General features: G+C 41.5%; 7 protein-coding genes and 1 long non-coding RNA gene across 17 annotated transcripts; 5 read left to right on the forward strand and 3 right to left on the reverse strand.

Moving 5' to 3' along the window:
* Positions 1-5751: 5751 nt before the first annotated feature.
* On the forward strand, positions 5752-17701 carry LOC137859186 (lipase member M-like). Its single transcript, XM_068687929.1, is given in 11 exon segments — positions 5752-5919; positions 5921-6015; positions 7165-7276; positions 8407-8524; positions 9281-9479; positions 9874-9983; positions 10712-10848; positions 12980-13126; positions 13987-14058; positions 15545-15616; positions 16902-17701. Coding segments are annotated over 11 exon segments (1338 nt in total). The 5' UTR covers positions 5752-5877; the 3' UTR covers positions 17136-17701.
* A 2874-nt stretch (positions 17702-20575) lies between these two features.
* LOC137859183 (lysosomal acid lipase/cholesteryl ester hydrolase-like) lies at positions 20576-62983 on the forward strand. Its single transcript, XM_068687925.1, has 10 exons — positions 20576-20790; positions 51747-51885; positions 53923-54037; positions 54858-55056; positions 55797-55906; positions 57551-57687; positions 58639-58779; positions 59796-59867; positions 61311-61379; positions 62379-62983. The coding sequence occupies exons 2-10, from the start codon at positions 51754-51756 to the stop codon at positions 62610-62612; spliced, it is 1209 nt and encodes a 402-aa protein (XP_068544026.1). The 5' UTR covers positions 20576-20790; positions 51747-51753; the 3' UTR covers positions 62613-62983.
* LOC137859185 (lipase member M-like) lies at positions 27823-32703 on the forward strand. The gene is made up of 5 exons (XM_068687928.1): positions 27823-27946; positions 28530-28670; positions 30088-30159; positions 31936-32004; positions 32465-32703. Exons 2-5 carry the CDS (start codon positions 28554-28556, stop codon positions 32696-32698), a joined length of 492 nt encoding a protein of 163 aa, XP_068544029.1. The 5' UTR covers positions 27823-27946; positions 28530-28553; the 3' UTR covers positions 32699-32703.
* Positions 34677-43018, reverse strand: ANKRD22 (ankyrin repeat domain 22). Of its 2 annotated transcripts, XM_068687926.1 has the most exons (6): positions 42781-43015; positions 38634-38825; positions 37457-37564; positions 37049-37126; positions 35848-35946; positions 34677-35156 (listed from the first exon to the last, which is right to left on the reverse strand). In XM_068687926.1, the coding sequence occupies exons 1-6, from the start codon at positions 42799-42801 to the stop codon at positions 35079-35081; spliced, it is 576 nt and encodes a 191-aa protein (XP_068544027.1). In that variant the 5' UTR covers positions 42802-43015; the 3' UTR covers positions 34677-35078. The 2 variants fall into 2 exon arrangements, with proteins under 2 accessions (XP_068544027.1, XP_068544028.1); XM_068687927.1 differs by lacking the exon at positions 37049-37126 and having other exon boundaries at positions 42781-43018.
* A 3542-nt stretch (positions 62984-66525) lies between the features above and the next one.
* STAMBPL1 (STAM binding protein like 1) lies at positions 66526-96125 on the forward strand. Of its 9 annotated transcripts, XM_068687916.1 has the most exons (13): positions 66529-67024; positions 68315-68395; positions 69825-69918; positions 82637-82835; positions 83689-83906; positions 85078-85153; positions 85798-85893; positions 87252-87597; positions 88230-88354; positions 89262-89399; positions 90073-90185; positions 92514-92613; positions 94237-96125. In XM_068687916.1, the coding sequence occupies exons 4-13, from the start codon at positions 82755-82757 to the stop codon at positions 94291-94293; spliced, it is 1350 nt and encodes a 449-aa protein (XP_068544017.1). In that variant the 5' UTR covers positions 66529-67024; positions 68315-68395; positions 69825-69918; positions 82637-82754; the 3' UTR covers positions 94294-96125. The 9 variants fall into 9 exon arrangements, 8 of the variants coding, with proteins under 8 accessions (XP_068544021.1, XP_068544022.1, XP_068544017.1 ...); XR_011098186.1 differs by lacking the exons at positions 68315-68395; positions 69825-69918 and adding an exon at positions 93940-94080 and having other exon boundaries at positions 66526-67024; XM_068687918.1 differs by lacking the exon at positions 69825-69918.
* Positions 96126-96145: 20 nt separating this feature from the next.
* On the reverse strand, positions 96146-104482 carry ACTA2 (actin alpha 2, smooth muscle). The gene is made up of 9 exons (XM_068687924.1): positions 104327-104482; positions 101586-101757; positions 100186-100314; positions 99611-99721; positions 99011-99095; positions 98756-98917; positions 98323-98514; positions 97216-97397; positions 96146-96439 (listed from the first exon to the last, which is right to left on the reverse strand). The coding sequence occupies exons 2-9, from the start codon at positions 101712-101714 to the stop codon at positions 96296-96298; spliced, it is 1134 nt and encodes a 377-aa protein (XP_068544025.1). The 5' UTR covers positions 101715-101757; positions 104327-104482; the 3' UTR covers positions 96146-96295.
* A 3961-nt stretch (positions 104483-108443) lies between these two features.
* On the reverse strand, positions 108444-117641 carry LOC137859187 (uncharacterized). Its single transcript, XR_011098187.1, has 4 exons — positions 115422-117641; positions 110051-110200; positions 109506-109692; positions 108444-108686 (listed from the first exon to the last, which is right to left on the reverse strand). It is a non-coding gene; the product is annotated as an uncharacterized lncRNA (long non-coding RNA).
* Positions 117642-119875: 2234 nt separating this feature from the next.
* FAS (Fas cell surface death receptor) lies at positions 119876-134028 on the forward strand. The gene is made up of 9 exons (XM_068687914.1): positions 119876-120207; positions 126525-126693; positions 127285-127416; positions 129867-129978; positions 130457-130521; positions 130903-130983; positions 131127-131188; positions 131653-131674; positions 132471-134028. Exons 1-9 carry the CDS (start codon positions 119881-119883, stop codon positions 132884-132886), a joined length of 1386 nt encoding a protein of 461 aa, XP_068544015.1. The 5' UTR covers positions 119876-119880; the 3' UTR covers positions 132887-134028.
* Positions 134029-142459: the final 8431 nt, after the last annotated feature.

Genomic DNA, 142459 nt, shown 5'->3' on the forward strand with positions numbered 1-142459 from the left:
CCAAGGTGATGAACATGTCAGATGAGAACTCATACAACACAAAATGGTAATGTGTCTTTCTGTGTAACTGCCAAAACCCCTGGAGACCAGAATCTCATAAACATTTTTTTGGAGTCTTATGAGGTTTTCTCTGAATATGTCTTGTTTCAGTTCTTTCCTCCTCGAATCTCAACCGTGTTCAGCAGCATAGAAGGCAACAGCACTAACTTCAGGGTGCTTCTTAAGGTGGTGCCTTCTGCAGAGAACACTTTCTTATGAAATTAACAAGGCAGACAGCCAGTATATGTACCAGCCATGAGTTTTACACTACATATTGCCTATAAGGCCAAGGGCAAGTCTGTAACATCAGAGGAACTTATGCAAAACATTTGTACTTGTCTTTATCATATGAAAATTATAATGGTCTAAAAAAATTGTCTTGTTTTACAATAGTGCAGTCCCTTTTCAATACATGAAGCCAGTAGCAATCCAGCAAAAGTACAGAACCACACAGTGATTTTATGTTTGAGGATGGCTAAGCTGTTTTCCTAGGGAAACAATGCTCAAGGTATTATGCTTTCTGTGTGTCTGTCTGTATGTTCCTGCAGCCAGTTCTCACTGATTGCAGCATAATCCTGGGCAAAATAATTAAGCCTTTATCCAACTCCACAGAGTATACACATCAGGAGAGGAGGGGGCAGAAGAGCAAGAGTGAAACCTCAGACATTGTTGAAATGTTGAACATGAAACCAGCTGTAAGGTACAAACTAGTAAGGAACTGATGTTTGCTGTATCTCATGCTAAAAGAACAATATTTTAAACACAGAAGAATTCTGGTATGATCAAACAAACATTTTGACAGTATTGCTAGCTCCAATCTATCTGCCTGTTAAAAATGTGTTTACATCTTTATTTTTTTTTTCAGATATTATTCCATATTTTAAAAGCAAATACTCATCAGTAATTTCTTTGTCTCCAGAATCTACTAAGCCTTTGTCAATACACCTTGTAATTAATGACATTTCTGCTTTTATAGCTCATGTGAATCAAAGCTGATATCCCTTAGGGCATGAAAGCAAGGATTTAGCCATAATTTTCATTTAGTTATCAGCTAACTATCAGCAATTGGAATATTCAGATTAACAGGAATGCAACTTGAACTGAAATACAACTCAGACGCTGTTCAGACAAGTACTAGGAACAGCTTGTGCACAAAGTACTTGTAGTTGGAGGTGCCAGTTCGACAACGAGAAAGGAACAAAAACCCTGGAGGTTGAAGTGAAATGGGCACAACAGACTCAAGCAGCTTGGTGTCCTGCTCACTAGACCTGGCCACCTGTTATTGCAGGAAATTGGGATGACCTGGGTGAGACTCCTCTTGTATACCACAAGCACAGAGCACTTTGGGTGAGCAGCACTGGTTGACAGCCCTGTGCTGACCCCATCCTGGTGGTGCCACCACAGCGGGCTCTGTACCAGTGCCTCTCCTTACCATAAAATAGATATTTATTTTCCTGTGTGATGGCAAGAATTATGCCCCTGTCTGGTATCACTTGGGTTAATGAAAGAATATCGTCTTGTTTTGTGGAATTTTTGAATGCCCAGTGAGACCATCATAAGTAGTGGCTGAGTCCAGAAGCTTCATTTGTCCTGATTCTGTGCAGCAGCGTGAAACTACCTGTTGGCACTAGCATGTTAGAAGCTTGTTACATAGCAAGAGAATGAAATATTGCCAATGTAAGTAAAATAGAATGTGCAGGTTCTTCATTTGTTTTTGAAAAGTATTGCTTTGGGTTCGCCAGACAAATTTTATCTTTATAAGGGAAAGCTTGTATTGAAAATACAGCCCGTATCTGGTATGCAGCCTTGCTATTTAAAGTGCATTCTACAGATAAGGTTAAAACATTTCTCTCATGTTACATTTTCCCTGCAAAAGTTCAGAACAATATTCTAATCAGTAGGTGCAAAGTAATCATCTTAATTTTGTAATTAATTTTATTTTCTTTTTTATTACTTTTATGATGCACCATTTAATGAGAGAAAATTAATGCTGATGCCCTCACCAGGCTGCACCCAACTCATCTCAGTCCAGCCCAGTCGCAGGTGTGCCAAAATGCCAGGCTGAATGGAGGATGGAGGCTTTGTGATACCACCTCTAACTCCCCTAGTAGCCTCTTTCTGTCTCAGAGTAAACCCCTTACTTTAAATCTCACCTCTAAAAGAAAAACTCACTGTCCATAGACACTCTGATCCTTAAAATTAGCAAGGTAGCTCCTGCTGATGCCAACACAAAACTGAACTGAGGAAATTATCTAACCCAAACCCAACCACACTCACCAGACCAGCTTGGCACTAGTACTGGCTCTAGTTCTTCAGCCAGAGGGTTTGAGTTCACACTCCTGAGGCTTTAATTTAGCAACAAATGTATGAGAAAAATGCATACATAATGAACTTTTCTGCACACATATGCACATGTATGAAATCCTTTTCTTTCTAATTGAAGTTGATTCATGTAGGGGTAAGAAGAAATGACTGTATATTACTACAAAATAAGCAGAAGGGTAAAAAGAATTACCTGTGGATTCTGGGGCAAAACAATTTGAACAGTTATGCAAAACTCATGAATTGCAACAGAGACTTTGTCTCCATCCACCCTCAGAGGTGAAGAAATCCTATTTTGCATACATTTCATAAACTTCAGCATCGGCCAAAAGGTACTACAGAAATTATTTCTGTTTTCTGAAGCTGGGTTTTCTCTGGATAAATCAACGGTGAGGGGCCAGTGCTGAGCTTTTTGCCTGCAAGCTGCACCCTTCTCTGGGTGACTGAGGCTCTAAGAAGCTTGGGCAGGAGTTTCCCCCAGCATTTCCTGGGGCATTCCCAGCCGAGGTGTCAGCAGTGTGAGTGGAAGAGACAGGCGTGCAGCCCTCCCTGCTCCTCCTGAGCTCTGCCCGTTGACACTTTAACTTCACCTTTGTTACACGAAAGGTTTGTAATTGTGTAAGTGCTGATTCAGAGCCACCTCACTCATCACTCCTGAGTACCATGTCACTCATGGGTTGCTGGAACCCCTCAAGGCAAGCCCATGCTCTTTGCCTTGATGGTGCACACCAGGAGCGATTTTGCAGGCCTCAGAGAGCTGAGAACAATCCCTCACCCAGCTCCAGCCGTCCCCAGTGCATTGTGCTTTTGCACAATGTGTGTGGACTCCACATGAAGTGCTCCCTTTCACTGCCTGAACTGCAGGGGCCATTGCATCCACCCCGTTGGAAGCCAGGCATTGCCCCAGGGGCACAGGGAAAATGCATTACTAGGCCTTGTTCTTAGTTTTCAGCATGTTTTGCTCACTCTGGAGTAACGACTCCTCATACCATTATGGCATGAAGTATTTTTAAAGCCATAAGGGTGCATAGAGAGTTTCCTTCTGTTTTTTGCTGCTGTTTGTTTCCTTGGAGACTACTGGCTGGCAACTCGCATGAAAACAAGTCTGTCTCTTGGTGAAGCATACCTTGCTATAAAGGCCCTCCTCAGCACACTCAGAATAGCCAAATGTTCCTTCCTGATAACTGCGTACATAAGCTGGGTGAAGAAGCCAAAAGGACATATTTGATCCACGAAGAACTGCTATATTCAGCTGCTTGTAAATATCTTCCATTTCCAAGTCACTTCCAGGCAGAGCCAGGCCTAATCCTGAAGCAAGAGAGGATGGGAAGAGCAATGAATCTGCAGAAAACACCAAAATGCTAGAGATTATATCCCATGGATTTCTTTTTATCCAGAGACAGTACAGGAAGGAGTACGCAGCCAACAATTTATACAAACACACCTACTTATAATAGAACACCTAAATTCACTAGTTGAATGTCCATTTGAGCATGCCCACATTTGGGAAGCTGCAGCCACACCTCTGGAAGCACTATTTCAACCTTAAAGCATCTCCACTGTATCCTATGCCTGTTTATACTGTGAGTAACTACCCTTGAGGCTTTGTCAACTTAAACTGGAGTGTGCTTGTCTATGTTCAAAAGTAAAATAAACAGCTGAACTCTTATTTTTGGTCATGTTCTTTCCCCAGTTCAAACACTTGTTTCAAACAAGGGCTGCCAATACCCTGCAATGATCATTGTATCCACTCTTTTGCTATTTATGTTATTTAGCCATTAATGTGTTTCCCTTGTACTCAATATTTGTTTGTTGGGTTGTTTTTCTGTTGTTTTGTTGCTTTTTGTTTGTTTGGTCAACAAAACATTGTTTCATGCTAAAGAATGAAACTGGCTGTGTTCAGAGCCTGTTAACACCACACCTTAATGAGTTAGTAAATCATGAAGTACTGAGGACAGGTCTGTATTTAAACAGCTCGTTCATGCAATTCATGTTGAGCTTCAACAGACACTGGGACTTCAAAAAGGAGAAAACCTGGTTTTCTTAGAGGGAAGATGTAAGATGTTAAGGTGTATAAAAGGAAATAAACAAGTGATTCAAAAAAAAAAAAAAAAAAAAAAAAAAAAAAAACAACAACAACACACAAGCAGACAATGTTTGGAAACACATGCTAAACCAGCTCTGAAAACAATTTCCTCTCCTTCTTCCTTGCCAGAACCTGAACTTGGACTGTTATATTTCTCTTTGAAGACATTCTAGCCAATCTTGTAGGTACAGGTCTTCTCATGAGACTCTCTTTCATATTTCTGCCTGCTCTGTAAATACTAGACAAAATCCTTCCTGAAGTTATATTAAATAAATCTGGTCATAAGCAGAGTCAGTAATGTAAGGAAAAGATATACAGACTAACTATAATATAAATAGAAATCTCAAAGACTTTGCAAAACCTTGGGAGGTGTTCCTCTCAGGAAAGAAATTAAGAAAGAATTTAAGAAATCAAGAAAGAAATTAAGAAATTAAGAAATTAAGAAATTAAGGAAGGAAGGAAGGAAGGAAGGAAGGAAGGAAGGAAGGAAGGAAGGAAGGAAGGAAGGAAGGAAGGAAGGAAGGAAGAAAGAAAGAAAGAAAGAAAGAAAGAAAGAAAGAAAGAAAGAAAGAAAGAAAGAAAGAAAGAAAGAAAGAAAGAAAGAAGAAAGAAAAGAGAGAAGAGAGCTTCAACTGTACTCTTGCAACATGTGCATTACAGTGGTAGCTTGGACACCAGTTAGAGAACTTGGCTGGATTGCCTGTGCTTTGCACAAAGAAGAGCCTCAAAAAGGTCCCTATCCTGAAGACCTAATAATCTGCTCAAACCTACCTAACTTCTAGGGCTGGGCAGTACTGGTCAACTCCTGGTATGCTTGAGAACACTGAGACATGTTTCCTTTCCTATGTCCATACGGATACGGAAAAGCATTCTACCTCCCTACCTATAGACTTAGGGAATACCCACTTTGTTTTGTGGACACTTTGGTGGTGAAACATCATGAATAAAGGAAAATATTCTGAAACCACTCTTGCAGCAGTATTAAACTCTGGAACAGCAACATGAGCATTAATAGAATGAAAGAAAAACCCATGCAATAACATCTACAGAAGTATCAAGGAGTCAGAGTTTATCCCATCCTTTCTACATAACATGAAAAGCTGGAATTGGCAGGCTAAAGTAAACAAGGACGTTATGCCAGGTTTATTGACAATTTCATTAGGTATGATAAGGGATTCCTGTGCAGATATTTGTTCTCAAAATTCCTGATCCTGCTCTGCCACTCCACAGAGGTTGGTATTCTCCTTAAAAATACAGCAATCTGTGATATTAAAGAGAGCACTGTTAGAGCCATTATGGCTGAGAAGATGAAAAGCAGGTCTGAGGATAAAAGCAGTCACCTCTCTGCTGTTGCTATAAGTAAAAGCTCAAGCTCTAGCAGAAGGAATGAGGAGTGGGAATGAAATCAATGCTTATTGGCAAGTTTCTGCATGATTGTGGGAAAAACACTGCATGACTACCATTTTGCTGCCTTCTTTACCCAGCACTGCTTTCAATCATCTTCAAATTGAGTTTCCATTCCTCTGCCATCTCAGTCGTTCGGCAGAACACATGCTTTCTGGCACAAGGTTAGTAATACTTTAACTTACCTAACAGTAGATAAGTAAAAGGAAGTTTTTACAATATCTCTTATTTTTACTACAAAGGAGACAAATATTTTAAAAATATAGATTATATCACAATGTACTGTTAGGAAGTTCGGATATAAATTGTATGTTTGCTCTGTGATAAATAAATTAAAAAATAAAAAACTTCTACTCATGGGGGAAAAAGTCACACAGTCTTGTTGACTGGGAGAGCAATAAATGCAGTAGATTTATTGGTGAACTCAGTCTACCTCATGAATGTGTCACTGGGATCGCAGAGGTTTAGATGCGGGCTCTAGGTGTTGGTTTGTATGGTACAGAGAATGCTCATTCAAACACCCTGCATCTTTCAACTGAGAGCATGTAGGCATTCATAGATTGTGGAGCTGCAACCAAGCAGGCTAGTTTACTCTCAGTTTTTTATTATTTGCCATTTCCTGAACAAAACTGGATGTCATTACACATAGTCTGTATGTATCACTACATTTAGCAAAGCTTTCTTTTCCTTTCTCCGTCCTCATCCTACAGAGTAGACACATTTTGACATTGAGGATTTTTGTATAAATTATACTAGGCAACTAAAATAAGTACTTTATTCAGACTCCTAAATCCTTAATTAAATATTATATAATTTAACTTTCAATTGTCTTTGTTGGTTTCCTTTTTCAGTTAGCTATCCAACAACTTGGTTTCTTCCACTTTGAAAACTTCCCTTTAGCAATGATTTAGTTATGAGTTGCAGATAACTTTAGCATTCCCCAGAGTTAGACAGAAGTTTTCTAATTAACCTACAGAACAAATATGTGGCATTGTAATGCAAGTGGTTTGCTTCTCATAAGAACGAGTGAAGACCATTTCTCCAAAAACTTTGCTCTTTTCCTTGGATTCACTGATGCTTTGCACCCTGATGGAGAGCAATGTCCTAGTTCAGTCCTTAGCAGAGAAACCAGACTGCTGCCAAATTCCCTCAGACATGTTTAAAGTCAGTTTTGTTCAGATTAATTAACAAGTAGAGAGCACCAGCTCCATTCAGCTTTAGGCAGCACTTCTCTCAACCAGAGAGCACAGAGCCTGTCTAGATGTCAAGTGCAGATCATGAATCCTAACAGATTAATATGCTGTTTTATCCAGAGAGAAGATATGGCTGGGTTTTGCTGTGATGTATTTGTTTCAGGGAATTACTTGCTCAGAAGAATTCAAAAAAATGAGGAGAGCTGTGGATCCAGAAGCATTGATGAATATTGTAAGTTTCTTGGTGGATTTACCTGGGGACAGAAGGAATGCATGACTCGTGGCAGAGGGATTTCTAGGTATTGGAAATAACAAGGTAGATAAGCTGCCTTCATTTAACCCATTCTCTGACTACTGTTTTCTATTCCCTTCTGTCTGTACAGGTAACAGCAGTTCTTATATTTGACAGCAATCAAGACCAACCCCTTTCCTTAGTACATCTGCAGAGTTACTTTTCTTTTTAGTGTCACTTACTAGTTTGGCACTATCCCTGTATCTGGAAGAATGAGTATCTGGAATGCCACCTTTTCATCAGCTCCAAATAACAGTGACTTATGTTTCCTCCTTTGAACTACCAGGCTAGATTGGGAATGGCCAGCTTTTCAGAAGAACATATCTCATGAAGCAAGCTTGTTTGGATCTTTAGTCACTTGCTAAAATCTTTTTTTTTCTTTTTTTTTTTTTTCTGTCCCATGTGAAAAGATTACATTGAATAATTCTCTGAATAAAATTACAAAATAACATTTTTTTTTGTAAAATAAATAAATAGAATAATAAGTAGATAAATTATTATTTCAGAGCTGACAATCAGTTGTGGTAATGATATCTAGTGTGACTATGCAAGGGGCTGGCCCTGTCTTTTCTGTAATGTACTCATTTGTACAGTGGTACTCATTGCACATATGCCATCCATGAAAGGACAGTTGTGAAGCTCACAGGATTTCTCTGAGGGTCATATAGGTGAACTGGGTTCACTTCATATTGCAGCAGATCAGGAGCATGCACCCAGGCAGCCCCTCATCTCAGCTATGGGAAGTGTAAGCTCCTGCTATCAGGTTAAACTAGTTCTCATATCACTGTAATGCAAGAGATTGTGAACATATGGTATGTGTAACACAGTTTTTAGAAAAAGATTTTAACTGAATAGTTGATAGATCCTGGAGATCGGACAAAGACTGAAGGAAATTTGTGGTAGATTCGGGTTATATTCCAATCTGATATTGCTTTATTCAGATGCTTAAAAATATAGACTAAATCCCCAGATGTAGCTGCTCTCTAATATTTCTTCCTTACGAATATCTCATGCAGGTAATGTATGATATGGACTTCTGCAATCAAATGCATTTGTTCTTTCTCTTGTAGAATGAGATCATTACGTACAAAGGGTACCCCAGTGAGGAGTACAAAGTGATGACTGAAGATGGCTATATCATTACCATTAACAGAATTCCCGATGGTATACAGAATCAGAGAAACCCAGGTACAGTTCTTTCATATGAGACAAAAACAGCCTAGATAGGGCACGTTCTGAAAAGAGGTACCTTCCAGTTGTAAAATGTTCACCAGAGCTTGTATACACAAGTGAAATTTAAGTAATGAATTCTGGCTGCCCTGAACAGCTTGCAAGATAAACAGGATTTATGTCAAGCACCCTTGTTTACAATAAAACACTGCTACAATATAAATTAAGTATAATAATATCTTCATAATATGAGTTGGTGTGCAAAAGTAGAAAGAACGAACGAACGAACGAACGAACGAAAGAAAGAAAGAAAGAAAGAAAACAGAAATTAAAGTAGTGTAAAGGCTGCAACCTCCCAGTCATGCTGTTTTGCAAGAGCAGTTCTAGCCTCTGACTTTACTTTTGCTTACACCTGTTTAATTTCAGTCTGATTCATATTTTGGATACAGGAAACCACTGGAAAGGATCCCACACCTTCCTTTGTTATATCACTGTTGAGAATCTTAAGTTGATGAGGCTGAGCTATACAAACAATGACCAGAGGCTGCCAAGCCAGAGTTCGCTGATACCGGGTTTACCTTTCTACAGATCTTTACAAAACTTTACAAGCTCTCTCTTTACAGAAATGCATGCTTTGTTCCTATGATCAGATGTCTCCCTTTAAGTCAGTGCAGGCCCAAATCCCAGTACTGAATATGGGATTATAATGTCCCTGAACTACCAGAAAATCAAGAAATTTTATAAAGGTTGTTTTGTTTCTGATTTTGTTTTCAGTTATGAAACCTGCTGTATTTCTCCAACACGGGCTATTGGGAGATGCCAGTAACTGGATCTCAAACCTGCCCAACAACAGCTTGGCATTCATGCTAGCTGATGCTGGCTTTGATGTTTGGATGGGAAATAGCAGAGGGAATCGCTGGTCCAGAGAACATCAAAATTACTCCACTGATCAAGATGAGTTCTGGGCTTTCAGGTAGATCAAATGATTGAGACTGAAGTTTTTTTTTTCAAGCTTTTATTTGAATGAACATTTAAAAATACTCTTTAATGGCAAATTGTGTAAAATGTGTGATTCTACGGAAACATCTCTGATAATATAACATCTGTTCCTTGTGTGTAGACCTTTACAGCTCAACCTGATGCTTCTTGTAGTCAGAGTCCTCCTACTGATGTGAAGGGAGAAAATAGCCCAGAAAAGCTCGAATAGCGTCTCCTATATCCAGTGCCCAAAAGGCACAGATTCTAATACAGCTGAATGATTCACACAACAGTTCATGCTGTTCGTTTGCTAACAAGTCTGTAATAAAATGTAAATTCAAATGGTATTTTAATTTATACACACCTCTCTTTTAATCTCCTACCTGTAGTTTTGATGAGATGGCAAAATTTGATCTTCCAGCAGTGATAAATTTTATTGTGAAGAAAACTGGCCAGGAAAAGTTGTACTATATTGGCTATTCACAAGGCACCACCATCGGTAAGTTACACAGAATGGACCGATGCTTCAGGAAAACACAGGAGTAAAACCTGATTTGAGACAATGAGATGCTGAATGTACCAGGGCTTTCCAACTGCTCCTTGCTGGTATATATATATTAAAAAAAAAAAAAAAAAAAAAGATAAGCTGTTTTCAGCATGTAGGCAGGCTTAATTTATTATAAAGATGATTAAACCTGAAGGGCCAAATGTACTGCAGCTTGAAATCCGTCAACTTAGAGTTATACCAGAAATTATTCTGGGCCCTGCAGATTTTTTTTTTTTCAAGATGCAAGGGTGTGCCCAGCAGCAGCTGGTCAGCTAACAAAAATAAACAAAATAGGAAGATGACAGCACAGAAAGAGAAGTTGGGCAGTTTGTGGCACAACAGAAAAAAAAAGAAAAAAATTGATATGAAGGAAAACATATGCAACTCCAGAGTACTGTATGAAGTGCATGTATGTACATCAAAGTGTGCATTTAAATAGGTTTAGAAAAAAGCCATAAAGGCAAAATATAGAAATTAAAATCTCTGAAGTGAGAAATAAGACTACAAGCTGATAACACAAGGAGAAGAAGTATTTTGCACCAAGCTAGGCTGAACCAGTTTCTGATAAGATAACAATGTTTATTTGTTGGTATGAAATTGCAGATCAGCTTACATAAATGCTAAAAACAGTCTAATGTACAAATAATGGTTTTCTTATCACTTTATTTTTATTTCCTCAGCTTTTATTGCTTTTTCAACAATGCCAGAACTGGCACAGAAAATCAAAGTTTATTTTGCATTGGCACCTGTCACTACTATTAAGTATGCCAGAAGTGCAGCAGTAAAGCTTCTCTACCTTCCTGAAAAAATGCTCAGGGTATGTATTATTGTGGCTTCAAGTGTTGAACCATGCAATTGTTCACTCAGCTCTTAAGGTATATTTACAGAAAGTATGGGGCTTTATGAAGCATATTCATTTGCAGCTAGGTAGGTTTAACTTCTGACTGCAGTTCTTATGAGACAATAAGTACATCTTTTCTATAGGTGTGGTTTATCCCAGCTGGCAGCTAAATAACAAACAGACTTCTGCTTACTCCCCCCAGACACAGTGGGATGGGGGAAAGAATCAGGAAAAAAAAAAAAAAAAAGAAAAAAAAAAAGAAAAACTCACAGGTCAAGATAACAATGATTTAATAGGACACAAAAGGAAGGGAAAATAATAATTATTATGATGATGATAAAGGAATATACAAAGCAAGTGATGCACAATGTATTGCTCTCCACCCGCCGATCAACGCCCAGCCAGACCCCAAGCAGCAGCTCCCCCAGGCAACCACCCCAGTTTACTTGTTCAGCAGGACACCACATGATAAGGGAAATCCCTCTGGGCAGTCTGGCCCAGCTGTCCTGGTTCTGTCTCCTCCCAGCTCATGTTGCACCCCCAGCCTCCTCTCTGTCAGGGCAGTACCAGAAGCTGAAAAGTCCTTGGCTTCGTGTGAGCACTGCTCTGCTACAGCTAAGACATTGGTGTGCTATCACCACTATTTTCATTAAAAATCCAAAACAGAGCATCATACAAGCCTCTATGTTACATTGGTTGTAACTATCCTACAGGGCAGGGGAGATGGTGTGTGGTGTTGGGTTGTTGCATGCTGAAGCCAGTTCTGGTTCCACCACCCTGCGCTTTGCTCAGTTCCATCAAAATTCACTCATTGTTAATCTGGGTGATTATTGCTCTAACACAATTGATATGGCATATAACAACCATAGAAGTAGTGCAACACAGGGGCAGGTGACCCAGAGAGGCACAAAGATGCAGATCTTTGAGGTTTCCAAAATTCTTCTAGACAAAGCCACAGCCAGTTTGGTCTAGTTCTGCTGGGAGGAGGTGGTTGGATGAGACTCACAAAAGTTCTTCCAAATGTTTTTTTGGTGGCTCATAAGCCAGATTTGAATTTCCTCTAAACTTTAGCTTCTTAAAGGTATGAGAGTGAGTGTAACATGCACAGACAGTATCTGTCCTTTTTCTGGAAAGGACACAAAGCTGAATCCCAGAACAACATTGTACCTGCCCTCAAAATATACATTTACTCACCCCATCAGTTGCCGTTAATTACAGCAATAAAAAAAAATTTCCTGGTCTACAATCCAGCAAATATTGAAATCGGAAATGAATGTAGTCACTTGATCACAGTGCTAGGAAAAACAGTGTTAAATCAATGTGGTTGATCATATATGCAAAGTTACTTTTACATGTAAATATCTGCAAGCACTTCGGGTGCAAGCACTTTCGGGTCCAGAGAAGGGTGACGAAGCTGGTGAGGGGCCTGGAGAACAAGTCCTACGAGGAGCGGCTGAGGGAGCTGGGCTTGTTCAGCCTGGAGAAAAGGAGGCTCAGGGGCTACCTTATTGCTCTTTACAGATACCTTAAAGGAGGCTGTAGTGAGGTGGGGGTTGGTCTGTTCTCCCATGTGCCTGGTGACAGGACGAGGGGGAATGGGCTCAAGTTGCACCAGGGGAGTTTTAGGTTGGATGTTAGGAAGAACTTCTTTACCGAAAGGGTTGTTAGACATTGGAACAGGCTGCCCAGGGAAGTAGTGGAGTCACCATCCCTGGAAGTCCTTAAAAGACGTTTATATGTAGAGCTTAGGGATATGGTTTAGTGGGGACTGTTAGTGTTAGGTCAGAGGTTGGACTCGATGATCTTGAGGTCTCTTCCAACCTAGAAATTCTGTGAAGCTTAGAGCTAAAATATGAATTGGAGTTAACATTTAACATATACACTCATTAAAATGATGTAACGCAAATTGGGCAATGCCTGAGCAAGCTGATGCAACAGAAAACACCTAGGTTGTTTCTCATTTGTGGGAATGTCATCTGACAAATGAAGAAAAGGTAAGTGAGAACAACAGCATGTGCTGGGGAAGAGGAACAGAGTAAAAACACATTTTAAAAGTAATGTTGTACAATGTACATTCTTAAATGAATGCTACTTTTGTCTTTCACAGGGTTTGCTTGGCAAAAGAGAATTCTTTCCCCAAGCTGAATGTCTAAGAAGGCTGATAGTCCCTGTCTGCAGCCACCGTCCTTTTGCTAGGCTTTGTAGAAATATCTTCTTCAGTCTTGGTGGCTATAACATGAAAAACATTGACATGGTATGTACAACTCTTACCATCTGTATTAAGAATTTGATAACTTCCCTAAACCTACCTTCAATCCTATAGTATGAATCCTCAAATTCCGTTAATCCACATCACACTGCAGGGAACAGCCCCCAGTACCAGCCAGCAATATCTGCTGGTTGCCCCATCACTGGCAGGACATCACTGCCTTGCTCCTCAGAAGAGCTCTTGGCATCATCCCTTCAATGCAGAACTGCACCACCACAACCCTGCAGGCTGCCCTCTGCCAGACCTCACCTAGGGCTCTGTCTCCTGTTCATACTGTGACTGCTGGTCTCATCAGAGATCCTCAGCTTGCTGTCACTCCATGCTATGTCCAGCTGGAGACCAGGCCACCTGGACTTCAAAGTTTTGCTCCAGTGTTTTCAAAAATATGCCTCAGAGTAATCTCAGTAGAAGGACCACACAGTGACTTGTTAAGAAACCCCTGCAGAACAAGTGTGGGTTTGTTTCAAAAACACACACACATTCCTCAGACAGTTGCAGTTCCTTTTGTTCTTCTGTCTGACAGCGGTGCTGCTTCACATAGGACCTGCTGCAGACTCCTGAATAAATCATAGGTTTGGGATCTAGGCTGCTGACTTTCCATTCTCCCCTCTCTATCTGTTAGATTCTTTCAGATACTCACCTGTCCTGGAAAACAATCTGGGTGGGGTCTGTTCTTTCACTGCTGCTCCAAACCTGATACACCTGGAGGAGCTCTCAGGGGAGTCTCTGATCACACCACTTTGATTTCTCTCAGTTTTATGGATCCATGACACTGCTGTGGCTTCTTTTGATGCACACATGGGTAAAAGGGAGGAAAATAACACTCACTGATTATTTTCTTTCAGAACCGGATCAATGTGTATATCGCACAAACCCCTGCTGGAACATCTGTGCAAAATATAGTCCACTGGAGCCAGGTACTAGTGAGCTTCTGGAACACAAACTAGGTACTCACCTCTGGCTGTACCATAAGGAGTGGGGGTAGCTGATAATGTTGCTGTGAAGCCATTGCTAACTGCTTGGAAACACAGCACTCTGTGCTTTACATAGATAGAAATGACCTATGTGATACAGGTACATCTGAAGCCAACAATGAGACACTGCATTTGTGTAAATACATGTATGCTGGAAGTTGTGCATGCAGATACATATAGTGTTCTTTTTATGGTATATCCGGAGCCCTATATAAATGTCTAAACTCCAGTGCAGAACTTGCCTAAAGAAATGACCATTACTTTTCCAATGAGGGTCAAGAAATGAGCAATGATGTATGACACTTTGTAGAATATAAAATTTGACTAATAAGGCCCTTGTATTTTCATCTCTTGCAAAAGCAAAGTGTTCAGTTTGTGGGCAGCAATAGAACTGTAAATAATAAACCCTTCATTCAGTGGACTTGCTGTAACACTTACTTACAAAACACTGTGCTCTATCACAGGACTTCCTCAGCAGCACTGCTGCTGGAAGCTGCCTTTGTCTCTCTTTGGGCTTGTCACACAAGCTGCTGTAGGCAAGACAGGTTTCCTGGCAGCACTGTGGGCTCGGCAGCACAGCTGGAAGCATTTGCAAGCAGGGTGAGCTTGCAGGAGGGCTCGTGCACTTTTCAACATAGCAAACATGTGGACATGTTTGAGTTACAGCTGCACAGGCATTCACTCAAAATCAAACAATACTTTTGGCTGTGAATTTACATGAGATATTAGATTTGATTACGTTGCTTTCATAACCACGGCCTAACCTGTAAAGAAAAAGGGTTACAAAGGCACAGTGGGGGAGGTCCGCAAATTGACTCGGGTTTAATTCGGCATCTAGCCACAGGCTGGCAGGCACAGGCATGCAGGAGAAATGCTCCTAAGCTTTTGCTGTAATTGCTGTTATTACTGTTACAGGAGTTAACAGACACCTTGCCCTCAGTATTAAGATCCCATTGATGGGGTCTCTCACAACACATGCTGTAGGGAAAGCCAAGGAGATGGAGGGAAGATCTAGAAATGGTGACTTCTGTATTTAGACAAGAGAAGGAAAGGAAAACATACGAAGGAGCCACTCACAGAGCTGAGTGATGGCAACATGACTGTCAGAAGGCAACACAGCAGCAGCATTTAGGGAAAATAGCTGGAGGCAATTGCTACTTGCAGGCTTACAAACTAGAACATATCATCCATGAAAGTGACCCTAGGTCTTTCTACAGAAGCAGTGAGTCTTTTGATGCTTACAAAAGCTTTGACTCCTTTTCACTGCTTGAAACTTTTAACTAATTTACCACTGTCTCTTTCTAACCTCTTAAAAGAGAAAAGCTTCAGTTGAGGTTTTGGATTGGAGTCAGACACTTAGCAGGGAAAGATCCCATCACCTTCCTGAATGATGGATTTGTAATTACCCTTCTCTGGTTCATCCTACTAGGAAGCCCATTCGGGGAAGTTCCAAGCTTATGACTGGGGCAGTTCAAAGAAGAACATCGAGAAATACCAGCAGGTACCTTTTGGTGAAACAACATTGTCACCCTTGAACAACACAGAAGCACAGAGGAAGAGAGCAATAATGTAGTAGGAGACACATTTTCTGAATACATGTAGATGGAATTAGCCACCACCATCTGTATTATGACTTTCCAGTTTGGAAGTTAACAGAGAAAAAATGCAAGCTTTAGTGGCAATAATATTAAAAAAAAAAAAAAAAAAAAAAAAAAAAAAAGAGAGAGAGAGAGGAAGACCAAGCCTTGTCAATGAAACAGTCAATAATAATAATAACAGGAAAGAAGGGCAGGAAATATGTAAAATTAATTTTGAAGAGTATACCTAGTGGATCAGGCCAAAGAGGAATCTTGCCTACTAGGGTGGCTGACACAGTTGCCAATATATAAATACTCAGGGAAACAATACTATGAAAAGTGCAACTGGAGAGCACTAATGTGTCTAATAGCTGCTCCTATATTCTGGAAGCCAGAGACAAAAGGACTTTGTCCTTAAGCAAACCCTGAGGATCCTCTCCTCCATCCAAGACTCTAATCCCATCCTCGACCCTCCTGTCCTTTAGGTCTCCACAACAGCCTATCATTAGCAGTTACTTATTTTAATGATGGCTTTCATGAAAGGCAACTTCCTTTGGTTTGTCTTGAATTTGCTTACCCCTGGAAAGTCACTGGATGCCTTCTAGGTTTTGTGTTATGAGAAATAATGGGGTAATTACTTCCTGTGCTCTTTCTTCATACTGTTCATGATTGTATAAGCCTGCTTCTTGTCCCTGTGCTGGCCCCTGTTTTCCAAACTGAGGAATCCTCAGCTACTTCCTCTCTCCTCCTACAGAAGTCACTTCATGCTCCTTTTCATACTCGTCACATGTTCTTTTCTAACCAGACCACGTATGTCTTCTGGAGCTGACTGGTACTCCAAAACAAGTATGCAAGATGAGGACCAAGACGAGGGTTTATCCTGACATCCTCTGTCTTTGTATAGCCCTTTGTATAGGGCTTCTGCCCTATAAATTCCTAGCTGAGAGAGCAACGATCCAACAGTAACTCTTTGTCAGTTCAGGAGGTGCTTTTCCTTTGGCCATACTATCAGCTGCATCACCCCTGTGAACATAGACAGAAAAGGCAAGCGAGGGCATTTCCCTCCAGATTGTTTTAGGCACCTCTGCTTTGAACAGTGACCTAAAACAAAACAAAACAAACAAACAAACAAAAAAAACAACATATACATGTTTAAAGTTTGCTCTGCTTTACTGAACATTCTTTCCAGCCCTACTTCATGTTTTCCAGGCTACTCCTCCTCTCTACAATGTAGAAGAAATGACTGTACCAACTGCAGTATGGACTGGGGGACAAGACTTGCTTGCAGATCCTAAGGATGCTGACGTTTTGCTGTCTCGTATTAAGAGGCTTATCTACCACAAGAATATTCCTGAGTGGGCACACCTGGATTTCATCTGGGGATTGGATGCACCTTTGTGTATGTATAATGAAATTATTGATCTGATGCAGAAGTATCCTTAACTCACAAGCAGTAGCCATACCTGGCTCATTCCCTTTCCCTCTGCCATAGCTGGCTCATTCCCTCATTCCTCAGCCTTTGCTGGGTACAAAGGAATCATATAGCATCATACAGTTTCTGCTGGAGTCAGGGAGAGGGTTTCTCCTGGCTGATGCTATTTCCACACTACGTGTCACTACAGTGCCTTTTGGATCCTGATGGTGCACTTCATACTTTGTGGCAACCTTGTGATCAGTAATCACTTTGTAGTTGATAAAGCCTAGATTCTGCAACACATTGTACTTTGCTAACAGGAACCAGGGTTTTCTTGCAGCCTGATGTCTTCTTTAGACCCTAACAGTAATGAAAGTACTGACTTTCTCTGTATATGGTCAATGATGTCAAAGTTTTCCACTGATCATATCATTTCTCAGTTTACTGGACTGGAAGTTCCTGAAAAGCTAGTGTAAACTGAGACTAACTCTAGCAGCCATGGCATTTATGTTTTATTATTTGATAAGATGATCACCAGAAAATAAAAATTGAGTTCACACAAAATACTCACTACTGAAAAAAAAAAAAAAAAAGGTAAAAAAAAAGTTGGTTTGTCTTAATTTGAAAGGGCTTCACACTTTTTTCAAAAGGAAGAACAAGGCACAAAAGGAGGGAAGACAGCAGAAAACAGCAGTTTTCTGTCAGAAAGAAGAAAGCCAGTCTCGTGGTTCAAGAATGCACCTGTAAGCTGGGAAACTTGTGTTCAAGGTACCTCCCAAGACAAAGAATTCTTGTCAGACTTGATCTCTGCTGACAACACTTTCAGGATCTGTGTACCTGAACTCTCCAGGGTGGGAGGCAGGAACTCACTTCATCTTGGCAACAACAGCACTCCAGTTCCATCAGGAACTTCACATCTCCTGCTAATTTGCATGGAAGCTACTAACTACTACAGGGTAGAGCTGCTTGAACATATCACAGCTCTGAGAAGCCTCTCTGGGGAGTAAACATTCAAATAAAGGGCACCCAATCACCTCTAGAAAAAAATCATTATCTTCAACCCATGGGTACAATTTGCCCATCAGCGGAAAGGATAGCTTTAAAACAGTGCTGAAGAAATGTCATCCTATTCCATTTCCTGGGGGAAGTCTGCCTCTACAAACCTCATCGCAGTGACATAGTTACTGCGCAGAGGCACTCACCTGAAGGGTAGCCTCCATGCTATTAGCTTACAGCGTTATGGCTCACCGTGCCTCCACAAGGAAATGACATTAGCTTCACCACGAAAAGAAACACAGTGCATTTTAGGGGGCCTCTTTTCAGAGTGAGACCCTCATTCTCCACTTGAATCAAGTGTCAATGTGGGTGAAGCCTGGGATGATAACCAGGGCAGGTACAGCTGTGACACTTAAGACAGTTCACAGGTGACACAATATTACTCTATGAAATGGTTCATTAGCCAAACAAATTAACCACGGCCAATGCCGCTTCTATCCCTTTCTGAGCCCACTGCTGAAGCCCATCCCATTTGCTTGGGATCAAGGGCTCCACAAATGTAAATAAAGTTTGACCCAAAGAAAACAGCTTCCCTCCAGGCAGGGATATCCCTTCCACCCAATATAAATTCCTGGGGACAAAGCATTCCAGAGAGTAAGCCCATCAACTGACTTACTGCTTGTGAAGGAAATGCATGAGGACTTGAGGCCTATTTATGAGTTTCTAGTACTTAGGATTGGAAGTGCAATAGCAGTATGTTTGAAAGCAGTCAGAACATCCTTCAGATTCACCTGGGAAAGAGATCAGAGCTCTACCCCTATTTTGCTACTTGGGAGACCACATAAGAATCAGGGTGTTGAATTTTCTGGCGTGGAAAACCAATAAAAGCAGGCTGGACAAGGAGCACTGGAAACATCATGGGGACTGTTGATCCCACCTTGGGACATGAGGACAGATATGTTTCATCATGTCTCAGAGCCCTTCTGAGTGATGAATTTATGCTCTGCTGAAAGTTTTTGTCATGCAGACATCAAAGCTGCTGAGCTGCAGTGCTTTTCACTGAGAAATCACCCTTTCCATCATCCCACAGAATGCTCTTGTTGTGGTTTAGCGCCGGCAGGCAGCTCAGCACCACCCAGCCGCTCGCTCGCTCACCCCAGGTGGGATGGGGAAGGGAATCAGAGAAGTAAAAGTGTGAGAGAGAATTCCTGGGTTGAGATAAGGACAGTTCCTAGGTAAAGTAAAAGCTGCACATACAAGCAAAGCAAAACCAGGAATCCATTCACTATTTCCTACTGGCAGGCCAATGTTCAGCCCCTTCCAGGAGAGCAGGGCTCCTGAGGCCTGATGGTGAGACTGGGGAGACAAACATCATTGCTCCAAACATCCCCCCCTTCATCCATGCTTTTGTTGCTGATCATGGTGTCCTATGGCATGGGACATCCCTTTGGGTGGTCTCGGCCAGCTGTCCTGGCTGTGTCCCCTCCCAGTTCACAGTGCACCCACAGCCTCCTCACTGGCAGGGCAGCACCACTATTTCATTAAAAATCCAAAACACAGCACCATACAAGCCTCTATGAAAAAAACTAACCCTATCACAGCCCAAAGTGTGACAGTTCTGTGCTTTGCATGTAGAGCACAACCACAGTAATGTGGCTACTCTGACACCCTGTTCTTACATCACTCCTCTCCTTTCTCCACCACCCAGCAGCAGCATGTTATTTGCAGCCATGTTCCCGAGAACACATACCTTTCACTTGGTCTTCTTCTAAACGCTCATCAGTCCATGACAAAATACAAGTTCTTCCAAAGACATTTATGACTTAATTAGCTGAAAGGACTGGTGTTCAGGTAGGAGAAATCTACTTTGCAGCCTTGCTGCCTGGGGACACAGAACGTGTCCTTCTGGCCACGGCCACCAGGCCAATTTTAGTGAGCGTTGAGCCCCTGGGCTGTCTGCAATTAACTCAGCGGTTAGGCAGAGGTCTCTAAGGACACTATGTTTTCAGAGTTCATGGAAATGGCTTAGGAGAAACTAGAACCCTTATTTGTTCCCCCCCTTCCTCCCAGTGAGAAAGATTATATGAAGTGTTCAAGCCTTCTTTGGCACCAGAGGATCCCTGCAGAAGCCATGTCAACTCTGAGAGACTGATCTAGAATATGATGGGTATCAGGAGCAGTGGTGCTCACTGCAAAATAGATTTGGAATTAACATAAATAAATGCAAAGCAGCAGCAGAAAGAGTGTTCTTGAGAGAGTATGTCGAGGGTAGCTGGACATTTCCTCCTCTTCATCCTAAAATACTACATTCAGAGCAGCCACCAAGACAGGCAACAGTACAGGTCAAGGTCTGCCACAGCCTCAGGGAACTGGGACGCCCAGGTCTGTGTTAAATATCGTAACCACTGGTATGTAAGCAATTCTTAACCTCTCCTGCTCCATGGTTTTGTGAATTTAACTGGAAGATCTTTTTCATCACAAAGATTTCCTCACTTCTGAAGTACTGCCAAATCAGCACTTAAACATGCTCTTCAATACATGCTGCCAACTCATGACACTCATTGCTGCTACCCTGAAGTGCTCATTGTGTTTTGACTTCCTTTTATTGGCATAGGTTTCTGCCAGTGAATCAGTCTGCTGGTGGAGACAGACAAGGAACTGCAGCAGAGGACTCAAGTCAAAGCAGAGGTAAGTTTCTTGTACATACATGATCATGGTCTCTCTCTGCTGCCTGTCTCCATAAAGTTTTGCAGTCTTGGTTTTGTGTCGTTGCTTGTAAGAATAGACAGCTTATTTCTTCTCTGTTCATAAGCCTACTGCTATGCACAGAAGTGCATGTCTGCTCAAGTCAGAAGACAAAGAAGTTCAACCTGAAAAAAAAAAAAAAAAAAAAAAAAGAAAAAAAAAAGAAGAAAGTGCAACTATTTTATTTTTCTCTACTTGTTTTATTCAGTCTGAGAGCAAGGGAATGAAGGTCTGCAGCTGTGTGTGTAAATTGGATGTTCTGTTCTTGCAGTCCCATGCACATGTATGTTTTATTAGTAAGCCAGCAGACTCTCATATGCATTCAGTCATAGCTGTTTCTGTGGTTGGTGTGTGTATGCCTTACAGCCAATATGAAGTAAGTTTTATACTGCTTAAAGCACAAAGCTAGATGGATAAATTTCTCAAGTCTTATAACTTAGTTTCAGCAAATCTTAAAAGTCCCTAAAGATCTTTCAAGGGCATTTCTCTCTCTGACCTTTTTTCCTTCTACGTATGTTTTTTACGAGTTTACCAAGTCCAATATTTCCTTATGACTTCATTTCTCTCAATAAAAAATGGCTGTTGAAAGCTCCTAACTGTAAGCCTTTGCTCCTGAAGCTTAAGGGAGCATTGGCCTGCCAAGATTGATGTTACTTAGCCTGCTGTATCTGATTTAAAAGGTGAATACCTGGAAGTCTGTGAGTTATGCCAGCTGAGCTACGTGATAATAGAGTGCATCGAGAAAAGTTTGCCCTAAAAAACCCAAAGTAATTTTGCCTCTACATTGCCTCAGCTAGTCTTGCTAGTGATTTGAAAGCAAGCTGAGACATTAGGAAAATGCTTTATTCCCTCTTGCACAGAAAGGGAGATATGTTTTATTCCCATTAGAACAGAGCAAAATGTCAAAAACCAGAAAAGAGTGTTGTGCTGACTCAGTGTGTAGCTGGGAGGCTTCCTGTTTGGACAACAAAAATTAAGAAGTATTTCACATATAAAGGGAATTGAATGGTGTTTGTTTTGATGTGAAGTTTAAAGCTTTGGGTGTTTCCAAACTCTGCTTCATTCCAGTTGTTTGATGACTCAGGAGGTTTGGCTTCTTTCAATTTGTTCAGTCAAATTTGAAGGTTAAATTGAAGAACAGAAAAAAGTCAGAATTCCTTCTCCTATATGGATATTCAGAGAGTGCTTGAGTACCTTTCCCTCACCCCCACAGATCCTGATCACCTTCCTCATTACTTGCCAGGGAGTACTCTCTTATCTTACCTTGATCGACAGCTCCATTTCCCAGTTGAAATAAACATCACAGCAGCACGTCTTGCCATAGCAGATGTCTTACGCTAGAAGCAGACTCCAGAAATGTGACTGCATGAGGACCTCTGTCCTCCATTAAAAATTGGATTCTCTGTGTTCAGTGGACCTACCAACGTGTGGTTTCAGAAGGACTTGTTTCCCAAGACTGCTTAACTTCCTAACGCAACCTATAATTCATATGGGTCTCCTATGAAATTCCCTCACAAACCCTCCTGACCAGCCACACATGCCATGGCTACTTTGGAGCCGTATGAATGCTGATTAGCTGGCTAGTTTACCTGTGCTGACTGCTCAGCTGGTTGCAGAACATGCCTCAGCTGCCTTCCCCCAGCTGAGCACGAACCCCACTGAACAGTCCTTCCCCAGCAAACAGTACTCAGGGGTTCCTGATAGCCCCACTACTTTGCAGGCTTGTATCTCAGTGTTAAACTTGACAGAAACTGACATCAGAAGTTAATAGCAGGATGGACAGAAAGGTGAGCTAGGATAAACACCCCTCAGTCACAGAAGCATGCCCTGTTCTGAGGAAACCCGGCCTACACAAGCAGCAATGTCCCCAGTCATTACTGGTGAGGCAGTCCTACAAGAAGCCCTGATGAGCTGAAACATTACGTTGCATTACTCATCCAGGGAATCTATTGTTGAACTTTAGGTAGCCTTCCTGACCTTTAAGATTGTTATCTACAAGCAGAATGGTTGCTACTTTTCTCTTCCCAGCCCTCATTTTCTCTTCACACAGGCAGGTTCAGCATACAATAATAATTAAGTGTATAAGGGCATTTCCAGAAAGTGTAAGTCCAATTGTGAGCTTCATGGATGAATCATTTTTGTACAGTTCTTCGCGTTAGAAAGAAAAATCCTATCCCACCTCCTTGCAGCTCTCTTGTAAGTAAGGATCAGTGTGCGTAATAGCACTTCTCTTGCCATTCTCTTGCAGTTTTAGCTCATACTTGCACACTCAGTAGCTTCCTATGGCATATAACATGCTCTTCCCTTTTCTAGGGAACTTTAGAAACAAAATTGGCATGATGACAAAAAGGTCAGGGAGGCTCACAGATTGCAGTGTTCCTATACTCATTGACTCAGTTGTGGAGAAAAATGACTAAGGCCTGGAATCTTATCTATGGTAGGAGGTATCAGTGTAATCTGGCACTAGATAGACTGCACTCTCTAATTCCTATTCAGAAAAGTTCCCATGTGATCATCAGTGGGCCCAGGAAAGAGCAAGGTGTCACCTCCCTGTGACCAGGACAAGATCTGCAATGACAGCTCTCTCAAAGAGAGAAAGGATACAGGGCCATGGCAACATGCAGGCAGTCTCCATTGTTTACTGCTCTAAAAATGAATCATTCCACAGTTTCTCGTTGGTGATATGCATCAGTTTCAAGACAGATACTTTGGGCTCAGAAGTAGCGGAAGCACAAACGCAGTTATCTGGGGATAGCAGAGGAGGCTTTTGGATGAAGAGGGCAGCAAAGGGCTGATGAAGATGCTCATGGGGATGCTGAATGGAGACCTGGATGAGCCAGTGTCAGCCTGAAAGGAAAGGTTGACTGGGAACTGACTCATGGGGCTTTTTGATGGCCACACATAGTCATCTTTTTAGCACCATCATCTCAGAGGAACTAATTTCCAGAAGAACTGTAACATGGTCTGGGGCAGATCACCCATGGTGAAAGTACAAGCTGGCACTGGTCTGGTGCAAGTTTGTTCCGCTAATCCCATTACGCATCCTCTTTGAGCCTCTGAATCACTCCTGGCCCCTGCATAACTCTTCACCATCTTCCCTGGCTGATCTCTCACCCTAGCACACTGCTGACCAGCACCAGGAATGGCACTGCTTCTGAAGGAGGAGGGGGAAGGTGGAAAGAGGGCCCTCACCAAACCTCCACCACCTCATTCCTGAAGAAAAAGGAATTCTCCTCTCACTCTCCTGCTGGCAGAGAGGTGGAGGCTCATATAGGTAGCCAGTCTGGGTGATGGTCATCCCAGGTGACTGTGCTTCCATGTCAAGTTTCTGCTTGACTCAATGCAGGAGCTGGCCATGCTTACCAACCACAATTCACTTGTCCTCTACAAAATGCTCAGGAATATTCTCAGATGGTGTTCCCAGGTGTTTTCCTCTACCATTCTGCAACTGTGGTCTGTAGACAGTCCTTCCTCACACAGGTATGTGCTCCTGTCAGCCCCTTGGGGAACACCTGGGGCAACCTCCAAGAGATTCCCCACCTGGGTCTCCCTGTGGAATTCCCCAGCTCTCCCTTCCTACAGCAAACACATGTGCCTCTGCTCTTTCACACAGCCCTGAGATGTGGTGCCTCCTTGTGCTGCTCTGCTCCCAGGGAGCTGCCTTTTCAGCAGGGTTCACAGCACCCTTCACTCTTGGCTCAGAGGGAGGACAGCACATGAAGCACCGCAACCCTGAAGACTTTATGAACGTTGTAAGTTGTGGCACTTTCTCTGCCTTTCTTTTAAAGTTTCTCTCACAATACAACCACCATGGTACCAACTCTAACAAGCATCTCCCCTGAACCTGCTGAAGGGCCCTGGAGATCTGGGCTGCTGAATTTTTACCCCAGAAGCAGGACTCAGCTTTAGACTGTGTCCAGAGCGCACACAGCATCGTGTATCTGAACATGATGAACACGAGGCTGGGCTATACTTATAACTGTGACTTTCTTATAAAGTCATCTTTCTTAACAATCTCTGGTAACAACCTGTTTGCTCAGGATGGTGGCAGGAGAAGCTTAACCCCTTCTTCAAGCAGTAGATTCTCACAACACAAAGTAATCCAGGACCCCTTGCTCTGACTCACAGAACTGGCAAAATTAGGTGTAGGTGGTCTCATCAGGTTCCTTGTGACAAGAGCTCCACACTTGGTTGCCTTGCCTGCCCATTCAGCTTGTTTATGCTCCAGAAGGGGATGGCTTTTATATTAACGAGCTTTCCTTTGGCTTCCCACAGAGTGAAATTATCAGGTATCACGGATACCCCTGTGAGGAGTATGAAGTTACCACTGAGGATGGATACATACTTGCTGTTTTCAGAATTCCCAGTGGGAGGAACATGCAAAATACAGGTGTGACATGGGCATAGGACATAAGGAAGGTCTGAGATCCAACTCTTACATGAATCAGGATACTCTTTTCTACATGCTGTTCTGCCTTCAGCATTTTTCAGCTGTAGATAGCTGGTTTCAATGTAGGACCTGTACACTGGCTGTCTAGCACAAAAGTAGGTGGGGACTGGCCACCTCATTACATTTTTTATCTGTCATTCCTGTCATTAAATGGTTAAACTGCTTGCATGTGACAAATTCTTAGGTTTTCTCAGCCCAATATCTATACATAGTTCTCCTGGGAGCTTCTATAAGCAGGAAAGATTTAAAGCCTCTCACAGACTAAACCCTGCACTCCAATCTCAGAATGACATTAACTACTGCTCCAATATGAGAATACTTTAATTTTTTCCAGGGAAAAAGCCTGCAGTCTTCCTACAGCATGCTTTTCTAGGAGATGCCACCCACTGGATTTCTAACCTGCCCAACAACAGCCTAGGCTTCATCCTTGCAGATGCTGGCTACGATGTCTGGTTGGGAAACAGCCGAGGGAATACTTGGTCTTCAAAACACAAGACCCTTAAAACCAGCCAGAAAGAGTTCTGGCAGTTCAGGTACTCTTTGGATGGGGAATTATTCAAGACAGAAAGTCCAAGGGAACTAGATAGCTTCAGCCTAAAGGTTTTTTTACTTAAAACATCATCAGAATAGTGTCCTTGTTACAAGCCAAGGACAGTAAAGATCAAGACGAAGAAGTATGGTCACTAGTAGTTGTGGTTGGAAGTACTGGCTGAGGAAGAGATTTCAGACAATGGGAACTGAAAGGGGATGCTGAGAAAAAGGGAGACAGCACTGTGAGAAGGAAAGCAAGCTGGAACAGGCTTAGCAGCCCTGTCTAGAAATCTCTAATCTCTCATGGCTTAAGTCAACCAAGAGAGAAATGTGTTTTGTAACCCCTGCTAGTGAAAGCACTGATTAAATTCACTTCCCCAAGGGCCACATGTGACAGACAAAATTTGCACCTCCTCTGCAGAGAGCCTGAGGCATCAGGCAACCTGTCAGTATGGCTGCATCCTTCTGTCCCCTTCTTGTCTTTGAATGGGTCCTGCCCAGTGCAATGAACAAGACTGACATTTCAGTAACACACACTGTGATAGCCAAACAGTCTGCCAGCTTTTTGTGTTTCTCCCCTGTAGCTTTGCTGAAATGGGTAAATATGATATTCCAGCAGAGCTGTACTTCATCATGAATAAAACCGAACAGAAGGATGTATACTATGTTGGTCACTCTGAAGGCACCGCATCAGGTAAGGTCAGCACATTTATGTGCACAATCGTTCATGTTCCCATCTGATCAGGAGGCGAGTTTCCCCATTGCCTCAGCAATTGTTCTTTTTTGTGAAGAAGTGCCTTCTGAGTTGAGGGCTGCAAAATGTGACACTTCTAAAGCCAGCTTTGGTTACCATTAATAAGCAAATAAATCTAATAGTAGATCTAAACATTGTTCAACCAATAATTAGAGACATAAAAGCCAGTCCTTATTGGGTACTCCAAGTACTGACACTGGGCACTCTTCTGAAATTCTCAGCAACAAGAATTTTCATTAAGTTCATCTTTTCTATTAAGGCATACAGTTGTTTTTCTTGTGAAGTGTAGGGAAAAACTAGTAAGAAAAAAAATGCACATAAATGCAAAATTTCAAAGAAGAGAAAAGTAAAAAGAACCTCCACATTACTAAGTTGTATGACTTATTGCCAATCCTACAACTAAAAGCACAGTTCATGAGTGTATATAAAACTGTCCACGTTACTGTTTAAAAACACATTGTTGGAGACTGAAAATTAGGAAATAAAAAGTATTAATAACTTAACCAGCTTTGTAGTGTTTGAATGCAATTTTCTTTCAGCACCAGGTAAAAGTTCCTAATGTTTATGGTTTATGTGCAAGACCCGTGAATGAACATTGACTAGAAGTGATCAACTGCCCATTCATTAGTGTTAACTGCCTGGAAAAAGAGAAGAAAATGTGGAAAAGTCATATATTGTTAAATCTCCAGCCCTTTTCTTTCTTTTCCTCTCATAAGAGTATTTAAAGACTCTGATGGCAAAACAAACTTACCATTCATGCTTTCGTCAGCTGCCTTTGATGCAATCAGTTGAAAATGTTTAAAATTCCCAGTATTCAGCATGTTATTCTACTGCCCCATGGAAGCACAAACATACATAGTCCTTCAGAGACTATAATATGAAAAAAAAAAACAAAAAAAAAACAAAAAACAAAAAACATTTTTTAATAATAGCTTTGTGAGGAAATCTGATTTTATCACAAAAACCTCCTAGCCATGTCACCTGCAAAAACTGAATAAAAGCCATGTCCAGATATGCTGTCAACCTCAGGATGAACTCTACTTCCCAAATAAAATGTATTTCAGGATTTAGCATCAACACTTGCCTTAACTAAAACACACAGCAAAGACAAAGAGACAACCGATGACAAATCTAGTCTCACTTCTTGTTTGCTACCTACTGTTTATTCGTTTGTTTTTGCCTGTGGAAGATGTCTTCACTAACTCAGGCTCTCTCTTCTGTTTGTAGGCTTTATAGCATTTTCTACATATCCTGAGCTGGCTGAAAGGATAAAAGTGTTCTTTGCTCTTGGCCCAGTAACCACCTGCTCGCATGCTACAAGCCCTCTGATGAAGATAGCACATCTTCCTCCAGCACTGCTCAGGGTATGTCTTTTTTCCTCCTCAGAGGCTCAATGTCCATCTTACCCTTCTAGGGTTCCTCAACCCGAGCTAAAGTGCTTCCAAAGGGGTGAGATGCTTGGGATGAACAAAGTGCTGTTGAAAAATCTCTTCTGAAACTCTGGGGGGGAGCACTGGAGAACAGGAAGATGGGGCTTGCAGCAGCAGGTTCCAGTGAAGCAGGAGACTTGTGAAACTGTCTTGTCATAGGACTCTTGCTGTTAACTAACATCATGCTGGCCTTGTGCAGGAGGAACTAAAACAGAGCTGGAATAACAGCCATGATGATCTCAGACTTCAGAAATGAGTGAGCACTGAGGTCACTACACTAGAAATGGAAGGATGGTTTCCTCCAGGACTGAAGACAGTAATATGAGTCAGGAAGGACCTGTGGTGCACTAGGGGAAGAAGATGTTTTAAGGTGTACTGGGAGGGCAAGCTGTTTCAGAACTCTCTGACTGTAGTGTTAAGAGGCAAGAATATTAGCAACAGTTTCCTGCATAAAATGCTCCTCTAACAAGAAAAAAAAAAAAAAAAAAAAAAATATTGCACTTTTCCCTTTCCTCAGTTAACACTTGGCTAGAAAGGAACCATGCACCAGATTGGATTTATGAAAGGACCTGTGACGGAGTTCTGTACAAACATGGATAAGTTTTGTGGCCAAGTACTCTGTTATATAGCTGGGGGCAACATACAAAATCTGAACACGGTAAGTACGTGCAACAACACCTAGTCAAAGTAAAACTAAAGCCATTTTGGAAACTGCATTTTGCACTCCATCGTTAACTAGTAATTGTCACAAATGTAAATGTACATAAAACACAACAGTTCTCAGCAGGCTGAGGGAATGCAGGACATTGTGTGAACAGTACCAAATAGGACTAGACCTAATGATGGGACCAAAAACCAGGCAGAAAGGACTGAATTCAGTCTGGAGCTATACTGCATATGTCTCTATCTGTGTCCTCTTTTAGAGCCAATCTGACCAGATTTTGGTCATACACAGATGCTCTTCAAAAAGAGACAGTGGATGATGGAGTCAGATTTCAGTGTTCTTCCTCAGCACACAGACACCACGGTCTTCTGAACCCTGGAATAATTAAAAGACAGGAAAAGCTCCACTTCTCTTCCCATATTTTAGACTGCTTGCATTAGAACATGGTCCCAAAGAACTACCCTAAGGAGCACATCCCATTTTTGCTGTCCTCAGAACCAAGCCCAACAGTTCAGTCCACAACACAGAGGGCTACAGAAATGCCTTGCCTGTGCCTGAGGAGTGCAGCACAATGGGATTCACAAGGGCTAGTAAGGGGGACAGGACGGACAGGAGAGTTGGCCCTATACTTGCCAACATATGGATCCTGTAGTCTTAATTCCCCTCTACAGAGGCCAAAGTATGCAGAAGCTGGCCTGTGCAATGCTTATTATTAAAATCTCTCGAAAGACTAAGGCCCATTTTTCTCCATCTGTGACGACTTATAAAAGCACATATGGTAAAGCAATGAGACTCAAAGGTTCAATGCAAAAGCAGTTAAAGGCATAACAGCCTTTTTGAACAACAGAGTTAAACCTTTTAGGATCTTTCTTGACTTGTGTTAAGTCACCAACCAACTTCTCAGGGCAAGATAACAAGCCTGAGGAGGAACCTGAGGGGATGGACTTAGAACATCTCCTCAAGAGAACTATAAAAATGCAGGCAGAAGAAAAGGCAGTCTGTGTTTTGTAAGCTGGCTTCTTTAGCACCAGGAGAAAAGTGAAGACAAAAGCAAATCTTCAAAGACTTATGTCTGTGAAGGGGTTAATGTAAGGTGAGGATTCTACTTAGAAAGGACAGGAACGTTTTTTTCTGCCACTAAGGAACCACATGATTCCACAGTGTCACTGTCTTCATGAACAGATGCGCTTTCATGAGAAAGCTCTGCATGCAGATGTGTACCATTAACCAGCTATTCCTAAGTCTGCCTATAAGTCTTCTGTTTGATATTGATATGACTATTATATTGATTTGAGTATCCTATTAAAACTGGGCTTTAACACAGCAGCAATATGTTACTCAGGTTCTTCACAGCTTTACTCTGTCACAACAGTGAATCCCTACCTTTGTAACACTTCTGCTTTCTCTCCAGAGTCGAACAGATGCTTTGGTAGCACATTCTCCAGCCGGGACATCAGTACAGAACATCATTCACTGGCATCAGGTATAACTGTGTACTGACATAAGCAGACTCGTACTACTGCTTTTTATGCAACTGACAGCCTACAGGGAAGTCCACAGGTGCTGGTTCTGGGAAATTACCCAACACGTCTTCTCGCACAGTGCCGTAAGCAGCTGCCACCAAGGAAGCACTGCTTCCCATCGCTCACCAGACCATTACCCACATTGTCCCTTTCATATCAGACCTTTCTGCATGTTAGGGTCTAGTGGCTTCCAGCCTTCAGTTCCATTTGTGAAGGCAATTGCCTCGAAAGCTGCAGAGAAGCACAGTCGAGGCACTTGGAAGGCACAGTAGGAAGACGCTGAAACTTGAGCAGCCAGGGGATGAGCCAGAACAAAATGATCCAGGATAAAGCTTTTCTCCCAGAAGGTTAATTGCAGCCTGGATCACCTCCCAAAGCCAGTTAACCACACAAGTGCTTCTGCTGGCACAATGGAAAAGTGGGGAACTACTTTATAATGCTCCAGTACATGACAAGCAAAATTTGTTCCCAACAGCCAGGTTTTTAGAAAACCCTCTTAGCTACTCATGCCAGTGTCCATCTCCTGGATTCCAATTCTTTAAAGGTGGGCTTCTACTTATACACGGGCAGATCTGAGCTCTTTTCTGCTTGTCCTCTGAATCAGACCAGGGCAAAAAAGCTCCAGAGCAGAAGCACATCACTGCATGCCTCCAAGGTAACTCACACGCTGAGTCAGGATCCACCTGCATATATCTTCTAGACAGATCCCCCGTTTCTACAGACATGATGGTGTAAAATATCTGTGTGCATCCTCTGACAAAAATTCCTGACAGTAGACCACTCGGGATACATCCACCCAGAGCCAGGAAATGAGGACCAAACCATTGACAGTCAGTGGCTTTGCAGCCTATTTTGTCAACCTCTAACAAAGTCAAGTGGCTAGAAAGTAAACACAGATACTATAGAAGAAAACAGCAAAACCAATGATATACCAAGTATATTTCTAGCACATTCCCAACTACTTAAGCCTTGAAGTCAAGATTTTCTAAATCACAAAATCCAAGTGGGATACTGGCATTCTCTCACCATGTATTACACAGTCACTTAAAAATGAAATTACATGTCAGGTTTGTGGAAAAATAAAATAAAATAACAATAAAAACACAACAGATATGTATACACTTCTTCACTCCTCAGTCCTACAGGGCATATGGCATGTCTTCTAGACAAGAGAAGCTCAAAAGGCCATGTGTCTAATGTCCCTCCTCAAAACTGCTGTCAGAGCACAACTTACATATAGCCAAATTCTCTAACAATTACAGGGGCACTGGAAATGTGACCACTACTGTCAGCAGATCAGACACTGCTGACACACAAAACAACAAGCTGTGGGAGGAGAAATCATAAGCTACACTAGATAGCCACTAAGAGCCCTGACAGGTACTAGACAGCCTGGCCCTCCTGCCAAGGTGAAAACTGAGCACAACTCCGCATCACAAACGGGAACACCACCTTAGTTAACTTGGTCAAACAGCACTTTAAAAACAAAACATAACAAGGGGGATAGTTGAGGATCAGGAGAGAACATTAGCAAGGGCAAAAGCAATAAAGCCTCTCACCCTATAACCCATCCTCAGTACCTGTGGAAATCTGAAACTGGAGGAAGGGGTGGGAGGAAGCCACAAGCCACCATCTGAGCCTTGGGTCAATCACAGGGAAGAAAATATCTCCTGCACTCTGCTCTGTCTCTTAACAATACACTTTCATTTTATCTGTCCTTGTTAAAATATTCACAGATATCAGAGGCAGGCCAATTCCAGGCTTATGACTATGGCTCGAAGGAAAACATGAAGAAATACAACCAGGTAAGGCAATATGGTTGTCACATGCAGGTAAAGCAATATTGTTAAGTAACAAGTCACAATAAGTCACAAACAAAACAACTAAGACCAACTGTTGCCCCAGCAAAAGTTAAAGTACCCATGCTAAGTATGCACACGAATAAGCTCCACAGTCCTTCCATGATAAACAGAAACATTGCTCTTTCCTTATGACCACCTCTGAACAGCACGAACAGGTGTCAAACTCCAGGACAATTTCTTGCCTTGCATTTCAGAAATGTTTAGAAATAGGATGGATCGTTCCCTTCCAGAGTAGGTGGGGACCAGGGCTAGGGACATAAACATAACTGAGAGGCAGCTTGACCCTTGCTGTTTTCCTGGAGCAAGTGCAGAAGGGAAACAGAGAGATGTCTGCACAGTATCCTTTCTTTAAACACAGCTTCTGATTAACAGCATGCACTAAGGTCTCCTCCCTTCCTTGCAGCCTACTCCTCCTGCATACAACATAGAGAGGATAAGCACACCCATTGCTGTTTGGAGTGGAGGACAAGACAAATTTGCAGGTCCAAAAGACATTGCAAAGCTACTTTCTCAGATTACTAATCTCTGTTACCATAAGCACTTTCCTGAGTGGGGACATCTTGATTTTATCTGGGGTCTTGATGCGACTGAGAGAATGTATCAGAAAATCATTGAACTAATAATAAAATACCTTTGAAACCACATGTAGAGTGTTGATTCATTTAGTGTAAACTTCCAAAAATTTTATTTGGTGATAAGGGTGATGCCTAGGGAAAAGAGAAACACACAGACATGCAAAATGAATACCACTTTAGGTGTTCACATGTACTTGTTTGTTTCTTGCTTTCCACAAAGTTTGAGGTTTTACATTATGTTATTGTGACCATCATCTTCCTAAGAAGGTTAATGTGTATGTGAATGAAAATTGAAAACACAAATATATTTGGGCCTACTTTTCAGAAATCACTTAATTTAGACAGCTTTTATTTGTACAAGACTGATTTTCTTGTGTATCTTATGTATCCCACAGCACCATTATCCCATGAAGACACAAAAATGGGATTTGCTCATCTGTCTGTTAAAGGACAACTCACCTTTGTTTAAATTAAATAATTTATCCACTTGCCAGAGAGCTTAGCTTTTTTTTTTCTCTTTTTCCCCTCTTCATGTTTACCAACATTGTCATGACCAACAAGATTATTTTCACTCATAAGAGTCTGAGGAGACAATCAATGACTTCCAAATACCAAGGAAAGCAACCTCAGAAAAACTGTGTCAGCCTTTTCTTTTTGGACTCATCCCAGTTTTCTCCTGCCTTCTATGATCACACATCACCCAAGGCTTTGTTCATACACTCTAAACACCCCAAAAAAAAAGACCACAGGTGGCAGCTTAAGAATGAGGAGATGCAGATGCATCAGGCAAGCTGCACTCCAAGCAATACAGCTTCCTCCCCATATAGTATTCTTGACACTGTCAATTGAGTTGCTGAAAGCACTCTGGGCTTTCAGCTTTAACTTCTACATAATACTATGTCTTGATCATTCTGTGTTCACAAAATTTCTTCAGTATAGGAAAACAGTCAAAAGTTTTCCCTTCCAGCCCAAAGAGATAGCAGCTAAATCCATACTAAATCCATGCTATCCAAACAAGTGCCTCATATCTACTGACCTACAAGTTGATCTGGTAAATACTGTCCCCAGGCTATACCCAAAATGGTATAGCCACTATATATATTATATATAGCTATAGGCTCAGACAGGGTAGTTTATTTCCCAGGTGTTTCTGTGTGCGGCCTTGACCCCATATTGCTCAATCAAGACCCTCTGCAGCTGGAATCAGTATCCAATAGGACAAGTACACTGAAAAATACACCGGCTTTCTGCAACACAGAAAACACATGCTTACTTGCCCATACACCTAGTCTAGAAGCCTTAGCAGTGTTGATCATGGCACTTATTTTCTAAACTTATGACATCTTACAGAAAATGGTCAAAACTGCCAATAAAAACAAAGATCCATTAGACCAAGGAAGAAAGATACAGCAGTGTTTGAAAGAAGAGATTCCGCTTTACTAGTGCGTTATTAAATCGCAAAGTGCCAGGCCACATTTACAAATCATTTACGACTGCTGGTTTTCTACTGCCTTCATATATGCAAGAGAAGAAACATGAATTTATTATTATTGTTTTGGTATGTGCATCCTCTGCTGTGCGCACCACTTTTAAAAACATACTATCCTGTCTAGTCCCCTGGGAATGACCCATCTGGCTCCTATCATCAGCATTTCAATTATTGATTTATTTTCTATTAGTAAACTGTTTATATTGGAAAGGTAGTCAGTCTAGACACTTGCTTCTCTTCTGAGACTAACATATTTTCATTGTTATTTATTAATGTATTAAAGCAACCTGGGAACTGGCTTTGTTTGTGGACTTCAACAACTTAATCTCTTCTTGCTCTTTCTTATCTGAGAAAAGAGAAGATAAACCTTCCCTCACAGCAACAAGGTGTGTGAAATTTGTAGCAGAGATGGAAGGAGGTAGAACAGAGAGATCTGTTTGACAAGTCATTTCCATTGTTGGAAAAGAAATACTAAGAGGAAGGGTGCCAGACCTTGTATAAGCTGCTGTGGTATACTGTTCAGTTGTCAAGCATATCCCCTAAAGAACCAGTAACACACACTAAAGGATATTTTATTACTCCATCAGCTGCCAATCCATCATGTGCAATGTTTAGGTTTACAGAAGTCTTACCATTGACTTGCTTGTCTGTGCAAGTCAAGCAGTAAAACTGGGAGAGCAGATGGGAAGGGCAATATTTTGACCACTATTGTAATCATTCACAGCTTAGTAGAAGCAAATGAACTCCTTTCAGCCCACACAGCCTTGGGGGTACTGACAAGTCGCATAAAAAACAGTCAAAGTCTGCAGCAAAGAACAGGCCGATTTGGACCAAAACTCTATCAAGTACCAGACCGCAGTCCTCTGCAGGACTCCTGCAGTTGTGGGAGGTGGATTGCCAGATGGGGTAATTTTCTGCATGTTCAAGAGTCCTTGATAGCACCCCATCCAGCACTAGGAAGTTTTCCTTAGCATGCTTTCAATGTTGCTGAACTGTAATCTTCTCGCAATATCTAAAGGAGTCTCCCCATTCTGAAAGAAACAAATGAAATACATTGTAATATGATAAATACCAACATACCAGGTCTAATACTACTCTTGCTAAAGTCGGGGACAGAGTCCTTGTCCCCACTTAGGTAGTGATAGCCAATCCACTGTTTCCTGGAGCTGATGTCCAAAGACACTGCAGACCTGACTTCAAGATCTATACAGGCAGAAGTTCGCTCATCTCAGCTGAGCAGTACAGGTATTCCCAGGTCAATATCTCTTGGGACAATGTTTGAGCTTCTCTGAGGACAGCAGCAGCTTGACTTAGCTCCTTTCAGAAGAATGGTGCTCAACAAAGCACCTAGGAGGGCTCTTAATACTTCCCTGCAACCTGCATCTTAGGAACAAATGTATCACAGCTATGAGTTAGGCAGAGGTATTCTACAGACAGCTAAGAGATCTGCCAATCCTCTAAACATCTAGGCAGTTTTGAATGGAAGAAATCTGACAGTGAAGAATGTGGACTTTAAAGTTGATCTTGCCAATGAAGGCAAAGGGGCAAATATTGTATTATACCCCCACAGCAAACAAGTCTGATGCCAAGAAGCTGTGCACCTTTTGTTGTCTTTTTTTTGTCTTGTTTTGTTTTTTTAACTGCTGTACACCAACCAAGGCCTACAACGTAATTATTCACCCTCTTGATAAGGAAATACAGTTATTAACTCCACTGTCTTACCTGATTCTTTATAGAGGCATCTGCATTAGCTTCAAGAAGCAGAGGAATGACTGCCTGGTTTTTCATTTCACAAGCATAGTGAAGGGCTGTGCTACCAGACTGAAGGGAAACAGTAGCAGAAGAATTTTAGTTTTATCACTTCTTTAGTAGATCTTTGTTAATTCTATCAATTTTACTCTATGCCTTATAATTTTTCCCCTAATAATTAGATGCATAAAAAACATATCTCATTTCCCAATGCACAACACAGTAAAATACATTCTCATAAGAGCAACAGGAAAATAAAAAATCGTTCCTCTCCTCAGATGTAGTTGCTAAAACAAATCTGATTATCAGGAAGCCAATAGTTCTTTACTTATTTCAAAGGATTCCATAATCTTTTGCTCAACAACTATGTCTTAAGTTTGAGAAAACAGTATTGCTTAAGTGTTTTATAATTTGATTGCTGGTGAAATTGTGGTTTCTCCTTTTCTACCTTAGAGGAGAGGAGCTCTTTGCCACACCCAAGGAGACTAGTCAACACAGACATTACACGTGGTAGATCAATGCACTCTGAAAACCAAGAAAAGACACACGGTCTAGCACTGGGACATGACCTTTGCCCATGTATCTACTCCAGTCCAAGAACTCATAAATGGTGATAAACCCAGATCCTTATATTACTAGAATCTTTGTAGGATCAGGTATTTAATACATCAGTATTTTGACCCAGCTGGCCTGGATTCTCTTCTAAGAGACTTTGGTCAGAAAGGGACTGACAAAGTTAAAACAAACAAACAAACAAACAAACAAACAAAAAACAGAAAATCTTTCCCTCCAGGGGTACATATCACAGCAGAGAAGAAGCTGATAGTCAATTATAATAGTCTAAAGTAAAAAGTAAAAGTGCACATCTAACAACATCACATTGTTTTTTAGATGCTGTGTTTGTAACAACTGTTGTTCTGGCTCTAAAGCTAAGAAAATAATAAGCTTGATCAGAAAGCTGCACTGAGCTGTCAGCGGAGAATTAGCTGTGTACATTACAAAACTCCTGCCAAAGTGTCAATGTGAAACACTGAATCTTCCTTTTACATCAAAATCAGTTCAGTCCCTGGTCCTACTCTGGAAGCAGTATTTTATAGCCAGAAGACTCTGAAGTTTGCTTTTAGTAACATTTTATGCATAAGAGCCAAATTTACATTTGTATAATCCCACTTACAAAGTCTGTAGCATTAACATCAGCTCCAGCCCTAAGCAACATCTTGATCAGGTTTTCATTCTGCTTAGTTTTTGAGATCTGTTTGGTGCAAGGAAAAGAATAACACAGTGAGACAGTTCATCTGCGTACATAATTAAGTAGATGTTGGCAGATACTGTTTTTCCTTAAAAAATAATAACAATAATAAAAATGTCTGGCTTCTGCAAATGCCAAACTGATGCAGTGATACAATTCTGCCCCTTCAACAGTTACACTCAGCAAAAACACTGCTTCTTCCATTGTTCTCCATCAGTTCTTGTTTCAAAGAGAGCATTCTGTAAGCATTCCTGGCCTAAAATATCACCATAAGAAAGGTTATAAGGGGAAATGTAACGATATCGGGGCTTTTCTGCTTTCCTCCAGACTCACCATGAGAAGATATCCAATAAGCAAAACTGGCATGAGTATTATGATGAGCACATAGTCAAGGAAGGTAAATCGTTTTCTCACAGCATAATGCAGACAAGTGCGGTCCTTCTAAATACAAAATAACTCTGATTAGTATCAGATTCACTGATCTGATTATATTTGTTTAATACTGACAATACTCGATCCTTTTATATTTCACAATCTTTTTTTTTTTTTCCCCCCAGGTTATCTACTATAAATAGTTCTCTGATTTTCAAGCAGAAACTGACACATGCATTTTGCTTCCTTCAAGTGGTAGCACATTTAACTCATAAAGACCCATGAAAACTGGACTCCACATGAAAGAAGGATGTGGGATCCAAAGGATTCCAAAAGTACATCTGCAAACTTGGCTGCAGAGGGAAAAACAGAAGAGTGTAAAACTGTAGCCCTACCTAGCAGGTTAAATCATCAGGAAGAGTCCCCACAGCTCATTTTTACAGAGGTTCGGTTACTGAAGCAAAGACTTATAAGAGCTCGATGTCACATAGAGATACACACAGAGGAAATAGCAAGATCCCTAGCAGACTCTCAGAACAGTTTCAAAATCTTTGAGTATTGCATGTACCAGAGCTAGTAAAGGGCAGAGCTGTTGACTTGGGTGTTAAAGAACACTCATGTTAAACACCCTACAGTTCCTCAAACTGGAGTCTTACAAACTAGGTTATGGTGTTACATCATCGCCCAAAATGGACATGCTGTAAGAAATATGGACAGGCTGTCCTTCAGACCTTCCTTTTTACTAGGGTGAATAAAAAAAAAAATAAAAAAAAAAAAACAAAAAAAACAAAAAAAAAAAAAAAACAGAGGAACAGAAAGAACAGAAATAAGCTGGAGTGCAGGACAAATGTGAATTGCTGCAGGCAGAATATACTGGGTATGCCATGCAGTATTACCTAAACTGGGATCATGAACATAGAAAGAATATTAGGTTGGCAATGTTTATTGTATCCTGTGTGCAATGGCAAGTCAGGAGATAAAAAGAAACATAAAGGTTTATTGAATTACAATTTGGGGGTTAGACATGCCTCAGCTGGAAAAAAAAGTAAGGTTTGGAAGTACTGGCAATGTTCCCACACATGTACTCCAAGAGTCTTAAAGAGCAGTCAGTGCAAAGGGTGAGTCTGTGGCCACTTACCTTGTTTCTGAGGTTGACATCAGCATTTCTTTTTAGAAGATAACTAACTATTCTGTTGTTTCCCTGTTTGCATGCACAAATTAAAGGGGTATCTCCACCAAAGCTGTCCTGGATATTCACGTAATTGCTGTTTTTATCCAAAAGGAGCTGAACTTCATTGAAATCATTATTATACGCTGCCTGGCAAATGGGCTGAAAAGAGAAGATAATATTCATCAACTGACATGATTCACTAAGACATTTGTACTGCCCATCCTGGCTTTTACTTGCACATGCTACGAAACTGCCCAGCATTTCTGACAGAGGTTGTAATTCTAGGTGACTTCCAGAAGATGGTGGTAAGAGATGACACAGCGAACGAAGCTGAGAATAACAGGAATGCTATGAGTTTCTAGTATCCTAACACAGCCCAACAGTGGGATGTCTGGCAGACTGGTAACATTTGAAGTTCTCCATTCAAAAGGAAGAGTTTTCTTTCTTTTCTTTCTTCTTCTGTGCTGGGGTTCTTCATCATTTTCCAAGATAGGACATTTCTAAATATCACCAGCAGTGTTTCCTTCTCATCTTCCCTTTGTCACAGTCTAAATATGCTACAAGACCTAGCCCTGAACACTGAGCCACTTCCCCACCCCCTCCAGTTGTTAGCTTAATTTTTCTCACATTGAAAAACATTCACCTTATTTATATTTTCAAACAGGTCTTTTCTTTAAATATTACCTACAGTTTTTCTTTCTTATCCTTTATCATTGTATTCATGGATTTATTATTTATAATTCGTTATTTATTTATTAATTTATTATTTTAATAATATTTTGATTCAATAATATATTTGATAATACATTTATTTATTAATTTATTATTTATTTATTATTTCTTATCCTTTATCACAGTCTAAACAAACAAAGAGCACTGAAGCAACTACAGAGTTCTGACAACGTAATGTACAGACAGTAGATTCCATGTTAAGCCCTAGAAAACACATTTCATGTCTACAGAAAAGCAAGGAGACTGTAAGTCAGGAAGCCCTCACCCAGATTTCCACAGTGTTAGAAGCCTGTCTCAGTAGTGGTGCAGCTAAACAACCAGCTTCTGATGTTATGGTTACTCTATTACTGTTAGCTGTCCATCATGCATAAGAGGGAAAAAAACTCACAAGATGCATACCCAGAGCAGCTGTGAGGCAGTATCAGAAGAATCCAAGATTCACAACTTGGACTGAGACTGACTCAGCTGTGGAGAAGTGCAGGACTATGACAGCAGAAGTCTCAAATAGCTGTTGCCCTTGCCCGGAAGGGTATAACAGCCAGGAGAACCACCACAGTTACCTTGTTAAAGATGCACTGCCAACTGGAGGACAGATATAAGTCTATGGCCTCTCTTTAGGCACATGAGATACTAAGGCCAGTGCTCCCAGAGAGAGAGAAGAAAAGAAAAAGAAAAACAAACAAACAAACAAACAACAGCAACAACAACAAAAACTGAGGAAAATATCAGTGGGAACTGAGCTCACAGTTTCTGGAGAGGTTTGCAGTCCATGGCTCTCCCCTACACCACATTACTTGTCAGCTCCCAGTGACCTGAGCACCCCAGAGAGCTCAGCAGAGGCCTAGCCCTGCTCCTTGGTGTTGCAGAGGAGACATGGCTTTCCACGCAGTACAAACAAGAGCTCCAGGTCTGAAAGGCAGGGAGCAGGACCAACAATTTGAGCTCAGGTAAAGACGAAGTGAGCACCTCTTTGAATGGTCTCACAGCAAAGCCCCTCACCTCTGCTCACACCCTCCTGCAGCACCACCTACACTGACACAAGCTGCACACCACAACCTAGCAGCATGAATCTGCACAAAACATACGATAAAAGGGCCAGAGAACACAGAATCCCAACACCAAACTCATCCCACCCTCACCAGGGGTGCCCTTTCCCTGCTGCAGGATCAGGGCTAAACAAGAACTGCCTCACACCCTCCATGGACAGAGCACACAGCTCTGCCCGACTGAAGAGAACAAAGAGCAGGCACTGGGGACCGTGCTGTGTGGGAGGTGAAAGAAGGGGGACCTGGCAGCTCTTCAAAACCTGGCTGTGTGGATACAAGGCTGACAGCAAGCTCACTCAGCTTGGGAGCAGCCACCAAGGGGCACTCAAGGACACTGGCATCTCCAGAGAGCTTTCAGTGCTCTGCAGGAAGAACCAGCCACAGACACAATGCTGTGCAAGAGCCTATCTGTATGGTTATTATGAAATCTGGGGTTGAGGATTACACATGGTAATGACTGATGGTCACCGAAGTCAGGTGTTCAAAGAAAAGCTGAATATGGACTTTTAAGCAAAAGCTCTATAGCTAGATCAGAATCTCTCATTATACAAACACATTTTACGAGCCCTTTAGAAGAGGATTACATTGTTCAGTATCTGAGGCTACAGGAAAGGTGAGAAGTAGTCATAGGACAGACAAGGATTTTAATGTTTAAAATCACTCAGTACAAGATCACCAGATAAGGGGTGAAAGTAAAAAACATTAGATGTCAGATAGAAGGACAATGCCTCTACGGAATTGTTTATTTATAGAATCAATTATGGGTCATATGTCTGAAATCAGGACCTGGTAGTTTGCTCAGATTCAGATGAATTGCCACATGTGAATTTCCTAGTTTGTTTTTGGAGCTTCTTGTATTTTCCTCTGCTTAGATTTGCTGAGGTAGTGGTAAGCTACCAGATATTCAGCAAATTCTACCAAACATGACATAAAAGTGTGAGGCAAAGCACTAAGGACAAAGCATTCAGCCACTAGAGAAGAAGCTAAAGGTAAAGCTGGTCTTGCAACTGGGACAATAATTTCAGGTGATAATTGCCTTCAAGAACTACAAGGAATTGCCAAAGTTACATCAGACGCCAGCTGTTTAGACAAAAATGGAGTCACTTCATAACATCCAAATATTCTGAATCAATTCACAGTCTTCCTGTGTGCTAAAATTCATGCAGAAGCATGCTACGAACTTAACAGGAAAGTCTAAATCATATTCGGGATGCTGAGGAATGTACTATCATCCCTTCCATACTTCTCAGCAAATAAAACTTGGACTTTCTTATTTGCACTTGTGTAGATTTTTATCAGGTGTAAATGATTTGCTTTTACCAAGCAAATTTCCTCTCACTCAAAAAAAAATTAAAGGAAGGATACCAAACCATATGAAATTATTAATTAATAAGCATGGAAGATAGAGACAGCATTTGAACATTCTCTAAACACCACTTTAATTCAGCTAGATGACTGGTTTATTGTACAGTACTATCTCAGAGTAGTAGAACTGGAAAGAGGAAACAAATACTTTCAGAATAAGACTCAATCTACTCAGCCTATCAGCATATGAATGCACAGATTCAAGCTTTCTATAATACTGAAAGAGGAGAAGATGTTTAATTTCACTGAATAGCCTTTTAAAAATAAAAGGGTGGCTTTCGGCATCAAAATGTAACCTTTTAAAGGAGCAGCTATCTGATGTTATCTCCAGAAAGATAAACAGCAGTAAAACTCACTGTATTCACAACCAAAAAGAACTGAAACTTTCGTTTCTTTCCAAGTCTACAAATGGAAAGGTTATAAAACAACTAGTAAGTCTAGGTAGCACCTACGCTGAAATCCAGAGTTGTGCTAAATGGACAATAGTCTGAGGATAAACCCATAAAGAGATAATTTTATTATTTTTTTTAAACCACATTCCTAAAGCAATCCTGGGGCCGGGGGGTTTCCTTAGATACTACCTTTATTATTTGTATTCAACATAAGACGAAGAGTCTGCTTGCAGTCCTTAATTACACAGTGCTCAGAATCTCTCTGATATTAATGCAGAACAGCAAAAAAATGTTGAACAAACACATACTTTCTTTGTGAAGTCACAACAGTTACACTGGTTATTGCACTTTCTTTGCTCCTACAAACAGTACTTTTACAATTTGTAATAGCCAAAGCACAGCATTTCCAAAGGAAAAGAACTTCCATGGTTTTAAGCCTGTGTATGTGAGGACGTGAAAGGAAAAAAAAACAAAAAAAAACAAACAAAAAAAAAAAAAAAAAAAAAAAACAAACCACAGGACTACTGTATATCCACAGCTCCAATAGCTTCAGTTACTGTGCAGAAAATGGTCACGTACCTCTGAATAGAGTATTCCCATGCCTATTCTTCACTGCTTGAGTTCTTTCTTGTTCACCAGCCCAACAAGTTAACCTCACTTGAAATGCTCTTGAGCTCGTTTAATTCTGGTTAATATTTAACTTAAAACATAGCTATCTCACTTTCTTAAGCTACATTTCCTTTAAGTGCTTTCTACGTGGTAGCATGAAACAATTGTCTTCAGAAACCCAACCCAGTGAGGTAAACGTGAGAACAGCAGTTTACGGGAGACTGACAGAACAAGTTACAACAGAGAGAAGCATTTTCCTTTGTTATTTTTGCAATAACAGCCTCTGGTTGCCTAAAAAGGAAGGCAGCAGAACAGACTAGGGGGGTTGGGGAAAGAAAAAGAGAAGAAAATTTCACTAGTGAAAAAAGGGAAAAAAAAAAAAAAAGTAAGAAAACTAAACTTGGAAACAAGTAACTGAGAACAGTAGCTAGTTTGCCAGTCAGTCGACTTCCCACTTACATACAACTCAAACTCTCTGCAAGAACACGTCAGATGTCTACCAGGAAAGATCCCACACCTTTGATGAGAGTTCCAGGTGTAATTAGCTTCAGTCTCTTATTAAACGCACCAGCCCATTTCATCACCATCTGCTCACTCATTTCTTCCTAGCCCAGCCCAAACAATGAACATGACTCATGTTTAGGCTGCTCATTTTACACATTAAATGCTGTAGAGCTTACTTGGGAAGAGATTTATTCTCAATGCCTCCATTCTGCTTGAGTGTTCATGGTTCTAAGAACAAGATGATGAACATTTCTGTATTATGCTTAGCCTTTCTGAGCAGGATATGTGTATTTTCAGTGTTTAAGACACTCCAAAATCCCTTTTCCCTTTATACTTGGAACCCACTACATGTCCTCTATTTCAAAGTTTTAAAACAAATGCGTGCAACTGCCCATCTTAAAGCCAATCCATCTGCGTTACATCTGAGAACTTTTATTACCATACAATTTTCAAACTTATTCTCCAGAGAGGTGGGTAGACATTTAAAACTACTTATCCTTCTCTGTTTAAAGTTGGATAGCTCCACCGACTAGTGGCAGTTTGCTGGCACCAGTTCTAACCATTTCACTGGCTCCTTACTGGAAGAAAATTAGGTTGGATTGGAACAGAAACACACGGTACACCTAACTGCAACAAACCTCACTGGTATTCTCCCAATGAATTGATCAGAGTAGTAACACCTCAGAAGTAAAAGGTATTCACAGAATCACAGAATCACAGAACTGTAGGGGTTGGAAGGGACCTCAAAAGATCATCAGGTCCAAACCCCCTGCCAAAGCATGTTCCTCAGAGCAGGCTGCCCAGGTAGGCGTCCAGACAGGCCTTGAATATCTCTAGAGAAGACTCTACAACCTCCCTGAGCAGCCGGTTCCAATGCTCCATCACTACAAGAAGGACATCGAGGTGCTTGAGCGGGTCCAAAGAAGGGCGACGAAGCTGGTGAGGGGCCTGGAGAACAAGTCCTGTGAGGAGCGGCTGAAGGAGCTGGGCTTGTTCAGCCTAGAGAAGAGGAGGCTCAGGGGTGACCTTATTGCTCTGTATAAGTACATTAAAGGAGGCTGTAGCGAGGTGGGGGTTGGCCTGTTCTCCCATGTGCCTGGTGACAGGACGAGGGGGAATGGGCTAAAGTTACGCCAGGGGAGTTTTAGGTTAGATGTTAGGAAGAATTTCTTTACTGAAAGGGTTGTTAGGCACTGGAACGGGCTGCCCAGGGAGGTGGTGGAGTCACCATCCCTGGAAGTCTTCAAAAGACGTTTAGATGTAGAACTTAGGGATATGGTTTAGTGGGTACTGTTAGTGTTAGGTTAGAGGTTGGACTCGATGATCTTGAGGTCTCTTCCAACCTAGAGATTCTGTGTGATTCTGTGATCACCCTCACCCTGAAGAAGTTCTTTCTCATGTCAGTGCAGAACTTCCTGTGCTCTAACTTGCAGCCATTGCCCCTTGTCCTATCCCCACAAACCACTGAGAAGAGGTTGGCTACATCCTTCTGTCCCCCACCCCTCAGGTATTTATATATACTGAGGAGATCCCCTCTCAGTCTTCTCTTCTCTAGGCTGAACAGACCCAGGTCTCTCAGCCTTTCTTCATAGGGAAGATGCTCCAGGCCCCATATCGTCTTTGTGGCCCTCATTCCTTGTCAGTATTTTGTCATGTCCAGATCCTAAGGAATGGGCATTCTCCAACATCAGCTGGCAAGGTTGCTGGAATTTATAAATGCTTATAAAGGCTTCCCTACTTGGAGCAACCTTAGTAAATTACTTAATTCTCTCTTAACACCAATATACAAATGTATGGTATTAAGGTGGTTTTGGCTGGGACAGAATTAATTTTCTTTATAGTAGTTTCATGGTGCTGAGATTTGGATTTATGATGAAAATGGGGTTGACAATACACCAATGTTTGAGCTATTGCTTGGCAGTGCTTACACAGCCTCGAAGCCTTTTCTGTTTGTCACGCTGCCCTACCAGCAAGCAGTCTGGGGGTGTACAAGAAGCTGGGAGGGGGTACAGCCAGGCAACTGGCCCCAAATGACCAAAGGGATATTCTATGCCATAAAACATCACATCAAGCAATTATAGCTAGGAAAAATAAGGAGGAGTGTTGGGGGACTTTTGGAGTTACAGCTTTTGGCTTCCCAAGTAAACACTACATGTGATGGAGCCCTGCTTTCCTGGAAATGGTTAAACATCTGCCTGCCAGTGGGAAGCAGTGAATAAACTCCTTTTTTTTTTTTTTTTTTATGAGCTTCCCAACTCTTACTCTTCTGATTCTCTCCACAGTTCCCCTTTGCTGTCTACCAGAGATAACCCACAACAAAAGGAAAATAATTTTTTAAAGAAAAAAATAAAAAACCTGTCTTCAAATAGCACAGAGATAGATAGCTTCAGGCATCACCTTTCCCTAGACAGTGTAAATTACCATTTAATCCAGTGTCACATCTCTGGCCCTCTTATAAATTATTGAAGTGACCGTTGCGGTCAGAGTTTTAGCTGGAAAAGAGATAAGCAGCCCAACTGCGATGAGATCTGAACTCCCAACTGAGATGAGATACGAGTTATGGAAATTCGTGTAGTCACAGGTTCAATTCTGCTAGATGTATATCCTTACTGTTATTTAACATGATTATAAATGAAGATTCAAATCCTGACTGTTTTAATCTTTTTGTTGTTGTTGTTGAATAAGTTGTTTTTTTCTGCAAAAGATGCCAAGACTGGGTGGATGGGTGAACTGGGAGCTATTTAGTCTGTGTACTTCCTGAAAGAATTTACAGTACTTGAAAAGTTTTCTGTGAGCCAGAATCGAACTAGGAATTTATCAGAAGGGCCTTCACCTGAGAAACGGTAAGGGAAACTTAGTGGGAACTACTGAATCTTGTGATGCTTGCACATGTGTGTCTACAGCTGAGATGTGATGGGTTTCTTTGGGGTGACTCAAGGTGACTGGTGACTTCCTAGCCTTACATCCCAATGCTCATACGGTTGCTACTGGGGTACCGCTGTTACAGTCCATCCTGTGCCTAAGACAGTTGCTCCAACAACTCAGCTACCCTCAGGAATGTTCCCAGTGCACAATTGATCTGTTCTATCTCCTTCCCAGTTTCCAAATGCATGCCTTGAACTCCCAAAGACTGTTGGAAATTACCATAAGCAAATGGGGAGAAAGCAAACAGAGAAAGTAAAAAAGCAAAATTGTTATCTGGACATACAGTAAATGCAGAAAAGCTTTAGGCTCCATCATAAGCTCTTTCTGCTCCCTTCTTGTACCAAACACCTGTCTCTGCACTTATTTCGCATTTCTTTTGGTCATATTAAGAAAAATGGCTATCGTCTCTCACATGTTCTCACATCCCCTTACTTGAGGAAAAGGATGACTTTTGGTTTGGAATTTATTCACTGCACACTTGGTTTTAAACATGTGCTGGACCTAAAAGTGGTGAGACTGATATGTAGGCTGGGATAATTAGTTCCAGAAAATCCATTTCTTCAGACTTTGTCTAGTTTTAAGAAAGTTCTGTCCCAGGGCTGAAACTGTTGATTGACTATACCTGCAGAGTACAGTCCATTTGAAAATCTCCCCAACAACAGCAGGTGCTACAAAACAGGACACAGACATGTGCACACTTCACAATTTCATTCTGAGGACAGAATACAGGAGCCAGAGCTACTGAATTTCCATCTTTCCCTTTTGCATCACTCTTAGGATTCATCACTCATAAAGGCTGATCCTGGCCTGCCTGAGCTACTGACCTCCATAACCAGTTCTTTGGCAGTATTGCACAACGTGAAACACAACGGCCCCTAAAAATGAGTGGAGCTTTACATCTGCACAAACCTGCAGATGCACAAATATTTGCAGCATCAGTGTTATCCCATATGGTATCTCTTCATCTAAATTATCCAAGTAGGATATTGACTGGGCGATGCCTCAGCAGAGCGATGCATATGATAAACAACTAGTTTCTTTCCCATACATGCCTACTCAAACAACAGGTAATCATCTGGCAAATGTAGGAAGAAAATTTATGAGAGCCATGAGGGAAGAGGAATGGAGTTCAAAGATTAAGGGAAGAACACATACAAACCATTTCCTTAAATGAACTCTACCTTTGTATTTTATAGTGTTTGCTTGATCTTTCTAGGGAATCTGCTTTGGCAGGGGGTTTGGACCGGTGATTTCTCAAGGTCCCTTCCAACCTCTACAATTCTGTGATTCTCAGAATGAATGCCTGAGAAAACTAAGAATCATCCCTAACAGCCACCATGCTTTTGCCAGACTTTGTAGAAATATATTCTTCAGTCTGGTGGCTTAACATGAAAAACATCAACATGGTATGTACAGCTCTTACCAGCTCTATCAAGAACTTAAGCTGCTGCTCCCCAAACCTACCTTCAATCCTATAGTATGAATCCTCAAATTCTGTTAATCCACATCACACTGCAGGGAACAGCCCCCAGTACCAGCCAGCAATATCTGCTGGTTGCCCCATCACTGGCAGGGCATCACTGCCTTGCTCCTCAGAAGAGCTCTTGGCATCATCCCTTCAATGCAGAACTGCACCACCACAACCCTGCAGGCTGCCCTCTGCCAGACCTCACCTAGGGCCCTGTCTCCTGGTTCGTACTCTGACTGCTGGTCTCATCAGAGATCCTCTATATGATGGCACACCATGGAAAAGGAAATGAAAGTCCTGTTTGCTTCATGTTTCTAGCAGCTCTTTGCAAGGAAGAAAGGAACACAGGCATTCCCCTTGCCCTCCCTCCCCAAGCCTGCAGACCATCATAGATGTGCTTAGAGGCACAGGATAACTAGACATTTGACAGACATTGGGGGTTAAGACTTTTATGTACTTCATGCTATGTTCAGCTGTAGGCCAGACTACCTGAACCTCAAAGTGTTGCTCCAGTGTTTTCAAAACTGAATAAAAACTATCTCGGTTAAGTGGTTTCTCTGGGTAAAGACAACATCACATGTCCTAGGAGATTTCTGTATATCTTTTAGGCTTTGTGTTTCCTATGCTTTTTTAATATGCATTACTTTCATTGTCCCTTTCCTATGTCTCGTCTTTTTCCAAACTAAAAATAAGGGACAGTACGCAGGTTCACCTATCTTTTGCACTTCGTCTGATCCCTAGTATCTATCAATATCAGAAATTACATAAACTTTGTACACCCCATATGTTGGTATGTGGTGGAACTAGGTAAAATGTAGATTATTGCAGCCTGAACTAAAAAAGTAGCATGGTGTTAGCTCAGACTTTAGCAGAGCACTCATCTATGTCTCTCATTGAGCAGAGATGTCAGAGTTACCAATCTGTAAGATCTTTCATCGAGCAATCACTTTTTTGGCCATTCCACAGACTGCTCACTACTTCATAAAGTAGAATTGTTTCTACAGTTTCTCTAGGTTCTGTTTACTAACAAAGATTTGCTTCACTCTGTTTCCCCACATGAGGCAGAAGATTATTAGCACCCACATTCCAGAGAACCTGCTGCACAGGCATCACTTTCCTGTGGTGTTCTTCTAAAAGCTCATCTGTCCATAATAAACCACAAGTCCTTCTGAAGATACTTAATAGTTAATTTGCTGAAGAGACTGGTGCTCATGCAGGAGGATTCTATTTTGTTTGTAGCATACCTGCCTAAGGACACAGAACATGTCCTTCTGGCCATGGTCACAAAGCCAATTTCAGTGAGGACTGAGCCCCTGCACTGACTATAATTAATTCAGTGGTCAGCAATGTTTACACGGAGTTCATGCAAATTGTTTGGAAGAAACAAGAAATGTTGTTAGCATCCTGTCTAAGGAGAAGTTTATATGATGTTTTGAAACTTAATTCAAAACTTGAGAGTCCCTACTGGAACAGGCTCATTCAGAGCAAACTGGTCTTTCTGTGTTGTGGTATTCACCAACCAACAGATTTAGGGATATATGTGTAATGCCAAGTATATTCCTTTTAAATTAGCTCTATTTTCATTCTAAGATTACCTAACAAAAAAGAATTGTCCCCAGGAAACTTGCAAGTGCAGTTCAGAAAACAAGTGGCAGGTGTGGAACCAAGGACCGTGCCAGCTTCTGTGCAAACCACAGTAGCAGAGACCACATTCGTATGTAGAAAGTATTTGAAAACAGCTGGACTCATCCCCATCTTCATCCCAGAATAACATGATCACTGCCCGAGACGAGCAGTAGTACAAAGCAAGACCTGTAACAGCCTCAGGGAACATGAACCCCCAGGTCCCTGCTAAATAGCCTAACCACAGATTAGGTGCCTCTTAACCTTTCCTGCTCCATGGTGCAATTTGGTCTTTCAGTATGTCACGCAAAGGTGCTATTTATCATAACATATCTCCACTCCTTAAGTACTGCCAAATCAGCACTTAAACGTCCTCGCCTATACATGCAGACAACACACAACACTCTATTGCTGCTCTTAAGTGAATTTTGATTTCCTTTTTTTTGGCATAAGTTTCTGCCAGTGAATCCGTCCACTAGCAGAGACAGACAAGGGACTGCAGCAGAAGACAGTGAAAGGCAGTGAAAGAGAAGACAGAAGACGGTGAGGCAGTGAAAGCAGAGGTAAGTTGCTTGTATGTATGTGTTCATGGTCTCTGTCTCCATTGCCTGTCTCCATAAGATGTGCAGTCTTGATTTCATGCAGTTGCTTGTATGAGCAAACAGCCTGCATCCTCTCTGATCTGTAAGCCTGTTGCTATGCGTCTAAGTGCATGTTTTCCAAACTTGAGTAGAGGAAGAAGTATTTGATCAGCTAAAGCAAAAAAGGAATAACTAACAGTTTCATCTTGCTCTGCTTATGTTTATTTTTTTTCCTGAGACCATCATTGTGGTTGAGTGAAAATGTCAGTATTGAAAGTGTGCATAAATTGGCCATTTTGCACTCAGTCTCAAATGCATTTAAGCTTTCCTCATAAGTTAACCATGAGACTCAGATATCTTCTAATTGTCCTGGTGGCTTTCAGTCCCAATTATAGTTGAATGTGAAAAAAATATTATGACTTTCTCAAGAGTATGTTGATGAACTTCTAGAAGGTTTAAAGCTTATTTTCATTAAATATCAAAAGTTTCCAGAAGTTTGGAATGGCCTTTTTGATGTACCTTTCAAGTGGTCTCTTTCATTACTTTTTTTTGTTGTTGTTTTGTTTTGTTTTTTATTAAATATTTGTTAATTTCAATTTGCCATTTAAATGCTTCCCTTTACCATTGTTTCATAAGATAAAAAGAGTAGATTGTTGATCAAGGTTCCTACAGTCAAGACTTTACCTCTGAAATTAATGAGACAGCGTGTGCCAAGCTTTGTAGTTAATTGGTGTTCTCTATCTGATTTAGAAAGCATTCATCTGGAAGTGCCTTAAAGCACTAAGATGGGTGACAATATAGTACATGGAAAGAAGTATACCTGAAAAGGGGCAACAATTTTGCTACCCTCTTGCCTCATCTGTTAGTAGAAAAACAATGACTTAAGTTAAACTTCTGAGTTTGCTTCCCAAACTACGTTCCACATGCAGACAGACACAAAGGAGCATAATTTACTTCTAATAGAACAGAATAAAACAGTAGAAAGCAGTGAAGAGTGTCTGCTATAAAACTGTGCTACCAGTGCACACAGCTGGGAGGATCTCTCTGTGTTCTTTTGACGGAAGAATGGAAGCATTTGCCTATAAAGTGAGTAGACTAAACTTGGATGCTAATATTAAAATTGAGGATATTTCCCAGCTTTTATTTAACCTGATAGTTCTAGTGATTGAAGGGGACAAAATATTTAATAAATAATTAAAAGAACTGAGAATGCCCTCCCTCATTAAAAAGTTCAGACCGAATGAATCTCTTGGTTATCCCTTCCAGGCTCTCCCAACTCTTAAAAGTTTTCCCTGCGATATGCCAGATAGTACACTGTTTTTACAACCTGTCTGGTGTCTCTATGCTGATCATAAAGGTGGCTACAGCCAAAAAGAACATGTAACAGCTGACTTCTGCCAAGCAGGGCACTAATGAGATAGATGCCACTCTGCAATCTCTATTCAGCAACACTGCCCAGTGACCATAAGTCAACCCCCTCCAAAACACAAGAAAAGGGAGTCTTACCTCTAGGTGGCCAAGACACATATTTACAATAGGAAGACCATATGTGAGAAAGAAAGGAAGAAACTCAAGGCACAAGCTAGCACTAATGTCCTACAAGAACATTCCCTCAGGCCTGTTCCACATCCTCCTGGAGCCCCTGACTCACTCGTGACCCTTGTTACCTGACATTAACTGTAGACAGTCCCTCCTCACACAGGTATGTGTTTCTGTCAGCCCCTTGGGGAGCACCTGGGGCAAGCTCCAAGAGACTCCCCACCTGGGTCTCCCTGTGGAATTCCCCAGCTCTCCCTTCCTACAGCAAACACACGTGCCTCTGCTCTTTCACACAGCCCCGAGATGTGGTGCCTCCTCGTGCTGCTCTGCTCCCAGGGAGCTGCCTTTTCAGCAGGGTTCACAGCACCCTTCACTCTCGGCTCAGAGGGAGGACAGCACATGAAGCACCGCCACCCTGAAGACTTTATGAACGTTGTAAGTTGTGGCACTTTCTCTGCATTTCTTTTAAAGTTTCTCTCACAATACCAGCAGCAGGACTCAGCTTTAGACTGTGGCAGAGCACACACAGCACAGCACAGCCAGCACAACAGGCTTTTTCTGCCTGCATTTAGAATAAGCCCCAACAGATGCATGAACATGTGGCTTATAACTGTGACACCTGCTTGCACAGTCACCTTCCTCAACACGCCCAGATGTTTCAGACTAGTGCACAAAGAAGGGGAGGGTAGGATCCTGGCAAGAGGACAAAGATCCTTCCAACATTTTGATAGGGAGCACCCACGTACAAGAAACGTCGACATCTTATCCAAACAGTCAGAGCTGCCAAAGAGTGACTCCTTTGCAGCGGAAGCAAAGGTTGGCTTCTATTCTCAAGAGAAGCAAAGTCCTCCCCTTTAACAACCCAGTTCCTCAGTATGGTGGCAAGGGAAGTTGAATCCTTTCTTAAAGCAGTAGATTCTCACAACACAGGGTAATCCGGGACCCCTTGTTCTGACTCACCAAAGCTTTCCTCACAGAATTGGCAGGAGTGTAAGAACAGGTGGTACTGTGAGTTTGTAACAGGAGCTCCACCCTACACAGCTTACCTAACCGCACTTTGGCAGGAAAGGACTCATTTGGACCAAAGACTGCATCTTCTGGCACAGTCTAATACTGATACTGCAGCATGTTTACCCTCTAGAAAGATACCACCTGTATCAGCCTTGCAAAACAGGACAAACTATCTCGCTTGCATTTGCTGTGTGAGCTGAAGCAGTCAGCTCACACAGTGAGCTTGGGAGGCAGAACTTGAACACAGTGAAACCTGACTTTTCACGTTCCTCTCCCCAGCCACCAGACTTCAGAGCAAGCAATGGACCTGTCTGCTTTATTTTCAGACATGCAGGTCTAGTGAGGAGGATGTAGGCTTTCTGGCTTTGTAACACACAAAACGCCAAGCACAGCCAATGTTACCTGCCTGCCTCCCCCTGTGCATCTGCTTCATGCAGTGCTGAGGGACGGGACCCTGCTGAAACACAGTTTCTGCTCTGGCTGGGTGTGACCCAAGAGCTGACTGAATGCAATGCTGCACTCAGGCAAGCAGCTTAGTTACCCAGTACAGGTCTGCTCTGTCTCACACGTCATCAAAAACCTGACCACTACCACCTATGCAGCTCTAAAGCAGGCTTTTGATGCATCTTTTTACAAGACCTGTAATATTTGTTCTCAGCCCTAAGCCTCGTTACATATTATGGTCCCTGCAGCCACAGCCCTTGCACTACTGCCCGGGAACAGCCAACGTCCACACCATTCAGCTTTTTTACACTCCAAAACGGGATGCTTCATACAAGCTGTTTAACTACATCAACCTGCAGCTCCAAAAGCACAATGATGCATTCAGGAGAGGTGGTGGGAAGCACTGGTATGGACAAGGAAATCTACTCCTCGAGCAGTCCTAATACACGACAGCACATTCAAACAAGCTCCAGAGTTGAGGAACATTCTCATTTCCTGCACAGGTGATCTTTGTCATCTCACCATTCTTATGAGCCTGAGTAGTGCTCAGGTACCACTGCCACAGCAATTACTACCCAGCCAAAACCTAAACAATAGTAGTGTATGTCTGGAATGCTCCAAGTATAATTAGATGCTTCTACCCAGGCAAACTTTGAGAGATACAGCATTAAACTGCGTACACAAACCACATCAATCAAAGACAGGTCAGCTTCTCTCACTGTTGTTGGCATCCTCCAGCCTCCCCTTCATGGCTGCCTCACCATATATATCTGTTCATCCCCAAGAGAAACACGGCCAGAAAGCTGTGCGGTCCTGCAGGAATCTCTGTAGGGCCCCTTCCTACTAGTGTAACACAGGGAAATAGAGAATAGTCCAGCAGCATGGAATCGTGTTCATCTTCCTGGCGTGTTCTTGGCTAGCTGCACATCCTTGGACAGAAGCAGCCTCTGGACACTTTTTCCATCAACCTCTACACTGTAAGTGTGTGTTAACAAACTTTCCTTTGGCTTCCCACAGAGCGAAATGATCAGATATTACGGATACCCCTGTGAGGAGTATGAAGTTACCACGAAGGATGGATATATACTTGGTGTTTTCAGAATTCCCAGTGGGAGGAACATGCAAAATACAGGTGTGACACGGGTATAGGACAAAAGGAAGGTCTGAGATCCGAATCCTACGTGGGTCCCCCACCTTTCAACTTTGCACATGTAATGGCATGTTCCACAGCTTTCCATCTCAGAAAAAGCACCTAGTCAGGAGCACGGTCTGAATTCTGAATCTATCAGAAGACCACAAATTTAGTGTCTGTGTTCAGACTTCAAACTTCTGTGACTTTTTTTTCCATAATTCCCCTTCTTGTCTTTCACTTTTGGTACAACTGTTGGCAATATCTTTGTTGACAATAACTCTCTGAGTTGACATTCAAATAGACATTCCCTGCCTCATGAAGGACAGTCAACCTAAAGTCAAGAAGGTGATTGATTTTTCTGTATCCATCTATTGGGTAGAAATCACGTCATTGGTTGGGAAGAAATAGTTTTTCAAATTTTCTTAGTAGAATGACAATTTGTTCCTGGAATTCAAAGGTCATAAATGCTGGACAGTGCTGCTCCATTTCCTGCTCTTCCATTGTCATCTTAATATGCTATTTTGTCTTTAATTTTTTGTGTGTAGAAATCAAGGGATCTGTAGATTGGTTTCTCTGTGAAAATGGATGTTGGCACTGACCACTTGAATATGTTCTTTTTTAGCTAGTCCTGACATGAAATAAGACAGCTTGCATGGAACCAAATCCTCCACACATCTTACCCCAAAACCCATGGCCAGCATCCATCAGTTTCTTGAAGAAGGAATGTTAAAAAAAACTTATATAAAATCATACTCTGCAACTCAATTTTAACTACACATTACTTCTTGCTATAACATAAGAAAATGCTCTTCTGTTTCAGGGAAAAAGCCAGCAGTCTTGCTACACCATGGTACTTTTGCAGATTGCACTTACTGGTTATCCAACCTGCCCAGAAACAGCCTAGGCTTCATCCTTGCAGATGTCGGCTATGATGTCTGGTTGGGAAACAGCCGAGGAAACACCTGGTCTTCAAAACACAAGACCCTTAAGCCCTGCCAGAAGGAGTTCTGGCAGTTCAGGTACTCTGTGGAGAAAGAATATCTGAAGACAGCAATTTTCAGGGGACTAACAAGTTTGGGCAATTAGTATTGGTAGACCCTTTCCCCTTCAGGCAACTGGTTTTCATGTAATCTGACTTCAAGTGGGACATACAACTTCTAAGGGGACCAGACCAATTCTTTGTGGATGCAGCCACAACAGGCTTGTAAGGGAGGTCAGGGGAAGGATTTGGCTGGTTGGTCTGCACAGGCCTTTCTGGAATCAGGACACAAAGAAGCAAAGCTGGAAGTAAACAGGTCACCCACCATCTTTGTACATATGCAGGGCTGGTTTATTTTGGGGAAAACATTTCCAAAACTGGGAAGAGGCATCTTTAACCTGGTGGTCTCTTGCTAGACATCATTCTTCCAAGTATGGACAGGAGAGGACAATGCACAGCTGAGTCTAGAAATCTGATCTATCGCACCTGACACTAACTGACAGAGAAATGAATTTTGTTACCCCTGCTAGTGAAAGGACTCAAATCCACATCCTGGACTGGCACCTCCTCAGCAGAAAGTCCAAGGCATCAGGCAGCTTGTCAGTACAGTTGTGTCCTTCTGTCCCCTTCCCCAGCTCACAGAAAAGAACCCAGATAAAGTGTGCATCCTCATCTTTGAACGGGTCCGGCTTGGTGTTATGAAGAAAACTGACATTCAGTAACTCACGCTGTGATAAAGTACATGCCCCTCTGTCAGCTTTTTGTGTTTCTCCTTTTTAGCTTCCATGAGATAGGTATATACGATCTCCCAGCTGAGCTGGACTTCATCATGAATAAAACTGGACAGAAGGATGTATATTATGTTGGTCACTCAGAGGGTTCAACTGCAGGTAATGTTAGGATGCCTGAGTATGAAATAGTTAATGTCACTACCTGACTGGAATCTCTCTCTCTGTCAACTACCTTCTTCTCTCATAGAAATTTATTAAAGGGAGAAGTACTTTTAACTTGACACTTGAAAAAGGGGGGGGGGGGGGGGGGAGGGGGGAGAAGAGGGGAGGGATTTTTTTCTATGAGCTGTTGTATCTGAAACAAGCAAGTAACAGAGGATCCAGAAACACGTTTAACTTCTGAAAGGATTACTGACACATAAAAGCTAGTATTTACCAGGTACAGTTTTCTAAGTATCCTTTTTTATTATACTCTTGCCATTTATTGTTATTTTTTCAGAGTCTTCTAGCAATGGGATATTTTTCTTAAAGTTTCAGCAACAAGGAGCTTTTATTAATCTAAATTCTTAAAATGTATACCTTATGGACTACAATAATCCTCAATGGATTAGACCCAATAATCCTCATGGATTAGATGTAAATACAAAAAGCAACAATCCATAAAACAGTTCTAAGGACAGGAGACCAAAACAAACAAACAAACAAACAAAAAGAACACAACAACAAATTAAATGTCTCATGACCAAACACCAGACTTACTATTTAAAACGTAGTTAATGTACAACTATAACTCAAAACATTATTGTTCTAAAACAAATTACCAGGCACTAGAAATTAGAAATTAGAAAAGAAATACCAATGCTCAAAACTTCATTGTTATTAGCTCCTCTGTAACATCAACACACTTATGGTCTTTGAATGTTGTTAGTGTTTATTGTTTATGCATAGGATCCATGAAGAGATACTGAGTTTTATGCTATTGTGTGTCATTGCCATTGCATAAAAATAAACCTCAAAAACTGAGGAGGAATTTGGTTGGGGGGGGGGAGAGGGGTGGAGTTGTATTTGGCCATTTTATTAGACCATTATTTTCCTTTCCTCTCATAAGAGCATTCTAAGTTTTTGGAACAGAATAAATCACTCAGACCAAGATATCATCATCCTTGTCCACAGGTACCTCTGTTTTAGGCAACCAGCTAAGATTGTCACCAAATCCATCAGTGGAAAAATTTGGACACATTCAGAAAACAAGATAGGATGTACCTTTTTTGTTTTCCTTTCCTTCCTTTCTTCCTTCCGCCCTCATAGGGTTACTTTTCTGTGCATTCACTTTCACCTGAGTTTACACTTTGTTGCAAGTCAAAAACTCTGCTCTTAGCCTCCCAGCCTTCAGGTATTTATTGCATTACTGCATGCCATCATCAACATACAGAGACTTTTAGAGACTACAAGCTGAAAAATTCATTATGGTATTAGAGTTTGGGGAACTTTAGCAGGAATCTGAATTCAGAAAATCTGATTGATGTGTCATCTCCCAAAAACCGGCCTAACAAAAAATTGTCAATTCTGAGAAAATCAATATTTGGACATCCTCTAATGAAGATGTATCCATGGAATGAACTCTTTCCCCCAAATAAAGTTTCAAGGATCAAACACTTTCCTTAGGTCTGCAGCACAGAAGAGGACAACAGACAATGGGTTGTTATTATAGTGTCATTTTTTATTTGCCACCTACTGCTTTTTATATATTTGGTATGTGGAAGATCTCTTCACTAACTTTATTTGTGTCTCCTGTGTTTGCAGGCTTTGTAGCATTTTCTACATATCCTGAGTTGGCTCAAAGGGTTAAAGTGTTCTTTGCTTTGGGACCAGTAGCCACAATCACATATGCTACGAGTCCTTTCGTAAAGTTTGCACGTCTTCCTCAGCCACTGATCAGGGTATGTCATTCCTTCTGAAAGACCTAAATGCCTGCCTTGTCTCTACTGGATTCACTCAGGCTGAACTGAGTTTTAAGGGGGTGATGAGTTAAGAATGAATTTAGGGCATCAGAGCATTGATAGTGCTGGTAGACTTTCCACAAAGATAAATTACAAAGCTTGACACAACATCTCTTTGGAAGTTCGTTAGGGAAGCCAGCACACTTGCACAATTACTTGTTGAAATCAAATATTTTTGAAGGAAGCTCACAAATGCCATAAATAAAAGGTATCTACATAATCTACTAATCTGAGCCTTAAGCGTTAGTAGAGAACTACAAATAAAGTATTCCACAACTTAAATTCATTAGACATACCGTTGCTTTATGCTCATGAAATATTTCTTTGTAAAATTATAAAGGAAATTTAAAGGGTTATATCTGTTTGACACCATCATTTGCAAATTTAATAGAATGTTCTGGGAATGGTAGAAACCCTGTATGCTGTAGTTATATGCCAAACTGCAGAAGCTCATGCTCTTTCTGCCCAAGCTGTACCCAGTATGTGACTATAGAGTGCCCACTTCTACACCCTTTCATTTGTCTTCTCCCCCTTTGCTTAGTATCAATATTCAGATTACAGTTTTGTGCACCTGCTTGGAAAAAGGACTGGGGCAAAGAGGGTCTCCCTATACTCTACAGCCATGACTGCAGCCAACTGCCCTTTCTCATTGAAGCCTGTGCACTAAAAACAGATGGATATCAACCTCCAAGACTCATATCCAATAATAAGAGGCAGGAATAATGTTCTGTGTGCTCTGGGGGAAAATGCACTTTAAAGGATAATGGAATGGCAACGGGTTTCAACCATCTTAGTTAAGAGGCTATGCTGTTGGAGAAAGGGAGAAACAATTCCCTGCGTGTTGCTCCTGCAACAAGAAAAAGAAAAAAATTGCACTTTTTTGCCCCTCAGTTACTTCTTGGCTGCAAAGGAGTTCTTCACCAGAACGAACTGACAAAAGGGCCTACAACACTGCTATGCGCAACTCTGGGAAAACTTTGTGCCAGAATCTTCTGCTTCATAGCTGGGGGCAGTATACAAAATCTGAACACGGTAAGCAAGTCCAAGAACACCTTTATACAAGTAAAACTAAAGTAATTTTGAAGAAAAATGTTTTTTCTGCCATATGTCAATTGCGGGGATATATAGAAATGCGTTGGGGTTTTCAAATAATGCCAGCTAGGGTCTCAGCTGAAGACGAAATCAGCCACCTGACATTCAGATCACACAAGGAAGAAAGACTGAATTCAGTCTGGTTTCATCTTGCAATGATGTACCTCAGTGTTGCCTGTTCTGGGACTAAGCCAAAGAAATATTGGCCAGATACCAAAGCTCTCTAAAATGAAGAAATGGATGATGGAGAAAGATCTTTTGATTTTGCAAAATTATGATTTTTCTTCCTAAATAGGATGACAACCAGATCTTCTGAACATAGGAGACTGTTTATTTTTGGTCCCTACATGTCAAAACATTTCCAGCCAAAACTCAGTCCTGAAAGTTGTTTCTTCACACTTCTCCACTTCTCTCAATGCCAATATATCATTCCTTGACTTTGGCTGCTATCTTTTTTTTCTTTCCTCTTTTTTTTTTTTTTTTTCCAGACCTTCTACATATCTGTTCTCGGTGGCATTTGCACACTCGTTTTTTAACAAGTCTTCCCATAAAAAGCTCACACACATGGAGTCTCATGTTCAAGTCAACAGCCTACTAACAATCTTCCTCTAATGACTGAGCAGAGCATTACTTAAAAGCATCATGCAGACCGTAAAAACTCAGAAAAGATAAAGCCATACATACTCCTTGAATGTAGCTTTGCATATGACTAAGCACTAATGTGGGAAAGACTCTCTTTGTCTTTCAAAACAAAGCATAAAACTCTACGTAATACATCCTACTGTAAAATCACATTGTATGTGAGTTGACCATTAATTTTGTTTAATATTTGAAAAATATCCTACAATATGATCAGGGCTTTAACACAGCAGCTGTATGTTGCTCAGGTCCTTCACAGCTTTATTCTGTTACAGCACTGAATCTCTGCTTTTGTAACACTTCTGCTTTCTCTCCAGAGTCGAACAGATGCATTCGTAGCACATTACCCAGCTGGAACATCAGTACAGAACACTATTCACTGGCATCAGGTATAACTGTGTACTGACATAAGCAGACTCGTACTACTGCTTTTTATGCAACTGACAGCCTACAGGGAAGTCCACAGGCGCTGGTTCTGGGAAATTACCCAACGCGTCTTCTCACACAGTGCCGTAAGCAGCTGCCACCAAGGAAGCACTGCTTCCCATCGCTCACCAGACCATTACCCACATTGTCCCTTTCATATCAGACCTTTCTGCATGTTAGGGTCTAGTGGCTTCCAGCCTTCAGCTCCATTTGTGAAGGCAATTGCCTCGAAAGCTGCAGAGGAGCACTTGAGCACAGTTGAGGCACTTGGCAGGCAGTAGGAAGATAGCGGAAATGTGAACAGCTAGGGGATGAGCCAGAACAAAGTGATCCAGGTTAAAGCTTTTCTCCCAGAAGGTTAATTGCAGCCTGGATCACCTCCCAAAGCCAGTTAACCACACAAGCACTTCTGCTGGCACAACGGGAAAGTGGGGATCCGCCTTTCTTGCTGGAAACTTACGCCACTCTCAGACCTGAGCTTGAATCAGACCAGAGCAAGAGCAGGTCTCAGAAGCTCAGAAGCATGTTACAGCACGTGCTCAACACTACGGCCATTTCTGCCAACACTTGGTATGGTCTTAAGTATGTGCATGCTCCTGCATTCAGCCCTGACTAAAATTTCCACCATCCAGATACTCAGCACACAGATCCAGCAAACAGAGGCAAGGTAAGAGATATCTAGCACATCCTCAATTACTTAAAGACTTGAACTCAATTCACTTAGGAATAACTGAGGAACAATTTCATAATGACTCTCACCTTGCATTAAATAAAAACACTAACAAATCAAACCACTAATCAGGTTTGGAATTTAAAAAACGCACTCACCTTTTCAGTAACTTTTTTTTTTGTAAATCAAAATAGATTCCAGACTACTATTTAGTGGTAGACTATTCACACCCCACCTTCACTAGCTAAACTCTTGTAAGAATTAGAGCCACTGGAAACGTCACCACTACTGTCAGCAGACGAGACACTGCTGACACACAAAACAACAAGCTGTGGGAGGAGAAATCATAAGCTACACTAGATAGCCACTAAGAGCCCTGACAGGTACTAGACAGCCTGGCCCTCCTGCCAAGGTGAAAACTGAGCACAACTCCGCATCACAAACGGGAACACCACCTTAGTTAACTTGGTCAAACAGCACTTTAAAAACAAAACATAACAAGGGGGATAGTTGAGGATCAGGAGAGAACATTAGCAAGGGCAAAGGCAATAAAGCCTCTCATCCTACGACCCATCCTCAGTACCTGTGGAAACCTGAAACTGGAGGAAGGGGTGGGAGGAAGCCACAAGCCACCATCTGAGCCTTGGGTCAATCACAGGGAAGAAAATATCTCCTGCACTCTGCTCTGTCTCTTATCACTAACACTTTCATTTTATCTTTGTTAAAATATTCACAGATAGCACATGCAGACCGATTCCAGGCTTATGACTATGGCTTGAAGGAAAACATGAAGAAATACAACCAGGTAAGGCAATATCATTTTCCTGAGAACTCTTCCTTGGGTCCTGGCAAAACTAAGAACAAAGAACTTCAGCTTTTAGAATCCATGAGCTCCACTGCTACAGAAAGGAGAGAATGCTCTGAGATAACGTTTCACCCAAACCTAATGCTGCTATGTGTAAAAGTCTATTCACAGACAGTTCCTTGCGGGCAGCTAATAGAAGTTCATCTTCCCTTCCCTACTGGTGCAGGGATGTATCTAGTGACATGCTGATTTACCTGCCATTCCCCAAAGGCTCAGAGTCACAGCCTGGCCATAAAAAGAAAAAAAGAGAGAGGAAAGAAATGCATCTCTCACCTTGTTTTTGGAAAGCTTCTTATGAAATAGAAGGGATGCTTCAGAACAGCACAGTGAATACTGCTGTGGGGAACTAATGTACACTGTACAGAAAAAAAAAGGATAAAACAGATAAAAACAGATAAAACTTGGTTACTGCCTAGTCAGCCCTCAGAAATGCTGTTCTCCTCCCGCAACACTGAGAACTTGTCTGACAATTTTTGAGATTTGATCAGATCTGTTGACTTCTGGTAATATTTGTGAGTCAGGGCAGGTTGTTTTACATGTGGCATAGGTGGACAAATATTCCAAAGTATATTTCCATCTATTTTATAGGTGGAAAAATACTCCAGAGATTTCTCAGACACTTTCCATTCATATACGGTCTTTAAATACCAAAGTTTGAATTTCGGACTGGGTGAAGCTCTATTCCCAGTACACTTAATGTTTAGGAAATGGTCAAAAAAATAAAAAAGCAGACTGAGAAATATAATAGAACTGTGTTTAAATAACAGCAGTCAATTTAAAAGCATCTTTTGCTAGGGAAATAAACATTAAGAGGGTTGGCTTACTGTTTTCCTGTAGCTAGTGCAGAAGGGAAACAGAGAGATGTCTGCACATCATCCTTTCTCTAAACACAGCTTCTGATATAACAGCATGGACTAAGGTCTCCTCCCTTTTTTGCAGCCTACTCCTCCTGCATACAACATAGAGAGGATAAGCACACCCATTGCTGTTTGGAGTGGCGGACAAGACAAATTTGCAGGTCCAAAAGACATTGCAAAGCTACTTTCTCAGATTACTAATCTCTCTTACTATAAGCACATTCCTGAGTGGGGACATCTTGATTTCGTCTGGGGCCTTGATGCAACTGAGAGAATGTATCGGAAAATCATTGAACTAATGATAAAATACACTTAAAGCTTCATTCAGGGAGCTCATTCATGCAGTAAACCCCCCTCAGTTTTCTATTTAGCAGCAGAATATAGGCATAAGGACTGGTATTGGGGTTTGTATTTTCTTGCATTGTTTCCTGTGGCATTACAGTATTTTGGTGACTGAAGTCTCTCTGAGGAAGCTGAGGTACGTGGGGATGACCAGTGAATATACAAACATTAGAAGACATGCTTCAGAGGGTGGCTTGCTTTTTTTAAACTGTTACAGGACTGAATTTGCTACAACCAGGCTTTTATTTTCTCTCCCTTGTATATCAATATTACATGTTCCACTTGAGACAGAGGTGATATCACATGAAAACATAAAAATTGGATATATTCATTTCTCTGTTGAAGTATTGCCAATCTTCATTTAAATTAAATCATCTATTGTCTTGATAAAGTCACTGGCCTATTTTTATTTCCTCACCTTATCAAGGCTGAGCCACAAGACCTTCTGCCATAAGACTACCCTGCCATCTAAACATACAGGAGCTGGCTTCAGTGGCACAAATCCCAGGAAACCCAACCTCAGAAAATCTATGCCAGAGAGAAATCACTTAACTGTTGGACAGACACAGATACTCTCTTGTCTTTCATGCCCACACACCAGTGAATAGTTTGTTCACCCCCTGACTACAAAGAGCACAAACATCTTCATATCCATCACTTGGCAGCTGAGGATTAAGGATATGCAGACATACCAGGCAGCCTGCACACCAAGGACTAGAGCACCCACCCCAAGAAACATTCCTGACACTGCCAGTGAAGTCGTTCCAAGTTCTTATAGGTTCTCGGTTCACCACATCAGTGTTTCTGCCCACTCACCTACAAGATAATCCAAAAGGTGAAATATCAAATCTAAGGATTCGTCAGTATGGGCCAAGACAGAGTAATTCGGGTACTGTGGGTGTTCCTGGGTGGAGGCTAAAGCCCAGATTCCTCAATGCAGTTTTTTAGTAAATGAAATCCATTTGATCATAATCTGGGAGACTGACACCAATATATAAGCAAAACATGTTTGTCTCATGCAATATACAAAACATATGCAAAGGAGATGACACAACCTGTTTGGCACCTGTGGTACCACAGGGAAGTGGGATCACAGTTTCTGGAGAGGTTTGCAGTCCACAGCTCAGAGCAGCTACTCTCACCTACACCATATTGCTTGTGACCTGAGCACCCCAGAGCTCAGCAGAGGCCTAGCCCTGCTCCTCAGCGTAGCAGAGGAGACATGGCTTTACACACAGTACAAACAAGAGCTCCAGGTCTGAAAGGCAGAGAGCAGGACCAACAATTTGAGCTCAGGTAAAGAAGTGAACGCCTCTTTAAACGGTCTCTCAGCAAAGCCCCTCGCCTCTCCTCGCACACTCCTGCAGCACCACCTACACTGACACAAGCTGCACACCACAACCTAGCAGCATGAATCTGCACAAAACATACGATAAAAGGGCCAGAGAACACAGAATCCCAACACCAAACTCATCCCACCCTCACCAGGGGTGCCCTTTCCCTGCTGCAGAATCAGGGCTAAACAAGAACTGCCTCACACCCTCCATGGACAGAGCACACAGCTCTGCCCGACTGAAGAGAACAAAGAGCAGGCACTGGGGACCATGCTGTGTGGGAGGTGAAAGAAGGGGGACCTGGCAGCTCTTCAAAACCTGGCTGTGTGGATACAAGGCTGACAGCAAGCTCACTCAGCTTGGGAGCAGCCACCAAGGGGCACTCAAGGACATTGGCATCTCCAGAGAGCTTTCAGTGCTCTGCAGGAAGAACCAGCCACAGACACACCCTGCAAGAGGTCAGAGGGAAGCGTTCAGGTCAGTGAAACACGGCTTAGAAAAGAAAGCAACATGCAGTGTCTTGCAGACTGAAAACCTAAGTGTCATGATGGAGAACTAATGTTCCAACCTAACATCACCTCTGACCCAAATGACGTTTACAAAGGGTTGCCAAATTGTCTCATGGAAGACAAAAACAATTTCCAAATAGTTTGATCGGAACACTTGCCAATATAGTTTCCTGCAACCAGTCATTATCTTCCTACTAGAATAGATCATGAGTGTAATCCTGTAATGGACAGTGTCTGGGCAAAGAAGAACACCCACCCTTTATACCTCCCCTCACAAGACTGTCACCCCTGCAGCACTGCGAGGAGCCCGTGCTCCTCTGCGTCAGGCTGGGCTTAACTCAACAGTCCCCCCAGCACCAAGAAACCACACTGTTATAAATGAAGTCTCAACTCAATTTGAATTTAGTAATATTTATAAAAGGAATATTTATAAAAGGCATAAAAGGCAAGTAAACAGCGCTGGTTGTGTGGGGAGTCTACGCTCCACCAACACACACACAAACATAACATTGCTTTTACATACTAAACCCGAGTACGCCGATACATATGTACAATCGGAAAAGGTAACAAACAATCCCTTAAGTTCCATGACTTAACAGTCTCCATTTTCCATTCCTTTTCTTGATTACAAACAAGTCTCCGTTTTCCATTCCTTTTGAACAATACGTCTTGCTTTAAGTTGTCAAGCAACTCGGCCTTCGGGCCTTATGTATCCCGTTCTTCCCGAATCGAAGACAAGCATATCCATCTCCTTTTCAAGGCCAACAGGGCCTGGGTCACAAGGCACGTCCAGGTCACCTGGGGGCGTAACAGCAAAAGCCTTCGATGGCTGTAGCAGCAGAGGGGCCGATGGCACAGCAGTCGGATCAGTAAAGGAGCCTGCAGCTCCCTCACTGCCTGGCAAACCACACGTGTCTGACTGTGGTCCCACAGGGCTCTTTAAGGCCTCAGAGACTGCTTGCCAGGTGCCGAGCAATCCCGCTGCAACCTTGTCGTTTTTAGTAGCAGAGTCCCACACTTTGACCTCAATTTGGTCCCATATTTCAGGCTCATAAACTGTCTGACTGTTAATAAGGAGAATAAGCTGTAAGGTTACCAGGACAGTCTTTGTTCCTAAGGACGTATGATTCCCCATAATGCGCAGCTGCTTACCAGCGAGGGGCAGTTGTGTGTACGGGGCCAATTCTCTCAGCTTGAGCTTCTTCCCAGCTCCAGTGTGCCTATTTCCAGAGACTTCCTGTACAAGCTTCTCTGAGCGGTTTGCTGAGTTTGGCCGAACCCATATTCATGAGGCAATCAAAGTGCCTGTTCCTGTCCTGGTCTCCGTCCTGCCAGCCTGTTCCTTTTCATTCCTTCTTCCTACTTCTTTATTGATGACATAACTTCATCGTGTTGCCTTCTTTTTTTTTTTGATCTTGAGGGCAGGCTCCCCTCTTACACCCTTCTCTCCAGAGCAGTCCTTTTCAAAACATTTTTTCATTGGTCAAACAACTTTGCATATAACAGCAACAGCAAATACCCAGAACCTTCCATGCCTTAACAGCTGGAGAACAAGCAACCCGAGACTGCATGGAGCCTCCTGAATCACCCTTCTTTGCTCCCTCTAAACTCTTTTACATTCCTGATGGCCTCATCCTTAAGAGTCTAATCTTATCATCAACCACGGGGCTTTCTGACCCCCATGGCCACACTCCCCCATCTCCCCCTTCTTTATTAATATCACCCATTTTCTTGACACGAATTACCACTCCATATATAACACACACCATGGGGCAAACTGAAGACTTTATTTTATAACACCTGATTCCACATTTTGTGAACCACCAGTTAGAAATACGCAAGCAACCAAGGCAAGGCAGAGCAGGCTGGCAGGGTGGGCAGAGAATCTGGCCCCTGACATGCTGCTTGAGCCTCTCTCAGTGCCACTGGGCGCTGCCAGCTCCCTTGCTGCACCACACGTTCGCCTTGTTCCAGCTTCAGCTCCGCAGCCTTGGAGCCCTCCTGCAAGCAGCACGCTGACCACGGCCTCTCCCCTCGGTAACTCCAGCACTGCTCCCGCCCGGCTCGGGGCTCGGCCCCCACAGCCTCCCGACCGAAATGGCGGCGGGCCCTCGGCAGGCGGGGAGGGGACGAGGCCCGGCGAGCCCCGCCGGGGGTGCGGGAGTGGCCGCAGCCCCCTGCCCTCGCCCCCCTCAGCCCCGGCGGCCGTTGGGCTGCAACGGCGGCCCCGCGGCACGGCGGCGCCCACGGCCGCAGGGCAGGCAGGCGGCCCAGCGGCTCTGCCGGCGCTGGCTCCTCCCTTCGCCCCGCTCCGTGACCCGGCTGCGGCTGCGGCAGCGCAGGGCGTTGCGAGCCGCTCCGCTCCGCTCCGCGGGGAGCCCCTCGCCTCGCCCGGCCCCGCTGGAAGCAGCTGCCGCCCTCGCGGTCGGTGCCCACGGCCCGGGTAGCGGTGCCCGCAGGCAGCCCCGGGCCCGGTGGGGCAGGAGCTGCCGCTGCTGCGACCCCCCCCGAGCCTGCGGAGCGGCGCCCAGCGGAGCCGAGAGGTGAGGAGGGAGGCAGGTGAGGTGGGAGGGAAGGATGGGGTGCCGGCACCCCGCTTGTAGGCGTCTGTTCCGAGTGGCTCAGAACATAAAATGAAAGGTTTAAAAAAAAAAAAGGGTGGGGGGTGCGTTGCTTGGCCGTCTGTAACCCTCTCGTGAGGTGTTTCTGCTCGTGTGCTGCGTTTTGTACCCACGGTATCTCCGTAGGACCTAAGTTGCCTCCCCATAGCACAGCAAGCAGCACAAAGTGATGTCTCCAAGGCGCGGATGGATGCACTTTCCCTTTTCAGAAGGGTGAGGCAAGGGGAAGTCCTTCAGAAGGGTTTCAGAAGGGGAAGTCCTTTTGGTTGGGGGTTTCTTTTGTTTAATGTGCATGTGGTTCTGCCTGTGTGTCCGGGAGGTCATGGGCACGCTTCATGCTGAAAAAGAAAGGTGGTGGGGTTACACGGTCTTGGGTGGCTGGTGGCTCCTGGGGCTTCCTTCCTCAGGTTCCAAATTTGGAGGAACTTCTGTCTTCACAACTGGGTTTCTCCTCGTTGTAGGCTGAAGTGGCTGACTGTCCAAGCTGGAGTCACACATTTTTAATAAATTGCTTTGGACCAGCAGGTCCTAGAAAATGGGGTACAAATCCATAATTTCATAAAGTACCCCTAGGAGGAGGCAGTCTAGGTTTGTTGTGGATGTTGCTGAGGCAGTATAGTGAGTTTCGCTGTAACAGCTGGATTTTCTGAAGCCCCAAATGCATTTCTGTCTTGTGTACTGTATATCTGTGTGCTCAGGGTATTAACTGAATCAGAGGCCATTGTGGACCAATCCAGAGATCCCTAGATCATGGCACAGCGTAGAAAGCTTTGTTTGTAAGTGCTATAGTACAGGTGCAAAATTCGTGTTTATGTTTCTTCTGTAATATTTTAAGCGCTTGTAAATAAAATTCCTGCAATTTGCAGTATTATGTTTAAAAACAGGGTTCAGTGTCTTGATCAATGAGAACACTGTGAAGGCATTTCTCATGGTTTCCTTTATGTGTCTAAGTAAGTTCAAGATCAGGCCGTAAGTCACTTCCTGGAAGTTAATCACCATGCTGGGGGAGAGTACAAGGTGAGGGGTGTCACGAAATCTTCAACTGCTGCGGGAGTTGCAAGGTGACTTACACATGAAGACACTGAGCAAATGCAGTATAGTAATAAATGTTTGGTCTCTGTTTGCCTAACTTGTATGCATAGGTTTTGGGTTTGTTTGTTTTTTTTTTCCTTGGTCTTATCTGACTCCTGATATTTTATTTCTATATCAAAGGTTACACATCCAGTTTGTGTGCTGAAACTTAGGTTGCTGACCTGTAATGAAAGTCTTTGTCTACCAAATTTTAATAAACATGTAACATTTTGATTGCCTTGCCATAAAACATATTTTCTGGTCAAAGTTTTCATTATAACTAGAAGAATCGGTCCATGAAAGCAAGTGATCATGCCAACACAGTACAGATCCTGAATGATCTGGTGCCTGAAGGGTCACGGTGGCTTAGTACTCTTGCTGCACAGGCATCCCTCTTATAAAGATCCACCATTTTGAATCATACGTGGATGATGATACCTCGTGTGATGCCGTGAGTCAGGCACCTGCTCAGACATGACCCTTTGCCCACCACTTCCTACTGGTAGTTCTATATGACTGACAGTTCAGCATGCAATGTGTTGAAGTGTGTTAGGGAGGCAGTGGGCTCTCTACATAATCATTGCAGAAAGTGCCTCCATCCTTTAGTGTCTCCAAATCACAGTCAGAAGGCCTTCAGAGATTTCTAGCCCTTTCCATTGATAAGGAACAGAGCTTGGATAGGTTGTAAAGATCATCAGACGCATCCTGAAGGGACAAACAATGAATTTGGAAATTATTTTGGCTCAGAGATAGGCTGTGCCTATCACTGGGATGAACAGCCTGTTGAGCTGCAGGTGTATGAGTTAACTGCACATCACTGTGCTATTAACTTTGAGACCCTGGATAATTGAGCCAAAGTAAAACCAGCTTACAGGGCTGCTCGAGTTACACTCAGTGCCCCTATAAAGCACATGCTTATCATTGCTAATCTTAGCAAACTTACAAAAGAGAAAATAGGTATTGTAAGATATTTTTTTTTACAAGTAGAAAAAAAAAATGGACTAAAGCACATCAAATTCTTCATATAAAGTCAGACATTCCTGTTTTTTTTTTCCATATACTCATAGCATGAGAGATCCTCCAGCTAGGTCAGAGGAGGAGGTCAAAGACTTCATTATGAAATCAACAAACTGTAGTATCTTGTATGTTTCTGTAGTATTTATGTATGTTTCTGCAGCATGATGCTTATGCCTGGTTAGGTGGTTACTTGTGTTAGTTGACTATACTCCTTCCTGTAGGTAATAGCACTATCATTTTTTTTACCTGCACTTTTTTCACTTAACCATTAGTGCACAAAACAATCAGAATCCATTGAAGTAATGCCCCAATTTGTGTTGTTTGTTTTTTTTTTTCTTCTAGATTTGAGGCCACAAGACAGGCATCATTCTTTACAGATAATTTAAAAGACATGAGGTGAACTGTGAATTTGTGTCAAAAATATCTGCTAAACTTAATTCTCCCTTTTTTTGTTACCTATGTTATGAGCCATAACAAATAAGGCAGGATAGGAATTTGTCATCCAGTAGAAACAGAAATTGATCGTTGCAGCTGGTTACTTGCCTTATTAACAAGTGTCCTAATTAGAGGTTATGGAATGTCAAACTGTTACAGAATTAAGTAGCAAATACTGTCAAACTGTTGTCTTTTATAGGAAGAACAGGAAGACTTCTAAACCTTCCTGAGGCTCTGTCTCTGAGAGAGGTAGGGCTACAGGCAGGAAATCTGTGAAACCTGAGAATTTGCAAGTAATCGTGCTTTCTCTCTTTCTTGGAAATCTCTGAAGTGTTGCAGACCTCTGTGCTGATCTTAGCCTCTCATTTGTTTCCCTTGGCAACACAGCTTCTTGTCTTCATGATGGAAGTTAGTTTTATCCATGATGATATGTGTTGCAGGTATCTTGTTTCAGTATGTCAGCTGAACCATCAAAGAACAAATCATATAATAATAGGCATTTCTTTTGTTTCTTCCCTCTTCTGGCTTAATATGCCCAGGTACACTAACTTTTATGGGGGACTGTTGTGGATTTCCTAAAGGAAGAATAGAGCACTGTTTCTCTATGCAATGTCTAAAATATCCTTTTAATGGGTTATTGGAGAGATGCTGTCCTGTGTTGCATAAGTATATTTCAGTCACTGCCTAAAAATTCTACTGATCTGTAAATCCAGTTGTTCTGGTGATACTTTATCAGTTACATCAAAATTGCTTTTCTGCTGAAACTGAATGGTGTTACCAAAAAGGGAGAGGGAGAAATTGTGTTTCGTTTTGACAGAAGAAACCACGAGACAAAGAACCATCTGAGTTCACAGGCCACTGGTTCACAGGTGCATGTTTTGGTGTTCAGAACTTCCGGTCTGTTTTTCCGGACATTCCCTTAAAAGCAGCTAGTAATTGGTGTAGACAGAGCATATTAATAAATCAGGTAGCAAGCCATCATTATCACATACAGCATAAGTGCACAGGGTTACATAACAGTAGCACAGACATAGCAGATCTTGACTTCAAAACAGTCTGTGTAAAAAGGAATGAGAAAATAGATGTGGGTCAGAGTCCTTTGTACTCTGAAGTGATGGGAAATGTCTGTGGGTTCCGCAGTCATAGTCTTTGTAGTGGTGGTGCTTCTCCCCAAAGTGATTAATTCAGTTTCGTAGTCAACTTACTGATCCCCTAAGTTTAAAACATGCATCAGCACAACCCTCCCATCTCAGTCACTGACCTTCAGCAGTTAACCTCCGTGGGTTGGATCAGTGTCCTGCCAGCTGAATAGGTAAGTGCCAGGTGTTAGGGAGAAACTGAAAGAAAATGATATTAAATTAAGATCATGGCAAAGTGTAAGAGGTCTGAGTGGTGGAATAAACTGTCAGTTTTGAGTTACTGCTTGAGGTGGCAAGTGAGGTTTTCTTTATGTCTGCTTCCTTTTTGTGGAAGGGGAAATAATGAGATGGACTTTATTACCCATGGGTAAAGATAAGAGACTTCGCACATGCATTTGTGTTGTATGATTTTCTTCCGTACCAGGAACAGAAAGCGTAGATGAGCAAACAGTTCTTTCATGTGTCATGTTGGGTATTATTTGCTTGTTGTAGTGGTTTATCAGATTCTCAGCAGACCTGATAGCAATCTAATTTTATTGAAGTGGTTTCTTAATGCAGTAATATTTGTATCTGTTCCAAAGGGAAAACTGTCCCTAGAAAACAGCCAATGGTATGGAAGTAGCTACATTCACAAACTGCAGTCAACCAAATGTTTGCTGAGCAACTTTAAAAGTCTTCAAAGAATTGTTCTCACTTTTTTAGCTGTTGAAAAACACATTCTTGTAATTCATCTTGTTTAGATGAAAATAAAGCTCAATTTTGTGATGTAAGATTGAGCAATGAGTGGTGTAACCATACAGGGAACATTTGGGTTTGTCAGATCAGTGCATGGAAGATCTCTGCACATGATTTCTCCCTCTCAGTGCCGAAGGGGGTAAAGATGCTACTGCTTGTACAACACCAACAGTGAGACCTCCAGAGAGACCTTTAGGCAGCATCTGGGGAGGTGTGTGGGACTGGTCCTTCACAGGAGGAGAAAACAAGGATATAACCATAACCATGACCCACAACCAGGAGAAAGCATTGTATAGCTCAGCAGGTGCCTGTAGGAGCTAGTGAAGCCTAGGAGGAGATCTTGTCAATGCTCTTTAAACATAGCCACAGGGCCGAGAGGCAGTGTTAAATTATGAACCGTTACTGAGACAGGCTTTTCTAGTGCCAAGACTGGTAGCTCCTACCATGAAGAGCAACTTCTCCATTGAATGATGTGGGGTTGTCAGCAAATGGTTCCTTGTGGTGCTTCTCTCTGAAAGGCCCTTCTGTTGTTTTGTGTTAGTTGCGGGATTTTTTTTTTTTTCTCTGCAAAAGGGAATGATCTTGCCATGACATTCAGTGCTTTGTTGTTGTGGTGTGTAGTTTTTTTTTTTGTTGTTTTTGTTTTTTTGTTTTTGTTTTTTTTTTCCAGAAGAGGCTACTTACTATAGTAGCTGAATCACTTGTTGTAATGGGGAACTGTCGTTTCAAAAAACATGCTGACAGATAAACATGCTGTTTCTTTTTGGAGAGAACCAACAGAAGGCAGTTTGCTGTTTAAGCTGTTTTTAGCATATTTTATATCAAACCTGTGTGTGTGTAAATGATTATGTTCTGTACCAATATGCCTGGCATTTCAAAAAGGGCTTGAATGAGATAGGTGCCGGTATTTCACTAAAGACAGTTTACATCCACTTCAAAACACACAAGTATAGGTATCTGCATGACTTGTTGGCATGAAACAGTCATTTATCTTCATGTAGCAATGACTGGATGTGCTCTATTTCGGGTTTGCTGAGACAATTGAATTCTATTATTGGCAGTTAAAAGGTGTTTTTCCACTTGCTAATTTGACTATTTTAGTGAGGACGGGCCTCTGTTGTTTGAGACATCTTTATTCTATAGACATCACACCTGATAGTGTAGTAAAACAGACTATTACTGTTTTAGCTTCTTATTGCAGTATTAAAGTAACCTTTTTCTTTTTTTATCATAGAAAGAATGTAGAGCAGTGCTCTCAGGAGTAGCTTATAAAAAGTGAAACTGTGCCATGTTTTAGATCTTTTACCAGCAAATATTTCTAGACCCTAATCACAATGAACTGAAGTCAATGGTTTCTATGGGCATCACATCTGGGCTCTAATTCCACCAAAATAGCAAACAAAGGATGGATATTTCTAAAATAATTTACTACTAAAATATGCAAAGAATAAAGTCACTGTTATTTTTTAACAGAATCATAGCCAGTGCATTAAAAAGTGCCGTGGAAAATTTTACCAGTGATCTGTTTAATGCAGCTTTTTAGTAAGACCAGCATTCTAACTATTGACAAGTGCTGCTGGAGTAGTGAAATCAGCGTGTTATGACTAAGCAAGACCCTTGAAATTGAAAAAGTATGTTACAAGGGGGGAAAGTGGAAACTAATGATTAAACTGATACATTGTTAGGTCAGGCTGTTACTTATTTATAAATCTATAAAGCTCATTCAATATCTAAAAAACTCCTGTGAAGACAGAAGAAAGAAAAGCGGCCTCAAGGCCGCAGCAAGGAGGGGAAACCCATCCTGGTGCTTCTGCGGCCCAAGGGTCTCAGGGCTGCTGTCACCCCAAGCCCCACACCGGGCCGTGCCTTCCCCAGCAGGCCCCGTCAGAGCCTGGCCGTGCGGCCTGGCTGTGCTTGCAGGTTGCACGTGGCCGGGTTGTGCTCCCGGGGCGTTTCGGAGCCTGCCCAGCTCTGAGCGGAGGTGGTACACACTCCTTCTGCCCAGACTGTGAGCTGGTCCCACACAGGCATCACAAGCACAAGCTGTGGGGCTTTGTTAGCTTGGTACTGCACCTATGCTAATTGGCCCTGCTGTGTAGCCCTGCGTACCGCCTTTTGCTATCACAGGGCACGCTTCTGTAGCTTCCAGAATCAGCTGAGACTGAGCACAGGCAAAGGGGCTCCTGTTTGTCCACGTCCACCCACACTGACAGTTACAAACATGCCAGTGCAGCATCCTGTGAGGGTGTTGGAGAATTTGTGGTGAATTATGGTGTTGTACCTCTCAGAAAACCCATGAGCATGTGTTCATCTTCTCATTACCACCTCTGTCTCATTAGCTTATTCTTGACTTTTGATGATCTTGAAATACTGTATGTAGTTTGATGTGCTGTTTGCTTAAATATGCAGTACTTCCTGATAAAATTGCTGTCTTTCATTCTCCTTTCACTTGGTACCATGCTTGTTAGCCTGAACAGAAAGAATGATTTTAATGCCATTTAAAACACTGTTCTTGCTTTGCTCTGTTTCCTGTGGCTGAAGGCCTTTGATTTAATTAAGCTGGATTTTCAGAATAATTAATCTGTAGTATAATAACGTGGATTGAATAGGAAAATAAGTGGTTTTCTTTTTGAGATGGAAATGGGATTTGGTAAGGAGTGTCTGATTAAATTAGGAAAAATACCTTAACTGTTGAATGGATGTTACGTTCTTATATTCTTATAATGATTTTCAGAAAATTCATTGTTGCCGACGGAAGGAAGACCCAGCACATCAATATGAGTGAACAGTGAACTTCAACTTTAATGGATAGCTCAGTCGTCTTTTATCTAGTTTGAACATAATCAACTCATACATATTGCAGAAACTAAGCTCAGGATTGGTTAACACTTCCCGGGCTTTTCAGTCTGGTCCTCCTTCTTTTGGCTACCTGTCCCACCTTAGGGACTTTCCCCGATGGCCCAAGGGCATCGTGTCCTTGAGCCTGATTGGCCCTCAGCCAGCTGCATACAGTGCCAAGGCTCATGTGAGTTGAGTACAGTGCTTCACCAGCCCATTGTCTCCCAACTGCTCAACATTCACATGTCCTGCCTCACTTAACAATTCCTCCACAATTCCCCCGTTTTTATTTTGCAGCAACTATAATCAATATAACTATAAGTAGAAAACGAAGTTCCTCTTTGACGAAGAAAAAAAACATCCACCCATGTTCCCAAAAACAGATTTAAACCAACCTTCAAACCAACTATCTTGTACTATAATTTTTTTTTTTGCGTATGATCCCTTAACCATTTCAAACATAATCAACTCATCAACGAAAGGATCAGACGCAGAAGCGAGGAATAGGCAAAATGAACTTTGTCCGGTTTGATTTGATATTGGTTTGAGGATCGATTTTGACTTTTCTTCAATGGCTGGTTTAACACATCGACTAGGAACCCAGGTTGGCCCTGTAGGGGAAGAGATACACACATAACCTCGCCCCATATAAATCACATCAGCAGGCCCCAGCCATTGTCCCGTTTTCATATCTCAGTACAGTACTCTCATAATACATTTATTATCATTTTCAGACTTAATGTAATGACGTGTCGCGGGTGGTTCCTCATCATCTCCATGCTATGAACCCCTAAACCCTGCTTAGCAGCGTCATTGTAATCACAGGTGTTATTTGTATTTTTGTACCGGTATGGCCTTTTCCAGGTTCCTGTAGCAGGAATCATCTGATATCCACGGCTACGTTCACATTTGTAGCCACCTTTCAGGTTGATACATATTTGACTACAGATACCAGGGTTTTGACATTTATCAAAATCTCCACAGTTTCTCTTGTCTACAAACTCAAACCCAGCTGGACAGTCACATTCATTTATGTTGCATTCCTTCAGGGGCTCATCACCCCAGTCCTTGCAGTCTCTCTGCTGGTTACACACTTTATTGATATCTATGCATTCTCCACTTCTGCACTTGAATTTGCCAGGTCCAGAGCACTGAATAACATCGTTACAGTTTGCTTCATCAGTGCCATCCAGACAGTCTCTCACACCACTGCACTGCCTACTCCTATGAACACAGTTCCCATCTTCACATCTGAACTGGTCTGGCCTGCAAGTCTGAGAAGGGCAGTTAATTTCATCACTTCCATCCTTGCAATCAGGATCTCTGTCATAGTCTTTTTCACCTGAGCCGCACTGCACCTCACTCACATAACACTTCACCAGAGGTGCAGGCTGGCAGCCACACTGCTCCAAAGATACATCCGAGTGGTCGGAGCAGTCACCTTGACCATTGCAGACAAAGCTTTTGGAAATACATTGCCCACTACTGCATGTAAATTCTGCTGCACTACAAGTCACAATGCCGCAATTCTCTTCATGTTCTGCACTGTCACAGTCCTTTTCACCATCACATTTCCAGGACACTGGTGCCCGCCGCCCCGCACCTGTGTCACTTATACTACTGCTATTACCCGTGCTGTCAGTGTCAGTGGCATCCTCCTGGTACCGTTTCTGTCTTTGCCGCCCCTTACTCTCCCCCTTTTCTTTTTGCCACTGACCATTCACCACAAATGGATGAGACACATGATTACTAGTTAGGAAAGAGCGTGTAACATCTGCTATACAGCTGCAGGCGATCTGCTGGTTTTGGTAATACTCTAGCTGCCTCTCTGCCAGGTCCATGCGCTGCAGCAGGTTCTCAATGAAGTGCTGGAGCCTGGCTTTTCCCTGCAATTCTTTTTCTGTCTCCTCCTCGAACTTGCTGAGGCGCTGCTTTAAGGCCGCGATCATCTCCACTGCCATGTCCACCTGCCTGCTGAGCACCCGCTCCCTCCGCTGCACCTCCTGCTGCTTCTGCGAGAGCTGCACAAAGGCCTCCCGCACCTCCAGCAGCTCCGCCGTCTTCTGGGCCAGCTCCCCGGTCAGCCTGTCGAGCCGCTTCTCCTTCGTCTTGTCCACGGCCTCCACCATCCTCGGCGGGGCGGGCTTGGGAAACTTCGGGCACAGGGACCGGGACCAGCCCTGTGGCCGCCCGCAGCCGCGCTGCCCCGGCCGGTGCTGGCGCCGGGGCCGGGGCTGGGAGCGGAGCGGCCACGGGAGGCGTTTGCGACTCTTGCCGCTGTTCTGGCCGTTTCCCGGCATGTTGCGTCGACATGCCGCTTCCTTGTGATTGTTCGACTGACAATTTGAGCACCATACTGCCCCAGCTTTGCAGTGTCGTCTCACGTGTCCAAAAGCACCACAACGATAACATCGGCAGCGGTGTGGTAATTGGTTACTAGGGGGTGGTACTGGACCACCGGCGGTTTGCAAAGGAGCAAGAGCTGCAAGGACCTGACTCTGTGTAGACTGAACATGCTCTTTCACAGCCTGTGCCTGTTCTCGCATGCTGTCACCTAATTGCTTTACTGCCTCTACTAACATAGCCTGTTGGCCTACTGGTACCTGAGCCATTCTTTCCAACCCTTCCTCAATTGTCCATGTCCCCGGTAACGTAGCTAATATACTACGAGTTGAAGGGTTGCAGTTTTGAATTGCACACTGCCTTAGAATAGTGCCCTTTAGATAATCAGGTACCCCAGCCGCTTCTGTTGCGTTTGCTACTCGATCAATAAACAACCCAAATGGTTCCTCCCTTCCTTGCTTGATGCCCATATAGGATGGTATCCCCCTGGCTCTCTAATTTGGTCCAAGGCTCTTCGAGCCAATCTCATTGATTCTTTAGCTTTGTCTGGACCCAGCAACGCTTGTGTCTCTAATCTATAATATGGTCCGAGTCCCATCAATTCCTCCAACGTGACACCATACAACGGATCTCCAGGTGCCCTTATCACAGCTACTGCCTCTTGACAAACACTTTGCCAATGCGCATTAAAAAGAAGCTGTTGATGTTGTGTTAGGATCAGCTTCATTATACCACGTATGTCCCCGGGGAGCAATATATTAGTTCCCCAAATATAATCTAACATTTGCCGAGTAGGTTCCCCCTTTAAACCAGAATCATTTACTGTAGATCGTAATTGAGTTAATAGTTTCCAGTCTAAATTTGTCATATTAACGGTCACATTCCCCTGTGTATCTGGTGGCGAGTATACTACCGGAAAAGCTTGTGTTAACTGTGCTGCCGTTTCATAATTCCCTTCACGCAGTGCCTCATTTGCTATTTGCCTCCATCGCTCCTTTCCAAGGCCAATAGGGCCTGGGTCGAAAGGCACGTTCAGGTCAACAGGGGGCGTAACAGCAAAGGCCTTCGATGGCTGCAGACCTTCTCTTCCCTGCGCCCCTGTTGTGAAGGGATTTATATTTGATAGAAATGAGTTAGCACTGGTCTTTTCACTTGCTCCTTTCTCACTTTCTATTGGAGCAGTTGGAGCTGTTGGTAGTGAGAGCTCCTCCTCTGCTACAGAGGACATTGTCACAGGCACCCCCGAAATTCCTGAGGCCCCCTGTGTAATAGTAAAAGTTCTAACGGAAGGTGGCAACGGGCAATCTGTGCCTTCCATATTTATTTGCTGTGGATTAACATTATTAACCCTTCTTGGTGGTCCTGACCACTCTGTTGCAGCAGCAGCAACTCTTTGTTCATCTTTATGTGTGGCTAATGCATTAGCCACTATTCTCCATGGCCTCATCAAATCTCCCAGTAAACTTAACATCGTTCCTAACATCATCAAACAATTTATTTCCAAATTTACGCCACTCTGTTTGTTCAAAAACTGTATCAGGACTTGTTAAACAACCCTTAGCTAGCCCATATACTAATAACCCTGGCAAATCTTTTTCTACAATCTGTATCTAAAATGCTCCGCTTTTCTAAAAAGCATTTGAGCAAATAATACGCCGCTTATCTTTTCATACCTTTATATACGTCGGTTGCAGCCTTTGCAAAGACCTCGGCGGCGCTTTTCCGGCGGGACCCTAAATAGGCTCATCCCGGGTGCGGGGACTCCCTTTCACCTTCCGAGCTGCAGATCTCGGCGACGCGCGACCGGCGGGATCCACTCCCGGGTGCGGGGGACTTCACATCCTTTTCACCTTCCCGGCGCGGGTGCAGGGATTCTTGTCCTTTTCACCTCCTGGGCTGCGTTGCAGGACCGGCTTCTCCTTTATTCCGTCCAACCGTGGCCCTGGATCACTGCCAGCAGTGTCCAAATCCTGTTCAGACTTGTCCCTGTTCGGGCGCCAATTTGTTGCCGACGGAAGGAAGACCCAGCACATCAATATGAGTGAACAGTGAACTTCAACTTTAATGGATAGCTCAGTCGTCTTTTATCTAGTTTGAACATAATCAACTCATACATATTGCAGAAACTAAGCTCAGGATTGGTTAACACTTCCCGGGCTTTTCAGTCTGGTCCTCCTTCTTTTGGCTACCTGTCCCACCTTAGGGACTTTCCCCGATGGCCCAAGGGCATCGTGTCCTTGAGCCTGATTGGCCCTCAGCCAGCTGCATACAGTGCCAAGGCTCATGTGAGTTGAGTACGGTGCTTCACCAGCCCATTGTCTCCCAACTGCTCAACATTCACATGTCCTGCCTCACTTAACAATTCCTCCACAATTCATCATTAGAGAAAACTTAGCATGCTAAATCTACAGACATTTCTTCTTAACCAGATGTTACCTATGTCCCTCTAAATTAGCTGGAGTGCCTGAAATCGGATAGCAGAAAAATGCATGTTTACTCTTAGAATTTAGAGCACTTCACACTCTAACAGACTCTGACAGCTCCATGCTGGTGTTGCTACTTATCCCACATGCTTGGGGCTGGATTGTGGTTTACTGTATTTGCATAACTATTTTGTCTATCTGAATATAGTTAGTTTCAGTTACATGGAGAGGTTTCCTACTTGCCTTTGTTTTTGCTCTTGTAGAGTAAAGTATGTGTTTATTCCACAAGATAAGTAGTCATTGCTCAGGACTGGGCAGCTCTTGGTAGACTCTGTACAAGTTCATAGGGGGCATTTTTAAAGCCAGCTCCTGCCAGTCATGCCTTCTGAAAGGGGCAGTCTGTCTGTCACCACCTCCACCTTTCTACCGCTTTCCGTACGTCCTGAGCTGAGAAATCATTCAAAGGAAGTAATTAATTAAAATGAGTCTACTTAACTTGAATTTAGGTTAGGTATAACTCGCCTTGAAGTCACTATTGTCAACAAAGCAGAGGTAGAAAAAAATATGGCAAGGGCAAGAGTGCAAAGCTGCAGCATGAGGAACATTATGCGTGGAGGCATACCGGGGAACTGACAAATGTGTTTGTGGGGGTGGTTTTAGTAAAGCTTAATCTTCTGCCTTTTAACAATTTATAATTCTAGCCAGTGTGCCTGCGTGTTAAGGGTAATATATAGTAGTGTGATCATAAAGCAGCGAATGATCTTTTTAGGACTCTTTTACCTTTTTTTTTTTTTTAATTATGCAGCCACTCGTAATAACTAATACATTTGAATCTTGTTTTGCATTTTTGTAAACGTGATACAAATTCATCCTAGTATTTCTTCTTCATTTAAAATGTCTGGGCGTTAACATGCTCCTGAAGCTAAGTTTAAAAAGTCCGTTTCCTCTTTTATCTGAGGTGATTTTTTTGCTAACCCCTCACGCGGTGACCTGACTGTGCTCAATGCCTTGCTCTCTGCAGGGCTGCTTCAGCTTTTCAAAGCCCTGGCACACTTTTGAGGAAGTGTGAGTTTCTGCTGTTACCAGATGTCTCTTGTTTAAAATAACCAGCGTTAGTTTTTTTTTATTATTATTATTAATGGTTCTTTTCGTTAAAAATTTAAATGAGAAATGTTTGCAAGTAAGGGGTTCTGTGATGCCTTCTTCTGCCAGTTCAAAAGATTTTGGCTGGGGGATACCACAAGCTTCTTTAGCAAGGACTTATTTGAGAATGCTAGCAAAAAAAAAAATAATAAAAATGGTGGCTTCTGTGTTCCCTACTTGCCTACACTAAGATTTTTCCACTTGTCTACCCACTAGGCTGAAAAGTCTTCAAGCTGTGGTAACAGTTGAAAGAAGCATATAACCCATATCCCCTCCTTGGACCGTTTCCATGCTGGATGTTGTAGAAAGTCCATAAGAACAGTGTTTGAAAAGCAGTTTTCTTATATAAGAACTGCTAATTGAAATAGAAGTAATTGAAATAGGAACTGAATAAAAAACATTTCTGCACCCTTTAATTTTGAACAGTATTTTCTGGAATAAATTGAACGTCTAGACCATTTTGCAGCATGTCATAGTTATATGTATACCTTAGATCAAAGCCAGCCTTCCAGTCAGTCATTGTGGATCTCCCAGTTGCTATTAGGGGAACTAAGAAAAATATTTTAAATCTGCAAATGATGGATAAGGGAATAAGTGGTTTTAAAATGCATGCTTTTTAGTTCTGAGAGTGCTTTTCCTTGTTTGTTTGTTTTATTAATGTTCCTAAGCCACACAGAACATATGAATGCAGTCTCTTACTGAAGATTTGTTCTGAGCATCCGAGCTACAGGGATAGAAAACTAATGTGAGCTCCGTGCTGACCTGGCTTGTAGTCCTCTCCTTTCACAGCCTACCATGGCTACCATTTTCCAATTAAGAAGGCTCTCTAGTGGAACTAGCCACAAGGCACTATAAACATAGCTTTGGTATATACTAAAGCAAAAATATTTCATTATCATGGTCCCATGAGATATTTCTGCAGCCTGCGAATTGGCAATGAGTAGGGCTCTCCTGCCAAGCTAATCGTTTACACCAGAGCTCCATCTTTATAAAATGAAATTGTTTAGAGAACTTTTTCCATCAGTGCTACCACCTCAGCTAATGTTGATATTTCGAGTGCATAAGCCAAGCTCTATTTTTTTCTTCCCAAAAGGGTATCACAAATCATGCAAGTGTTTTGAATGCCTTGAATTGAAAGAAGCTGGCCTTGAAATTGCATTCACAGGTCTGTGAGATACCAGATGAAGAGAATAAAAATCTTGAAAATGCAAAGCAGGGTTGTAAAGTCAAACAAGAATATATTACTTGAGATTAGGTCATACATAAAAACAGGGTAAGGTTGATTCAGTAAGTGTACCATTACAAAGAAACAGGATGATTCTGATTATTTTAAAGAAAGCATCTTGCTTAAGTGAATGTAAGGTCTCCTCTAACATTTGGTTATAACATTAACACTAAAGATTAAAAGTAAAGGCTGACCTAATAGATGTTGTTAGTTTTGAGAAAAATGAAGACCCAAATACAGAAATCAATACTTTAGGAGCCAGCTAAAATGTGTTAGGATTGTTCTCCTCTAACCCAGAATAGCTCTTAGAGAAGGGTGTGCCTAGAAAGTATCTTTGCTGAACCCTCTGTTTATGCTTCTGTGAAAGCACAAAGCATATGTATTGCAATATATGAAGTGTCTTTGACATTTGGAATCAGATCTGTTTGGATTGAGAGCTCAAAAGTGAAAGGCCACATTAGCAGCTTCATTTTCATATTTCCAGTGTAATTTAAATAACTAATTTCCCTTTTTTTTATGATGACCACGCCGTGTCTAAATATTTGTCTTTACTTGTTCAGAGCTGTGCAAGGAGTGACTACTATCAGTCAACTTGTCATATTTCATTGTGTTTTGAGTGGTATTGAAGTCAGCAAGTTGTACAGGTGGAGCACATAGTGCTTGAAATATTTTCTGTATGTTATATTACTGATATGAGTTTATGTGCTAAGTTTTGTTTATAATTATAGGCTTAGTAGGAAAAAAGGTGCTAGATTGATGCTGTTTATAAATATGTTTGTCAAAACATATGCTTAAGGAAGCAGATTTTGTGCTTAGCCTTTGAAGTTTTTTTCACTTAATGCTTGAAAGTTGGCTTGCTTGTGTGTTTGTACTTCTTGGTTGTGTTGTTGTTTGTAGTTTTTTTTTCAAGTTACTGTTAAAATTGTAGAAATAATTTGCTATGTTGCATTTGAATCCGCTGTAATAATGTTAGGTCAACTAGCGCACAAGTGTCCTGCAAGGCCTCATGCATTCCTACCTTAAATTCTAGATGCCTCCTAAATTCTGGATTGTTATTAAGTATGTAAGTATTGTGATACTGAAGTGATGAGTGGGTGCAGGCATGCAGACTGATGTGACATTTGAATGTATTTTTAATCTGAATGACTTGTCCTATTTCTTCCAGCACCCAACCACAATCAGCATATTGCTGTTAAGTTTCCCTTGGACTAATAGACTCTGAGGCAGCCTGCTGCAAATATTGAACTGATTGATGCTTCAGTCATCCTGTCCTTCACAGTAAGATGGAGACTTCTGAGAAAAAGAGCGATCTTGGTTTGCAGACAGAGAACAACATGGAACAACCGTTCAGTATTAGTTCCTTGGTATGTATTACTAAAAATGCTTTAATGGCTTAGCACCCTCTTTCAAATAAGCAACAATTTAAGACCTGTTTAGCAGTGCTGCTGTCAGCTGAAAGGCTGTTTTCTCGAATTCTGCCAGTTCCTCACATGTTCTGCTTGGTTTCATTGGAATTTTATTTCCATGTGTGTGGCTTATGGGGATTTAGCTTGTTTCAGTGATCACAGTTTTAAGAAGTTGAAGTAAATGTTTTGAATAGAAAAAGTAAACCTTTACAACAACATAAGGCGAAACAACTTGCAGTAGCCACTTAATTTAACCACTTAACAGGAAGGTAATGATTACAATAAGCAACTCTGCTTCTTCTTCAGTAGAATCACTTTTAGGTTCGTCGACTCTGCTTCATCTGAAACTGTAAAATTAACTGTTGATTAACCAGGAAAACATACTGCTTTTTGTTAGGTGACCTGTACCCAGAAGTCATATCCAATATAACATATAACAGTAGTTGGCTTAGTCATGCAGATTGTTTTAGTAACTTAAGGTAGAACCTTACCGAATTTCATATTTGGGGGATTCTGAAGAGGACGCACTGTTATTTTTGATCACTTCTGCTGAGGTTTACTGTTGTTTTTTTTTCCTTTTATATGTATGTATATGCATTGAGAGGGAGAAGATTTGGGGAGAGGGATAAGATAATTTTTTACTTTTATTGCAATTGAGAAACATTAAAATATTTTAACTGTTGCTAGTAGTGAGGAAACTGATACCTATTTTGAGAAGCTGAAGATTTCCCTTGAGTTTCTTGAATGACATCATTTACTGAAAGAGAATTGTAGTATCTGGCTCTCCTTGCTAATCTCTGTTCTTTTTCAGAAAAAGCTAGTAGCTATTCCTGACCATACAGACATCTCTGTGACCCCAGAAGAGAGAGTACGTGCCTTAAGCAAACTTGGCAGCAATATCACAATCAATGAAGACATCACTCCACGTCGTTACTTTAGATCTGGAGTAGAGATGGAGCGAATGGCATCAATATATATGGAGGAAGGAAACCTGGAGAATGCTTTTGTTTTTTATAACAAGTTCATAACGTAAGAAACAGTTTGTGGTCATTAGAGCTTACAGTTCTGAGTAAATTAAAACGAAGATTTGCAGTGATAATGGGGCAACCCTTTAGATCAGGAGAACAATGTTTACTGTTTTCTTGCAGAATAGCTGTGCTCTTTAGAGATCTTTACTCTAACCCATCTTTCTTACAATTTCATCTCAGCTGTTAGGGTAATATTCTTATCTGTCTCTTAACTGGCAAGTGTGAATTAACCTCGTGTACAAAGGCTGAAGTTTACTATACTGTAAGCTGTATGAGAATCAGGACATAGATGATAATATTGCACAGCGCTATTTAAAAAAAAAAAAAAAAAAGATTTTTGCCTTTCTTTTTAGTTTTCATCCCCAAGCGGTTTAAGCATATTTTTTTGGAAAAATATATTGATAGCAGATTTAAACTTTTTGTCTAGCTAGCTTTGCTGTAGGATTGATTAGTTTGTTTTGATACTTCTAAGAGTATGCATATCTTAAATTATTTTCTTTTAACAATAAGAAACCTCCTTCCCTCCCCTAATTTTCATCATACTCTGAAAACTAAGCCAAATCTTTCTTATTCGACTTTATTTTAAATGTATGTATCTCTATAAAGAGGGTCTGGAGGTGAACATTGCATAAACTGCTGAAAAAATTATTAGCAGCTGAGAATCCTAAACTTTTCTGCAGCTAAGCATTGACAATTCTGTGATAATTTAGATGTCTAGATGGGTTAATAATACTGCAGTTAGCTGTGCAGCTTAGTCTGGTAAAAATAACTACTTTAATGATAGTCAGTGCTTTATTTAAGATTCAGCATTTCAGCTAAGGAGACAGATTAAGACAGCAGAAATAAGATTTAGTAACACTGGCCATGGTGGGTTTTTTTTTCAAGTGCTGAGTTCTAGTTAATCCTGTTTTAATCAAGCCCACTACTAAAGAGAAACACAGTATATTCAGGTGTAGAAAATAAGCTCCTGTCATTATCCTCTGTGTCCATACAAGTCCGTACAAGAGATTAAGTGGTAATTTAAACAAATGAACATATAGAAACCTGCTTGGAGTCATGTGGAATTCGGTGTCTAACAGTTATAACTTGTGAAACTGATTTCTCTGCCAAAGTAAAAGCTAATGTAGTTATTCCTCTGGTTACTAAGACAAACATGCTGTTTAATTTTCTAGCTTGTTTGTGGAAAAACTGCCCAGTCACCGAGACTATCACCAATGTGCAGTACCAGAGAAACAAGTTATTATTAAGGTAGGGTTACTGTTTCCTGAACTTCAAGAAATCTTTCCTCTATTTCTATTCTTTCCTATCATTCCTTTTCTCCCAGTGCAAACGTAGTCCAAGGCAGCCAATGCAGTTTGAAATTCTGATAACTTTGTCAAGTCATTTATGTTTTATTTTGGTTTAACCACTTGATCATTACTGAAAGTTAATTTATCATTCTATAAGGAGAACAAGAATGGTCTCTGAATAAGTCAGTAGATTGTTGGAAACACAAGTATATTTCTGAAATAGTAGTTGGCCCTAGTTTTTTTTATAAAACACATCTACATCAAAAGCGTTGGTTATCACACACCTGTTAAACAAGACAGAGATAACAGATCACTAGAAAAAATGATCTTTTCCTAAGATAGCAAGTAGTCTTGTTATAAGTAACTCCTTTCACTGATAGAAACTAATATGGCATTATTTGAAATCAATGTACTAAGCTTAATAAGATGATGATTTATTGTGTATTTCTTCTTTTCTTTCCTGGGAGAAGAGCAGTATTTCTTTATTATTTTTTATTTTTAAATCCATATTACAGATGAATGTGGTTTTCAGGTGGTCCTTTTATGAAGTAAAAAGTTAACTTACCTGTCTTTCTACCCTACCCCATCCCACCCCACCTAAAGAAACTGAAGGAGGTTGCATTTCCACGGACAGATGAACTGAAGAGAGATCTTTTAAAGAAATATAACTTAGAGTATCAAGAATACATGCAAAACAAAGTAAGTTCCATGTGGTTATGAAATCGTTGTTGTATGAATATTTTTCTATTGTATAAGAATTCTTAAAAATAAAGCAGTAAAATAGCAGTTCTGCAAGACCATAGTCACCCAGCAGACTGCTTAGAATGACTTTTCATGTCTCAGAATGTGATCAGTTGGTCATTTGAAAATAAGTAATGCACATGTGAGCTTGGAAATACATGTTCTGTCATATTTACATATTGATAGTCAAAGAAAATCAGAATAGGTCTTCAGTACACTCTGGTTCAATTTTATAGATGGTATTTTTCAGAGATTTTTGTAAGTATATAGAAAACACCTGTTGACCCTGAATTTGTTCATTTCAATTTATCCCGTTTGAGTCTTTAAGTAACAGTAAATACCTGCATATTTGTAATGAAGTCAATGAAGACAGGATCTGCAGTTTTAAAAACTTGTCTTGGAAAAGAGTGTCTGGGGAAAAAATATCTTTTCTTTCCTTCCCATGAAATGGACTTAGGGAATTATGGAGAGGGGGGAAAAAAAAAAGGAAACCACCACACCAAAAAAAAAAAATAAAAAAAAATCCTGTCACTGATTTGTTTGAGGCTTACTTTCCCACTATATTTTGGATGATAAGAAATGACTTTGTTCCAGTTTTCTTATTTGCTTTTAAAGATGCTTGGTGCTCTCCCTGTAATGGGGGTAGGAAAAACTGTTGAAACCTGAAGCTTCCCTATCTGGAAGAGCAGTTGGCCCAGGGACTGGGGGCAGAGCCCAGACAGGTGGCAGAGATGGCATTAAATGTGTCTGAAACTGGGGAGGGCACACACAGAGAGTTGAGATAAGCCCCTGTCAGTACAAGGACCAATCCAGGGAAGGCTAAGGAAAGAAAGAAGCAGGAGAAAATTGACATATCCAAACAGCAACAACAAGCAATAAAGCAGGTAATAACAAGGATTATGAAATCTACCCAGAAAAGCAATGTGCATGTGGATCTCTTGCTGCACTGCAAGTTGTAAGGACTTCTCATCTCTTTACCACCACTGTTCTGAAAACTCCTTCACTGCCTATATTGCAGTGGCTTAATAAGGCAAGTGCTCTCACTACTGAAATAAAACACAGAGCATCATAGGTAGGCATGCTGCAAGCTTTGTGTTGGAAGCTTCCTTGCTTGTGGTGTTCCGTTCCATATCTTGCTGCTCTGGGGGGCCAGAGCTGTATTTGGCACTTCAGCCAACAGGTTTCAAAAGGCTTTTAAATGTTAATGACAGGGTTTGATGGTTTTGTTGAACAATTGGATTGCTTCTTTCCTCATTTTTGTAGTTTATATATATATATAAAATTCTGAGAATGTAACTGTTTTGCATATGTTTCAGAACAAATGTAAAACTGAATTTCTGAAGAAACTAGAACAGCAGAGGCTAATAGAGGCAGAGAAGAAACGAATTGCACACATGCGGCAACAGCAGCTTGAATCAGAACAGTTTCAATTCTTTGAGGATCAACTTAAGAAGCAAGAACTAGCTCGGGATCAGAAAATTAAAGACAGCATGGTTATGTCTGAACAGACAGATGGAAGTATGCTATCTTGTATTTCCGTACCTGAGAACAGTTCCTTATCTACCACATTGCTTGAAAAAAATGAGAAGAGTGGCTCAACTGGACATTCACCTCCAGTAAACCGGGCCCTAAAGCCAGCAGCTGCTTTAAGTTCTGTTCAGAGTAAGTGCACAGATTTTGTACTCTTTGTCTGCTGCTCTACTGCTTATAGCAGTCCACACATTGTATATGCATATGATGATGGTTGGACTTGATGATCTTAAAGGTCTTTTCCAACCTAAATGATTCTATGATTTATTCCCTTTGAGTGTGTCTGTAGCAAAATAAGCATGAATAGGTTAATGTACACACAACAGTTCTATATATTTTCCTTGTTTTAAGAGAAAAAAAAATCACATTTTCCATCTGAGTGCCAGTAAATGGAGATGGAACCTCAGTATTCCTATGGAATGAAGTCTGAATATTGTCAGGGGCTTCAAGGGAACAGAAGCAGAACCTGCAGGGGTCTCAGTCAGAGAGGCTTTTTGAAAAACCCTTTTTTGAAAAATGGGATCAACTCACTGTCACCTCAGATGCATGCTAGCTAGGTTATATCTCACTTTGGCATGACATGCTTGCACTGTAGATGTAGTCTCATTAGAAATGTGTGATGTGATAATTCCTTAATCTTTAATAATTTCCTGTAACTGTGTATATTGCCTTATTTTAAGGAACTTCACTGTGTAAGCTACATATGCCTTTTTATTTCTCTCTCTCTCTCTGTCTCTCTCTTTTTGGTTTTGTTTGTTTGTTAGCTCAATTGGCTGAAGCACTCAGAGGTGTAATTTTACCCAGGGATCTCTGTCACAAATTTCTGCTGCTAGCAGAGGCAAATACATTAAGAGGAATAGAGACATGTGGAATTCTCTGTGGAAAACTGGTACAGTTCAACCTTCAAATTCATATGGGGAAGACATTTTTGGTAGTGTAATATTTTCCTGTAATATGCTGACTTCAGAGCAAAAGAAGATTTAAACAATTAGTCTTTAATGTAACTAACATCATATTATAACCTGAGTGGTCACTTCACCAGTGTGGCCTGCAGCTTGCCTTATTGGGGGAATACTTGATCAAAGAACCCTGCTGTTGTCATAAATTTTAATTTTTTTTCAGTATGCTGTACAATACAGGCTTTTTCAAGTACTTTCTTAGCATTCATCTAAGCTAAGTGAGGTTTAGTTACAGGACAATGGAATATAAAGACTGTTAGAATCTACTGGGGTCATCAAATTCATAACAGCAACAGAACAGAAAAGAAACCACCACCCCTATCAACCTGTAGAACATCTGATTTTCCTTTTTTTTATTTTTCCTGTTTTATTTTTCCCTTGACCTAGATAGCAGTGTCCTTTCAGAGCAGGGAAAGATGTCATGACTAATGCTGACATACAAAGAATTTTGAAGATGATGTCCAGTTGTATTTAAATCACGTAAAGAGAAAGAATAGCAAGAATAGTGATGTTCCAAGGTGCACAGAAAATAATAATTCTCAAACCTCTTTTCATTCCAATGTTTTTATTTTTTTTAAACGACATCTTTTTCACAGTGGTTTCTGTGACCATTTCAATACAACAATCTTATGCTGTTATTCATAATACCCTGTATGTTTCCATGATAACATGCTAGGGCATATTTTCAGGTGTACTAGGTCAGGTAGTGGTGTGGCAGTCACTGCAGATACACCACTTTGGTTTAGCTGAAAGGCAGACCTGCTTCAGATTCTCATTCAGCGTTTATTCAGTAGTTCAATTGTTTCACTCTAAGTTATCTCAACATTTGTTTTACAGACACACAATGAATTTACTATTACCCATGTAATAGTGCCAAAGCAATCTGCAGGACCAGACTACTGTGACATGGAGAATGTGGAAGAATTATTTGGTATTCAGGATCAGTATGATCTCCTCACTTTGGGCTGGATCCATGTATGTATGTCTCACAGATTCTGGCTTTCTGCATCAGCTCTGCATACTATATGTAAACAACTCTGTAAAAAAATAAAGAAATAACTGGCATAATACAAATGAATTTGCTCACCTAATTCTAGTCATAGTGATGTAAATGAACTTCAGTGTTCTCCGCAGATAATGAGAATCTCTTAATCTATGAAGTTGAGGCATCCTGTTTACACAATAGAGCCTGCTTTTGCTATTGCAACTTTTGTTTATGTCTGTTTGTGGGTATTTTATTACATTCTAATGCCACTTCTTTTCCATTGTATTCAAAATCCTTTCAAAGTTTTGGGGGTACTGTGTTGCTTAAATTCGGTATTAATTACGTGGAGTGTGATTTCACTGTTAGAGATTTTGAACAAACAAGTAATTTCCCTTTTGTCCTGTGCTTCTTCATTCTACTTTTTTTCCCCACCATGATGAGAAAACTGCTTGTACATCTGGGCATGAATGTGTTCCCATGAACTTCATAATGAAAAGCTACTCTAGCAGTGTAGAATCTGGGTTAATCGTAAATTAAGAAACCAATCTGGGGAAAGTACTGATGCATTTATGAGTTAAAAATTATTGTTTCTTCTTGAATGCATGTTGAGCTTGACTTATAAGGAGTATTTCATGATGTTGAGTTTTCCCTTCCTTTTTGTAGACACATCCAACACAAACTGCATTCTTATCCAGCGTTGATCTTCATACACATTGTTCTTACCAGCTAATGTTACCAGAGGCCATTGCGATTGTTTGTTCACCAAAACATAACGAGTGAGTTCTGATTTTTGTAAGTAATATGTAGATATATTCCCCCACTCCTTATCTTAAAATGTGATCAAATGCAAACAGCACATGTCAACTGGGGTGAAGGACAGGAATGGGCATATCATGAGTTTTCTTTAGTCTGTTTAGACTTGCATTCCAGTCAGTCTGTATGCACAGTATTGTTTCTGGCTTCTCTCTCCTCCCCCATTTGTAGCTCCAGGTTTTAAACTTTGATTTATTTTTATACTCTACTTAACCAAGTAGTAATAACAGGAGCTGTTTTACTGTAGACTTCCTTGCCTGTGGCTTACCATAGAGCTCTTGTCATTCTGTCTGATGAAGGAAATGGAAGGGTAAGACATTTCTGTGACTAGAAATTTGTAGGATGATATAAAAATTGCAGTTTTGGGAGTAGAAGGATAAAGGACACTTTCCCTATTAAGGTCCTATTTTCATATTTCATAAAATGCAAGCAGTAAGTATGTGGAAAAAACTGGAACTGTATAACAAATGATGTGAAGATTTACAATGTAATAGGCTATACAGAAACATTGTTAAGTCTCCATCCTTGGAGATAAAATTGAGTGGAATAAGGTCCTTGGCAACCTGCTCAAGGTGATTCTACTTGAGCAGAGAGTTTTGACCAAATTATCAGAGGTTCCTTCCAACTTTGACAACTCAGTGATTATTCTTTGGTGTGCTTGACATTTCAAGTCTCTGGCTAACTCCGTTGTTTAGTTTGTACCTGTCTTCAGCCTGCCTTTCTGGTCTTCTGCCCACATAGATGACTCCTGTTATAGTTGGCCAACTTCCCATATGGGCCATTCAGGTAGCAGAGCTGTAAATAAAGCTTGAGTGATAAGTGCATGACCATTAGGCTTTGAGACTTTGAGCAGCAGCGTTTGCATACCTTCCGAAATCTCTGGCCTTGTAAACTGCTTTCATAGCTTTTGCTCGTCTGCTACTGCTGTCTGTAACATTAATTGATCAGATGTTGTCCTGCAGTTTTTAGGTGATTACTTTTTTGTTAAAATAAGCATAGGTTTAGGTGTGGCCATGGTAAATCAAATAGATAGCAATCAGCAGTAATGCTTTATAAGTATTATATACATTATATATATATATTATATATTATACAATAATAAATTTATATATATATTATTTTATATATAATCATATGTTTATACTATATACATTGTTTATTATACATACTTATATATTATATGATACGATGTATAATATATAATACTTTATAATTCAGTACTACATATTGGGCTACACTTTGATACATTCTCACTAGATTATTTCTTAGATTTTGGTGTATCTCTTTTTTGGAACTAGAAGTGTCAAGCTGCTTCTACTGCACCCTAAATGCAGCAAAAATGTTGCTAACAGGACTAGACTCTGGTCAGATTTTGTTGCCAGCTGTGACTGTGCTGTAGATGAGTATCTATGGAGCATTTTGTTGAGAAACAGTTACAGCATATTGGCACACTTTGAGGTAGGATTCTGTTTGCATATGTGGTATGCACAGCAGTACTCTGTGCCAAAGCATCATCTACAGGTGGCAAAAGAGGTCCTTGCTTACCAGTATGCTGCTTTCGTTGGTCTAAGCAAGATCCCAAGAATATGTACATAAATAATGCAATAAATGCTTCATGCTTTGTCTTCTCAGTTTCCAAATCTTTTTCATCTGACAAAATAATGTTGATTTCATGGAGACTTCTTACCTGAATATAGATTCAATATCCCTCCAAAGCCAGGCCTTTGAGTCGATCTGTAGAGGCAGTGTTTTTTTTATAGATGTGTGGTTTTTGTTTGTTTGTTTGTTTTTAAACTACTTATTCTGTACTCAAAGTAGAGTGTTAAATCATATATATTCAGCAGTGGTTTTTTTTTTAGTGCTTTTTATTACTTGATTACCTAAAGCTACCTAGAAGAGTGACTGGGGAGGATGTATACTCCCAGTAGCTACTTAGAGAGCTTCAAGGCTGTTCTTTTTGTGTTGCCCCTCTAGAGTTCAGTGAGTGAAATGCAATCCAGAGCAGACATGGATGCTCTGTGGCTGTTCCTATATGAATTTACCTCCTGCCTTAGTGGGCTAAACTGCCTAATAGGAATAGCACCAAGTATTGTGTCTTCTCCCCCCATTTCCTCACCACGTCTCCCTTCGCTGCAAGGTAACTCCTATAAGGTTCAACCCAACCTTAGCTCCTGTATATCAGAGGTTATTGAGTACCCTCACATTGTCCTTCTGTTTAGCTAAGTATGTGAATGTGTGCAGTTGTATTATGGGGACAATAAATAACAGTAGTTCCACCGTTTGCTTTCCAGCACTGGCATCTTCAGACTTACTAATGCTGGCATGCTTGAAGTTTCTGCCTGTAAAAAGAAGGGATTCCATCCACATACAAAGGATCCTAGGTTATTTAATGTAAGTATGTAATCTATATAATTTGGTATGGTTTTGACTATTCAAATTCTTGCCCGTGGTTCTAATGCAAGCAGAAATTGTAGCTGCTTCAGATTAGGTTTCCTTCTACTTTCCCCCATCTTAATAACTCTTTATGCATACTTCTCTGACAAAGGCAGACATCAGGAATCTGTTCAAGCAGTTGGTAGCAGCCCTGAGATGACTTTTGTTACACACTGCCATTGAGATAGTGGACAGCCAGAGGTAGTTGCTATCAGTTGTTTTCAGAAGAAGCAAAAGCCACAGATTCAAGTAGGAGTTGTTCCTGAGTGCTTCAGTTTTTAAACAAAAACAATTGTGTTGTCCCACCAGACAGCACATCCCAGCTGCTAAAAAGTGCAGTTATGAGTAGATTAAATCTATTTCCTTCATTTCCCATTTTCTTGCAGTTTCTCAATAAGCTTTTCTCAGTAACTACCACATCTTTTAATGTTGTAATAGCATGATATACTATATGAATGACTGAACTGTATAGTCATTCAGAATTATCAGAAATGCCACTGCTATCTGGAAGAAAACCGTATTTATCTTTGAATAATTAAGATTTTTTTTTTAATGAGACTCTGTTAAAATAGACAACTACTCATACCTCTAACTCAAAGTAAAATGATTAAGAGCAAGTAATATCAAAAGATGACTTTACCAAAAAGAAGTATTTTTTTTAGAACTTCCAGAATATCAGTACTACTCAAGGAGAGTTTAAATTATTTGTTTTGCTTTGTTCTTACATCATTGACCCTGGGGGTATTGAGAAGGTAGTCCAAGTCAGAAAAAATATTTATGCTTTTGTTCCAGATAAGCTGTTTTGGGTAGTCCTTTACTGACTTAGTTTACGAATTAAGTTACTGGCCACTTGAGCACATTTATAAACAGTAGATGCATTGCTGGTATCACATATCAAACAAATATCCTTGCAAGTACAATCCCTAAAACATATTTATCTGCCAGTAAGAACAGCAAGATCACAGAAGTTTTTCCTGGAAGAAAAATATCAGGGGTGTGTTAATATAGGAAGCTTCCTGAAACCTGACTAGAACAAATCTAACATGCATCTGTCAGGTTTTTTAAAAAAGTTCTTCTCCACAGATTCAACACATGCTGTTACTTAGAGAAGGCTGTGGCTAAAGACACAAGCTAGTCCTAAATGCTTTAAAAAAAAAAAAAAAAAAAAAGTGGGCAGATAGCTGAAGCTACTGCAGAAAGAGAACAGAGTTTACGCTTCCCTTGCTATTGCCCTCCATGCACCTGATCTAATGCAACACACAGCTCCTTCTCTCTCCCTTTCAGATATCCCATGCTGTGATACGTAAAGCATAGCACTGAACTATAATCTGCTTCAGAAGCCAAGCACTAAACTATATCCTCTGTAGAAATTTTCTGTTTCCATGTTGTAGTCCTTGCTTTATTCAGCAGTCTACACCTGCGAAGGTAAGGTTTGCCTGTAAACAGGCACAGTGATAGGTATAGTCCAAGTTGAATATATAGCACATTAAGCAGGCTCAGAAAATTAAAAAGACACTGTTGTCTAAAATACGCAATTTTACTGAAACTTATTTGTGAGTAATGCATTGATTTCTTCTGCAGCCATGTACCCATGTGGTTGGAAAAGACATAAAGATAATTGTGCTGGATCTGAGGTGATACAGATGGACAATAACAAGTTGCTAAAGAAATGGTCAAAAGAGAAAAATGGCTTCCTGTTTTTCCTACATTTTCAGAAATGACTTTTATATTTATACATTTTAGATTGAATGGTTTGATATTTATTGCTTTAGCCTGTTTTGAAGTTATTTTGTTGCTCTGTCAAGATGGAGTTCAGTGGCATTACCCCTGAATCTGTAAAAGCATCATCTCGCTAAAACCAACAATAAAACAAACTTCAAATAACAGAAACGAAGTTGAAATAAGTAATGCTTCCTTTGTCATTTGTTAGCAGTAATTGCTCTCTGAGAACTATAGTTTTTTTAACAGCTTTTTAAGACTTTCAGCTACTTAAATCTATTCACTGCTTCAGTGAATTTACATTATATGTGGTAGAGACAAACACATTGGTTCAGCGATTTTTGTTTTCATCCTTATATAGCTCGTGTTTCAACTAAGCCATTAAACAGAAAACACAAGTCCTTTACCTGAGTGCTGACCCTCATAACATCCTGGAATAGCAGAGAGGTTTTGGAGTCCCGTGGAAAACTGTGTTTTCTCCAGCAACCCTCTAGCAGAAACTCCCATTTGAAATCAAGTTCTGATCCTGCAAGGGATTCCCTGGATCTGTCTAGAGCTAGATTAAAAGATCTGTCTAGAGTTAGAAGGAAGAATCGTACAAAAATGTTTGCTCTTACAAGAGTTTATTTAATATCTGCTCCAAGAACCTAGATGGCCTATACTTTAAATAATAAGGTTAGTACAAAAACGTTTGGAACGTGCTAACAGAAGATGGACAAGATCTGAAACCCAACAGTTACGCAGTCACAGTAAATAACAGGTGCTATTGCAGAGTTTACAGCTTGAAGATAAGGAGCAACAGGTAAGTGAGGTAAATAAACTATTGAGTTTAAGACAGGAAAAGAGGTAACAAAAATAAATAGCATCCTTTATCCTGAACTCTAATGAATACAGAGTGCAGCAAGTTCCTTAGAACTGACCTTTTCCAGGTCTGCCTCGTGATTACTTTATTCATACATATATATATATATATATACTTGTAAGACAGTAGTAGTACTGGCTTCAACTTCTATGCATATACTTCTATTTTAATATCAATTTCAATGTATTTAAGACATAAGTGGAATCAGAAAAGTCACAGAAAAAGAAAAAATTCTAAAAACATTTTAATCTGCTCTGATTACATTATATTCCCTTATGTATCCCACCCCACCCCTGCAAAAAAAAAAAGTTCTGAAGAGCAAGTGTATTAAGCCAGCTTAATTACCCTTTAGACCTTGCTAGAAATCCAAACAACAAAAATAGGCTACACTCATCCTGAGGACATGTAATAGAAAAGTCACGTGTTCAATCTAATATCAGAACTTAGGTATGCTCTAAAAGAACAGGTTTTGTTTCTTTAAAGAAATCACCTGGAATTGCTGTATAAAGCATTGTACCTCTGGGCCATACAATGAGAGAACTACTTCTAGCATGACAGCTGTGAATTAAGTGATGTAGACAGATAATACTTCTGGATAGAGCAGATGCAGAGCAGAATGCGCATGCACATCCTGGTATCGAACAGACACTATGCTTCTTTAGTGCTGCCCAGAGCTTCAAAAATCAAGACTAGCTCTGCTTGCAGACTAAAATGCGGCTAAACATAAACAACATGCTGCCTGATAGTCCAGCATTTTCTAGCTCTGATACCATTGAGCAAGAGGTATTTGCTACTTTTTCTATTAAGCCCAGTATAGCGTGGTAACAAATTTACGCCACAAGATGGAGCTTCACACCAGCTGTAATGGTACCTCCAGAAATGTGTCTTTTTAAAATAGGAGCAGCAATCTCATTTGCATATTTAAAATTTATTCCAAAAAATACATAGTATCCAATTAATGAGTCATGATGAAGGATTTATGGAATGAAATTATAAGAATGTATTTTCCTGAATACATTCACAGTAATACACTAAAAAGACATATAAAGATAAAGCAATTTAAAAGCACTTGCGGTGAACAATGGATGGGCCAGCTTCATCATATTCCTGTTTGCTGATCCACATCTGCTGGAAGGTAGAGAGGGAGGCAAGAATAGAGCCTCCAATCCAGACTGAGTACTTACGTTCAGGAGGAGCAATGATCTGTTTAAGAAATAAAAACATTAAACACAACTTTCAACTGTGAATTTGTTATACAGAAGTATTAAAGCAGTGATATTTGATATTAATGAAAACAGTGTATTTGTACACATTAGTGTCATCCCTTGCCATCCCAGTCAGCCATTGCAGCAAGTCATAAAGTTAAAAAGTTGTTATTGAAATCTGAACCTAAGTCCTCAATTTTTACAACTGAGTCAGTTTGACCAGTAAGAGAGTGTACTCATTTGCAGTCATGAAAAAAGGGGAAAAACAGTTTTCATATAATATATGAGACAAAACACGCAATGGTAGCCAAAGAGGGTTTGGAAGAATGAGCAACTTATAGAACACCCTTACTGGTATAGCTGACAAAATGTTTGCAAAGCAAGAAAGGGGGAAGATTCAAAGCAGCAGAGAAAAGATTGGCTGGTGAGAATCTCTTTCTTTACTGAATTGTAGGCTGAGGGCAGAGCCAGCATTTCTCCTTTGTTCCCCTTTCCCTTAACCAAGAAGGGCTGAAGAAGCTTGATACAGCCTCAGGAAAAGTTATAATTTATGCTGTTAGGGCAGTTTGCAGAACATAGCATGAGAAAGAAAGTCAGAGGAGAGATTATCTTCCAGCAACCAGGGTGATTCTTATAGTTACCAAGCAATTATTATTTACTATAACATACAGACTTGATTGAAAAAGAATTTTGTGAAGTGTTACTGTTTTTCATTAGATTTTTGAGGATGTTGCACATGCCAGCTAAAGTAGTCTACAAGTAATTGTGCCATACCTTGATCTTCATGGTGCTGGGAGCCAGAGCAGTTATTTCCTTTTGCATCCTGTCTGCAATGCCTGGGTACATGGTAGTGCCTCCAGACAGCACATTGTTGGCATAAAGATCCTTTCTGATGTCTATGTCACACTTCATGATGCTGTTGTAAGTGGTTTCATGAATGCCAGCAGACTCCATGCCTAGGGAAGTTACATCAGAACACTGAGGAAGCAACTCCTTACAGGGACTTTAAATTGTTAATAAAGAACGGACAACATGAACTGCAGTGTCTCTTTGGAAGACACCAGTCTTCAGAGCTACAGAAACTGGAAAGTCTTTCTGCAGCTGCTTAAATTATTGGAGTTCCTTGAGGGTACAGCCCTCCCCTGCTTACACACACAACGCCTCCTTAAAAAGAAAGCCAGGGGTGTGGGTGTACAGTCTCCACTAGGCTTTTGCAGAAATCTCATAAGTCCAAAGAATTCCTTATATGGTCCTGGAATCATTTGTTGTTTTTTTTATTTTTTTCCTTTCTTAAACTGAGACAGCTCAGAGACAGAACAGTCAAAATATGCCCTAATACCTCTAAGCATGCAGCTACTGTATCAGTTTCTAAGCTGAAATTTACCAATTAGCAGAAGCTACACATGATTTTTACATGACCTTGCTGCAAGCCTGCCTTCATAGCTATTGATTTGCTCTGCAAATGTACAGAACCATGGATTCAGGATTTGGAGTAGTCTTTTGGAAGAATAAAAGTAGTGGTTTTTGTTTTGTTTTTTAACCCCTCCCTGCAAGTACATTCAAACTACAACCCTCACACTATTTAGAAAAATGTCTCTGCAGCCATATTTTTTGTAGTAGCCAACTCCATAACATACAAAATGGTGTGGGCCCGAAGCCAGGAATAAACATTCAAGGTTTATTTTGGGAGAGTATTTTGCTTTACTGTTTGACATAAAGTTCCTCCCACTGTATTAATAGTGCTGTTTTAAAGATTAGTTTATAATGGACACTAGGACACACTTGTGTATACATCTAAGTGTGCTAGCAAGGTGTACAATCAAACCAAAACAGGGACTTCATATTTATGTGCAGTTTACCAAGGCCAATCACTCAACCTACCAATGAAAGATGGCTGGAAGAGGGTCTCCGGGCAGCGGAAGCGTTCATTTCCAATGGTGATCACCTGACCGTCAGGAAGTTCGTAGCTTTTTTCCAGCGAGGAGGAAGAGGCAGCAGTGGCCATCTCATTTTCAAAGTCCAGGGCCACGTAACACAGCTTCTCCTTGATGTCACGGACAATTTCACGCTCCGCTGTTGAGATGATTGTGTTTAGAATGGTGCTCAGAAAGGGCCCAGACGTATCAACAGGTGGTTCCCTTTCATCCTGTAACACCCTCCCTATTTATTACTCTAATGCCAGTCTTGCTCCCCTTTCCTGTTGGATTCTTTCTTGCTACTAATCAACTGCGGAACCACTGCTATCCCTTCTAAGTCCACTAGAAGCATTGCACATTAAATAGCTCCCCTCCTCATTTTAGTAGCATGTTCTTACCAGTGGTCACAAAGGAATAGCCACGTTCTGTCAGGATTTTCATGAGGTAGTCTGTCAGGTCACGGCCAGCCAGGTCCAGACGCATGATGGCGTGCGGCAAAGCGTAGCCTTCATAAATGGGCACGTTGTGGGTGACACCATCCCCAGAGTCGAGCACAATCCCTTTGAGGAGACAACACGCACAATTCATTCTCAGCTGCACACCAAAATGCTTTTCTATTTCATATGCCTGTGCCACCATCCCCAGAGGCCTACCTGTGGTACGTCCAGAAGCATACAGGGACAAAACAGCTTGAATAGCTACATACATGGCTGGCACGTTGAAAGTCTCAAACATAATCTGAAATGAAATTAAGATAATCAGCTTAACAGTAGGGATCTTAGCTTAGTTGTAGCCATACGCTGAAAGAGAGGGAAAAGACAAGATTTTCATATTTATTGACAGTTGGTAATAACAAGGAAGGAAAACACATCTAAATCCAAATGTATTTGTCCTATAAGACATTTCTCTGTATCTGGTCTATATCTATGATGTATGAATACAGATACATGCATATATTAAAGATCATTTTGTGATAGGCCTAGACAAAAAAAATAATACTAATAAGAAGATGAAGGTGATGTACGCTTGAACAGACCAAGGCTTTCATATTCAGAACTGATATGTTGACTTTTTAAAGTAAACGCAATAATGTACAAATTTGACACGTGGTCACACTGCACTTTCCATCTTCCATTACTAAGAGATACACACTACTGGAAAGTCAAGCTGACATGACTAACTAAAATTATGAATTTCACATCCTGCTGAATTCACAAACTTGGAATTATTCCATAGCTTCAGAGTGAGATTACCTGGGTCATTTTCTCTCGATTGGCTTTGGGATTCAATGGTGCTTCAGTCAGCAGAGTTGGGTGTTCTTCAGGTGCAACACGGAGTTCATTGTAGAAAGAATGATGCCAGATCTGAGGGCAATGGAAGAAGGCAAAGGAGAAAGAAATACCATCAACTAGCAGCTCAGAATCACTTTCAGACAGGTATAATGCTCCAGCATTCTGCTTACAGCATTTCAGAGACAGATAAGTAATGTTTCACATGCAATTGTTCTTATTGCCTTCATAGGTATTACAAAGTAACTTGAAAAAGAAAAACACAATCCTCAGGTTAAATATATCACTGCTAGTGGTATATGATTTCTAAGAACACACTAGTAAATGAAAATAAATACATTCTTACAGTAGAAGATACAGAGCCAAAATAGGCTTTATTCCAGCTCGCTGTTAACAAGCTTTTCATTAAATCACACTTGATAGCATGACACTTTCATCTCTAAAATTTACTGAGTAATCTGTAAACATTTGGTTCAAGTGTTTTTTTTTGTTTGTTTGTTTTTTTACCAGTGATACACATCATTTCAATGATGAAATACCTTCTCCATGTCGTCCCAGTTTGTAATGATGCCATGCTCTATGGGGTATTTCAAGGTCAGGATTCCTCTTTTGCTTTGGGCCTCGTCACCTACATAGCTGTCTTTTTGACCCATACCAACCATCACACCCTATAAAATAACACAAATGGAGTTATTCCCTCAAGGAGAGGTGTCACAAACACCTCTTATAACAACATAGGCTGATATAAATCCAGTTGTCAGTGATACTAGTAACAGAATACTTTAAGAATACTAATTATTGGAAAATTACGCATTGCTCTAATTTCCAAAATGAAATGTTTAGCTAACTTAAACCTCCGGAGTTCACGTTTCCAGTACGGTAAAAACAAAGAGCACACAAGTACAATTTTTATACCATGTTAAATTACATAAAAAAGTAAGTACAATATTAAATTCATCAAGATGAAGTAGAACAATAGGCAATTTATAATGTTCATTGTTTAGGGATGACCCGCCTGTTAAAGTATAATAAAGTGGAGTTAAAGCGGAAAGTGACATTGTGCCATCTAAGGGCCAAGATGCAGCAATACACACTTCACATTTTCCAAAGCTTAAATTTATTATGATTATTTTTAACTTTTTTTTTTTTTTTTTTTTTTTTTTTTTTGAGACTAAAATATTGCCATTAGAGATATAAACAATATAAATCTACGAGTACAGTTTACACTTTCGGGTATTTTTGTGGATCCTGTAGAAGTGGTCCTTGGACCAGAAACTGGAAACTCCTCTATGTATTAAATTAGAAATACTGTCAAAAGAACCAACAACCAGCAAACAGTATATACTAGGATGCTTTGACTACATAATACTCCTATCTGAACTTTGTCATTGCATGCTCCAAACCTTGGCTTCTCTAACAGTTCTGTCTTGGAAACACTTGTAAAATGTAAAACCTGAAGCTAAAGAAACTCAATCCTAGATGAGTGCCCATTTGTGCCTATAAAGCTAAATGAATAAAGTCAGGAAGGCTGATAGGAAGCTGACTGAAACCTTCTCCTTCCTCCTTTAGCTCTCCATACATCATCTATCACCAGCTTTTATGGCAGTCAGAAGTTACAGATGCTTCTCTATTGGGCTTGTTTGCTTTTAGACTATCTTTACTCATCAAGTTCTTTGGGTGATCCAGACTCAAGGAACAGGAAGAAGAGAGCATAGAAGGAAGTGAAAAAATTAAAAGGATTTCTCTCACAAGACTAGACATTGCTTTGACTCAGGTGGCTGCACTGCTGGACTTCTGCCTGGGAGTACTGTGTTACACTGACCTCCCAGGGCTCTATTTGCACCAGACGCAGGAAAAGGTGGCTCTGGGTGGAGAGCTGGGGATGGGGCAGCAAAACCTTCTACAAGCCAAGTGTGGAATAAATAAAGCAGTTCATCACCTGGTGCCTGGGACGACCCACGATGGAGGGGAAAACTGCTCTCGGAGCATCATCCCCAGCAAAGCCGGCTTTGCAGAGCCCCGACCCATTGTCACAAACAAGGGCAGTGCTGTCCTCTTCCTCACACATCTTCTATGTCAGTGTTCTCAGGACCTCCAGACAGGAAACAGACCTATAAAAACAGCGGGAAAATAATTAGGAAAATAAAAATAAAAATAAATTAAAAAAAAAAAAAAACTCAGAGAACCAGTCTTAAAGACAGAGAACTGTATGAAAGGAACCATCACACAGAAATACTGTATGCACCAGACAGTATTTAAGGGATTCCAGAGGAGAATTCCAGTCCTGCTGCATGGACAGATGGATCATTACAGCTCTGGGACAGCAAACGTTTATCTAAATTTGGTCAGAGAAATCCACTGCTGGGGGGTGAGTGGGAGATAAAAAAGACTGCTGGACTGACAGCTGCAAAAACAAAGCTGCAAAAATGCCTTTGCATCAGATTTCGCACAACATCCCCTGCTTTTCTATCATTTTGATGAAACCAGTGCACGTGGAAAGCTAACAGAGGTAAGAGCACTTTAGCCATCGCCATTCAGTCTTGGAGTTCCCAAAGAATTAGCACTTCACCTGCTAGTCATGTACCAGTGGTACACGATGCAGACATTATACAGTGATAAAGACACATACCCACTGGGTCAAGATGTCCTGCTAGGATTATATTTTTCCCTTTTAAAATAGAATAAAGTTTCCTAATATAGAAGGAAAAAAAAAAAGAAAAAAAAAATCAGCCCTCCCTTAGTTACTCAGACAAAAAAAAAATATCCCAATTTTAAAATGAAGTCAGGTACAGCGTGTGTTTTGAAAACTGGCCATAGCATATGCTCTATCATAACTTCAAGCCAGCTAAAAACTTGCATTTAGAGTGACAGAGTAATTTATACTGGCTCCCTGTTTCAGTAAAACAGAAATTGTTTTCCTCCTCAGACAACAGGAAGATAACATGGGTAATAAAAATGCTTTGAGGGTTTTTTATTAAAGTCAGTTATAGAAGCAAGCCCTGAATACCAGCACTTGGAACTATTTGCCCACAATTTATTGTGTGGTAGGGAACCACCTGACTACCTGGGATCCCGGGCTTCCATGCAGAGTTCAACAAATTACAGTGTGTTAAGAGCTAAAGGAGACAGCTGTCATCTACCAATGCAACTGTCTCACACAGTCCCTAAAACCTTCTGCCATAGGATATTGGAACTGGAGGACAAAGTGGCAACAGGGTTGGTGAAAGCCATGGCTGATGAGCAAGGGTGTGTACAAAGCCGCTCAGCCTGTACCCAGATGGAACAAGCAGGGACAGCCTCTGCCCATCCTTCACTTCAGATCCTCCATCCCGTCCCAGCCATGAGACACGGCTGTAGTGCTGCTTCTGTAGGCTGCATGGGTGTAGAAGAAGAAAATAACATGGAAAACCCAACTTGACGTGTTCCAGATACTTTATCGTTATTCCCAAGAAAGAAAAGTAGGTTGCATTTTTTGCATTTATTAAATTTACTCTTGGTGAAACAGGCTCTTTATATTGAAGCATTTACTCAATGGGGCATAATTGTTATCTAACGTGAATGAACAGAGTGGTTTAGACAAACCATTTCCTAATTAGGAAGCAGGCTTTTCAACCGGCTGTTTTTGGAACAGAGCTAGAGGTCAGGGGGTTTGCTCAAACCAATCGCAGGGAATGCAATACCAAAAATCACTTGGGGGAGGGGAAAGAAGGGGGCAGGAAAGGCTACATTTCTGAGCTCAGAGGACTCTAAATGAAAACCATATTTAGTAATAAAGCACAAAAAGTTGAAAAATTAAAGCTGAATCATTCAGCCAGGATTCTCTGCTGCCAAGCAGTGCGTTACAGCTCAGGATTGCTGTGGCATGCAGTAGTAAAACCCTGCAGCAGCAAATGTCACTCAGCACTGTGGAATAAAGCAAAATACTCTCCCAAGCAATTAACACAGTATCTAGCCTCTTACTTCTACCTGCTTTACATCTAAAGATAACCAATCCCTTCACCAGTCTCCACAGCATGCTATTAAGAGAACTCCAGCCTCACAAGGAACACTGTGTATAACCTGTTCCTTACTAAAACATCTGGCATTTAGCAGAGCATTAGTTTCACATACATGGAGACAGGGGTATACATGTACATACACATGCATCTTCATTGCATCCTTTTAGATACTGATATATACACACACACACACACACACACACACTTTTTGCATGCTTCCAGCCCTTATTACAGTCGTAATTCTCCAAAACACTCGTGTCACCCTAAGCTAAGAGCAGTGAGGCAAACCTGCTGAGAAACCCTACTATACAGTGGGCAAATTTACCACCCCCTCAGGAACTCGTGTCCAACACTAACAGCCCAGGAACACAGGTTCACTGAAACTCAAACACAGCTATCATTCCACCTGTACCACCACACAGCCTGTGTGCCTTTAGACAGTTTCTGGAGCATTAGTGGAATCAGCAAAATCATCAAGTTGATTTCCCTTTCAGAAGTGCCATACAATAAAGACAACTCAGTGTAGGTACTACAGGCATTTTATCAATTCAGTTCTACTAAGTAACACATAAGCAAACTGCAGTACAACAGTACATCCTCCTGAATCACTTCCATCTGACATTACTTAATTAAAAGTCCTCCACAAAACCGTAAATCACACTGTTGGTTCAGTGCCACTTACCCTGACAGTGCTTGGCTGCGGATAGCGGCCCTGGGATGGTGCTCTGTGTATCTGAAAGCACAGAGATTATATAGCCCCTTCAGCTCTTCTCCTCCCACCAGCCTCCCAAACAAGGAGCAGAGACAGACAGAGACAGAGCCGAAGTCTCTAACAAAACCATATAGGGACCTTATTACAAAAACCTCTAATCTGGGTGGCCACAGGCCCTGGGTCTCTTCCACTGCATTCCAACGTAGAGCTCATGAAACAGGAGGAGACTTTCAGCTGTGTAAGATAAACACTTTAAAACTTCAGGAGAGTGGCTAACACAGTGAGACAAAGCGTGTCCATGACAGGCACCCTCTGGCAGGAAGAGCATGTGTTCAGATGACAGAGGTCCAGGCCTCGACAGAAACAACCAAGAGGCAGAGTAAAAATCTGGAAGAGCAGTCATTTATGACAGGGAAGGTGTTTATAAGAAGACACTTCACTTTCATTAAAGATTTTGACAAAACCAATGATAGTATTTCCAGCAAGCTGATGAATTTTGCTACAAGTTCTTCTTAAAAGCTTAGTATTTTGCCTGCATGCTAAATGTTGCCCATAGTTTTAGAAGTACTGGAAAAAAAAAAGTACCTGTTGTTGTGTAGGGTTCACAGTGGTCTTTGAAGGCAGTGGAAATGTTCTGTTAAAAGATTATGATCAGCTTGTTATAGGTGAGAATCAATTTTCTTTCTCTGTCAGCTTATTTTCAAAGCCCTAGGAACCGTGGGCCAACTTCATCCTGGTGTTACTCCAGTGATGGCCACAAGTCTGTGTTAACTCACATCTCAAAATGCTTGTAATGAAGTTATTGAATTGTATAACCTCCAGCTAGCTCTGCCACTGAATATATTTTTAGCGACTAAAGCAAGGGTTCTCACTGTACAAGTTATTTTCAGAGCACGACAGGATTTTTACAGCTGCAGCCAGCTGTTCTCTAGACAGGCTGACTTTCGTGGAGCTGCCCTTTCATAGTCAATAATACATAGCCATTAAATTACTACTAAAGACAAGAAATCAGCATGACTAAACTCCATCACTCGACAATTACAAACTCACAACTGGTCTACGCACACGAGCCAAGAACGACGTGAGAATCCAAGAGAGATCCTTGCTTTGTGAGTCTTGTTACAGATGAGAGCAGCGTCATGTGTTTGCTTACAGAGTGCTGCCTAATGGAGTAGTCTTAATGCCAGAGATCCCCCCTACAACCGCAGAGGGAGTTGGTCCGGTGCAGAGATCTGAGGATTAGGCAACATGTAAAGATAGCAGTCAGGAAGAATTATGGATTGAAAACCAAAAGGAATTTAACTTTTAAGGAAAGGAACTTTTAAGGAATGTAATTGCTTTGAGGGTCAGAAACAGAAGCTAACAAGTGTTGGATCATGAGCCATGCAAAAGCTATTTGTGATTTCCACTTCTAGCATTTGGGCAAAAGATAAGAGATATTTTTTTAAAAATAATCAAAAAATAATAATGATAAAAAAAAATCCCACAAACTACCAAGGTAAGCCATCCACAACAGAGGATATAAGCAGATACTTTCTTGCACATCTCCAACTGACCCTCAAAGAACAGCTGAAAAGAAATATTCTTTTGTCAAACACTCAAAGACATAGCTGACAGAAATTATGTACCTTTCATAGAAACATAAGAGATCAGCAAAATCAAGTCAACAGAAATGAGAATTTCACACAGGAAACCCCTTCACTGCAGTATCATGTCTGATTTTGTTACAAGCACCAATTACCCCCTAGACTGGAGGAAGCATAGTCCAAAGTTTTCAGAAGCATAAGCTATTACTACTCCTTGGAAATATCTACACTGGGACAAAGATCCAGAAGAATCTAAACTCCTTACCTGAATGAAAAAAGGTTCACTCACCCAAAAAAAAAAAAACTTACTGGTGATGACGCTCTAGTGGATACTGCACTTATGAGATTTCAAAGCCAAGTAAACACCCCTTCTGTAGGGCTGCCAAGCAATTCACACAGCACCCCAGTGTAGCTAGAAATACAGGCAACAGTTTTTTATGAGACCTCTGTAGATATCAGGGGACAGTGTCTAGCAGATACCACAGACAGCTTCTTCTCTCTGTTAAACTTCATCATAGTCCCAGAAACTTAGCCTGGTGCATACCCCAGTACTGGTGGTGGCAATGGCTGCAATGAGGAGGTTCTATGGATGGGGAGTGTGCATCATTTTGAAATACCTTGCATGTCATAGGCATCAAAGTTTGGGGAATCCCAGCTTTCAGGGTGTTTGTGAAGGACACAGCAGACACAGGTTCTCTCGGAAGGGGCATTTGTCGATATGACAAGAAGGAAGATACACAGGTATTTGTAGGGACCTACCATATGCAGGATATCTGATAGAGATAGGATTGTGCAGACTGGAAGGGGTAAGCCAGCCTGACTGCTTAAGAGACTGACTTAGCAGTAGTGGTGGGTACAAAGGAACACAGCACAGCAAAACCCTAAAGATGCTGCACAACCATACATTCATCACACAACTGCGAACCAGCGCTCAGCAGGCAGCTTGTCTCTAGGGTGTTACACTATGGAAGGTCCCGGGGCAGGAAGGAAGGAAGGAAGGCAAACAGGTGAACTATTCAAGGAAATGAGGTCAGTCCAGCTTGAAGGGCATTACAGAAAATAAGTATTTCTTTTGAGTGATCCCATTACTCAAGATGCGATCATATAGATATTGCTAAATAAAAACACATGGGAAAAAATGACATTAGTAGTTTATGCCTTTCTTCTCAGCAACACAGGTTACTGCCGGAGGGGTGAGGGAAAGGGGAGGAATGTACATGGCATGATACTGGGATAAGAACATAAAAAGAATGGAACAGAACAAGTCTTCTGACAACCAAGCCTTAAATGCTGAGGATCAAATCTCTGAAACTTCCTCTATGGCTACAGACACATACCAACTTAGCCCAAACATGCAACTATTTTCACAAGACAAAGAACAAAATACCATTCTTGAAAGGAGCTTAATTTCCCCCCTGGAGACCACTTCCTGCTGCCTACCTTTCAGCACTTACCCTGCTCATTTGTATAGAAACCACCACAGTGCAATTTGCCCAGGGTGTGTACACCCTGAGGTTGTAGCTCTTTCATTGCACCCATAGCCAAAACGTGTATGATTTCTCTTCGAGTTCCTCCAAGATCTTGACACTTACCCACTCAAAAGTTTGGCCTTTTACAGCCTACATCACATGAGCATGTCCAGCATATGATCAGAGAAAGGAAAACAACTGGGAAAAGTAATTCTGCTTTTCTTTCATACACTTTCCCCTGTTCTCTCTACAGTGATACTAGCAAGTTCCCATGTACATTGAGAGCTTCCTCATTGACTTCAAGCATCTTTTAAGGTACCAGTGGAAACTCAGAGCTACATGTTTCTTAAGTCAAGCTTTTCATTTTTCAGTAACTTATGCAAATTGTTGTATGAACAGAAAATGTACTTGAGACTCCATGCCACAGGAGCTGTATAGCTACCACGCCTAGGAAACAGGCTACGGCTGTCCTGAAGAATGCAGGCTCTGAGGCCATACACTAGCTTGTAGATGTCATACTTTTTTGGTAAAGGAGGACAGAAGTTGCAGTCTTATCCCAACTGCTATAGAAAACTGGGAATAAAGTAACCCCTTTACTCATAACATTACAAGCCATTACTTTATAAGGGAAAACAACTTCTCAGATGTGCATGGAGGCCTTCCTGCTTAGATCTAATTGGCTGCTTAGGAATGAGGCTCTGCTAAATACGTCCCCGCTCCCTTTTATTTGGTGATTCCTTTCATCTTCTCAGCATTAGCAGAATCTCTAAATGTTTTGGTTTGTCTGGCTTCAGGCCCTCTCCTCTACCTCATTGATAGGCTTTACACTTTTATTTTCCCCCTCCCTCTGCCCTTTTGAGAAAGGCAGGAATAAATAAGCTTTAGGCAGCAGAAAGTCCTTCAAATAACCTGATTCATTGCAGCTGTCATGCAGTGTGCATCTATCTGTAAAGTGCCAGATTAACCATAAGCTGTCAGACATATACATGTCATATACATGTCTGACATATATATGTCAGACATATATAGCATGCTTTATCATTGCCAGGCTCTATTGTCTTAAGACAAAATGTCTCTAATCATTCTTAAAACAGCTACTCAAATGCGGGAGTTTTCAACCTACAAAGTCTGGAAAATAGTTTTGCCAGTGCTGCCCAAGAGCCAAAGGATACACTTTGCCCCCTGGGTGGGGTGATGAAGCGTTTTAATTCACAAACTTCATTCATCCTCTTAAAAAGGCATCTTTCTCCATGATAACGTTAAGTAAAGTTTCCCCTCATTCAAAAACAAAGGAACGTACTCAAAGTAAAAATGAGCTAATAGTTCCCTCCTCAACCTTCTTTGATAAATAAACAGAACATAAGAATAAGCCCGGCTGGGTCAGGCTGATATCCATCTAGCCCAGTATCCTGTCTCTGAGATTTCCTGATAGCAGAAGCTTAGGATAGAAAGGGGATATCTACAGCAATAATTTTCTTCTTATACCCTTCCAGCCTGCTTATGTGCAGCATACGAATGTCTTGAGACAGGAGTTTGTACATATATCTTCATGTGTAATAGGTGCAGACAATTTTTCTTCATAAGCTTGCCTAATTTAAACACAGTTTTGGAGATAGGTTGTCCTCCATGATGTTTTGTGGAAATAAGTTCTACATTTCTTCTGCAAGGCACCACCCATAGCTCATACTCCAGCTGCTGTGGACATGCCTCATATTAGAAAGAAAACCTCAAATATATCAGAAGCACAGTCCAAGCAACAGTCTTAATACCAAGAGCTGCAAATCCACCAGAGATCCTAGATAAGTACTCAGGCTACTAGCCAAGGCTGAGCTTGGCCCTGCTGTGTGTTAAGGCAGCAGCTGCTCAGTAGCTACTTCACTGCTCATGAAGAGTTATCTGCTCTAGCTGACATTGTATACAAGGCTACATGACAATGTTGCACTGGCAAGTTTCCTAAGAGCTATGCGAGAATGGATTCCCCCAGACTGTTAATCAGAACCACTCTGGTAACATGCTATTTAAATTTGTCCAAACGCAAAGGGAACGTTCTTTATTACTGTGAGAAACAAGCACTGTGCTTTAAGGAACACAGACCTGCAGAATGTGTGCATGGGGGCTGGCAGGAGACAGGGGTTCTTCCTCCTCTCTTCCTTTCACAATGACTTCTTCACTTCCTAATCAATGTATTCCCACACTGGCAGCAATAAGGAGACCAAGTCCCCACCACACTTTTGGAAAGGTTTTGGAAAGGGCTGTGTTGAAGAGAAGCTCCATAATTATCCTACCAAAATTAGAAAAGTTTCAAGATGAGTTTGCACATTATGAGAAACCAGCTAGTTCCCATCAAAGACATACACTGGAAGCAGGTTTCATGAGGCTATTACTTACTCATTGCATGCTTAGTCATATCACAGTTTCACAAGCCTCAGTGCCTGTATCATCTGGTCAAGCTGACCCTCCAGCAGACACCAAGGAAAAGGACCTACAGAGGGCAATTTCATCCACTCCTGAATTTAACAATTTTCTGTAGTTGTCAGAATTTCACTTTTTCTGACCAGTGCACAACTCCTGTGCATGTAGGCTCTGGATGACAACTGTGGAGTCCCCCTCAACCCAGATTTTACCATGTGGGTACGTACCTCTCCAGATGGGCCAGCCACAGTTTCCAGACCCTTTCTCCCAGCTCCCAGGCTGGGCACACTCAGCACAGTTAGGTGGCACTGCTGGGCAGGACAAACAGACATCCCTGCTGCAACTTCTTTGTCTTCTCTATCAGCCACTCAGCACAACTGAAAAACAAACAACTCCTGAGAGCACAGCTGTGTTCTTTTTTTTTTTTTTTTTTTAAACTTGCATGAGAAACACTGTAATACAATGAAGGAATGAGCATTAAACGGCAAATATATATATATCTTTTAAAAAAAAAAAGAACATCATAAAAAAACTACAAGGGGAAAATCTATGACCTGCAGGACTAAGGTAAAGACATACTTTTTAAAATATCCTAGATGATAAAAGAATTGTACTTTTGGAATTACACAGAAATATGTGCTGTTATATAGACTTGTAAAAAATAATGCAGCAAACATATTTAATACACGTGCATTTTCTGCACCAGAAAAGGGCCATGTGTGTCCAAAGGATTGCAATGCAGTCTGGGACTTCCTATTTCAACTCTATCACAAGAGGATGCTAAAAGAGCAGTCAGAAAAGTTAGGCGATGAAGTGCAGAGGGTTTGGATAGCCCATATCCATCAAGGCATTCCTAGAGAACTGGCTAAATTGCGTCCACAGCAATTAACAGTCATTCTCATCAGCCCTTAGAAGTGCTTAAGGGGATTTCAGTAAACAGGAAGAAATACAGTTCATCAAAAAATTCAAGCTGTAACTGGAAAGAGTAGCTTTTACAAACGTCTCAGATGAACACAGAGCTCTAAGCCAGACTGTCACAGTGACCAACATAGAATTCAATTAATAAAAAATGAGACAATATAATAGATGTTGATCAATATGGCTTTATGAAAATGATTTCTTAAACATTTTTTAGAGAAATATTACAAACTTAGTTGTAAAAGGTTCCTCCTAAAACCTTTAACTTTCCAAAACAATTAATCTAAGGCTAATTCAGAACTGATGTATGCAGAGTAGCATGGAAACTGGCTGACTGAAGTCTCACAACACACCAGTATAGGAATGTCACTGCTGAGTGGGTGTGATTCCATGGGACTTTCTCCTCTCACCACTGGCTATGACCTTTAATACCTTTATCAGTGATCTGATCAGTAACATAACAATTATAGTTAAACAAAGTGTGGGCAAGTGTATTTACAACTAGCCACAATCTACATTTTAGATCTAGAAGAAAACAGAGTCCTCCCCTGTAGAAAGCTGTCTATAACATGAAGCCTTGAGAACAATCTTTGCGTCTCTGACCTATACAGAAGTATTCCCTCTCCCCTTTATAGCATTTTTGCTGAGTGTCACTTTGGCCGATGAAAACCAGGTGCAGACAAACACACCTGGCAAAGTGGTGCCTAACTCACGGCAGGTTGCAGGAAGGACAGGACTGCACCAGTGGTCCCCTCTGCCCACAGTGCAGCGTCAGCCTCCCTCTGTCACACCTCCCTGCAGATGTCCTGGCCGCTGCTTGGGCCTGCAAGAGCATCCTGTAATCTACCACAGTGCTCCAGAAGACTGCCAGGCAAAGACTGTTGGTCACTTAGCCAGAAGGAACTGGTTATAAAAAACTGATGTTCATGGGCTAGCACATATAGTTTACAAACTTCTTCCCAAGAGGGACTCTCCTCAAGCCTCACAAACAGACTGAGATAGGCAAGTTTTCACCTCCGTTTTGCAGATGCATCTTATTTACGTAAGGTAGGTTCTTCTTCCTCTTTCTTGCAGTCATGACAACCACGGAAAAGATAACATGCTATTTTTGTTTATTAATTGCATTTGTTTTCTGAAAGCATGCCAGCATCTACCAGCCAAATATTCTTTGTTCCCTCTCCCACTAAATGTGTTATTACATGCCCACCTTTAACTATTTACACAAATTCTCTGTCAGATCAAAGAATATTTTGCTGGTTTCCTTTTATGATTGTAAGAGAGGCTTGGACACACATTTCTGAAACAGATATAACTGTACTTCAGGAAAAAAAAAAAAAAAAAAAAAAAAAAAAGGAATTCCACAAAGTTTTCATTCACTCCAACCCATGTCAAGGCCAGTTGCTGTTCACTGGAATCAGTTGCAAGACAGCCATCAGCCTCGCGGGGGATAAATACTGAGCGGACTCAGGTATAATCTGCCCAGGTCCCAGTTGGAATCTTCTCTGACCTCAACTGCTTTCAGATCCATTTCTCAAGCAGTGTAAGAGGACAGACACTGTTCTGTATTGCCTGTACACACATATTGTGCATACACTGGTACAGATACAGCTCTGGCTGCACATGGGTCTGCGTTCCATAGACGGAAGGCTGATACCTGCCAAACTACACTGAGGCTTTCAGGACTTCACGAATATCCCAAGTCCTTACAAGCAGAAAATGATAAAACTTGCTGCCTCATGTTCTGTTCTTCCTGTGAGTCAGCAACAGCACTAAATAAAAGACAAGCTTTTGTAAGCTGCTGTCTCAGAATCACGGTCTCTACCATATTGTCACCCTTTAAGCACTTCCCATATTTCTTTCTTTCAGCTCCTCGCTAGTAATTTCTTGAATAGATTTAGCAGCCATAGCTGCAAAATACTGTTGCCCACACATCTTGGAAATGCCTGGGTAGTGTTCACAGGAGGATACCAGAACTACACACGTGTTTCTCAGCATCCTAATTAGAGCCTGTCACTTATGGCACTGTACTTAGCCATCTCTGGGAATTCACTTACAAGGTCAAATTCTCATACCTCTTCAACAAGATATAAATCTTTCCTCTGCACTCCAGTTAGTCTGAATTACACAGCATGAGGACATTGCTTAATAAAAGGAGAAAATTATATAATTAGCAGGTCTACAGCACAAACACATTCTCCTTCCTGAATTGTGTATAAACAGCATTGGTATAGTAGTGGCAGCATTAAAAACTGAGCACCACTTTCACTGGAAACAGCCTGGTCTTCTCAGAAAAACAGGCTCCAGCAGAGTGGAATGAGGGACAATCACACTTGGGAAAAAGCACTTAACACCTGATTTCTTTTTCTCTACTTACAGTACAAGCTTCTGTTTCCATGAGGGCCCAACCTTCCCCATCAGCCTGATTTTAATAATTCATAGCTATTCTTCTGCAGACCTTTTTGCCAGATCCTGTTTTTCAGGTGGGCCCTCTGAAAAGAACACAACATGTGGGGTTTTGGACCAGATCACTCAGGAACAGCAGGACAGTAGCTGGGAGACCAAAGAACAAGCTCCACGTGTCAAAAGGTCCTCCTGGCCCTGAGCAGGGACTCCTCAGGTGTGAGGTTCCAGGCAGAGCGGGCTGCCCCTTGGTGGGGCTGAGGAAGAAGGGACTGGCAGCCAGCCCTGCCCTGCCCTGCCAAAGGAGGTAAATCCCCAGTTACTGGCATAACGTGTCTTTCCATCCGCTTTGTGCACATGCAGTGAGATCTCAGCTTCACTCGAGACAATGGCAGAATTACCACTGATCTCATGTACAGCTCACCAAAGCGATTCAGTGAGATCCGAGCACCTGGTCCAGAGCTTCTGCTTCAAAATGTAAGGCAACTTCCTCGCACTGTTACAGCAGAGGGACACGAGTCCCTCTTCATTTCTCACACAGCACTGAGGAACCCCCCTCCTCTCAGCAGGTCACAAACAGAGGGGGTTCAGAGCACCCTGAACCTGGGGGAGACACACGAGAAGCCTGTGGCCTGCACTGACACCGCTCTCCTGCCCACCTGAGTGCAGAAACACCCACCCTGCTGCTCATTGCCCTCCTGGCAGGCTCCGTCCATCCACCTCTGCATGAGACATGGGCTGATGGCAGGAGGGAGGCAGCTACCATGGCGTGTGGAAAGAACGCCACTTCTGAAATGTTTGGCTTCAAAGAAGTATGCGAGAAATGATTCAGCTGAAAAAGTATCTCTAACATCTTATCTGGGGACTTAACAGGATGATCTATTAGAAGCAAACGTTAGCGTACCCCTTCTTGTTGTGACTGCCCCTGGAGACACACAGATTTCTTTTTTTCATTTAACTGCTGATGAGAGCCACCGACAGGCAACAACCAACTGCTTTCTCACAGAAGCATAAATCGGTCTGTACCATGTACTCATTTCGTTTGCTTCATGTTCATAAGGGCTTGACTCTGCAGCAGGCTGTGCAGCTGAGCAGGGGAGGTATGACTCACTCCTGTAGCTGCACGATTTACCCAGACCTCTGGTCTGTTGGCACAGATGTGTGCTAGAAGTGGGTGAAGGCAGGGAACAGTGACAGCCCCACCACCTCCAAACCTTGCTCTTACCACAACAACACCTCTCTACAGAAATTTTGCCCTTGATCATCTACCTGAAGCAGAATCCCCACTAATAGCACACAGAGAAGTGCCAGGAGACACACACTCAGAGTGAGATCACTGCATCCTGTTCTTGTTCTGAAGATTGTTTGATGTTGCAGAGGATGCCAAATTGCATCTGAGACGTTAGTGGGAGGGAAAAAGCCGTCCCTCCTCCCCACCCCCACCCAAAAAAAAAAAAAAAAAAGATTTTCAAAGGTTAAGTGATATCAAAAACACAAGAGAGTTGGGAGTCTCAGCCACAAGGCATTGCTTTATCTCAGTGTGCTAATCTCACTTGTGTAATCTCACATCCAGAAACAGGAGCATGCCAGAACAAAGCAGCCTGACAGTCCTAAATCCCCAAAGGCATAGTACCAGGTACAGTTTCAACAGATCAACTACGGTATGCTAAGATACTTCAAAATGTTTCCTTTAGTTTCTCCTCCCCACCATCACCTTTACTAAAATCTGTTTTAGTTAACTTTAAAAATATTATGAAAATGTTTTTCTCTGAAGGGTGACTGTTTGGGTGTCACTTACTCAACATCTGAAATAAAGCCATCTGGTGTGCTTGTTACTTCCATCCTCACAGCAGCAGTTAAAAAGCAAAACTAGAGATTTCCTTCAGCTCCTGCTTACCTTTAAATTTCAGACATTTCTCTGCAAATTTTCCTCTCTCATCCTCACTACTGGGATTCAGCCTTGGATTTAACTCACAGTTGCAGGAACTTAACACAACTCACAGACCAAAACAGCCGTGTTATGCCCTAGCAGTGCCTGAAGGGAAAAAGTTCGAATAGTTCCTCACTCTCCTCTGAAGAACATCTAGCCTCCCTAACACATTATCTCAAGAGCTTTTAAAATTCATCTGTTACACATTTGATTGTTAGCATTTGCTTTACACTGAGTTTATTATCTTACTATATTATTTACACTAGTATTATCTTACTATAGTAATACCATCCTCAAAAACAACTAAGAGTAACTAACCTGAAAAAAAAAGAAAAAAGAAAAAAGCCTACCAGCAAGCCACTGAAGCTAAGCTGTCTGCTGCAAGTTCTGGACAAAGACAGAGCCCTGCAAGACATTTCAGAGATGCATTTACAACATATCAAGTCACAAAGTTAAATTTTAAGCAAGCCAATGTGATGTACAAAATATTTGCTAAATTGTGCAGCTTTCAGGATCTCAGCACACACTCATAAAGCACACACACAGAGGACTGGGACAGGACAGTCCCACGGCTAAAATAAAGTCAATAATCAAGCCTAAGATAGAAATACATCTACATTTATGGTAAGGTTATGGTGATTGGCTGTGAGAGCCACCAGGCAGCCAGCCAATTCACTTTTCCAGTCTAAGGAAATGCTCAGTTTGTTTTAGAAATGATTTTTTTTTCCAGCTGTGAAGAATGCATTAACGTCACCAAAATGGGCCTGTTAAACTAAAGTGTGGATCTAGGGTTTTGTCAAGAAGCTGAATTGCAAGAGAAAGGATGCACATTTATTTTAGCTTTCCTTTGGAGTGTCAGGAAGGGACTATTCCCAGTTTTCCATATTCACCCCCTCCAGAGGACAACTGCTAGAGGGACAAATGACTTATAAAAAGTTTCCATTTCCCCTTGGTTTTGTTCCATCAACCCTACATGCACAGAGACTCCAGGTAAAGAGAGGCTCCTGAGATCTTTTGTTAAACAGAGCTGCAGCCCTGGATCTCACCTGGGTTCAATCACCCACATGCTCCATTCCAACAGTCCTACTACTGACTCTTCTATCACCTCGCAGCGGAGTTTTTCATTTTCCCCTCTCCTTTTTTTTTTTTTTTTTTTATATATACACTATCATTTACAGCTCTGCAGGCCCCATTATCCAATTACAATTTGCACACCACGTGCCAGAACTCCCTGATTCGTTTTGATTAACACCACGCAGCCGCAGCCTTGCAGGACACCACAGTGAGAAGCAGTGTTTGTAAACACCACTTTCCCACTTCTACACTGCTGCATCAGCTTCCTCTCTGTGTTGGGCTAATACAGGGCTTCGCTACCACATCACCCAACCAAGGTGCTTTCACTGCATCACTAACCCCAGTGATTATAAGCAGCACCTCAGAACGGGCCGAGAGTGACACTGAACCTTCAGAAGCAGGCTGCATCACACTGCAACAACGCAGCCAATAGCTACAGTCATTACAGAGCATCTCTGGTCCTCAAAACCACAGAACAAAGAATGCAGCTGGTGGGTGGAGCAAGGTCACCATTTTAATGTTTCAGAGATCTGAAGAGAGGTGATCCTCCCCTCTGCTCAGCACTGGAGAGGCCACACCTGGAGTACCGTGTGCTGTCCTGGGCTCCCATGTACAAGAGGGACACAGAACTTCTAGAGAGGGTCCAGCACAGAGACACTGAGGTGCCTGTTTTGAGGCTTGGGGCATCTGTCCTGTGAGGAAAGATTACGTGAGCTGGGCCTGCTTAGCCTGGAGAAGGGGAGGTTGAGAGGGGATCTTAGCAACCTCTATAAATACCTGAGGGGACAATGTAAAGTGGATGGGGCCAAACTCTTCTCAGTGGTGGCCAGTGATAGGGCAAGGGGTAATTGGACTCAATAAGAGCTGATGATTTAAGGACTGATTCCACTCAGATCTTTTAGCAAAAGGATCATCCAATGTTTATAACAAAAATCTTGGAACCAAAAGGGTTTTGAACCAACAAAAAAGAGGAGATGGTGATTGAGTAACCCACCCACAATGCTCTATCTTGCTCTTAAACCGAAAGTCAAATCAGGTTGTTCTGAACATATACGAGGGAGGGAAGAGGCAGAACAGAAAAGCAAAACAAAACAGAGTTAGAATGTGAAACAGAATTGCTATACTTTGGGTCTGATTATTAATTTTTTTTTTTTTAATTAAATCCCCACCCTCCCCCACCTTTAAAATTCAGGTTACTTAGAAAACATGAATCACATAACAAAATGTTTCATTTTAATATGTCTGAAATGTATGTTCTGTATTCTCTCCTATTTTCCTCCCTTTTCACCAAACCAAGTTGACCAAATACAAGTTTTCTCCCCTAAATTACACTTCAAGGCAAACTTACTGTCTACCAAAAGACAGGGGTATAAGTCAATATACACAAGACAAGAAAATGCAAAATTAGCATGAGGACAATTGTATCGAGGAGTTCATAACCCTTCTCAATTTCAACAACTCCTACATTTAGCATGTAAATGTACCCCAGTCTTCTGTGCAACAGTAATCTTCTAACATGTACTATAGGTCAAAGGATAATTTATGTTTAATGTGCAACAGTAATCTTCTAACATGTACTATAGGTCAAAGGATAATTTATGTTTAATGGAACCACTTCAGTTAAATTATATTACATTAATCTAAATTGCCAAATCTTAGCACAAAAGAATTGCTAAATAATCACCAACATGCAAAAACAAACCTAAACAAATCGTTAAAAAAAAAAAATCAGTAATTTTTATTAAAAAAACCTGCAATAATTTAACAACAAAAGTAAAAAAAAAAAAAAAAAAAAAAAAAAAAAGTGGTAGAAAACAAGTTAGATCTTATGCTTTTTTCCCTCTTTTATTTTCCCTCTAGAATATACAGGTGTATTCAACATTTTGAATTAAGACAAATACACAGGCCCCTGGGTTCCTTGATCATGTTTTATTTTACCTTAACAAATTTTTGTAACCTGGAGAGACTAGTTAAGTTAGCCTTCTCAAAATACAACAGTTTACAATGTCATAATATCCTAATGGAGTCAGTTTTTCTAGGTGCAAGTAAGCTTCTGGACAGGGACAAAACAGTTTGATGCCAATTAAGGCTTAAATATTATTTCTAGCTTAGTGACTCTCAAAGTCAGAACATTGCAGTAACATGTCCAGATGTATTCCTTAGGCATTTCTACAGCTATTTTTAACAGAATTTGCTATGATCAGTGCACATACATGGACATAGAAGAACAGCAAAACCCCCCCCACAAATCAAAACAGCACAGTGAGTAGGCCAACAACTTCACCTTAGTTCCAAAACCTGTCATTTTCAAAGGCAGAACTGCAAAGAAACTGAAAAGTCAGCTTGATACATGTTAACTAGTCCTGGAATTTGATCTTTCCATGCCGTAATCCCTCTTTGCATATTAGAAAAGGTTCAAGGACATCTACTGGTAAGAAAAATAATGCAACATCTCCCATTCTCGCTAAGAGCTTAACTGACACGTGAATCAAACTTTAGATGATGAGAGAATAAAGAAAACAGTCAAAGCTGTCACTTCTACCAGCCAAAAATGCTGCCACAACCCAAAGATGAGTGCAAAAGATGAAAGCACAACTCTGCATTGCCCACCAATATCACCTCGGAATAATTAAACAAACAAATTGCTCTCATGGTTTGTATCTATGACATCACCAAAAACCCAAACTGCTGCAGTTATCAGCCATGAGGTATGACTCCAAATCACATGCAGGCACTGTTGTTTTCACGAGAATCTGGTGGCTTTTCAAACTTATCTCAAAGCTACCTACCAAGACAAAAATACTCCACCACAAAACAGATATACCAACGCACTCAATTACACCTCAGGGGGTTCGGGAGGGGGGGCAGGACAGGACAGGGAAGCATGCAAAGAGTGCATGCATCCAATAGACATTTATTAACCTAATGGAAGACACCCAATAATGAGGGAAATAAAAAGACCTAGGTGTTGTTAAATACTAAGTGATGCCTGCTGAGGGCCCAGTGACGTTAGGTTTTGTTTTCAGGGCAAACCACAACCCCCTAAGTGATGAATTTGGAAACAACTCTACTGAGCTTTCTGCTGCAGCACCCATCTAGATCTGGGTGGGGCTGTTTGCAGTACCCCATCCGCCCTCACTTGCACACAAACTTCCATTAAAATTAACAGCCTTGGGTTCACCAGCCTTGAGCATGTACCAGTTTGGGTTTGGCCTGCAGGCATGCAACACAGGTACTGCACCAAGGACAGGTTTCTCCCCGCCGTACTCCATACTGCCACATGGGAAGGAAAAGAGCTGGTTGTTACAGGATACTCTGAAGGCGTCATCTCCAACGCTGGGTCACTATGGTGTCACCTCCTAGTTTTATGCGGAAGTGATTAAAAAGCCCGAAATATTTAAACCAGACGCTGTTTTTTGATGATATATGAACTCAGCTTATCTGAAGGTATCGAGTTTATCTGCAGGTAGGAGCCACGCCAACAGAAAATCCAAAGGTGATTCACAAACTACGGAGAAACGGTGCTTAAAACGAAAGCGCCAGCTCAGTTAAAACCATGGCCTTCTCGGGGCAATGGCATCATGTGAAATATCAAGAAATGCGTCGATAACTGACAGCGCCCTGTTACTCCTAACGCTACCGAGGAGGCCAGCAAGCTCCTGGCACTTCAAACCACTAAAAGTTTGCAGAAAACAAAGTGGCTAAAGCTAGCTACAAAGCCGCAGCCGCCTTTTGATGAGCTCAGCCTGCCCCAAATGCCTGCGGATTGAGGATTCCCTGCCCCAAACCCGGCATCTCCCGCAGAGAGACAGTGCCCTCGGCGGGGGGCTGCAGGAAGGGGGCTGCCTCGGGGACCCTCACAGCGCCCAGCCCGGTCCCGGCTGCCTCCCTCGGCGGGGCAAGGACGGCGCCCGCCTCCGCCAGGCCCCTCCGCTCCCCGGCGGGCCCGCCTCGTGTTTACCAACATGGGAGGAGCCCGGCAGGAGCCGCGGCGCTTTCGCTTCGCCGGTGGCTGCGGGACGGCGCTGGGGCATGGCCCGGGGACTCCTCGCCCTGCTCCTCGTAAGTGGCCGCCGGGCAGCGGGGCGGGGACGGGGCGCTGCGGGGCGGCCGGTCGGTGACAGGGAAACTTCTTTTAGCTGCAATTGAGGCGAATTGCTTAAGTCTGGTGGTGCGCGCGGTTGTTTTGTTTGTTTAATTTTACGATCCCCCGAGCTGTGCTCTCCGCTGCCGCAGCTGGAGCAGGAGGGCAGCAGGAGGGCAGCGGGCGCCGTGCAGCAGCCGGGGCCGGCTGCTGAGGGCTCTCGGCCCCGAGGAGAGCCCGGCAGGGCCGGGCAGGGCCGTGCCGGCAGCCCCAAGCGAACAGCTGAGCTCTGGCCCCCTGCCAGCAGCGAGGCAGGGAGGGCTGGAGAGGCAGGCGAGGCTGAGCACGGTGAAGTGCGGGCGTTTACCGGCAGCGGGGCAGGGCCTTCCTCTCGCTCGGGACGAGGCTCGGCAGCTTCGGGGCTCGGGTCACCCGGCTGAGTTTGTTGGTTATCGCTCCCGTTGCGGAGGGCTGCTGCCAGCGAGGGAGGTAAGGAGGTGCTGCAGTACAGGTGGGTTAGAGCTCCAGGTCTAGGGCCTCTAGAGCTCCAGCAGCAGGGCTCCTTGGCCAGAGACCCTGGCACGGGCAGCAGAGGGTGAGCAGGGACCCTGCCCGTGGCAGCGATCCCTGTGCCGTAGCAGAGCCGAGCCCTGCATGTGCCTGGGGTACAGGTTGTGCCCCCAGCCTCGCTCCTCGCCTCCTCCAAGAACTTGCTGGGATTCCCACTGCAAGAGGCGTCACAGTGTGGTTACACCGCTAGTGAGCAGTGGCCGCCTGGGGGGAGGCAGGTTATGTGCTGGTGGTCAGGCAGAAGTTATTCAGTGCCTCATCTGATTTGAGATGCAACCCGTCATAAACAAAGTGATTTATAAGGTTCTGCACAAAGCACCAGGGTATAAATACAAAGAAGAATTTTGAGCTGCTGAGGGAACTGTTTATTATCTGTCCCTGTATGGGAGCAGCAAACAACTGGCAGAAGTGTCAGTCTAGTTCAGTATCTTAGAACTACTCAGAACATAAATTAAGATAAAAACACCTTCTCTTACCTACTCCCAGAAAAGAAAGATCATTCCTATTCTTACGTTCCAATTGTTTCCAAGTTTTGCTACCCTTTGGAAAGACTGCAGCTCTCCCAAATGCATTCTACTGAATATATATATGTATACATATATATATATACATATACATATATATATATATGTTTAACAGTATGTTGTTCCACTACTTATAAAATCAGTAAACCTGGACAACATTTGACTTGCTCAGTTGATTAATCCAGAACGTGAAAGTAGATTGTTGAATTAAACCTCAATTTTGCAAGCAACTCCATAGTGCGCCGAGGTAGAAGCAGTTGCAGAGCAATACAGCAATGGCCTATATAGCTAGAGAACATCTAACTTTGCCCTGTAAAACAGGCCACAAAACCACATACCATTCAGAGATGATGTAGAGGAACAGGCCACCGCAAGACAGTGAAATGTTACATAAATACTTCGTAAAGTTCTGATGGAATTATTTACAAAGCAGGCAGTCTTCTGGAAGAAGACATGCCTTTGGAAACAGGACTCCTACTTTACTATGCTGACCCTTATTTCTTATTTCCCACAGGACTAACGCACATTTTAAATGTATACATATAGGCAGCCATAAAGCCGTGGGATGACCCAAGACTCGAGTGAAGAGTATAAGCACTCCAATTCTGAAAATGCTTATCTGCTCGTGTTTCCACAGTTAACTGTCTTTATATTTGAGGCAACTCACTGAGCAAAGAGAAAGAAGCTACAAGCAAATCGTATCATGTTACAAAAGGAAAAGGGGGAAAAGTTTGTAATTTCTGTTCTGTCCATCTCTTACTCACCCTCAGCCACAATATCATCAAATTGAGGTGGAAGCTGTTAATACTGTTCCAAGTCTCTTTAATTCAATAGTATAGTATTTAATAGTATTTAATTTAATAGTGTTTATTAGCACAGTGCTCCTAAAAGCACAAAATTAAAAACAACCAACCAACCATAGTATCCTTATCCCCCATTATACTGCTGTGAATTGCACGTGAGACAGCTGAGATGTGAAATAGTAATGGACTGAATTTGGACAATTACTTTAAGACATGACAGTAACTGAGGGTTATTAGTCTTGCAGGCACTGAACCCATGAACCTCACTTAAAATTTCAGGAGGCTACGATGCTTCTATCTGTGGGGAAATACCAACTCTCATTGCTAGGCTTCAGAAAACAGAACTGCACTTAGTCCTTCTTATAAAAGACTTTAGAATGTAAAGACATACTGTTTTTAATGGCTATTTTGGTGCTAACTACCATCTTCCGCCTTTGTGGGAGAAAAAATAGATGGGGAAAAATTGATCCTAAAGATAGCGGAGGCCGAAATGAATGTCATACTAGAAAAACTAAGTAGAGAGTCCTCTTAACTAGCAGTGTAAATTCATTTCTCTGATGAAGCCATCCTGAAAGGGGTTAGCACAAGGGAAAATAATTACATGGAAAACTGTATTAAAATTGAGCTAACTAGCAACCATTTGCCAAAGAAATACCAGAAGCAAATCAAAAATTAGAAAACAAGTTTTTCTTAGCTCCCATTATTCAAAAGAGCAAGAAAAATCCTCCCACACCCGTTTGTTTTGTGTTTTTTGTTTTTTTTTTTTAAACCACTTAGAAAGCCCCGATGAACTAATGCACATTACCCCATATAATAAATGTTGGAGGAAAAAAAAGGCCACCGAGTGCTGAAGGCATCACCCTTCTCATCTGTAGGCATTTATGGGAGAATCAGCTGACAAAAGTCAAATGTAGAGGTAACAGGAGAAAGAGAGGATTTTTTACTTAGAGGGTGAAATGTTGTAAAGCTCTCAAAAGGCCTTTATGCAAATAACATATTCACACGCTTCCAAAGTGATCTTACAGCCCCACAAGATGAGTCTGCTGAAAGGTTTGCATCCAAGGACGTTGACCCATTATGAAGAATACTCGGATGCAGAAAGAATTTGAGGACAGAGTCCCAAAATCACGTGACTTGCAGGAAAATAAAGCTCCTGTCGCTGCCCTGGGAGCACAGATGAAGCCAGGTTTTCTACATCTCCTTAGCAGATGCCTGTTACTGATAGCATTTAAGGATGCTCTAAGAAGGAAGGAAAGGAGGGGAGAGAAAACATAGAAATGTCTCACTCAAATGCTTAGGCATTTGAAAAGCAATGCAAAATGAGTGAAACCAAAAAAATAGTGCCAATGTGATAATTCTTACGGATTCTGCTAAGGTTAGATACCCCTGATTGCTTCTACTCCTATGGGCTGCTCAGTTCACTCCATCTTTAGGTTTGACAACAGTTTTTAGTTTACTATGAGAAAGGTAGAACAGACCCTCTGTGAGTCATTTTGGACTGAAAATGCACAGCCTCCCTTTAAATATACTCATCATAAAAAAGTACCTATCACCCCTGCCTCTGAAAACCCCTGCAATGCTTTCCGCTAGTAGCACTTGCTGCTCAGCAACAGCAAAGAGGGGAATTGAGGTATGCTCCGGAAGCTAAATGACTACTGACTTTTTTTCCTATATGAAAGGGCAGACCAACACTTTTGTATAGCAAATTGAATGATTTTAAGAGGGTGAAAATACAGGAGGAGAAAGTTTTTTTTAAAATTAGGGTATTACTTTGAAAGCTAAAATCTCCAAAAGTTTTCTTATTATTCCTTATGCAAGAAAGCACTGCAGGGAGACTTTACAAGCTGAAGCTATGTAGGCTGTTGGGGCTGCTTAAAAGTCAATTTCTGAGAAATGTTCCCCACTTCTTCTAAGTGTACCAGGAAGTTCACCTCTACAAGTGACAGTGGAGGGCTTCCATCCAAAACAAATAAACAAACAAAAAAACTAACCACCAACCACCACACTGCTTCCCTCCTAACTCTGTCAGCATAGCTTGTCAATGTAAGCTTGAGTTTTGCTCGAGGGAAGCTTGTCCATGCACGCACATGGTTGAGCAGACCCTAGAAGCAATTGTACTAAGTTTTATTCATAATAGTCATTTAGAAAGAGTGTTGTTTTTTTTTCTTTAATTTTACCCTCTTTCCTACACAATTCTCTATACATTTTCGTTACACTAGCATAGCTCCGAGTCTCCTCTTTACTCCCCAAAAGCCACAGGTGCTGCTTCACAGCTCTGATGTGGAAGATGCATGTGCCAGAGCAGGGTGGGTAGCTCCCCAGTGGGCACAGAGCTTGGCTGGGTGCCGGGCAAGGGCAGATGAGGAGGAAGGAACCAGCCTAGTGCTGCGGCAGGGTAAAGGGTGGCAAGAAGCGGGCAGGCACCTCCGAGCGCTGGCTGTGTGCTCGGGAGCAGGTCGGTGCTGTGCCACTTGTCCCCGCTGAGTCACAGTTCCTCCATCAGAGGGGAGAGACTGAGCAGTCACTTCCCCACCGACTTCCTTATGCTGTGAGTGCTGCTCACATCTGCCCTCCACGTGCCCCAGCCACGCACCTGCACGTGGGATGGAAAGCCTGGCACCATCGGGCTTTCTGGGGCTGTGATGGCTGCCTTGGGGTTGCCAGAGCCACCGGCCCAGGCCTCTCCACCCTGTTCCCAGACCCTCACTCCAGTCGGGGTGTCACAATGCTCCTGGTTCAGCTCGAGAGACAGTGCAACCATCCCCTCCCATCCCTACACGTGGCGGAGGAGCAGAGGCAAGGGGCTTCACCCTCATCCAGGGAAAGCCAAGCTAGGCTGGATGGCAGCCGCCCCACAGGGCTGCCGTCCAGGCCTGGCTCCCAGAGGTGGTGTGCAGCTGGAAATACAACCCTCTCTTTTTCAGCAAGTTCCGATAACTACAAGAGTTTTCTACATCTAGCTACAGTTACAGCGGGCATCCAAACAGTTTCACACAACTTCATGAAGACTGAATGAACCAACGATTAAATATCACCCTCTGTCACAGAAAATAAGTAAATAAAAGTCTAACAGTAAAAATAACCAGTTTTCAAAACAGGAGAAAGTTGCTTAAATATGTATATAGCATGTCCTTTGCTGTCAGCATTAATAAACACAGTCCAGTTTGTATTAAGCTGCAAGTCAAATGTAAGCTAACCATTCAGAATTAACTTCTTTCATATAGTCAATTATTCAAGTTAAGGTATTTTTCATACTGATTTAAAATGCAAGCAAATGTGTGATTAGCAGGACTTCTGTAGCCCATCCACTGTGCCATGGGTATGAAGACTACACATTTTATTGTGTCTCATTACCCTCTAATCCCTTTCTGAAAAAAGGGACCCTATCCCTCTCCTTCATAACTGGCCTGTTCTTTCATTTTGCCAAGGACAATAGCACTGGTCCTTTTGTTTCCAGGCATTATTTTCCCCTTCCCCTCATAATTTATATTTTTATGTCTATTGTGAATTAGAAAACAGTATTCTGTAATTAAAGGAGGAGCAAGAACAGCAAATATAGAGCTTAAGTTTGCAGTTAAGACTGAGAACACTTCAAGGCAAGGACTGTCTTATTTTTTTTCCTGTTACAACTCCACACAGATAGTATCAGAAAAATAAAAAGGTCAAAATGTTCAAATCAGTCCATAATATCAGCAGAAACTGGGCTAACTACAGGCAAGTTTTCATTTAACTCTTCTGCATAATAGTATTTCTGGGATGGAACCTAGTTCTCCAGCCAACGAGCTGTCAGCTCATTACATAGCTCTGCTATGTAGACAGGAGACATGTCATACTTAGCGCATGCAAGTCATCTACAGAATTTCCCACAAACTATTGTGAAGAGTAACGTAAATCATGGTAGATCCATCCTTCTCTTTCCCTCTTTACACCCAAAAGAGAAACAGGAATAGTAGTTTGGCCTCTCTCTGGTACACAGTACTTTTTTTTTTTTTTTTTACTATGAAGAGAGGGGACAGTGATTGCTAGTAAAGTTACTATTGACTAGTAAAATAGGAGAAAAAAAGCATCATACAATTTAACTTGAGAATGCATTCAAAGAAATGGAACAGCAGCATAAATTAGTTTGGAAGATGAATTATATTCTTTTAGAACTATATAGGCATCATCTGCTAAGGAAAAAAATAATTGAATTGGAAAACAAAGTGAGAACGAGAACTTCAGTAGGGGGTGAATATGAATATTTTAATGTAATATTCATTTTTGTGAATATTTTTTGTAATATTTCTATGAATATTTTTAGTAACGGAATGACAATGCTGATGTAGCTCTGTGCTAGTAGTAACATGCACCTACAGTCCTTGACAGTTTCTTGTATAATTTGATGTTCTTCTCTCCTAGGTGGCTGTCTTAATTATTGAAGCAGAGTGTAAAAGTGATACTGAACATCCCATACATGTAGCATACAACAGATCTATTACAAGAAAGAGGATCATTGCTAAGAGGGAAATTAAATGTACTGAGGATGAGTACGATTTAAATGGTCAGTGTTGCAAGAAATGCGAACCTGGTGAGTATGACGACTTTTCAAGACAGCCTTTAAAAGTGGAAACCACAACATGCACAACTGCTTTTTGCTAAGATAGCTACATGGCATGCTGTGGCTTTCTGGTTGCAGTGCTTCTGTCCAACCATATCTTTCTCTATTACAGGACATCAGACGCTTCAAAAGTATTTCTTGAGCTCAGTGCACCAATAACTTCTCACCACAGATAGCAGTTCACACATTACATGCTCATGACAGAAAAAAAAATAATCCTATATTACTTAATACAGCTTTCAAAAAGTTTTTAAAAGTGCAAACACAGGGTTTTGCCAACAAGATACTCCATGCATTCATGGGTTTTTGAGTTTTACACATTCAATTTTGTATGGTGTGTTCTCCTCCAGTAATAAATTGGAGGAAGAGGGAAGGATAATCAGAACTTGATGTATACTACCATCCTGAAAAACACATATGTATGCATAAAGAATATGGATTCTGTTTGTATTTGTAAATCAAAAGGTATTAGGGATTAAAACTAAAACCTGATAGAGGTGTTACAGCTGATGGCTTTTGTCCGAAGGTATAAATCTTATTCGTGTTTCTCTGTCTCTACAGGTTACATTAAAAATATTGACTGTCCAACAAACATTGGAGAACACTGTGTATCATGTAAACCTGGAGAGTACATGGATCATGCCAATAAAGAGGACAAGTGTAAGAGATGTGCTTCATGTGACAGCGAGTTTGGTATGTTTATAGAAATAGCAGTGAGTCTTACATGAGACAAGATTGAACTGAAAAGTCTCCGTAATTCACGAGCAATGGATAGCATGCAGAGTAAATTGTTTTAGTAGTAAGATATGGAGGACTTTATTACAAAGTCATACGTTTATCCTCTAGTTTCTTTTTGTTAAGTACAAAAAAGGATGAAGAACAAGCTATGTTGGTCTATTATTTCTCCTTATATCTGCCTTTGCTCAGCTAGGAAACGTTTGGAGAGTAACATCCCACCTCTTTCCACACTTGCCTCTACGGCATCTTTCTTTACTTTGCACAGAGGCAGATAACCCACCTGTTCCAAGATACCCTGATGTTGCTAGTTGGATTTACAGTAGTTAATGCTTCTTCACCAGCCTCAACTTTGGATTATGATATGTTCCTGTCTCACAAGCACTGTAATATTTTAGGAGTTATATTGAAGGACCCTACAGATAATGCATTTATTTGGTATGTAGTAGCCTACTTGTGGCCAGCATGACAAGTAGCATCTCTCAGTAAGTTCACTGATAATGCAGTTGGAAAAAAAGAAAAAGACAGGATTCTACACCTTATTTTCTTTATCAGCCCTGAGGATACCAATAGCTTGTAAGTTCTGAGGTCTTGTGTTCCCAAAAGCCTCTTTTGTCCTCACACGCCCTCATTAAGTACATAACTTGATCTAACAAAAAATTTGTCTTACTAGATAGTTTTCAAAGTTATGGTGGAGATGTGAACTAGGACATAAGAATCAGCTTTGTTTTCCCAAAGACATTCAGTTTTGAACACGGGCTTTTCTCCTTGAAAAGGAGACCTTATACAGACTGGTTAGGATCAGTGAAGGAAAGCTTGCTCTCTCTTGTTCATCCTCTATTTAAAAGAAAAAGGGTGTTGTAAGAAGCAGAGAAGGGAGCATTCCCAGTGATTTCTTTTGTATTCTCTCAAGTAATAGATAATATCTAAAATTTCTGGAGCTGACAGAGTGGTGTTTTTGATACATCCAGTGTGCTTTGTGGGATATAGGATCAAATCACAAAACTATAAGGCAAACTATGTGGCGTGCCTTAGTGGGTCAGGCCAGTGGTCCCACCATCCCAGTATTTGGTGAGCAAGAGATGCTATTTAAAGAAAAAAAATACACCCACAAACCTAATTTCTGTGTTCTGTTCCCTGCAAAGTCTCCTAGCATCCACATTTATGGGAGGGAACATTAGAAAGTTCACCTCCACATAGTCAATTATAATCCATTTATGAGCCCTTTGTGCCTGTTGGGGGACACCAGGTTCCAGGAATTCACTATCCAATGCATAAATACCCAGCATAGATTTTTTTTTTTTTTTTTTAAATCCATTAAACTGATCTCCTACCAGTTTCACCAGGTGTCCTGTAGTTCTAGTATAGCTGAACTTGCAGAATGATAGTTCTGCATTCTTCATATCCAAAATACAGTTTAGTAACCAGAGAGACAGCTCTTAACTCCAGTATGGTTGTTCTCAGAACACCTTTAGGAATATAAAGTTAGCTTTATATGTAGTTAGCTTTACATTAGCTACTATAACAAGCATTTTTAGATGGGTAATGAAGATTACTGTAGTGAAACAATTCAGTTTATGTACAGTGCCACAAAGGAAGCTAGTTAGTACAAAACTAATTAGAATTAGTTAAAGCTAATGGGATGACTCTTTTGTATGGGATAATGCGAGTAATGCTGTTGAAGAGAAGTTAGTAGAAAATATTAAGCAGGAGGAAGAGAACCGTTCTTAGGATCATTCATGTTTGGTATTTTCATGAATGGCATCAGCACTGGTTTAGCAGTGGAGTTAACCAAATTTTCGAGAATTCATTTTCCTGTTACAGCAGGTCACTGAATGTGCTAACTCAAAAAATCCCTTCTGGTCCTATATACCAATGAAAATAGCTTTCATAGTAGATAAGTCTACTTACAGAAATTCTTTATGCAGAAATATTTTTTTCTTAAAGTGATCTCTTTTATACATTGAGGACAGGAGAAAATTAATACACTTGTTTTAATACTTCCTATTGAGGGTTCTCAGGAAGAGATAAAAACTTGCTATCTGTCAGGGACAAAAAAGTAATTGTCTCAGATGTAAAGCTGAGAGATGAGGTACACGATCTTTTGTGGTCCCTTCTTTATACTTATGGGAAAAAGAAGCTGACAAGTTTGTAAGTGCCAAACGAGTCCTCTAGCAAGTACTTTGTTGTGTGATCAGTTTTTTCGAGATATCGGCCAGCAGAGGTCTCTCTCTGCCATCCTTGTGTTTCCAGTACTCCCACAGCAAGGTTCCTTATAAAAGCTACATTCTACTTACTAAGGGTCTCCGGTACCGGCAGCGGTAGAGCTAAAAACACACTGGTCTGAAAAGAGCTTGTGAGCAGAGGCCTATTTTTTCAAACTAACAAACTTTAAGAATTCGTTTTAGGTTTTCAGATTGAAGAGGATTGTAACACAAAACAGAACACAAAATGCGCCTGTGCAGAGAACTATTTTTGTAGTTCTGTACCATGTACTACGCATTGCGAGCCATGTACCACGTAAGTTTATGTTTTCATTGTTAAATATAAGAGTGATAATATATTATCACTCATATTTCCAGACTGCTTCAAGACTGGGGCTAAGATAATGTTAACCTGAGGGAAAATATACTAGTTTTCCTTTGCACTTAGCTTGTTCAGCTGGCTTAACTCAGTCAAAATAACTTGCATGCATACAAGCTTTCCAAAGGCATGCCTAAAAATCTGTTTACATCCAGCAACTCTATATAGCATTTTCAAAATAATTTAATGTAGTGTATAAGTTTTCCTATTGCCTTTTTGTGATCTCCTGTTACATCTAAAAAATCATTTCCACACTTTTCGCCCCACACTATTTTCATACCTGTTAAGTTCTATACTCTAACATTTTGTTATAGGACTCCTTTAGCCAACAAAAAGCATTAGAAGATTTTTATTTGCTCTCTTGACACTTTATAAAGAGGGAAACAAATCCCACAATAACTCTTCTTTTCTGCAGATGTGAAAGTGTCCCAGTTGAAAAAGAATGTACTCCAACTTCAGACACTGTGTGCAGAGTGGAAGGTACCACTTTAGAGCCTAGCATGGTCTAGCATCTGCTGTATTTTGAGAGGCTATTGCAACTGTCATGTTTTACACAATGACCCATAGTGATTCCTGACTGCTAAGGGGATTGTATCTGCTGGGCCCTGTACTGACCTATGAAGCACGATTGCCCTTTTCTTCTGATCACAGTAGAGATACAGGAGCTATTACTCCTTTCTGCGGTTGACTCGGTTGACTCGCAATAGTCAAGACTTTAACAAAGTGCTATCTTCTGCCATCAGGAGTCAACAGAAGGGCCTCTACAATCTGATGCAATCTTGTTAAAAAAAAAAAAAAAGTGTATTGCTGTATTGTGTTTCTTGGCTTAGCTTTCATGTAACGTTTCCAATGTTCCAACAGGAATGCCATCATGGGGCATTGCAGCTGTGGTCATATCTGTGATATTATTATTAGTAGGATCTGGAGCACTATTAATATTCTGTAAGTGATTCCCCTTTTCGTTATTCCTAACATACTCTGAATAAGATATTCAGCTGCTTACTCAGATGTAATTTTATATTCTTGGAGTCCAGAGGAATATAATGACCTGGATTTTAAGAGTGTTTTGTGTTTTTCTGTTTCAGGCAAGAGAAAACGTAAGGATCTTACTTGCGTGGAGAACACTGCTGAAACACACCCTTTAACAGTAAGCGGTATTGCTTAGACCAGATAAAACTCAGCTTGATACAAGGGAACTTTGTTCCATTTAAATTACCCTGGTACTGCCTGAGCACATGCATGCCTCTCTTCTATGAGATCAATGAATCATAAGGATTCTCAGGAGAAGTAAGAGAAATTCTGGGTTATTTCTTCAGGGTTTGTCATTGTGCTCAGTTACGTGACCAAGATGAAAACCTTACAAAGCATCATACCTCCACTGATCTAGGGTACCTGCTCCCCATGTGTATTTTTAGGCAATAGCAATTGTGAGGTGATTCCCCAAGCTTCCCAAGTCAAAATGTGTCCAGTCTGATTCCCTAGCTCATAGAATAGGGGAATCATCGAGAAAACTGTGTCATGACATCTGTTTATCCATGTTTATCTGTTCATACATGGTTGGTACTTAACAAAAACGTCATGTACTCATTTCTTGCTTTCCTCTCTTTTCAGATTATACCACTTGTATATACAGGTAAGAGACAGGTAATTTTTCAAAATTTAGTAGAATAAACAAAATACAAACATGTAAATCCTACTCTAAAGAAAGGGTATTTTTGTGTAGACTATGCCACTTCCTAGAGCTGTCACTCAGCACAACATTGAACACTTATTAAAGAAATGCCAGCTTATAATGTGCTTGTTAAGGCACACCTTTTGCCTCAGGTCTGTTGTATAAGAAGCAACTACTAATTGACAATAGATGGATTTCTTTTCTGCTTACAGCACAGACAACAGAAGGCAGCAAGCTGGATTTCTAAAACCATGGATAATTTTAATAATGGAGTAGCCCTACAGCCAGCAGTAGAATCACAAAAACACAATCCTACCTTACGTTCAAGGGCAAAACCACAGTGGTAACACCCCATAGGAAGCGAATACAAGCTCCAACGCTATATCACAAAAAACCTGTCCCATTCCAGGACATTTCCCAATACTGTTTAGAGCAAAACAGGTACAGGAGTCATGACCAGGCTTGGATGATAGAGAGGAATGAAGAGGTTACAGAAGGAATTTAGTTCTTTTTAAGATGCTAGAGAGCAATATGGTTACAACCCTGGATATTTCAATTATCTTCATTTGGTAGGAATGTGTAAAAGCAGACCTGAAATATATTGCAAAATCACACATAAAGCATACAGAGTCATGAATACCTGAAACTTGGCCTGTTTTGTATAGAAAAAGTATCAACTCTAAGCATAGGTGCTTAAACAAACAAAGAACAGTAAGATTTCAGTGCCAAGAGCATTCATTTCCTTTTATGCTTCTAGATGTTGACCTGAGCAGCCATATCCCTATTATTGTGGAGGAGATGACACTCCCAGAAGTCAAGAAGTTTGTCCGTTATCGCCAAATATCAGATCCTGTCATTGATCAAGTTTTGCAGGACAACTTTAATGATGCATTTGAACAGAAGATTAAGCTGTTTCAAGCCTGGTATCAAAGTCATGGGATAAAAGGAGCCTATGGAACCCTACTAAGCAGCCTGAGAATGTTAAAAATGCGTGCTGTAGCTGATAAAATTGAGGAAAAGCTGAAGACAGTTGTTTCTAGCAATCAGGAAGGCGGACAATCTTATAATGATGATATTGAGCAAAGCAAAGCCTGTCATCAGGAAGATGAGAAATCCTATCATGATAATGCTGAGCTAAGTAAAACCTATTCTGATAGTTTGGAGGAGACATAGCACGGAGTCATTTGAAAATTATTTCTGACTGAAGTAGTATTTTTTAAGTATTACAGCTAACAAACCTTTTAAATGCCATTTTTGGCTTTTAAGGTGTGAAGGTTTCAAGGTAGTTATAATACAAACGAGGAATAATTATGATTTTTGTGGAGGTGTGTTTCCTTTAAAAGAGTCTTACCTGTTGATTTTGATTGTTAAGAACTGGGAGGATAAGTGTTCTGGCTTAGTTAATAACAGTAGCAATCAAAGATTTCTACTATAGGACTTGCTACAAAAAGAAAATACTAGTCATTGGCAGAAAGGTTTAGTCCAAATGTGTGGTCCTGCATGCAAATAAATGGATTTCTTACATTAAAGTTCTGGAAAGTTGCATTTTTGAAGGTAAAAACTCCAGTGTTAAGAGTTTATGCAATGTACGATGTAGTATTAATATATAATCACATTTTGCCCTGTTGTAAATGTGATTTCTTCCTTGTGTGAAAGCACCTGTGTGTGTGTATATTTATATTAGTTTTCTATGTCAAATCCCCCAGTGTTAAGTAAAAGTATTATTTCCCTTATTATCTGCACTGACTTCAAGCCTATTTTGATGTTAAAACCCTTGAAGGAAGCAGAAACAGGAGCTGGTGTAGCACAACAAAAACATGGATTTTTGAAGGCAACCTGCACCAGCTGTAAAAGTCTCCAGACCCAGTCATGCAACAGCCAACATTATCTTTTCTAATGCAGGAACTGGTACAATGAAAATACCATTAATAAAATAAATAAATCCAAGTAGCACATGACTTCTCTTTTCCTTCTTACAAGGTAATCTATACATATCATCTTTAAGTTTTATTTTATTCAAATCAGTAAATCAAAAAGGGGAGTTTTAGGTTAGATGTTAGGAAGAACTTCTTTACCGAAAGGGTTGTTAGACACTGGAACAGGCTGCCCAGGGAAGTGGTGGAGTCACCATCCCTGGAGGTCTTTAAAAGACATTTAGATGTAGAGCTTAGGGATATGGTTTAGTGGGGACTGTTAGCATTAGGTCAGAGGTTGGACTTGATGATCTTGAGGTCTCTTCCAACCTAGAAATTCTGTGAAAAAGGGAGATCATTCTCCTGGGGAAGAAGGAAAAAAAAAAAAAACAAACAGAACAACATACCTGTCTTTCATCACAGATCTCAAGAGGGCTCCTCAATTCAAAGACTAGCAGTACTGAGCTACTTTGTAGTTAAAGCCTTTCCTGCTCCCACACCAATTCATGCAAAGTCTCACAAAACCTTTTGGCAGAAAAGGAGACCATCCTAGAACAACCTGATTTATTTATTTTTTTTTCCTAGATCCACCTGTTAACAGGATAACCTTTTCTTTGGCTCTTCCATCCATTCCCTAGGAGGGAATCTCCAGTTAAGTGCCAAGCATCAGCCAAAACACAAGAAGACCTGCCTGAGGCTGCTCCTGGCTGAACAAGTGTTGTCAGCTGGGGTGTGTGGACAAGTCCAATTGCTGCCACCTGGCCCCAGGGTGCGGAAAGGCCAGGACAGGCATGCCAGCAGGTGCTTGAAATCAACCCCAGGGCAATGCTGCGTGTCCACAGCTGCAGCAGGGCTGCTCCCAGAGGTCATGCTGCTGGCAGGAGCAATGTGCCTGCCAGGGCAGCACCCAGCCCTTGAAAACAGATGGAAATGCAGCCACAGTTCTGTGTGTTGTACTAAGTTGAAATGAAAAGCAGGGTTTACATTAGTAGCTTCAAAAACTGCTAGACTTTTATAGACTTGTGAACTGTGCAAAAGCCACTGAGCCTATTCTGTTGCCGAGCCATGACCTGGTTCAGGATGCACAGCTCTTCCTCAGTTCTCAAACACCACATAGATGCTAAGTGCTTGGAAAAACCTTCCCGCCAGCTTTGCAGCCTCTTGCTTCTAATCTTTCTGCATTTTCTACATGACCTAACACATTAACATTACACTGATTTGCTGGCTATGCTGCCAAAATCCCTACACTGTGCTGCTTTTCAAAGGAGAACATTCAGGCAGCTGTAGCTGGACAGTTTAATATCTATGCACCTGAGTTGGGCATCTATGGACTAACTGCAGAAGCTGATTAAGGCACAGCAGTGTTCCTTGTGATCTAACATGCTGGGACAGCGTGCTGCTCGCTGCTGCTTTTGGCCAGACTCCACATATACAGCAATAAATTATTGTGACAGAATAAAATGTCTGCCTTTTGGCAAAGCAGCACAGCACTGGCGTAGGCTGTGCCATATTGACTTCCTCGGCTGCGGTTGTGCAGAAATACAGCTGAGAAGGGAAGGAAGGAAAGCTCCATTCTCTCACAACCCCTGGTAGACAGACTGCTCCCTGCACTATGTCCCACCTAGGAAGGCATAAATGTCACTTAAAGGTATGTTGGCATTTGCTTGACGTGAGCACTGGGTTTTCTTGGCATCTGGCTTGATCCCTTATAGCGAGGGATCTGGCCACCAGAAACCAAGGTTGTTAGGACTTCAGTGTCAGTTAATGTAACTGGGCTGAACAAGACAAATCTCAAAATGGATGCAGCAAATCTCATAAGTTTGTGGTACTGAAATAAAACGTGATTTTTTTGTTTCAACACACTGGAATTCCCCAACCTCAGTACAATGAGGATGGATAAAAAAAATAAAAATAAAAGTCCCTGAGCAATGAGTCATTTTCTCCTTAGTAGACCTCTGTAAGACTGAACCCCAGCTGCCATGAACACTAGTGGTTAGCATACGTTGCTTTTTTTTTTCTTAACCAGAACATTGTGCAACAAATAAAATGACTGATGATGCTGTGCAGCTGGTTTTTCAAAGCAACGTGTATGGTCTATGTTGTGGTGCAAAGCCATCTGATCGAGCTCAAAGTAACTGGACCAGAAGCAATCTAGTTCTGCTGAGGCATGTTAGCACACCCAGATTTCCATTTCTTCCTGCTTCTGGCCTCAAACTTGGGCTGCACAGGGAAATAATTCTGAGCAGGTTATGTTAGCAGTTTCACCTTTTGCTCTCACCATTCCCTCTCAGAAAGTGCATGGAGTGCCATGCTGCTGAGAAGGCTGCTGCCACCTTAGGTGCCTGCTGAAACCTTTCTGGTATCTTTACCCCATGCCCTGCAATCTCCATACTTGCAGGGCATACAATGACTAAATGACTAGCCTCTTTCTCCCCTGTGACAAGGCTGGGTAAGTAGACAGCCATGTAAAGTAACTCTTTTCTCAGTCTTAGGTAGGATAACAAAAACAAAAACAAGAAAGAGAAAAAGAAAGCAACAGAAATGTCTTTGACAAATGAAACTCTCCTACTCTATGGAAACCCAGCATCAGAAAAGCAAATGGAAACTGAAACAAAAACTTTTCCAGGGAATGAGTTGACACATTTTTGAAAAGCAGATTTGAAAGGGGAAGCTCTGTCTTCAGGAAATGAAAACTGTGCTAAACACTTGCATTATGACTTAAAGAGGAAAAAAGAAAAAGAAAAAAAAATAAAAGAAAAGAACATTTGTTATTTTAAAATAGCAGCAATAGAGGAACCGTATCATAGGAATAAAAGGCCTGAGGGATGATCTAGGTTCAGTCCCTTGCAGACTGTAAATGACCATACAAGAGCCAGGGTTGCTCAGAAGCCCCACATGCTCCTTCTCTGTGTGCACCCACCCCATCCTCACCCACACTGTGAACCACAGAATAGCTCCTGCAAGCAAGCTTGGCACCTGCAAGAGGACAGCAACCAGATCACTGTGGCAGTGTGACACCAGAGGAAGGCATGAGAGGTCCAAGACAGTTCCATTTGCAGTACTGCTATGCTGTGAAACTGCTAAAGTTGTACTGCAAGCTGCCAGTTCATGAAAAGGCATTGCTGAGAAGTGAAGAGCAGAACACAAACAATCCAAAATGTGTCTTTGCAGACAGCATGACAAGCATATTAAAGCATGAGAGAGCTGTAGGCTTATTTCCTGTATGGAGAGGAGGGAAGGAAAACAATACAAACAAATCTGTGAGAAAAACAAAACTGTATTGGGAAAAGTCCCTGAGTTGGACAGATTTCTTTTTTGAGGGAAGATACAACCTCAAAACTCACATCCCTCTCTTACTGTTTGTCAATACTTTGATTTTGGACTTGAAAGGGAAGCTTACATTCCTGCTATCCCACTGCTACCGAGACGAAAAATGCCCTCTGTGCATATCTAGCCTCCAGTACGAAGCTGTGGTTGAGGATTAAAAGGGATGTGGGGACAATAACAAAACTTAATGTACAAGCAGTATTTTCTGGAGAGCTTTTCTGTGGTTTTAGTTCATTTCCAAGCTGCAAGCATGACTTTTAAGGCAGACAGTGCTAGAGGGCCCTTTCCCATAGCCTAAACAGAGGTCTTGCTCCTCCTGTAGCCAGCAACTGTGACAACGTGCTATTTTTCATTGCAGACAACCAGCAAAAAAATGTCTGTGATTGAAGGCATCCTGAAAAGAGGGTCCTAAACAAGCACGGGAGGAGGAAGTGACTGAAAGCCATGGCAGGAGGGAGCTGAAGGTGCAGTCCCTGGAGGGCCAGCACGCAGCCTCCCCTCTGCCGCTGCACCTTGGCAATCGGTGCATTTGTCAGATGTGAACATCTCACGTTTTACCTTCCCATTTTCCTGGTCCTTCCTGCATGCTATGCCAATATCCCTCTCTGGACATACCCCTGGGATAGCTGAAACTGTCAGAAATATTTTATGCCCCCCCCGGCTTGCTCGGACGCACCATCCTGCCAGCACCCCGCTCTTCTGACCCGGACTGCGGCTGTCACAGCAGTCGGTGGGGCAGGGTGGCTGCGATGCGGGCCGATCTCAAAGGGGCTGGAGGCATTAAAACCGCATTAAAAAGGCAGGTTTCTGCCCGGTGTGTGTGTGTGTCCGCTCCTGGCGGTGCAGGGCCACCAGAGCCCAGCAGGCGGCAGCCGGCCCCCGCACAGCCCACGCGTGTCCCCTGCTGCTGGGCTCGGCCCCACGGGCTGTTCCCCACGGAGGGGACAGGAGGGACTCGGTCCTGGAGCCTTGTCCGGGCAGGGCAGAGCCTGCTCCAGCTCCTCCTGAAGATACCTCGACGGAGGTGATGCCCAGGGGCTCCTGCAAGGCTGTGAGGAGGAGCACAGCCTGCCTCAGCCTGCCAGGAGCAAGGGGCTGCAGAGGGGCCCACGCTGCTGGGTCCAGCTCTGCAGCAGCACAGCCAACGACCTGGCACCACCGGCTTTAAGCTTAATAACACATGGAAAAAAGCTGTAAGGATGAAACATCCGGGCTGGAAGTCTGGAACTGGCAGCGCTACTGACGTACGTGCGGCATGAACGTGCTACCTGTGCCAGCATGAACGTGCGGTGCAGCGGGACTCAGAAACGCTCCCACAACACAGCCACGAGTTAGGCCTGCGCTCAACCGTGGCTTACCCAAGTGCCAAGATCACACAGATAAGTGGCTGAAAAAAAGCCAAGGAAAGGCGGGATGGCCGGCCTGAAAGTTGGCCCCATAAGAGCAGTCTCTGTGTCACCATAACCGAGTACCAGCGCTACTGGTGCGGATGGGGGAGAAGGGTGGGTGGTGACAGCTCAGAGGCTTCCTGAAGAAACTGGCTGATGAATGATGCCCTTAATTGCTCCAGCATGCTGTTGTAAATGGTCTTGTCTTCTTTCTCTTCCAGACTTGTAAGGTAGCCTATCATTTTGAATAAATATACATTAAATGCAGTTTTAACTTCTGTTCTAGCTATAGAAACTTTGGGAATAACAACTGCAGGGACCCTGCTGCCAAGATTTTTTTTATATATTACAGGATCTGTGGCTGTTGCTTCAATCATAAAAACTGGAACAATCGTGACTGCTTAAAAATACACAATTCTGTACCATGGAGACATCAGAGCTTGCAAAATACTCCAGGTATTATGCTTTTTGTTGGCTCTATTTATGTGCATTTAGCAAGCAAGCTCTATCTTGCATGCAAGGTACAGAGCTCCCTCACTGAGACGTTTTTTCCTGAGAAAGGGCCTTCTTCAGGAGCTTTGTTCAGATCTCCCTCCAGCACCCAAAAGCCTTTCCCTGACTTCAGGCATGCTGGTGTAAGGAACTCCATCGAACAGGGAAAGAAATGAGAAGCATTAGTCAGGGCAATTTAAATAATAGGTTATGTGGGCAGGTATTCTTAGGCACCCTTTGAGGAGGCATGTGTGAAGTGATTTGTGGTATATCTACACTAACAGGCACCTTCAAGGCTCCCTGAGCTGTGGTCACCCCCCAAGGTACTTGGGAGTCAAGGACTATGGACTGCAGGACAGTGTCACATTTACTTGGTGACAGAAAATTTGTTTCTCCTCCCCTCATTGCCTTCCTTTACAATTGTGAGACTCTTAACCTCCTGTCAGTGCAACTTCTTCGGCTCTTTTTTTTTTTTTTTTTGTAAATGAAAACAGATGAGTAAATTAATAAGTTGGAATTTTGAGGCTGGACACGAGATAAAGGCTCTGTTCTGTGTAAAGGCTGAAGTTGAACAGTCTTCAAGAGACCAGCTTCCTCCTCCAAAGGCATCCCTACATACATCACAATAAAAATGTACAGATCCTCCAGGAAACACAGTTCTCAATGTCCCTGCACTCATCCAAGTCCAAACCAACGACCAACAGAATGTATAAAAGCATTTCTCAGAAGGAAATACTGTTTTCATACTTTCTGCTCTCAGCTGTGGACCTATTCCAAAGAAAGATAGTCATGTATTCTTTTTTTTAAATAAATGGAGGAAATGGTTCTTCCAACTGTGACTGAAGATATTACTGGTTAAAGTAAATCAATGCATTATGTTTGGACAGCAACCAGATAAAAAAAAAAAAAAAAAAAAAAAAAAAAAAAAGACAGCTTTAGAAGCTGTAAATAGTCCAAAATAGGGCTTCATGTGGAATCTTACTCTATGTGGATTCAAGTTTGTAATTGGAATCAAAAGAGAAAACTAACTATCACTAAAAATCAAGAGAGCTTTTTCTTTTCTAGGCAGCATTCCACCTGAGTATCTAATTAGTCATCAACCAATACTCACTGCTTACCCTTCACAAATCTGGGCAGATTTACAGACAACCTTAGAACAGATAAATCTACTGGAGGAGTCCATGACACAACCAAAAAAAAAAAAAAAAAAAAAAAGAAAAGCAGGCTTCTTAAATCCGAAAATACTAGCACAGCCTTCTTGGAACTGAAGGCATGGCCTCAGATGGGATGATCTCTTTGTGATCTCTTTGGTGTCTGGTATCTTGCTGCACTATCAAACACAGAAAGGCAAGTCAGATGTCCTTCCCCCTTCTTCCACTCTAGCCCAATACTAATTGGAATAGCAGATTTTAGCACTCCTGTGAGACGTGGCAGAACCTGGCTGGAATCCACTCTTCAGTTTGGAGCAGCAAATTGCATTCAAGTCTCCCACCCCGCAGAAGCATGAGCCTGGGCTATTTGAGGACATCTCTTGAAGCTGTTCCACTGTGTGTAATTAATATTCATTGGTATGTAAATTTGAAATTGATTCTTCCTTCCAAGAAATTTCTAAACTATTGGGTTATCACATTAGTTATGCAGTGGCCTGAGAGCCACAGCTAAGACAAGGAATTGTCCAGTTGGTGAGCTCTGCTAAGGGGTTAGCAGCTCAGCACCGACAACTTGCTTTTAGATGATGAAATATTAGGTACCTAAATTCTTCTGTGGGAATAAGTTTATTCAATTTGGATCAGATTACAGGTGGCAGCAAGAGCAAATAACTTGTCCTTAAGGTAGTGTTACACTATAAAGTTGTTGACTTTGTCACACTACACTTTTTGTTTGTTTTGTTTTGGTCAGGTGTTGTTTGTTTTCAGGTGTTATTTGTTTTCAGGTTTTGGTTTTGTTTTGTTCTTTTTTCCACATAAAGTATCTGGGACTTCTTTCTTTGAGAATACGGTACTGCTTCTGATATCAAACAGGAAATTAAGGTTTCCAGCTGAGGTGAAACCCAAGAAGTTTTCCTGTTGAACAATGGACTCTAGTGCGAGTTAGAAAGAAGGAGCTGGAAATTCCAGTCACCTTAAAATAGACATGCACAATCCTGCTTTAAAAGCTACCAGTTACTTTCTGAGACTCAAAGGGCTTCGAAAGGTTATTTACTCCAGTCCCTTTCCCCGAATCAGGATTAACTAAAATGTTTTTGCCCTGTCTCCAGAGACAGAGACTCCAGAACTCTCCAGATAGTTCATACTGATGTTTCTGAATCTCTACTGTTAAATTGAAAAGTCTGTCTTAATATCAAAGTGAATCTGTGGTGCATTTGCAGTCCCCTGCATCTTGTCACACCCACTATGACACGGAGAAGAGAGTGTTCCTTTTCCTTTTCACAACAGCCTTTGCATGTTTCAACATCGTTATCATGCTTCCCATCACATCCTTTCTGTTCCTTTAGGCTACATGGCACCAGTTTGTTTTTCACCAAAGGGCACATCTTCACAATAACATGAATAAAAAAGACTGTATTTTTCCTGCTCTTCTGCATGATCCAATGGGCATGGTTAAGCCTGCTAATTCAGTTACCCTTGAGTTTCCATTTGGTTCTCTCTCTGAAACATGTTAATTAGTCCCCAGAACAGGAGCATATTTTAGGTGGATACATTTCTATGTACTTTGCAATCCAGAAGTAAGAAAGTAGGCACTTCTGGCTCCTCCTCACGTGGTGGTATGTATGTTTAGAGGTACATAGAGGCTACCCCAAGATTATTTCTGAAAATGTTATGTTTAAAAAATTGCATTCCAATTTTGCAAAACTTTCTGGACATAGAAAACACAATATATGTCTATCATTATGTGAAGACGAGTAAGCCCAAGCTAACAAAAGTAATTCTTATGTGTTTACAGCATCTTTGCAAGAAATTTAGGAAAATAAATGGTATAGCAGGGTTGTATAAATTGTCTACCTCTTCTAACAATTTTAAGTTACAGCCATAAAATATTTTAACTCTAGACAGGAATTTGCACAAGTGCTGGTATGTTATTAATGGCTGTCCATGGTCTATATGTCATTTTGGACACTAGATGCAGTCAGGTTTTGTGTATCCATTTATAATATAGAGATTATCATATTTCCATTGGGCCTTCTTTTTAAATATAGCTACAATTCTGCAGAAGATGTATTATTACCACCTCAACAAATGAAGCTCTAACTGCATAAATTCTGCTTAAGTTCCAACAATAGTTGGCAGAAAAATTATATAATGGCTGAAATGAATTTCCTTGGTCCCTAAACAGGCACCTTTTGCAAGTGTAAAGGTATTTTACATGCTGCCAAGTTTGCTGTCACAACCAGACCTTAGCCTGTTCTGGCACATTTTCACATATCCTCTAAATATTACTCTGCAAGGAGCCCCGTAGAGTTGGGCTCTGAACAAAATCATTCGGTATTGCAATGCCTGGGATTTGAATTTCCAGGGGAAATGTCATATTCATCAGTATGAAGTCTGTGTTCACCTAGTTTAGATATATAATCTATAAGAGCTCTGTGCATCTGATTCCTTTAGTCTGCCATCGTGCTAGGGATCTGC

Source organism: Anas acuta, chromosome 7, assembly GCF_963932015.1.
Source record: "Anas acuta chromosome 7, bAnaAcu1.1, whole genome shotgun sequence".
NCBI classification, from domain to species: domain Eukaryota; kingdom Metazoa; phylum Chordata; class Aves; order Anseriformes; family Anatidae; genus Anas; species Anas acuta.

Excerpts from the sequence above, each read along its gene's own strand:
- LOC137859185 (XM_068687928.1), top strand. The coding sequence starts at position 28,554 with ATGCACCAGATTGGATTTATGAAAGGACCTGTGACGGAGTTCTGTACA. Across the intron at positions 30,160-31,935 it reads ACATCATTCACTGGCATCAG|ATATCAGAGGCAGGCCAATT; the intron begins GTATAACTGTGT and ends AAATATTCACAG. Across the intron at positions 32,005-32,464 it reads ACATGAAGAAATACAACCAG|CCTACTCCTCCTGCATACAA; the intron begins GTAAGGCAATAT and ends CCTTCCTTGCAG.
- ANKRD22 (XM_068687926.1), bottom strand. The coding sequence starts at position 42,801 with ATGGGAATACTCTATTCAGAG. Across the intron at positions 37,565-38,633 it reads ATGTCAACCTCAGAAACAAG|AAGGACCGCACTTGTCTGCA; the intron begins GTAAGTGGCCAC and ends TTTTGTATTTAG. Across the intron at positions 35,157-35,847 it reads ATGCCTCTATAAAGAATCAG|AATGGGGAGACTCCTTTAGA; the intron begins GTAAGACAGTGG and ends TGTTTCTTTCAG.
- LOC137859183 (XM_068687925.1), top strand. The coding sequence starts at position 51,754 with ATGTGGTGCCTCCTCGTGCTGCTCTGCTCCCAGGGAGCTGCCTTTTCA. Across the intron at positions 51,886-53,922 it reads CTGAAGACTTTATGAACGTT|AGCGAAATGATCAGATATTA; the intron begins GTAAGTTGTGGC and ends GGCTTCCCACAG. Across the intron at positions 54,038-54,857 it reads GAGGAACATGCAAAATACAG|GGAAAAAGCCAGCAGTCTTG; the intron begins GTGTGACACGGG and ends CTTCTGTTTCAG.
- STAMBPL1 (XM_068687916.1), top strand. The coding sequence starts at position 82,755 with ATGGAGACTTCTGAGAAAAAGAGCGATCTTGGTTTGCAGACAGAGAAC. Across the intron at positions 88,355-89,261 it reads GAATTCTCTGTGGAAAACTG|ACACACAATGAATTTACTAT; the intron begins GTACAGTTCAAC and ends TTTGTTTTACAG. Across the intron at positions 90,186-92,513 it reads TGTTCACCAAAACATAACGA|CACTGGCATCTTCAGACTTA; the intron begins GTGAGTTCTGAT and ends TTTGCTTTCCAG.
- ACTA2 (XM_068687924.1), bottom strand. The coding sequence starts at position 101,714 with ATGTGTGAGGAAGAGGACAGCACTGCCCTTGTTTGTGACAATGGGTCG. Across the intron at positions 99,722-100,185 it reads ACTGGGACGACATGGAGAAG|ATCTGGCATCATTCTTTCTA; the intron begins GTATTTCATCAT and ends CATTGCCCTCAG. Across the intron at positions 97,398-98,322 it reads CTTCCAGCCATCTTTCATTG|GCATGGAGTCTGCTGGCATT; the intron begins GTAGGTTGAGTG and ends TAACTTCCCTAG.
- FAS (XM_068687914.1), top strand. The coding sequence starts at position 119,881 with ATGAGCTCAGCCTGCCCCAAATGCCTGCGGATTGAGGATTCCCTGCCC. Across the intron at positions 120,208-126,524 it reads GACTCCTCGCCCTGCTCCTC|GTGGCTGTCTTAATTATTGA; the intron begins GTAAGTGGCCGC and ends CTTCTCTCCTAG. Across the intron at positions 130,984-131,126 it reads TGGAGCACTATTAATATTCT|GCAAGAGAAAACGTAAGGAT; the intron begins GTAAGTGATTCC and ends TTTCTGTTTCAG.